Source organism: Macaca thibetana, chromosome 3 (assembly GCF_024542745.1).
Source record: "Macaca thibetana thibetana isolate TM-01 chromosome 3, ASM2454274v1, whole genome shotgun sequence".
Taxonomy (NCBI): domain Eukaryota; kingdom Metazoa; phylum Chordata; class Mammalia; order Primates; family Cercopithecidae; genus Macaca; species Macaca thibetana.
The window spans coordinates 154,596,566-154,739,852 of record NC_065580.1 but is presented as its reverse complement, the minus strand read 5'-3'; the positions used below and the strand labels follow the sequence as shown (position 1 = coordinate 154,739,852).

The following is a 143,287-nucleotide window of genomic DNA, read 5'->3' as shown; positions in this document are numbered from 1 at the left end:
CCGTCAGTGATCCCAACACACGTGTGGCATAGCGTCATGCCCTGACATATGTGGTCGTGCACAGACAGGGAAGGTACATGGATGCATGTGTGTGCACCTGGCCCTGCAACGGGCTGGGGAGCTGAGGAGCCACACAGCACTCACGGGGCCAACAGCAGCACTGAGTGTCTTTATTTTTGTCTCCTATTCTGTGGGGATTGGTTCCTTCTCTTTTGGAAAGAAAAGTCAGATAATCTTATGGTCTCCAAAGTCACAAAACATAGTTGCCATTTAGGAGTTGACATGTCCAGTCCCACATGACAATCAAAATTCTGAACTTGACTTAAAATTAGATGTTTTCGTTTGATGCAATAAAGGAATTAGTGATCATTATTAGCATGGGGTGGATCTTTGGGTGTATATCTCTACGTATATGACACACATACGGATGTAAATATTTACATGTATCACTATCTCTTCAAGGTACAGACTGAAATATTACATATAATGTATGGGATTGCCTTCAAAATAATTCAGGAAGGATAATTAGAGATAGTAAGTATGGATAAAACAAGATTGGCCGTAAGTTGATACTTGTTGAAACTCGTTGATGGGGGCTCATCATACTATTATCTCTACTTTAATATATGTTTGCAATTTGCCATAATTAATAAGTTGAACCCTCTCCCTCTCCCTGCCTGCTGCTCCAGGGGAAGGAACAGTGGTTGGGGCAGGGGCAGGGCAGGGGGGAGTAGGGGGAACAGGGAACGGAAGCTCTTCCTATACTGGACTGGTGTTTTCCAGGCTGGCTCCACATTCTCTGGACCCATCAGGTGCTTGAAACAAACGCCTTATCTCATGTGCTACTTCCGGGGGCTCTTCAGGGATTCCTCACCTGCAGATCCTTTAACGCTGGGGATGCACTTTCCACTAGCTCATCAATTCCCATCCCGGGAACGTGGTGTTGTCTTTGGTTTCTCTGAGAAGACGTCTGCTCTCACCTCAAGTGTCTTTCTTGTACAAAATCTAGGATGATGGACACAGTTCTCTTGAGCTCCATAGCTTCCCTGTGGTTCACCGGACACATTTGTGCATCCTTCACCCCAACACACTCCTGGATGCAGGCAGATCCTAACGGTTCGTCCTGTTCCTTACTAGATATTAGAGTCCCCAGGAGTCAGAAACTGGTGTCCTGTAGCCTCCAACCATGATGGACACACACCAAGCTCTCTTGGTGGTCCCACTAAGACCTCATTCCTAAGACCTGAGTCTAGAGACAGGCACACCCCACCCTCAGCCCTTGGGGCAAGATGACAGTGAGAGAGACTCACAGCATATCAGCAACTCCTTAAAAATTCTCACACATAGCATTTTCTACAAACTTCCCTTCCCTTAAACCTTTTGTAGCATCAGTAGAGGCAAAATATTGAAGAGTCCTCTAACAATTCTCAGCCAAATTGTTTTTGATGTTTCATGGTCTATCGTCTCACTTTGAAACATGACATCTACTGTTTCTTGATGTTTCAGCTAAACCTCCACTCCAACACCAGAACACCAAGAGCTCTCACTGTATTTGTTCATCGTGTTACAGGAAAGGGGTCCCGATCCAGACCCCAAGAGAGGGTTCTTGCACCTCGGGCAAGAAATAATTCACAGCAAGTCCACAATGCAAAGTGAAGGTAAGTTTATTAAGGAAGTAGAGGAATAAGAGAATGGCTGCTCCATAGACAGAGCAGCCCTGAGGGTTGCTGGTTGCCCATATTTTATGGTTATTCTTGATGATATGCTAAACAAGGGGTGGATTATTCATACCTCCCCTTTTTAGATCGTCTAGGGTAACTTCCTGACGTTGCCATGGCATTTGTAAACTGTCATGGTGCTGATGGGAGTATAGCAGTGAGGATGACCACAGGTCACTCTCGTGGCCGTCTTTCTTGGTTTGGGCAGGTTTTGTCCCACTCCTTCACCACAACCTGTTTTGTCAGCAAGGCCTTTATGACCTGTGTTTTGTGCTGACCTCCTATCTCATCCTGTGACTTAGAATGTCTTAACTGTCTGGGAATGCAGCCCTGTAGGCTTCAGACTCATTTTACCCAGCTCCTATTTAAGATGGATTTGCTCTGGGCCACATGCCTCTGACAACTGGTTTCCGTATTTAGATATAAAACCCAAAGACAGAGGTCTAAATTTGTTTCTTGAAGGCTCCTACTGGGCAGATAACTGTGACAGACTCTGGTGAGAGAGAACAAAGACAAAAAAATGTGTAGCTCCTTCCCCTGAGAGACTTTGGAGTACAAGGGAAGACTAGATGTGCAGACAAATTATGGACTTTACCGAAGGGCCTGAAAGAAGAGCGGAGGAAGCAGAGACGTGCCTATTCATGGATGAGAAGGTCTTGGATTCTAAAGGTGGTAATTTTCTCAAAATAAACTATATATTCAACTTATTTTCTATCAACATCTCAAAGGGAGATTGTGATTAAATGTCACAAACTGACTTTAGGATTTAAATGAAAAGATAAAGCACCAAAAATACCTAGTAAAAGTTTAAAGAACAGTTCATAGGAAGAGGAAAAGAAGAATCAGAAGAGATCTATCCTATCCGACATTAAGACTGATTACAAAACTACTGTGTTTAAAGCAGGGAAGTACGGGTGCGGGGATAAAATCAGACAACTGGAACAGAACAGAAAGGTCAGAAATAGATCCACATACATAAGAAAATGCAGATAATATATTTGATATCAATGGGGAAACAGGACAATTGAATAAATGGTACCACAACAGTTACCCGTATTTCAAAAAGACAAATTTAGATCCTCACCTAATGATGCTAAGCTATTTTTAATTATCTACATTGAAAAAGGTAAATTTAGAACCACAATTTAAGAACCCCTTAAAAAGTTTTTCTCTCTGCCCTGGCCTGGCTTCCTGGGGAACTGGACGAGCTCTGCCTGGGTGCTCAGCGCCCCCCAGCCAGGACACTTAGTACCGCGGTCGGTCCCGTTTGTGCTGTGTGGCTGCTCAGCTTCCTGACCCATTGCAGGGCCAGATGCACACACATGCATTCATGTATGTGCATGACCATCTGTGCATGACCACGTATGTCAGAGCATGACAACATGGCACATTTGTGTTGGGATTGCTTGTCTGTGTCTCCGTGCCCAAAACTGGGAGAGTGCCTGTTCCTCCCCTCTGGGGGAGTGCCATTTCCTCCATCTGGGGGGGTGACTGTTCCTCCGTCTGGGGGAGCGCCTGTTCCTCCTTCTCGGGGAGCACCTGTTCCTCCCTCTTGGGGGGCTTCTGTTCCTCCGTCTGGGGGGGCTCCTGTTCCTCCGTCTGGGGGAGCGCCTGTTCCTCCGTCTCGGGGGGGCCGCCTGTTCCTCCGTCTCGGGGGGGGGCGCCTGTTCCTCCCTCTTGGGGGGCTCCTGTTCCTCCCTCTGGGGGAGCGCCTGTTTCTCCGTCTGGTGGGGTGCCTGTTCCTCCATCGGGGAGGGCGGGGCGCCTGTTCCTTCCTCTGTCCAAGTCCCACAGTGTTCAAATGAATTAAAGGCCCAAAGGGAAAAGTAAAACTTTAAGTCGCTAAAAGTAGAGATGGTCAACAGCTCGTACTAGACCATGCCCTTCTTGATATAACAATGAAAACTCTGGAAAAAGCACAAAGCAAGGGCCTGATGGCGCCGGAGAATGAGAAAAACAAACCAAGTACAGCTGTCTGAGCTCCTGGAGGGGAGCTGACCCTGGGAGAAGGAGAGGGAATGCTGCCAGTTTACTTCTGTGTGGGGTTTTGCCTGAGGGTAGGTCACAGTGGTTGTTGTACAGTTGCGGGTAAAATAATACCAATGGAAACCTGAGGTCCTTCTAGGCTAGAATCACTGTACTGAAAAAAGCCCAAACCCAGCTGCAGGAAAGCGGAGGAATCCCAGAAAGGAGAAAGCCATAGAGCAGAAGCTCCAAATTCTGTGTGAAAACCGTTCCCATGTCTCTGTCTGACCCATGAACGATCCACATACAGGACAGACTCTGGCTAAAGATGACGAAACTGAAGTTTGAATGACACCCAAGAAGCAGAGTTTGATGTTTGAATCCAACGGAGACGTTTTCCTGTTCAAACAAACATACAAAACAAACTAAACAAGCAAACATAACTGTCTTCAGAGGAACAGAACAGAATCTGCACTCCCCACAACATAACAATACAGTGTCCTGGCTACAATCCAAAATTACTAAATGCACAACAAACAGGAATGTGTCAAATGTGTCATGCGTTCCCAAGAGGAAAAAAAAGGCATCAACCTGAGATGACCCAGACATTGCAGTGATCAGATAAAGATTTTAAAACAGTTAGTATAAGTATGCTTGAGGAAATAAAGAAATATATGCTTATAGTGTATGTAAAAATAGAAAATCCCAGAAAAAGAAAATTTTAAAACTGCATAAAAATAACCAGGTAGAAAGTATAGAACTGAGGGGGGTTCAGGTGTGGTGGCTCATGCCTGTAATACCAACATTTTGGGAGGCTGAGGCGGGTGGATCACCTGAGGTCAGGAGTTCGAGACCAGCCTGGCCAACATGGTGAAACCCCATCTCTACTAAAAAATAAAAAAAATAAAAAAATAAAAAAATAGCCAGGTGTGGTGGTGCACACCTGTAGTCTGAGCTACTTGGAAGGCTCAGGCAGGAGAATCACTTGAACCCAGGAGATGGAGGTTGCAGTGAGCCAAGATCATACCACTGCACTCCAGCCTGGGCAACAGAGCAAGACTCCGTCTCAAGAAAAAAAAGAACTGAGAAGTATATGTGTGAATAATAAATCCACAGTGAATATAAACTAAACAAATAAGTAAATTAATAATGAATAAATATGTACATGAAAGTAAAATGTATTGAACAGTCTTAGAGTAAAATGAAGATGACAGAGGAAAGGGTCAATTAACATAAAAGATAGCGCACTTTAAATTATCCAGTTTGAAGAATAGAAAGAAAAAAAGGTTGAAGAAATGAACAAAGCCCCAAGCACCTATGGTACAATATCAAAATGTCTGACAGAATGAAATCAGAAAAAAAAAAAAAAATAGGGGCTAGACGTGGTGGCTCATGACTATAATCCCAGAACTTTGGGAGGCTGAGGTGGGAGGATCACTTGAGGCCAGGAGTTCGAGACCAGCCTGGCCAACATAACGAAACCCTGCCTCTACTAAAAATACAAAAAAATTATCCAGACATGGGGGTACGCACCTGCAATCCCAGCTAGTCAAGAAGCTGGGGCATGAGAATCGCTTGAACCCAGGAGGCAGAGACTGCAGCGAGCCGAGATTATGCCACTGCACTCCGTCCTGGGTGACAGTGAGACTCTTTCAAAAAAAAGAAAAAACAAAAAAGCAAGAGAAAAAATTAACAATTCTGAATCTTTGAGAAGACTTTTTTTTTTTTTTTTTTTAAAAAGATAAACCTCTAACTAGACTGGTCAGGGGAAAAAATAAAGAAAACACAAGTTACCAACATCAGGAATGAAAGACAGGCTATTACTATCATGGTACAGTCATTAAAAGGATAATTAGATAACATTTAGAGTAACTTAATACCAACAAATTTGGTAACTTAAATATGAAATGAACAAATTCCCTGTAAAACACAATTTACCAAAATGGACACAGACAAAAAATAGGAAACCTAAATAGTCTTATGTCTATGAAAAATTTTGAAGTTGTGATCAAAAACCTTCCTACAAAGAAAATTGCAGGCTTGAGTGGTTTCACTGTTGCATTCTACCAAACGCAAATGAAGAAAAAACAAACACAAAACACAAATGAAGAACTCTAATCTATACAAACCTAGGAAAAATGAGCTGGGCATATTTTCCAACTCATTTTATGAGACCATCATAAGCCTAATACCAAAACTTGACAAATATATTATGAATAATTAAAGAGCAACATCAACACAGATTGAAAAATACTTATAAAACATTACCAAATTTAATCCAGCAAGATACAACAACAACAATATGTCAAGATATAGATTTTTTTCTTAGAAAAACAAGGTAGACTTTAACATCAAATAATCAATGCAGTTTAACAGAAAAAATTTTAAAACATGTAATCATTTCAATGAATGCATAAAAAGCATTTAACAAAATTAACACTGATACATGATAAAAATTCTCAGAAAACTAGGAATAAAGAGACCATTCTTAAGCTAATAAAGGAAATCTACAAAAAATATGACATTATACTAAATGGTGAAATATTGAATATTCTCCTCTTAAAATCTAGGCCAAGGCAAGAATTCCCACTCTCATCACTTCTATTTAACTTTGTAATGGTGCTTCTAGCAATTGTAATAAAGCAAGGAATAAAAGGCCTAAAGATCACAAAGGAAGAAGCAAAACTGTCTTTATTCAGGGAAGATCATTTTATTTTCAATTGCCTGTTGCTAATATATGAACACCATTGATTGTTGTATATTAACTTTGTTTCCTGTAACCTTGTTTTAAATAATTTTTAATAGATTTTTTAAAGGATGTTCTAACATAGCACAAATCATGAAGGTACAGTGAATAAATTTGACTCAATGACAATTAAGGATATCTATTCATCAAGACATGACAGAGGAGTAAAAAAAAGTCAAGTCATGAACTAGGAAAAGATATTTGAAACCCATATAACTGACAAAGGATTGCTATACAGGATAGGTAAAGAACTCCTTCAAACCAGTGAGAAAAAGATGAATAATATGATTTTTAAAATACACAAATAGGATTGCCACTGAAAAGAAAAGCTAGGCAGTCAATAAGGATATGGAAAGAAGCTCAACCTCACAAAAAGTCAGGGAATTACAAATAAACCGATGTTAAAATATCACTGTACTTAACATCAGATTGCGCTGATCACCAAATGTCGACAAATTGTGGAGAAATAGGAACTCTTATGCAAATCTGGCAAAAGGGTAATTGACACACCCTCTTTGGCAAGCATTTTGACAACATCCAGTAAATTGAAGAAGTCCATATTGTTTTGATAGAAAGAAATTGGCAACAATATACCTAGTTGCCTATCAATAGGGGACTGAATCCCATGGAATATTATACACATGTTAAAATGAATGAAGTAGATCTATCTGTATTAATGCAAATACATTTCAAAAGTTAAATAAGATATAAGTTGAAAAGGCTGCATACTAGGATACCATTTCTGGTTATTTTAAAAAGCAACAAAATAATACCATGTATGGTTTATGGGTATGCACGGGAATAAAGCCCACTGACTTAGGAAGAGTGGCTAATTCTGGGGAGGGAGGAAAAAGGATGGATTAAGGGAGCACTTTTATGATTTTATTTCTTTTTAAAATGAGAGGCATTTTTAAAGTGAGAGGCATCAAGGCAAGAATAACTGACAAGTTGATGAATTTGGGTAGCACGTATATAGATGACACTACATTAGATGCCACTCAAGGAAAGGCATTTGACATAAGACTGTTTAAATTTTTATTTAAAGAAATCCAAATAACGCAGGTGGTGTGGGCAGCAAGTCCCAGCTGCTGGGTGTGAGAGAGGCTGGGAGAAGCCAGCCCTGAGGCTGGGACTGGCACATGAGTCCTGGTTTGGGGGCTGTTCTCATGCTTCATCCTGGTTGCCTGGCCAATACCCCAGGGGTTTATCTGGCCAGGGATGGGGAAGGGACCACTGACAGGGCAGGAGCATCACTGTCTTGGACAAGCACTGCCATTTTAAAGTTCACCTTGATCAAAAACTGCCTAATGGCTAAGGCTAAGGTCAGCATGACCATAAACCACAAATGACATCTCCGACCAGAAACTTTCCAACCATAAGAAATATACCTCTCCCCGACCAGAGGCACCTCCCCTCCAGCCAGAGACATTCCAACCCCGCCATATACTTGTCCCTGACACAGAAACATTCCAAGCTTGTGATAAGCTCTCTCTCATCCTAAAACCAATACTCTTAGTCTGTAAGAGAGAGCACTCCTGACCGAAAGCATCCAGAAGCCCCTCTTAATTTTGGAGAATAAACCTGTCTTTGACTGTTGAGCCACTCTTTGTGTTTCTTTCATCTTTCTTTAACTCTTACAACCACTTTTAAATCCCAGCAGCATCCAGCTTGATGGCAAATAAAAGTCTTAAGTCCTTTCACATTTTAAAATTTTAATTCCCAGGTCTTTGGACCTCTGCAGTGCAATCTCAACTTTCTCTCTATATTAGCAGAGCCGACAGATCCACCTGAGGGTGAGTGCCTGACTGTGTCCAGGGCAAGCAGGGGCTCGAACTAGAAAGGGAATTAGCATCCCAATGGGGAAGCACTAGAAAGAGTCGATGTTTAATACAAGTAATCTCTGGATCAAATGTGCCATGGGTGTGTCACTCATGCTGTGCCCCAGCTCATCCCTCCCCTCGAAGTATGTCAGAGAACATAACTAAAGATTATTTTTCTGACTTCTGGAAAATGACCATTACTTTATTCAAAGAGAAGAAGGGTCATTGTTGGCTGCTCACCACTAGAGGAGAAGAAATGGTCTCTTCGATTTTTCATGGGAATGTAGAAATAGAATGGTCAGAATTGAAAGTATCGTACATCTCATAAAATGCAACCATAGCTGGTGCCTAATCCTACCACGTTCTCTGCAGTTGTTAGCCTAGATGACTACAGAGTAGTTTTTAGGTAATTCAGAAGAAATTGAAAGCAGGGCCCATCCTTAAGAAATATGTTGTCTACCAAAACAAAAACATGGTGGGACTATCAGAACTGCAAAGTGACTGTATGAGATGGCCCAGATGAAAACAACACATGACCTCTGGAACCTCACTCTGGGGCTTCCCTGTTTGTGCAGAGAAAAGAATGATTTCCCCGTGTGGAGGAGGAGCCCCTCACAGTCGGCCACCTTTCCAGGGGTAGTGTCCACAGGACTCTGGGTGGTTTGTGCTAAAGTGCCCTGTGGACATTTCTTGCGTTTGTGGCAGGCATGCCTCTCACTTGACTCTTCCTACTCACCTCCATGTTTCAAAGGATGCTTTTTCCCTGCTGTAATGTATTCACCTTATTAACTATTTACTCCATTCGGGAACTGAAAGCAAAGTGTGAGATCACAAAGTATGGCAACATCTTCAGGCAAGAGCCTGCCTTAATTGCCAATGCCTCCCCTTGGCTCTTCATTATAGAGGCAACCCATGTTCTCAAGACTCATAATAGCCCTGTTTTCCATATCAAATGGCAAGAAGCTAAATACCAACTCTCATTAATACATTATTCATACTTCCGTGGCACTCACATGATATCTTGTTTTTCAATGTCTTAAGGAGTTTTACCAAAGAGTTAAAATTTGTTGAATTCCTGTAGATATAAATATTATTGAACAAAGAATATCAGTCAATATTTATTTAACATCCACTGTGTGCACAGCCTTCAGTCCAGGTGCTGTGGGAGGTTACAAAAGAAGAAGATGATATGATCAGTGTTGATAAGAAAACTGCGGTCATAGAGGCATCATAAACTCCAACTCAGCCCCCAGCATTCTGAAATTCATGCAGCATTCGTATCAATATGGCATGTCCTCTAGCAGCTCAACGTATTAAGAGGGGTTGAGAAGGTAAATATGGTCATTTAAAAAATCAATTCACAGATACACATACAGTCAACAGGGAGGAAAAAATATGTGGTGTTTAGGCCTCAATGTTAGCACGACACTCCTCCTAACAGAAGAAATCTTAAAGGGAAAGGAGACTCTGAATTGGGCTCTGCCAGGCAGAGGTGATCTGACAGAGTCCATGGAGATGTGTTACTTGAGAGGTGAGAAAGAGGATAATAAATGGAGATGCAAAAGAAAATGCCTTTCTCCAGGGCAGCAGGGCAGGGCCAGATAGTCCTGAGATTCAGAGTAGAAATGGTGGATGATGCCCTGGACAGCCCCTGGGCAGAAGAGTACTTGGCTTCCAGATAGCAGCTGCTCAAGAACCCAAGGCACAGTGGCCATGACCTGGGCTCTTCACTTTCCTCTACCCTCTTAGGTTCTTCAGCTGGGGCCTGCAAATTAAACTTGTTAAAAAGGAAGATTAACAGGAGAAACAGAAAACAAACTAGATTTGATGTTGATATTTTCATTTTTATGTGCATAGAGACCTTCATAGAAAAGAAGTGAAGATCCCAAGAAGTGGTTAGACCTAGGGGCTTATATACCATTTTAACAAAAGATAATAAATTATGGAGAAGTGATAAGGTGAAGGGAAAGAAATTTTGACTCCTAGAGGTGGGAAATTGTGGGAAGGTAAATATCTGAGGGAAACTAATGAAGATGAAGGTTATTTTAATAAAGTTCATTTGTGCAGACGCATTGCAGTGCCAACTTTCAGTCTCCTGGTAGGGGAGAAAGGAAGAAACACCTTCACAAAGGAAAATTTATGTCCTGCTTTGAGGCAGATTAAGGAGGGAAAAGTGCTCTTTCTGCATTTGATGCTTCTTCATTGTCTTCATCTCAAAACAATTCTTATTACAAACTGGCATATCTTGGGGGTAGCAATTCTGATCTGCTTCGCTTTCATCTCTGCTGAGGTGCAGGAAGACTGACAGGTGATGCCCCATAGGGTCTAGAGACAGAAAAGTGGAATTCAAGTTTCATGGGTGTCATTGGACATCCAGCCATAGTTTCCTGCTGGATAATAATGATGCCTTCCTTGCCCACCCTCCCAAGGTAGGTGGGAGGCTCAAGCAATGGTAGGCAGGGCAACCTGAAGGGTGAAGCACTGTCCCCCTGCTGTTAGCAGATGTCATTGCTGTCATAAGAGGTCAACACACAACGACTACTTTATTGTGGTTGTGACTGTCTCAAGATGCAAACTCTGTAGACATATTCAGTCAGTCCCTCATGATTCTGTTCAGTGTGACTTGATCTAACTCACTGACCAGCCTCCTGGGCTGTCTCCCCTTGGGGTTTCATGACCTGAGTGACTGTTCACTCCTGGAGCAGATCCTTGCCTTCGCCATCCCTTCCAGCTCTTCTCTTGAGCCTCCTCTGCTTGGGTGGGAGTGGCTCTCAGCTCAGCTCCCTGCTACCCCAGCTACAGGAGGATGGAAGTCATTGATTGCAGTAGGGTGTGTGTGAAAGTAGGATGGGTAAATGAAGACAATAAACTATCTTGACCTGGCCTGAAGCTCACAGATTTGGAGCCTTGCAGTGCAGTGCTGACCTCTAAGACCAGAAGTCAGTTTTCCAGCAAATTGCATGGCTCTGGTGGCTGAATGATTAAAAACCTTCAGCAGAGGAGGCTGAATGCCTGCTGATCGTCAGACTTTTATAGATTCCAGCTAAAGCAAAGGTAGGAAGAGAGGCAGGGACCCTGGGCTTGTTTATTTGCCATAATGAGGGGTATTTGGTCATAATTCAATACACTCAGTGCCAAGGTACAGTTTACAAAAGAACACAGCCATAAAGCAGGTGAGTTCAGAGAAATCCAGAGCTAATACAGAGCTCATGGGGTTATTGTGAGTGACAAGGAATGCAGAAGCAAACACTGGGGTTGTGGTTCCCAACCCCCCCACACACACATCCTTTTTCTCTAAGGCAGAGTCTCGCTCTGTTGCCCAGAGTGGAGTGCAGTGGCATGATCTTGGCTCACTGCAACCTCCACCTCCAGGGTTCAAGTGATTCTCCTGCCTCAGCCTCCTGAGTAGCTGGGATTACAGGTGTGCACCACCACACCCAGCTTAATTTTTGTGTTTTTAGTAGAGACGGGGTTTCGCCCATGTTGGCCAGGCTGGTCTTGAACTCATGACCTCAAGTGATTCGTCCACCTCAGCCTCCCAAAGTGCTGGGATTACAGACATGAGCCACCGTGCCCAGCCCCCAACCTTTTTTGACTTGTGAACACATTTCGCAGGGAAAAGAAACCCATCTTACCCATCTTGTTTGGAATTTTACAAAAACTTATTTGCAGTAAACCTTGTCTGGCATAAGATAAGGTGAACTGATATAAAACTATTTTATTTTAGAGAAGCATTTCATCAAAAATGCAATAATTCAGATTATGGTCATTTTTTTCCTTTTTAACCTTATTTTTAATTCTAGAGAAACTTTGATGTGTTCTTTAAGACTTTTAAACCAATCTATCAGATAACTTACCTATTGAAAAACGTAAGATGAATTGACACTATTGTCATTTTTATTATTCTCTTATCCTCTTCCTCATTAGCACCTCTCTTCTCTTCTGTTTCCCTCCCTTCCTTCCTTCCTTTTTTTTTCTTCTCTTTCTTTCTTTCTTTCTTTCTTTCTTTCTTTCTTTCTTTCTTTCTTTCTTTCTTTTTCTTTCTTTCTTTCTTTTCTTTCTTTCTTTCTTTCTTTCTTTCTTTCTTTCTTTCTTTCTTTCTTTCTTTCTTTCTTTCTTTCTTTCTTTCTTCTTCTCTTTCTTTCTTCTTCTCTCTCTTTCTGTCTCTCTCGCTTTCTTTTTTCTTTCTTTCTTTCCTTCTTTTTTGACAGAGTTTCACTCTTGTCCCCTAGGCTGGAGTCCAATGGCACAATCCCAGCTCACTGCAACCTCTGCCTCCCAGGTTCAAGTCATTCTCCTGCCTCAGCCTCCCGAGTAGCTGGCATTACAGGCATGCACTACCATGTCTGGCTATTTTTGTATTTTTAGTAGAGACAGGGTTTCACCATGTTGGCCAGGCTGGTCTCGAACTCCAGACCTCAAGTGATCCATCCACTTTAGCCTCCCTAAGTGCTAGGATTACAGGTGTGAGCCACCACGCCCAGCCCCTTACATTTCTTGGCTGGTATTTCTTTTCCTTTCTGCTGTTAACCAACAACATTCTGATGAAAAATCAATCAATATATTGCTAAAACCATAGAGTTTTGATCACTTGATGATCAAAACTGATGCAACTACTAGGACTTTGAGCTATGAGCAGGGGCTGCAATCTCAACATCAGACAAAATAGAATTCAGGCCAGCAGGCATCAAACACGATGAAGACGGACGCTTGGCAGGTCACAGTTCACAATGAAGCAATAACAGTTATAAATACTTTTGTACCAATAAAGGGATAGGAAATGTATATTTATTTTATAAGCCAGAAACAGTGAGATGCAAGCAGAAATAGGCAAAACCAATAACTGGTCATGAGAACATGATTCTGTGGATAAGACAAGTCAAGTGAATAAAGAAAAAAGTCAGTAAAAAAATAGAACTTAAGGAATATAATAAGGCAGATCATATGAATAGACATATACACTGTGTATGTATATATACATATGCGTATGTCAAAATTTAATTCCCAATATTGATACAACTTTTTCTCAAGCGCACATGAAATATTCACAAAATTTAACGGTACCTTTGTATGCAAAAAAGCAATAAGTTCCATAAAGGAAAAGTATTGGCTGGGTGCTGTGGCTCATGCCTGTAATTCCAGCACTTTGGGAGGCCAAGGAGGGATAACTTGAGGCCAGGAGTTCAAGACTAGCCTGGGCAACATGGCAAAACCCTGTCTCTACCAAAACTACCCCAAAAAATTAGCCAGGTGTGGGGGTGCACGCCTTTAATCCTGGCTACTTGGGAGACTGAGGCTTCAGAGTCATTTGAACTTGGAAGGCAGAGGTTGCAGTGAGCCAAGATCATGCCACTGCACTCCAGCATGGGTAACAGAGTGACACTCTGTCTCAGAAACAGAAAAGTAAAAATGTTATAATCACTATGATCAGGTGCAACAAAACTAAAAATCTTAACAACATTATTGCTCATGGAAATTGAAATATCTTCTAATCTTAACAATATTATTGCTCATGGAAATTGAAATATCATCTATTAAATACTTGTGGCTAAAAGATAAATTACTAACCAAAATTATAGAATATTTTAGAAATTATGATAATAAAAACACCACATTTTTGAATCTGTGGGCAATATTTAAAATGGTAATTAGAGGAAAGTGTGTAGCTTTAAATACACGCCATTAATCCATAAATTGAATTCCCAAACCAGAAAACTAGGAAAAGAATAGCTTGTTGAAAAAAGGCTGAAAGAAAGCAAAGGGAAAGAAATCAATGAAGTACAGAAGAGAAAAAGAGTGGAATTAAGTCACAAATTCAATCCCAGTTCTTTCAAAAAATTAAACAAAATATGCAAACCACTGGCTAACCCAATCAAAAAAAATGAAAAAAGAATCCGCAAATATCCAAAATAAGAATTTACAATGAAGGAAATAACTGTTGAAACAGAAGAGACTTTCAAAGCGGTAAGAGCTACCCTGAATAACTTTATGCAACTAATTTTTAACATCTCGATGAAACGCGTAAGTTCCTAGGAAAATACCAGTTTAACAAAACGGGTCCAATAGAGACATAGGGCTGAAATAAGCCATAGAAGAAATGAAAAACGTTATCAAGGAGCTGTCAACAAAATCACTAAAAATGATTTTGCTTTTTTTTTTTTTTTTTTAAAGAAAGAGACTTCATTCCAGTAAACATTTTGCAAACCAGGGAGACACCCATTTCGGGGCAAAACAAAGGTGCGATATGAGACAACAAAGAGAGGGGTTGTCTTTTTTGTTTTTTGTGTTTGTTTGTTTGAGACAGAGTCTCTGTCGCCCAGGCTGGAGTATGGTGGTGCGATCTCGGTTCACTGCAACCTCTACCTCCCGGGTTCAAGCAATTCTCCTGCCTCAGCCTCTGGAGTAGCTGGGAATACAGGAGCATACCACCACGCCCAGCTAATTTTTTTATAGAGACAGGGTTTGGGGTTTCACCGTGTGAGCCAGGATGAGCTCAATCTCCTGACCTCTTGATCCACCCGCCTAGGCCTCCCAAAGTGCTGGGATTACAGGCGTGAGCCACCGCGCCCGGCTGAGGGCTTGTCTTTTAAAGAGAAAGATCCTCCTGGGTTCCCACTCTGGTCTGCTATGCAAATGAGGGTGCAGACTTGCTTAGCTGTGATTGGTTGACCCTTGTTTAGTTCTGATTGGTCGATGCGGGCCATATTCTCCTGATGAGCTCCGGGGGCCCTTGATACAGGCATGAGCAGGAACAGCTGTGAACGTCCCAGAGCGAAGCAAAGGTGTGGGTTTCCAGGAATGCAGAGTACGTGTGCGACGTCTGGTCAGCAAATGGCCACTAGGCTCTATTTTGAATTTAGCCCCAGTTGGCTCCCCGGGATCCACCTTGAAGGACTGGTTCTTTCGGGGTTCACAGAAAAAAAAGCCGTAAGAATCTCCATGTCCAGATAATCTCACAGGGAAATTCTAGCCAAGCATCAAGTACCTAACAGACCCAATGCTGCAAAAATTGTTTCAGAGACTTAAAAACAAAGGAAAATGCACAAATTTATACAAAAATGTTAACTGAAAATGTGTCATAGACAAAAGCATAAGCACTAAAGTTATAAAACTCCTAGAAGAGAATATAATAAAAAATGTCCGTGGCCTTGAATTAGGCAAAGACTTTTAGGTAGGACACATAAAGTTTGAATCATAAAAGAAAAATTGGATTTCATCAAAATTAAAAATATTTTCTCTTTGAAAAATGTTCTTAGGGAAATGAACGAAAAGGTAAGTCACAGGCTAGGAGAAAATATTTGCACAAAATATATCTAATAAAAGGCTTGTATGCAGAATATATAAAGAATTTTACAAGTCATTACTAAGAAGAAAAAAACATGTAACTTAAAACATGTTAAAGATTTAGACAGATATTTTACCTGAGAAGATGTGTGAAAAGCCCATAAAAGATGTTCAACATCCTTAGTTATTAGTAAAATGTAAATTAAAATGAAAACGGGATAACACATTCCACACACCAAAATGGCTAAAATGTGAAAGACTAAGAAACCAAAGATATAGTAAGCATTTGGAATTCTCCATTGTTCAAAGTATTGAACCATTGGAGGCAAAATGGTTCAATACTTTGGAAAACAATTTTTCAGATTCTTATGAAGTTAAACATTAACACTGTACTATCCAGAAATTTGCTCATAGCTACACATCCAAGAAAAAAGGTATTTCCCCAAGCATTTACCCAAATCCCTTCACATACATGTTCATAATTGTTCATAGTAACTTTATCCATAATAGTAAAAAGCTGGGAATAATCCAAATGTCATCACCTGGTGAATGGGTAAGTGAATTGCAGTGTGTCCTGCTGTGGAATACTACTCAGCAATGAAAAAGGAACAAACTACCCTTCCGTGCAACAACCTGGAAGAATCTCAAAGAAAGTTGTGCGCTGAGGGAAAGAAAACAGACTCCAAAGACTGTGCACTATGTGCCCTGTGTGATTAAACTTACTCAAAATTCTAGAAGAAATGAAACTAAAGTGAAAGAATGCAGATTCTTGGTTTTCTGGCGCTAGGGAGAGGCTACTGACAGCAAAGAGCACGAGGGGATTTTCTTGGAGGGAATGAATGTTCTACATTTTGATTGTGGTAGTGTTTACACAATTGTATACATTTGTCAAAACTCAACGAACTGATTCACTTAAAATGGGTGAGTTTTATTGTATGTGAATTATACCTCCGAGAAACGAATTTTTTAAAAATCTCAAGGCATGAGCATTGCCATCATCAACATGACTAATGTGAAGACAGTGAATTGATGAAATGACGGGGCAATTTGCAACGTGTGATAGGCACTGAGGTCTCTCTCCAGACATCAGGAAGCTGCGTGTTATCAGATGCCAAAGCTGAACCCACTTGCCCATTAGGGGGCAGGAAGCCTGCGAGTCTGTTCCCAGCATGGACAGCAGAGGGCGCTGCGGGGCATCATTGACCTGTAAGATTCTTCACGCGGAAACACCTTAAATTAATGAGCCCTGCGCGCTCAGAAGGTTGAATAGATGGCCCTTCCTTCCTCTAAGCCGCATTTCTGGTTGCGCCACATTAAGTCACACAAGTATTAAGTGCTGAGCAGTCTTTGGATCACAGAAAACAAACACAGAGGCTGCAGCCACTGGGCCCTGTGGAAAGCTGGTGGCCGTCCTGCCATGGTGTCCGCGCTGCTGGAGCTGAGATCAGAGCCCTTCAGCGGGAGTGGGACGACTCCTCTTTCCCCTGGTTTCCCTGGAAGCTGAGGAAGTTCCCAGAAAAGTGCCGAAAACCTCTCACCACTCTTTACACAGACCTGGTAGGGGCTGAGGTGGGGGAAGCTCTGTTGCACAGACGGGCTGACTCGGGGAATGGGCCAGCAGGGAGGGACAGGTTGGGGAGGGACAGATGGCAGGGGGACAGATGGGGCATCAGAGGAGACAGAGGCTGTCAGGGAGCTGCGGTCCTGCACATGGGAACCAGCCCTGGCCCAGCCTTCCTGGAGGTCGCTGGGCCTCTGCTAGTTACTGAGAGGGCACCACTGTGCCCAGGCTGCACCTCCCTGTGGCCTGGTCCCTCCACAAGCTGGAGGAAGGAGGGGGCTGCTCCCTCCCAGCCAGTGCCGAGTGACTGCATACCATACCCAGAAGCCCCACGCTGTATATTCCTGCATGCATGCCCCTGAAACGGTGGCCTTGTGGGTTGCAGAGTGCACGCTGCTTCCGCAAGGAAGAGACAGCTGGTTGCTCCACACCCGGGGGCTCCAAGGCTCAGGCATCCTTGCCGTGGCCCACCCAGCCAAGTGCAGCAAGAGAGGAGGCACCACCCCTACCTATTTCACTGGCGAGGGCAGACCCCCAGGGCTTTCCGGGAGAGGTGCAATAGCAGAGTTCCAGCTTGGGGTGGAGGCTGTGTGTCAGGACCACAGCATTAGCCAGGATCACAGGGAAGCGAGGCAGAGACCCTGGGAGAGGTGCCCCGATGTGCTCATGGAGGGGGCTTGGTAGGCACTGGCCTGCTGTGTGAGCAGGTGGAGTGCTGAGGGTCTGATAGCCAGGTGCCCTCCACTGGGACAGTCACCGTGACTGTCTACCCAGATGAATGGGCCTGGGATATCGGAATGTGCATGTATGAACAATCATAGCAAGAACAGTTCTAAGCATATCCTGATTCAACTCATGAACCCTCACCACAAACCCAGAAGGGAAGATGTTATGAATATCTGTACTTGGCAAGTGAGTAAAACTAGGGTCAAAAAGTCTAAGTAACTTGTCCAAGGCCGCACAGTGACCCTGAGAAATTGCTGTAGAGCAGAAGTGCGATAGGTATTTTTGAGATCTGATTCACATGCCCTCATTGTAGCCCCCTGACTCCAATTAACTGCCCAGCATCCCACAGGGGTGTCAGATTGGGCTTCTAAGGCTGGGTGGGTTGAGGGGGACATCACACCAGGGCTGGCCCCCTGAAGCAATAGCTAGAGAAATTTATGCGTGTACCACAACTCCAAACTAAAGATAATGAATATAAAATGCATGTAATGAATATGCAGTCTATTCTCATTACATATTCTCTATTTGAACATTTACCTACTCACTAAAATTTATTTGTAACCCTTAAATCAATACTTGGGGTGCTTTCAAGGTCATTTGCAGAAATGTACAAAGTGGTGACAAATTTGGGTTGCAGGCATGCACATTCCCAACTGAAGTCACACAAGGTTTCTTTCTTTCTTTCTTTCTTTCTTTCTTTCTTTCTTTCTTTCTTTCTTTCTTTCTTTCTTTCTTTCTTTCTTTCTTTCTTCTTTCTTCCTTTCTTCCTTTCTTCCTTTCTTCCTTTCTTCCTTTCTTCCTTTCTTCCTTTCTTCCTTTCTTCCTTTCTTTCTTTGACAGAGTCTCGCTCTTGTCATCCAGGTGAGTGCAATGCGCAATCTCAGCTCACCACAACCTCCACCTCCCAAGTTCAAGTGATTCTCCTGCCTCAGCCTCCTGAGTAGCTGGGATTACAGGCACCTGCCACCACACCCGGCTAATTTTTGTATTTTTAGTAGAGACAGGATTTCATCATGTTGGCCAGGCTGGTCTTGAACTCCTGACCTCAGGTGATCTGCCCGCCTCAGCCTCCCAAAGTGCTGGGATTACCGGCGTGAGCCACTGCACCCAGCCACACATGGCCTTCTTGCCTCAATCTATACTGTGAACAAGTGTCCTTTTCTTGGCCTATGTGATTTCCCATTTAAAATGCCCCCATGTGCCGTGGTGAGGAACTGTCTAGTGTCCTGAGCGTGAGGCGACATGGATACGGGGAAAACACCAGGGTCAGGGCAGCCTCCCTGGCACTGGGTGACAGGATGTCAGCCTGGAATTCAGCGTTAATGCAACGACCGTGTGCACTCCGCAAGGTGTCCACAGGAAACACACTCGAGCCTGGCTACGTATGGCTGGTTGATGAAATGCTTCCAGAAGCTCGCAGAAGCCTGACCCTGTGCTTCCTCAGGAGCAAGGGTTCCAGATTCACTAGGTGAGTACTGGCAGCGACTTCATAGAGCTTAACTACATGAATGCCAGAACAGACTGTATAGATACCCACTATAAATCAGCACTAAAGTGCCTGTACACATACAGCCATGCAGCACTGAATGACAGGGAAATGTTATGAGAAACGTGTCATGAGGGGTTTTGTTGTGTGAACACGGTAGAGTGTGCTTAACGCACAGCTGGAGGGCAGCGCCTGCTGCATACCCAGGCTGCACGGTTGGCTCCCAGGCTGCAAACCTGTGCAGAGAGCGACTGGACTGAACACTGGAACTGAACACCGGAACTGCTGTAACGCAGTGGTAAGCATTTGTGTATCTAAACATAGAAAAGGTACAGCCAAAGCCAGGTATGGTGACTCACGCCTGTAATCCCAGCACTTTGGGAGGCCGAGATGGGCAGATCATGAGGTCAGGAGTTTGAGACCAGCCTGACCAACACGGTGAAACCCCATCTCTAGTAAAAGTACAAAAATTAACCAGGTGTGGTGGTGAGTGCCTGTCTGTAATCCCAGCTACTTGGGAAGTTGAGGCAGGAGAATCACTTGAACCCGAGAGGCAGAAGTTGCAGTGAGCCAAGATGGTACCATTGCACTCCAGCCTGGGCAACAGGGTGAGAATCCTTTCCAAAACAAAAGAAAAAGAAAAGATACAGTCAAAACATGGTGTGAAAGATGAAGAATGGGACGGTGAGTAGGCACTTAGCACGAACGGAGCCTGCAGGACCGGGCGAGTCAGGGAGGGAGTGGGGAGTGAACTCAAAGGCCCAGGACACGACTGTCATGCCACAGACTTTATAAACACGTGCCCTTTATAAAAAAAAAAATACTATTCTTTCTTTAATAATAAAACTATCCTCAACTTACTGTAACATTTTTACTTTATATTTTTTTAATTTTAAAAAATTCTGACTCTTTTTCTTTTTCCTTTTTTTTTTTTTTTTTTTTTTTTGAGACAGAGTCTCGCTCTGTGGCCCAGGCTGGAGTGCAGTACTGTGATCACAGCTCACTGCAGCCTTGACTTCCCTGGGTTCAAGCAATCCTCCCAGCTCAGCCTCCTGAGTAGCTGGGACTAAAGGTGTGCCCGGCTACTTTTTGTATTTTTTGTAGAGATGGGTCTCACCATGTTGCCCAGGCTGGTCTCGAACTCCTGGGCTCAAGCAATCCTCCTCCCTTGGCTTCCCAAAGTGCTGGGATTACAGGCCTGAGCCAGCATGCCCAGCCACAAACATTATTTTTAATTCTCACCAGAATCCTGCTAGGGAAGTAATCATTACTCATATTTTACAAACAGCCTGAGAATCTGAGAGATTTTTAAAAACCTCCCCACGGTGACCCACCTGGGCCATCAACCCACACACATGGCAACGACTCCTGGTGTTCCCACCCCCAGCAAGCTGACCGACCCCTCTCCTATAATCCTATCTCAATACTCCCATCTTCCAATAGGAAGCTAGTGGCACTGGCCCCACCCCACCCTGGAGGGCCAAGGCCTTGGATTTTCTGGGGTGACAGGAGTGGGCTATTGGTTGACACATTTGCTAAGCCAGTCAGCTTGGGGTGGGAGAGGGACGTTGGGGGAAGCAACAGAAAGGCTGGCCTAGCGTCATCCACTCTGCACTCCCACCACCGAGCTAAATGACACCAGGACCCCTTAAAGGAGATGCAAAAGAATCTTTCCACTAAACATAGAGCCACTATTCAATGCAGGAATCCCTACTGGGTATCTAGCCAAAGGAAATGAAATCATTCCATCAAAAAGATACCTGTTCTTGTACATTTATCGCAGCACTATTCACAATAGCAAGGATATGGAATCAACCTAAGTGTCCATCAACAGGTAAATGGATTTTAAAAGTGGTATATACACACAATGAAATCATATTCAGCCATAAAAAGAATTAAATCATGTCTTTTGCAGTAACATGGATGGAACTGGAGGTCATTATCTTAAGTGAAACAAACTAGACACAGAAAGTCAAATATCACCTGTTCTCATTTGTAAGTGGATGCTAAAAATGTGTCCACATGCACACAGAGAGGAATGGTGGACAATGGACATGTGGATGGCTGACGGGGGTAGGGGGTGGATGATGAGAAGTTAGTTAATGGGTACAGCGTACATGATTCAGTTGGTGGACACCCTAAAAGCTCTGACTTGACTATTATGCAAACCACACATGTAACAAAACTGCACATGTACCCTGTAAATTGGTATAATAATAATAATAATTGGTAAATAAGCATCTTTCACATGGTGATCTCCCCACGGTCGGCATTGCCTTAATGAAACGCTGTGAACCTCCTCCCTCGAGTATCCTCAAATGTTAGCACATTACCAAAGCTACCCTCAGGCAGAGGCCAGAAAACACAGAAGCAAAGAGTTGAGAGAGAATCTTTTGGCTTCCCTGGTCCAAGGCCCCTCCCTGCTTGACTTAGAAATAGGAGACGACCAGCTGCCGCACACCCATCTCAAAAGCAAGGGGTCTGAGATGCATTTGGTCAAAGAGAAAGGATTTTGCAATTGCAATCTGAAGTCATGTATCACTCCAAGAGGGTTTTAGGGCTAGTCATTTGAGTTTTCATAAAAAGGACAGAGAATGAGAGGTACAAAGTGATTGTGATTGTGAATTCTGAAATGTACTTACGTGCAATACTTTTTTATTGCTTTTAGAGAAACCTAAATGTATTTGATGAATTTTTTCTCTTAGAAAAATTGAAGGGACATTAAAACTGCCAGGCGTGGTGGCTCACGCCTGTAATCCCAGCACTTTGGGAGGCCGAGGCAGGTGGATCACTTGAGGTCAGGAGTTCGAGACCAGCCTGGCCAACATGGTGAAACCCCATCTCTACTAAAAATACAAAAATTAGCCAGTGTGATGGTGTGCACCTGTAATCCTGGCTACTCAGGAGCCTGAGGCAGCAGGATAGCTTGAACCTGGGAAGGGGAGATTGTAGCGAGCCAAGATCGCACCATTGCACTCTAGCCTGGGCGACAGAGCAAGAGTCTGTCTCAAAAAAAAAACCCTGCACATACACTCACACATGTACACATTCACATGTATACACACACCCATACATGTGTACACACACCCATACATGTGTACATACGCACAACACCATCACCACCTCTGCGTTAATGAAACCAGAATGAAATTTAGCAGATTGTAAGGGTTTTATTTAAAGAAATGGTATGTTAAACCATTGAAAATGATAAAAAGATGATTAAGAAACCCAGGATTTCATGAAACATGAAGCTGACAAGGAGCTGAAGTTTCTTCTTTGGTTTTGGAACACCCAGTGAGCCAGATGCATCCTCTGGAACCAGCCTCTCTTAGTAATGGCAGTCTAGAAATTTAAATGCAAGACGGTTGGTAAGGGAACCGCAGAAATGGGGGCACCTAGGCTGTGAAGCTGGGGTGGGCCCACGTCACTTTGCCCAGGAGCTTCCTACTGAAGAAGGAGCCCCTTTCCCGGGGAGGGGATTTAAGGGGACCAAATCCCCCCACCCCAGGCTAGAGTTTCCTCTGTGGGGCGCATTCTCCCCAGACCTTTTTTTATGACCTTTAGGTCACATAAGAAAATCACTCGGAAAATCCTGAACATGAAATATTTTGCTCTTTGGAATACTTTGATATCCTAAGAAAAGGCATCCTTCAAGGACCAGCACGCTCTTTCCCCATTTTCCTGGATCTGCTTGGTCTTTTTATTATCTTATTACACTCTGTGTCAGGAACACACTGTCACTAAGTGGCTGGGAGAAGTGGACCCATTCCCCTCCGTGGGCGGGACCCTCCCAAGACTGCCCGGAGCAGGACGTTGTGTGGGACGTTTGTCACTCGGGGTCATGTGGGGGAGAATGGGGAGGCCACGGGAGGAGGGGCCAGGTCTGCTTGAATTGGGTCCTCTCTGGTACCCAGCACAGCATAAGACACTCAGTAGCCTCCAAACACAGATCAGATTGCAATAAAATAGGCAACCCCCCTGAACGTTGCACACCTGGGGAGGCGACAGGGATGAGCTGCTGTTTCTAGAACCATCACAGATGACACAGTGGCAATGCTGGAGGTTATAAACTTATTGAAAAGACGCTGTCTTTGCCAAGAACATTCTGGAATTGCCTTCAGAAACCCATAGGAGGCAGGGGCCCTGGCCTCGATGGCGTTGAGGCAGCGAGGCAGCTGCCCTCCCCGCACCCCACGTCTGGGGACGGAGGAGGAATCATGGTGTCCAGGAACCAGACGGCGCGTCCCACAGCCACGTTACCTTCCACAGACTTCGGGTAGAAGCACCAGGGCACTTCAAAGATGAGGTTGGAGAAGCAGCAATTCCGAGAGGCGCATTCCTCGGGGCTGATGCCCCGGTAGCCACAGTCTCTTCGGGCTGAGACCTCCATGACGCACTGCTCCAACTCTGCCACGGGACAGGCACGACACCGAGACCCAGTCAGGCCTGCTGTGCCCTGGAAAGCTCCACCCCTTCCTCCTCTGAGAGCAGCGCTGGTTTACAGCCTCCATGGATCATAAGGTGCTGCCGGGGGCAGCATCCCCTGGGACTGCCTCCCCCGGGGACTGTGGAAGTGTTGGCCCCTGGGACGGCCTCCCCCGCGGACTGTGGAAGTGTCCGCCCCTGGGACGGCCTCCCCCGCGGACTGTGGAAGTGTCCGCCCCAGCGACGCTTGGTTGGCCGGTCCTCCCCGAAGGTGGGGCCCATGTGGGGTGGTCACAGTCGGAAGCTCTGGAGTCCCCCACCTTGGGGAAATCATTTTGCCTCTCAGAACTCAGTGTTATCCTCTGTAAATGGGGTGGTCCCCCTGACCAATATGAGAAAAGGTTTGTGGGCACCTTGGAAAGATGGAAAGCGTTTGGACACGGTATTGATACCCAAAGACACTGCCATTCGGTGGGCGCTTGTGAACAATCCACCATCTGCCTGGTTTACCTGTCCGGCCCAGCAAGCCTCCCAGCAACAATCTGGGGGAAGAATCGCCCTTCTCCAGAGGACGTGCCCGGTTCCACGCACACAGGTGCACGGCACACTTGCAATCTTCCTTTGAGCATCCTCGGTGGTTACAACTTGGGTCCTGATCCCTTGCGCTGACATAAAACTCACTCCCAAAGAACCCTAGAAGGCTTCACTTCCTTCCCCAACATCTGAGGTCTGTCAGCCCTTATGTTACTACTATCCTATTAAATAACCTTCATTTCCCCATGGAAGCTTCCTCAGAAGTCACACTTCAAAAGCTAGAGGAGACCTATTATTGTTTTTTTTCTTTTTCTCAACTAAAATAAAACTGATGGCTCCACACATACATGTCTGCTGAAGGAAATAACAGTATAGAAACGGGATAGGTGGAACATTTTCATCTCACTGTTGGCTGACCTGGGCTACCCTCTAGACTAACAGTCCAGGCTAGTCCCAGATTAACCAACCTGGACTACCTCTAGACTAACAGTCCAGGCTAGTCCCAGACTAACCAACCTGGGCTACCTCGAGACTAACAGTCCAGGCTAGCTCCAGACTAACCAACCTGGGCTACCTCTAGACTAACAGTCCAGGCTAGTCCCAGATTAACCAACCTGGACTACCTCTAGACTAACAGTCCAGGCTAGTCCCAGACTAACCAACCTGGGCTACCTCGAGACTAACAGTCCAGGCTAGCTCCAGACTAACCAACCTGGTCTAGCCCCAGACTAACAAACCTGGGCTAGCTCTAGACTAACAGTCCAGACCAGTCCCCGACTAACCAGCCTGGGCTACCTCTAGACTAACCGGCCTACGCTAGCCCCAGACTAAGCAACCTGGGCTAGCTCCAGACTAACTAACCTGGACTAGCCCCAGACTAACCAACCTGGGCTAGCCCCAGACTAACCAACCTGGGCTAGCTCCAGACTAACTAACCTGGTCTAGCCCCAGACTAACCAACCTGGACTAACCCCAGACTAACCAACCAGGGCTAGCTCCAGACTAACCCACCCAGGCTAACCCTAGACTAGCAACTGGGCCTCCTCCAGCCCCTGCTCTGATCTCTGCCTGTGAAGCTATGGCAGCCCAGGAAGAGGGTGTGGTTTCCCTGGAAGGTTACCTTGCTTCGGGAGGGGTTCGAAACACCAGGGGACCCCAGCGACTCTGGAGTCGAAACAGCATCCTTTGTCAAAGCACTGGTCGCTGGTGATGCCAGGGAAGCCGCAGTTCTTCCTTTTTTGGGGGCTCAGCCTGGAGCACTGGCAGGGGGCTGTGGAAAGACCCTCGGTCAGCCCCGCCCGGGTACCCCAGACCACACTGCTCCTTCTCTCAGGGATTTTAGGGGTGCCTCTACTGTCTTGCTGGCACATAGAGAAACACAAAGTCTTATCTTGCCCATATTTAAGCAATGCAGTTTCCTCCTGAGAAACGGATGGGGCTTTGCTGAAATTGTTATATTAGTTAAAAAAAAAAACAAAGCCAGGCATGGTGGCTCATACCTATAATCCCAGCACTTTAGGAAGCCGAGACGGGCAGATTGCTTGAGCTCAGGAGTTCAAGACCATCCTGGGCAACATGTCAAAACCCCATCTCTACAAACAATACCAAAAAAAAAAAAAAAAAAAAAGGGCCAGGCATGGTGGTGCACACCTGTGGTCTCAGCTACTCAGGAGGCTGAGGTGGGAGGATCACTTGAGCCCGGGAGGCAGAGGTTGCAGTGAGCCAAGATCACACCACTGCACTCTTGCCTGGGTGGCAGACCAGATCGTGTCTGAAAAAGCAAAAAAAAAAAAACAAACAAACAAACAAACAAAAAAATCCCTTCTAGAGGAAGATGAACAGATGGACCCAAGGCTAAGATCGAGGTGACAGGTGAGTGCTCTGGGACTCCAAGGACCCTTGGTGGGAATGCCCTCCTAGCCTGACATGGGGTCCACTGACACCTGCCATCACTCAGCCTTTCCCTAGGAGGGAGGCTCTTCTTGGAGCCACCCTCCTGAGCAGCAGGGAATCCCGTGTGAACAACACACATGGCCAGATGCCTTTATGGCTACTTCCCCTCTCAAGTAAATTTATTTCTTTAAGAGAAATAAAGAAAGCACGTAAAGAGACCCTCTCCTTCACTTACAGGGTTTCTCACCCCCCGCCAGGGCACACAGCCCCAGGACGAGGAGCACTGCCAGGAGCTGGGCGTCTCGTGGTCCCATGTCCAGCTCAGCTGCACCGCAGGACGGCTTGCAGAATGCATGGCGCCCACTGCCGAGTGTGTTTTATAATCTCTTCTCTGTTTGTCTAACAAGCACAGATAACCTTTCTCCTCTGCACCACGGCCCCAGCCCTTTGATAAGCTTTCTTCTCTTCCCTGTGGCCCCAGCCCTTCCACCGTGGAGGCGAAGAGGAGGCAAGTGGCAGCCGTGCTCTGGGCAGGCGAGGCTTCCGGGCGAGGGTGACTCCCTGCTCGGTGAGGCCTCCTCCTGCCCTGGCCGGGGAGTCGGGTCGTGCCAGGCTGCCAACGTGAAAACCAGCCACGTGCAGGTCTGGGGCCGGGCATACCCAGGGTCACACCCAGGAACGGATAAGCCATGCATTTCTGCTGCTAGAGTGGGCGGCACCACAGGAATTTAGAAAATATTAGGGCCAAGTTTACTGGGGGAAATGAACAGGCCAGCAGGCAGCATGGAAAAGACCCTCCCCGAGGAAGGGAAGCGTCTCAGAGGAGGGAAGAGACTGCTCCCGGTGTTGTGGTTAGAGCCTCCCCAGCCACAGCACCATGTGCTTTGTCTCATCTTCAGCAGAAGGAGCTGCTCTCCACGGAGATGAGACGGACAGGGTCAGCGGAGCGGCCTGTGACAGGCAGGTTTTAGTAAGTTCATTTTCAGCCAGCCCCTGAAATGGGTTATTTTTGTTCCATGGGAACGCTCTGCATCTCCTAAAAGATGGCACCTGGGACCCCGTCCATGGCCTCCCCGGGGTAGGATGTGCTGGAGAAGGAGTCTGTGAACTGGACAGTGAGGACAGCAGCCAGAGGGGAGACACCTGGAAAGAAAGAGGGGAAGGTGTGGTGGGAAGGACAGAGGGGGACCCGAAGTTCTGCACGCCGGGGAGTGGCAGGGGGTTGCCGGTCTCTTTCTGATGGCTGAGCGGTCAGGGGCCCAGAGACAGAGGAAACCCAAAATTCTTGGTCCACCACAGGGCTGTCCTCAGGGTCTGGAGAGCAGGCCCCGTACTCCAGGTCCCCATCCTCCAGGCTTCGTCCTCCAGACCCTTGTTCCCCAGGCTCCGTCTTCCAGGCCCTCATTCTCCAGGCCCCCATCCTCTAGGCCCCCGTCCTCCAGGCCCCACCCTCTCTGCTACAGTCCTCCAGGCCCCCATCCTCCAGGCCGTCATCCTCCAGACTCCATCCTCCAGGCCCCCATCCTCCAGATCCCCGTCCTCCAGGCCCTCATCCTCCAAGCCCTTTTCCTCCAGGTCCTCGTCCTCCAGGCCCCCGTCCTCCAGGCCCCACCCTCTCTGCTGCAGTCCTCCAGGCCCCCATCCTCCAGGCCGTCATCCTCCAGATTCCATCCTCCAGGCCCCCATCCTCCATGACCCCATCCTCCAGGCCCCCATCCTCCAGGCCCCTGTCCTCCAGGCCCCACCCTCTCTGCTACAGTCCTCCAGGCCCCCATCCTCCAGGCTGTCATCCTCCAGATTCCATCCTCCAGGCCCCCATCCTCCATGACCCCATCCTCCAGGCCCCCATCCTCCAGGCCCCCATCCTCCAAGTCCCTGTCCTCCAGGCCCTCGTCCTCCAGGCCCCACCCTCTATGCTGCCGTCCTCCAGGCCCCCATCCTCCAGGCCCTTGTCCTCCATGCCCCCATCCTCCATGACCCCGTCCTCCAGGTCCCCATCCTTCAGGCCGTCATCCTCCAGACTCCATCCTCCAGGCCCCCATCCTCCAGATCCCCGTCCTCCAGACTCCATCCTCCAGGCCCCCATCCTCCAGATCCCCGTCCTCCAGGCCCCCATCCTCCAGGCCCTCATCCTCCAAGCCCCTTTCCTCCAGGTCCTCGTCCTCCAGGCCCCCATCCTCCAGCCCCCGCCCTCTATGCTGCCGTCCTCCAGGCCCCCATCCTCCAGGCCCCCATCCTCCAGGCTCCATCCTCCAGGTCTCCTCTGGATCCGGATCAAGTGCCTCCAGGCTCACCGCTGACTGTTCACCACTGGGCAGCCATGGGGACTCAATCCATGAAAACTCTGGCAGGTCACTTTAGTCACCATCATGACATAAGTGCCTGAGTCGTCGTTTTCTCTCATATTCCCACCCACCTCTCCTCTCTGCTTCCTCCCCATTGACCCGACTTCCCACTACTCACTGCAGCCCCTTCAGGATTCCTGCTGCTGCAACCGCCTGACCCATGCAAAAGAGACCCCTTCTCAGCCTCTCGCACTTTCCTGGTCCTGGCGGAAGCCTGTGTTGTCCTAGGGATGCTTCCCTGGAATCCTGCTCAGGCCCCCACGCAGGGACACTGAGTGCCCACAGAATTGGGAAACCATTACATAAGATGGGACATCTGCAATAGAGTGGCATTGCTGGTTGAAAGTGGAGCTGCTCACAACCTCCACAACTGTACTTGGCCACCTCCTCATCACATGGGCTCAGACTGGGGGACTGGACATTGACTTTGAGCCCCAAGTCTTCACCCTCATGCAAAAACCATCCTCCTTGGAGATGCAGGCTGGGAAGGGCACCATGTCCGGGGTCCCTGCCTTGCTGTCATCTACTGACCTTGGTGCAGCCTGTCCCTTTTGTTAAGAATTTCAGCACTGAGTTCACCGTGTTCCTTGTCATGCTAAGACTTGGTCACATCCCAGACATCTTCAACATGGCGGTGGACGTTTCATCCAAATGCAGTCGCTCAGATTTTATTTTTCCTCATCTCTAGGAACTTCCATCTCCACTCCACTTCTGCCATTTCTGCCACCCTCCCATGACCACACTCAGAACTTGAGCTCTACCTCTGAAAGACGGTATGCAAATGTCCTTTCTGCCCAGGATGTCCTAATCTCCTAACATTCTCCCTGCCACCATACCTTTGTCTGAATCCCGAAGCCCTCCAATCCCCTACCCCCGCATGAGCCCCCTCCTGTCTATCCTTCCTTCTTACTTCTCCAGCCTGATTTCCATGGTGCTCTCTTCACCCACCATCTTCCTCACTGCTGTCTTGCACTGTCTCTGTGCCTACGCCATCTGCCCAGCATGGCCGACACTTGCCTTGGATTGTTGTCACTCTCAATGCATGATCTCAGCGCCATCCAGGCACTCAGGGCTGGCACCCTCCTTCTTTCTGTCTATCCTTCTCCACCCCTGCCCACTTCCATTCTGCATACTTTGGGGATGATACTGTCCATCAGTTCACATAGAAAGTCAACAAATGGGAACCACCTCAAATATCACCCAAGTGGACCTCCGCTTTTGACTACGGAGTCATGGCTACCAGGCTAGCCTCCCACCGTGAGGCTAAACTCTAAAACTACATGAGTAACTGTCTGCAGTTGCTGAGCAGCAGGCAGGGCCAGACAGTGATCCCCGAGAGAAGGGAAACAATAGGGGGAGTCCCACGGCTGCCTTGGTTTCCTGGAGACACTCTCCAGACTACAGCACAGGGAGGGGAACCCCAATAGTGCCGCAGTCCCACTGGGATGAGGACACAGAGGCCGGAACTGGAAGCTTCTGAGGCAGGCGGGTTATCAGGGTAAAAGAAGGGAGCTCCAGAAATATAAATGGGGGTCCTTTAAGCTTTTCGTCAAATACTGTGCTGTTCGTGCCCACAAGGCCAGGCTAAACAGCTCCTGGGGACAGAACAATCACCGGGAAGGCTGAACTAAATGACTAGTGCAGGGTTCGTGGGGCTGGAAAGCATTTGAGCTCTGAGCAGCTAGAGGTGTTGACCACTTCAAACATTCAGTAAAGGCCATGCCGTAAAAGGAAGCTTGATCTTTCTAGAGGAACGCTACTCTAAACCCATTCGAACAAAACTTTAAAACAAGTCTTGCAAGAATCAAGTTAACCTCCAATTAAATTAACTGCTTGTATTAGTTCACTCAGGTTGCTATAACAAAATACTACAGATTGCGTGACTTAACCAACAGAAATGTACTTTCTCACAATTCGGGTGCCCAGAAGTCCAAGATAGGGTGTCAGCACATCTGGTTTCTACTGAGGCCTCTTTCTGCTTGCAGATGGCTGTGTTTTCCCATATCTCACATGGTCTTTCCTCTGTGCACGCACATCCCTGGTGTCTCTCTTCTTATAAGGACACCAGTCAGATTGAACCAGAGCCCACCCTAAGAGCCTCATTTTAACTTGATTACCCCTTTTAAGACACTGTCTCCAAATGTAGTCACATTCTTAGTTAATGGAATTTAAGGCTTCATATATGAATTTGGGAGGAATAATTCAACTGATGACACTACCTGAGAGAGCAAAGCTTCCAACACTTTACTAATGAAGACAACAAAACCTAAATACACAACATAACATCCCTAATGTCTAACAGAAAATCAGAAGTTCACTAAATGTGTGGAGAGAACTAGGAAACATGGCCCACAGTCATTAGAAAAATTAGTGAACAAAAACAGACTTAGACATGGCATAAAATGTTCAAAGATAGAAAGAAGAACGTAATATAATAAAGGAACAAAAAGAAATCTCAATAGATAGATGGAAACTAAAAATTAACCAGGTACAAATTTTAGAAATAAAAAATACAACATCTGAAATGAAAACTACACTGTGTGGGTTTTAAATTAGATACTGTTAGATACTGCAGAGGAATGGTCAGTTTACTTGAATGAAGCCAGTGCACGATAAACTATGCAAACTAGAGCATAAAGTGAAAAAGGACTAAACAAATAAACAGGATTCCAATGACTGGTGAGACAATCTCAAGCCATCTAACATACATGTGATTGATGTACCAGTAGGAGAGGAGAGAAGAAAATCTTTTAAAGAAATACTTGATCAAGAATGAGTATTGAGTAAATATTCATTAGATTTTTCTGAAGTTGATGAAAAGTATAAACCTACAAATCTTAGAGGCTTAAAGAATTTCAAGGAAAATAAATACCAAAAAAAAAAAAAAATCACATCAAGGCACAGCATGATTCAACTGTTGAAAATCCCGTGATTTAAAAATTCTTAAAGCAGCTGGAGAAAAAGACTTCTAGGGTTTGAATGTCCCTCCAAACTAATGTCGAAACTTAATCCCCAGTGTGGCCGTATTGAGAGGTGGGGCTTTTAAGAGGTGATTAAATCATGAGACCTCTGCTCTCATGAATGAATTAATCCACTCATGAATTAATGGATTCATGGGATGATGGGTTCATGGGTTATCGTGGAAGGGGACCTGGTGGCTTTGTAAGAAGAGAGACCTGAGCTAGCACATTGACACATCCTCGCCCTTTCCATGGAATACCCTGGGCTGCCTTGGGACATGTCTGAGAGTCCCCACCAGCAAGAAGGCGCTCAAGAGACACAGCCCCTCAACCTTGGACATCCCAGTGTCCAGTACTGTAAGAGATGAAGTTCATTTCTGATAAATCACCAGTTTCAACTTAGCAACAGAAAATGGGCTAAGACAAAGACATACAGCATGGAGGAGAACATAATAACAATAATGACTTGATAACACAGTACTATTTACTCAATATGCATTCTTGATCAAGTATTTCTTTTTATCTGATAATGCAAACCAGAAAACAGTGGGATAACATGTGTAAGTGCTAGGGAAAAGTTCTACACTCTGAATATATGCTTTCAAAACAATTTTTCAGGTGAACAAAAGTTTAGAGAAGCTCTCACTTGCAAATCTGCTCTTCAAGGAACTTTAAAGAAAATTAAAAAGTGCTTTAGGCTGAAGTTACAGGCATCCCTTAACACAGGACATGAATTCTCCAGGTTGCTCCAGCCAGTTCCCACCTGGCTGAATTTGTTCAGCTATGGCCCCTGCTTGACCTCTGTTAGCATTTGAGTTTACAACCCTGTCCAGTCTGCAGGATTTCTCACTTGGTTCACTACAACTGTCTCCTAACTAGACTCTAAAATGAAAATGGTGTTGTCCCTATCCAGGAAAAAAAACTTGCTTAATTTTTTTTTTTTTTTTTTTGAGACGGAGTCTCGCTTTGTCGCCCAGGCTGGAGTGCAGTGGCGCAATCTCGGCTCACTGCAAGCTCCGCCTCCTGGGTTCACACCATTCTCCTGCCTCAGCCTCCTGAGTAGCTGGGACTACAGGCACCTGCCACCGCACCCGGCTAATTTTTTGTATTTTATTTTTTTAGTAGAGACGGAGTTTCACCGTGTTAGCCAGGATGGTCTTGATCTCCTGACCTCGTGATCCGCCCGTCTCGGCCTCCCAAAGTGCTGGGATTACAGGTGTGAGCCACCGCACCCGGCCCTGCTTAATTTTTATATATTAAAAATCTGTGTCACTTCTCTGTCACTCTCTGGCTCCTCACGGCCTGTAGGGTAAAGACCAAACTCCTGAGTATGAAAAGCAAGACCCTTCATGAATGAACTGGACTCCACATGTGCCGCCACCTCCTTCTATTGCTAAGCCCTGCATCATCACACACGAGTCTGCATTTCTCTAAACACGCTCTCATCTTGGAGCCTTGGCTCATGTGTGCTCTCCACCCCCACAGCACCCTTCCCCTGCTCTTTGCCTTGCTAACACTCATCTTTCCCTCAGCTCTTAACTCAGGAGTCACTTCCTCCAGGAAACCGCCCTTTATTTCCTCCTGAGTAAAGACGTGTACTCTTCACCCAGTTCTCCACAGCACCCTTTATCTATCTGAATCATAACACTTAGCCACACCCATACTGTAAATGAGTTTTTTGCTTCTCTGGGTCCTTTATTAAGGTCCTTTATTACGTGTGCCAGGCATTATTCTAAGAATTTTACTTTTTGCTCTTTTTAATCCTTACATCAATCCAAAGTAAGGCTAAAATGATCATCCCCATTTTATCATCACATTGGCAAAATCGTTTGCCCAAATAACACAGCAAGCAAATGGAGGAAAGATCCAGAGTCAAGCCCATGCCTCATTCATGTGCATCCCCAGAAGCCATCCTAGCTCTGGTACATGGTAGACTGAATGAGAGGGAGTCAGTGGAGAAACAGATAACTGACATCGCAGGAGTCTGGGGGATAGAAATTTGCCACCTAGCGTTGCCCATCACTCAAATTACCTTTTGAAATTCATAAAATAATATCTGGGCATGGACAACATGAATGTATGCAAATAAATGAGTCAAGCCTCTTTACTTCTCTTGATCAGTTTCCTTGTCTGTGAAGGGGAGGTGCAGTGAAAACTTATCAGATGCTCTCCAATGCATCTCCTAAAACCCAAGTGTGCTAATATCTCATCTTTACACTATTATGAGGGGACAGTATTTTATTACTAATATTTACATGCTGAATGTTTCTGAGTGTCGAAGGGCAAGGCTGAGTGACTTACGCATTCAATTTCTCTTCCCAGCATCCCAGGATTCCAGAGTTGTGTTGTGCTGATGAATATAGTGGGTGAAGAGTAGAGTTTTTTAGAGCCCAGGACTAAATTTATCTACATCATAAAGAACTTGACCAAAGCTAGTAGAAGACATAAACAGATGAACCAGTGCTGATGTTAATACTGAGTCTGGGGAAGAATGAAATTAGAAATGTCTTATTATATTTGGGAGATACAATTGGAGGGACATAAATTTTAGCACATTTTTAATGTGCTGTGCAAGGTAATTCCTCTTTGCACTTCTATTTTTTTTTGGAGACGGAGTCTCGCTCTGTCGCCCAGGCTGGAGTGCAGTGGCGCCATCTCGGCTCACTGCAAGCTCCGCCTCCCGGGTTCACACCATTCTCCTGCCTCAGCCTCCCAAGTAGCCGGGACTACAGGTGCCCGCCACCTCACCTGGCTAATTATTTTTGTATTTTTTAGTAGAGACGGGGTTTCACCGTGTTAGCCAATATGGTCTCGATCTCCTGACCTCGTGATCCGCCTGTCTCGGCCTCCCAAAGTGCTGGGATTACAGGCGTGAGCCACCGCACCTGGCCCTCTTTGCACTTTTTTGAGAAGACTTTACTCAAGATGTAAATTACTTTTAAATGTCTCTTTAGTATCTGAATGGGTTGTTTATTTGAGACCATGCTCAGACAAGACATGATCTGACCAGCCTTAAACCTGAAAAGTATTCTAACCATTTAGGTTATCACATGTCAAAATAAAATGGTGGATGACAGTAGGGGTTGGACAATGATGGTTCTTGGTCTAATTGCCTGTTTTTTAAATAAAGCTCTATTGAAATATAACTAAGTCCATTGATTTACATATTATCTAAGGCTACTGTAGCTACAATGCAGAGTTGACTCATTGTGACAAAGACTGTAAGGCCCCCAAAACCTACAATATTTACTATGTAGCCCTTTAAAAAATCCAGGCCGGGTGTGGTGGCTCACGCCTATAATCCCAGCACTTAGAGAGGCCTAGGTAGGCAGATCACCTGAGGTCAGGAACAGCCTGGCCAACATGGTGAAATTTTGTCTCTACTAAAAATACAAAAATTAGCCAGGCCTGGTAGCTCATGCTTGCAATCCCAGCTACTTAGGAGGCTGAAGCAGAACAATCACTTGAACTCAGGAGGCGGAGAGGCTGCAGTGAGCCAAGATAGTATCACTGTACTCCAGCCTGGGTGACAGACCAAGACTCTCAAAAAAGAAAAAAAATATCCACATACCCCTATATTATAGTCTTAAGCTGTCTAAAAATAAAATTTTAAAATAACAATGGAGGGAAATATTTGCATTCTATTTTTCTTAATAAAATGTTACAGAAATGAGCCTTAATCCTTTTTCCTCCCTCTATAATCTTGTCCTGAAAATAAGATATTTAGTATACTGGTTGTTGGGAGACAGTTCTCCATAAATTTCTCACATTTCTGCACATCGCGTGAGTAAGAAACTAACTATCCTTATGGCGTAAGACCTAAACTTAAGGCACAATATTAAGTGCTGCCTTGGCATCTAGTGAAACAGGGAGGGCCTCAAGCAGCCTCACCAAAAGTTCCCCTCCCACCTCTACTCCCATGGATAAGGTCCCCTAGCCAAACAACCCTGCCTATCAAGGGATTAGGCACTGTGCTTGCTTATCCGTGAGCTGCAGATTTCAGTTTTCTGCCAGCCCACAGAATTATTTAAACAAGCCAATTGCATCTTCGTGTGGGAGCCACTGGCCACCACGCCCTCTTGATACTACAAAGCCTGCTTCCCACAACCTTTGCTTATTCTCTCTGCCCCTGAATGCCACCTCTGTGTGGTCCCACATGGCACAATGTCCTCAGCCCCTGGGCTATAAGGATATGGGACTCACAAACTGCTATTGTTCTCACCTATGCGGTGTTGGGGGTGGCGTGTTCAGCCATCCCATCGTCCTAGGGTGAAATTCCCTCCTCACCAACAAGATGCACAGGAGGCAATGAAAACAGTCCTTTCTTCCAGACTCTCTCTCCAAGGATGTTTGGGTCACAAACAATCTTGGAAAGTGGATAAGGTGTCTCCCTCTGGAGCAAAGAGCAGGCGAGCTCACTGTCCCTTATAAAACACTTGGATCCCTAAATCCAGGGCTTCTCTCCCATAAGGCAACCCACTGTGTGTGCAGGCACCCATCTGAGCGCATTCCCGGTCCCAGTCCCTTGGGGGTCTTGGAGGCAAACAGAACCGATACAAGTAACCTTTCTTCATGCTGCTTGCTGTAGCATGAGTAATAAAGTCATTTATCTTTGAACCAGGAATTTCCTGTCTTCTGGAAACAGGAAATTGTGGCAGACTCACCTGTTAGCTTGCACATAAGATATAATAAATAAATAAGCTCAGCCCTTCCAACTTCTCGACACTGATAGATTAGATCAGATGAAATGTAGAAAATCCTTCCAATACTTGCCTTTAGCTTCACTGAGTCCCCTTGTAGCATGTGCATGTGTGGGCATGTGTGGGCACGTGTGGTTTGATCTAATTTAGTCTGTTTGCTACCTTAAAAATGTCCAGCTCAGGGCACTGTTAAGAGCTGAAGAGAACAAGTCAGAAATCCTTTAAAAATAATACTATTTATTCTTGTGTTACCAACTGGTATCTTCTGTCTGCTTGGACCTTTAAGTCAGGGAGCCTCATGGGTATCCCTTCCTTCTGGTACGTTACTAGGACTGGGATTTGCCAGGCATGTGTTTCTTTCTTATGAGCTGACGTTTCCTATCAAATTCATAAAAATAAAATATTGCAACAAACCATCCCTCCCTCTACTTGCAAAGAAAGGTGAGGGAGTTTTCTTAACAATATCTTTCCCAACGACCCTACAAATATGAACTTAGCTGTAGCCAAGCTACAGCTTGGCTTCGAGAATTAGTTCCTGGTCTGACCTTTAGTTCAATACATGCCCTGAACAGAACCCTATTGTGTGGGAAATCATCTAGAAGCAATTGTGGTCTCCGAGTACATGGCCAGTGGCAGAACAAAGGGGTGCGCAGACCAAATTAAGGTGTGAAACCTGCTATTTATTAAATTGATTGACAGCATGTAGTGGAAAATGAGGGAAAGAGGAGGTGAACACCTCATAGAGGTGTGGGAGGGTACAAGGATTGCACGCCTGAATTCTGGCCACGAGGCAGTCATGCGTCCTCTCCTCTCCACCTTCTCCACCAGGGTCATGGTAATGGAGATCTCAGCTGGGGACCAGGAGGTGGAGGGAGCCTGGGGCTAACACATGCTCTTGCTTCGTCTAAGAGATTCTGGGTGAGGGCTCCTGAGCCCGGCTGCAGCCCCGCATGATCCTCAGAGCAGCCCATGTTTACTGCGTATTTCCAGGGCCAAGCGCACAGGGCGGTCACCGTGAGATGCTGGTTCAGGGCTGAAGGAGTTGTCAGCCTAGAGTGCACCATCGGTTCCCTGTGATGCGGCCTTCTTGTCCTTTTCTCTCCCTAATGACGTTCTTGTTGGTTCCATCCTTCTCATCACATAGCATTTCTCACGGGGGACCACTCCCTCACTGTCCACCTTGAACACTCCTTTCGAATGTGTGCCCCCATATGCACTTGACACACCTCCAGTTTCCCAAAATCCACTTTGTTTTCTTGTCACCCACAGCAGAATTGCCTCGCCTCACACAGTGGTGAGCAATGGTGAACAATGGTGACAGCACTCTAATTATTTGCATTGGCCAGGGCTCCTTGGTTGCAGGTAATAAATACCACTGTTACGGCCCAACTGTGTTCTTCTATGTTGAAGCCAGAACCCCCAGCACCTCAGAATGGGATCATATCTGGAGAAGGGGTCTTTAATCACCTTTAAAAAAGTGATTAAAATTGTGAAATCAAGTTTAGCCTAAAGTTGCCCCCTTACATATTTTAACTTTGACCTAAAGGTTTCTCTGTACATCGTGAACTATAACGGGTGGAGGCGTAAACTGACCTTAGCCTACACTTGTGCCAATCATCGAGTTCTGACCAATCAAATGTAGCCAACTGTCGGAACTTAGTTCAAGTGAGGCAAAGGCGGAGCTGTAACCAGTCCGGCTGTTTCCTTGCCTCACATCCGTTTTCTGTGCGTCACTTTCCTGTCTCTATCCACAAATCTGCTTCCACCACGTGGCCGTGCTGGAGTCTGAGCCTACTCTGACTCAGCAGGCTGCCCGATTTGTGAATGGTTCGTTGCTCAATTAAACGTCTTTAAATTTAATTCAGCTGAAGTTTTTCGGTTTTTTTTCTTTTCTTTTCTTTTCTTTTTTTTTTTTTTTGAGACAGAGTTTCCTGCTTGTTGCCCAGGCTGGAGTGCAGTGGCACAATCTTGGCTCATGGCAACCTCCGCCTCCCGGGTTCCAGCAATTCTCCTGCCTCAGTCTCTGGAGTAGCTGGGATTACAGGAATGTGCCACCACGCCTGGGTAATTTTGTATTTTTAGTAGCTGGGGTTTCTCCACGTTGGTCAGGCTGGTCTCGAACTCCTGACCTCGGGTGATCTGCCCGCCTCAGCCTCCCAAAGTGCTGGGATTACAGGGGTGAGCCACCATGTCTGGTCAAGTTTTTCTTTTATCAAGTTACAATGGGGTTGTTAGGGTGGGCCCTAATCCAGCCTGACTGGTGTCCTTATGAGAAGGGGACATTTGGACACGCAGACCCCAGACACACAGACAGACAAGCATGGGAAGAGGCAGCACAAGGATGCTGCTTGCAAGCCAAGGAGCAGCTTACAAGAGAAGTATAAACTGACATGTAACTCCATTGAGCAGATCTGAGTGGAAGGGTGCCTCTTTTTTTTTTTTTTTTTTTTTGTTTGTTTGTTTGTTTGTTTGAGACAGTGTCTCACTCTGTCACCCAGGCTGGAGTGTAGTAGCACAATCTCAGCTCACTGCAGCCTCCACCTCCTGGGCTCAAGAAATCCTTCCACTTCAGGCTCTCTACTAACTGGGACTACAGGCATGCACCACACACTCATATAATTTTTGTATTTTTAGTAGAAACAGAGTTTTGCCCTGTTGCCCAGGCTCCACTGGGTGGAGGCCCAGGGAAACCACAGGAAGGCAGTGACTCACCTTGTTAACTGGCTCTACCTGCAGTCCTTGGTGACAGCAGTTGTTCCTGGCCATCGTGGCTGGGCCATAGGCTCACTGCTCTATAGTAGAGGGAAGATATGGGCCTTGGTAATACACTGAAATGTAACAGGAAACCAAACTGGCAGTGATTTAACCCATAAGCACACTTAGGTTTATTTAACATGATGTCTGGAGGTGGTTGAGGGGCTCAAATCAGCAACTCAGGGTTATTAAGGCTCTAGCGCTTGGGCCTTACCTCATTATCACAGAATGGCTGACTGCAACACTACATCACACCTACCTTCCACAATACCCAAAGGCAGGTTGCAGGGGCTGGCCCAGGAAGCCAGAGGGCGCTCTTCAATCATCAAGGGAGAAGCCTGTCTCACATTCAAGTAGATGCCCCCTACGTCTCACGGGCCACATAGAATTGCATGGCCATTTCTGGCTAACAGCGTGGCTAGAAAAGTGAACTCCTTTTCCCCCTTCCTTTGTAGAGTGCAAATTAGGTAAGAAAGAAGGGAAGGAATGGATGGTGGACAGCCAGGAAACAGTCGGCTACGAGGTGTCATGGGGAAAGCCCGCCTTTCAGGCACTGGGGAACCGTGGGGAGAAGGGACAGGCCACACACCGGCTGGGCTCTGAGAACCCCCAGCCACTGCTCCATAGTGGGCCAGCAGGAATCCAAAGGGCATGGGCAGACCCAGGGGCTCCTTCACCCCACCCAGGGGTAGAGAGGGCAAGATGGGGTGGAACGAGGTAAGAGAATGAGCAATGCGTCCCCGAAGACTGTGACCGACAGAAGCTGTGCAAATTATTATGACAAACTGAATTTTAAGAGGAATTGGACTAAATAAATGCTTGTTTTTGCCTGTAATTAGCAGACAGAGAGTGTAAGATCAGACATACCAGAGATGGAAAAGAGAAGCTAAAACTTCCTCGCACATCTGAGAGGTAAGAGGAGGTATCTGTGGCCCCCCGACACATACGTGACAACATGTATTGTTACAGCTCATGTGTGTGCTGCTGTGTGCCGGGAGCAGGGGGCTTCCCGTTCCTGATGGTTCTTCATGGTGGGTGTCTCCTGGCCTCTCGGGCCTCTTTACCTGCTGACCCTGGTGGCCAAGGGTTTGGGAATGATTTACCGGACTGCTTAATGTGGAAAGAGTTGGCCGCACTCAATTCTGCACCTCCCTCTTCCTCCCTGGAACCAGCTGGCTGCAGAGAGCAGTTTTCCAGAGCTCCTGGGACCCCATCTCCAGTATAATTGTGCAACGTATGCCCAGCACAAGAGCACCAGATGGAGGGACAGGTGGGAGGAGCAGGAACCCAGGGTGCAGTTGGCTTGGAGCTTGCTGAGCTGAGGCCCCTGAAGCAAGGACGACTAGGTTGGGGGACACCCTCCCCCAGTCCTCGCCAAGGTACGGAGGGGCCAGTGGGAATGAAGTGACATTTTGGCTTCTGTATCCCTCCCCTGCTGTTCTATTTTCTAGTTCATTCAGATCTCAGGTTGGGGAGGGGTTTCCTGGAGGGGTCAGCACATGCCTCCCTCTGCAATTTTTATTACACATGCTTTCAGACACTCTGCTATGGGTTTCGTCTCCTACGCCAGTTTCTATTTGGGAAAGCAAATACATGGAAAGGGAACTTGTATCCCTTGGTCGCTGGGGCATCCGCGGTGAGTAGTTAAGAAATGCCACGGGAGTTGGTGTCCATTTTCACGACTGGACAAGAGTGCGGCTTGGACTTGCTTCTGGGGGATTCTGTGGTTTCATAGAAGGAGCCCGAGGTCTGGTCCTCGGGCATCAGCACTGAGCACTGAGCTGGGCACCTGCTGCACACCCCACCGTCCCTGCTTTCTGCACTCAGCTGCCCACTCGTATCCCAGCTCAGGAAGCCCAGAAGGCTCAGAACCCACAGAGAGAGCCCAGGGTGAAAGGCTGTGCTTCACTTTCAAGAAAGGAAAATCATTCATATTCTTTAAAAGAATGAAAAGCACAGATTAACATCGATCTCTTTTAATTTTTAGGCCAATTTTGAGTAGTCAAAGTCAGAGCAGTCAATCTGTGTTGTGAGCCGACAGCTGCAGAAGCGTGTCTGAGGTGTCCGGTGGAGGTGGCAGCCGAGCTCTGGGACTAACCACCGTGCTGGGGATGGCACCACGTCAGGATGCAGGCAGATCCATGCAGAAGTGTCTAAAATTCACACTCCTCTACAGGGGTGAGGGAGAGGGAGGAAGAGATGCTTTAGTGAGGATAAATAGTTTCTTTCACATTTAAGCAATTACAGAGTTTTTACTTTAAAGTATCAACAGGCACATTCTTTAGAAAACATGAACTGTCAGCCAGGCACGGTGGCTCACGCCTGTAACCCCAGCTCTCTGGGAGGCTGAGGCAGGCAGATCACCTGAGGTCAAGAGTTCAAGACCAGCCTGGCCAAATGGTGAAACCCCGTCCCTACTAAAAATACAAAAAAAATTAGCTGGGCACAGTGGCACACGCCTGTAATCTCAGCTACTAGAAAGCTGAGGTTGTCCTGGCTAACCCGGTGAAACCCCGTCTCTACTAAAAACTACAAAAAACTAGCCAGGCGAGGTGGCGGGCGCCTGTAGTCCCAGCTACTCGGGAGGCTGAGGCAGGAGAATGGCGTAAACCCGGGAGGCGGAGCTTGCAGTGATCTGAGATCCGGCCACTGCACTCCAGCCTGGGCAACAGAGCAAGACTCCGTCTCAAAAAAAAAAAAAAAAAAAAAAAAAAAAAAGCTGAGGTTGAACTCAGGAGGCGGAGGCTGTAGTGAGCCGAGATCCCACCATTGCACTGCAGCTTAAGGGCAACAGAGCGAGACTCCATCTCAAAAAAAAAAAAAAAAAAAAGAAAAGAATACATGAACTGTCTTCAAATTTTGTCATGCCTTCTCCCTCTATCCTAGGCAAGCTGGAAAACATTACCAATAGTGGCTCTTCACAGGCTTTTGGTTAGAGATGTGAAGAGAAGCCGGGGAAAAATCAGGTTTCTTCCCAAGCCCCTCAGCCCTGTCTTTCTATTCCCGGACCTGAATGCAGCCTGACTCAGGCTACCCCATTGCGCCACCACCTGCGGCCACGACTCCGGGGAAAGGCGCAGCTGGTGATGCCGATCAGAGCCTCTGCAGTCTTATGCGGCTTTTCTAACTAATTCTAAATCTTCAGAACCCATGGTATAAAAAGGTCGTACCTTCTGGAGGGATGTCGATGGTGTTAGGATGGAAGCACCAGGGGAACCCACGAACGCTGTCATCGAAACAGCAGCCCCTACTTGTACATTGGGAGGCCGTGATACCCGGAAAACCACAATTCTGTCTTTCACGGGGGGCCACTGTACATGTCTCTAGAAGTGCACAGGTAAGAAGCAAAGTAAGTTGTGGGCTGAATTCCTTGATGTTATTGTGCACACACCCATCCAGCTTCCTTCTCCAATGACATCAGCAACCGTCCGGTGAGGCAGATATGAAACCCTCAGGACACGAGAGGGAGATGTGGTCCTCACATCCTGACGTACAAACATTACGCTCAGGGAAAATGCAAGGTGCCCCGGGTTTGTGGACTTTGCATCTTTCTAGGTAACTTATTTATTCACTGTTTAATTTCAACAAACTATTATTAAATTTTACTCAATACATAAATTTTACTGAGCACCATCTGTGTGCATGAGAAGCTAGTATGGCAAAAGCCAGGCACTGTGCCAGGTGAGAGGGACCCAGAAATTAAAACCAGAGAAGTCGTCGTTAAGAGTCTAAGGATCTGGGCCAGGCCGATGCCTGTAATCCCACCACTTTGGGAGGCCGAGGGAGGTGGATCACTTGAAGTCAGGAGTTCAAGACCAGTCTGACCAACATGATGAAGCCCCATCTCTACTAAAAATACAAAAAATTAGCCGGGCGTCGTGGCACACATCTGTAATCCCAGCTACTTGGGAGACTGAGGCAGGAGAATCACTTGAACCCAGGAGGCGGAGGTTGTAGTGAGCCAAGATCGCGCCATTGCACTCCAGCCTGAGTGACAGAGCAAGACTCCGTCTCAAAAACAAAACAAAACAAAACAAAACAAAAGAGTGTGAGGATCTGATGGAGGAGAAAGGCAAGAAAATGTGTGAGACAACACAAGGCCATCATCCCAGGGTGCCCAGGGTAACCACGGGGGTAGGGGGTGCTCCCAGGAGGGGCCAATGACAAGCAGGCTGAACAAAGCAGGGGGGCTCCCTGTAGGAGCAGATTCCAGGGGAAGACGGGGCCACATGGGCAAAGGCCATTCCAGAGACCCAGATGTGTTCAGGAGGTGGAAGCCCATTGCAGGTAAGGTGAGAGGACGACGGGGTGGGGTGGTCTAGGAGGAACCGACAGAGGGCTGTGAGCTGTGAAACAGCTTGAAGCAGGGCAGTGAGGAAAGGGGCTAGAGGGGGAAGACACGTGGACAGATGGAGCTGGCTGGGGGCTGCCACAGGATCTTATGCAAGACGTTCTAACACAAGAGCTTCAGACTCAGAGCTCCGCGGAATCAAAGGTCTAAGAAAGCAACCTATTAGGATCTGGCGGTTGACAGCCTGCAGCGCGGGGAGAAAGAGGAGCCCAGAGCACCCTCTGTCCCTGTCCCTGTCCCTGTCTGTGTCCCTGTCCCTGTCTTGGGGCATAGGAGGGGAGGAGCTCCGTCTGGCCACACTGGCTCAGGTGAGGGTGCCCCAGGGAGGCCAGGAGGGGCTGCTCTCTTGTCTGCTTTGCTATCGGAGATGGCCTCGAGCTCTCTTTGGAAAAAGTGCTCCTGGCTTGCTGGAAAGGATCCGGGTTCACCTCCCACTGCCCAGCAGCTTCCATGGGAACTTTGCCCTCCTGGGGTCTGGATCCATCACGAAGTGAAGGTGACCATCGCCCACCCCCAGGGCATTGTGGAGTCAAGAGAGGCCCTGTGGTGAGGGAGGATCAACATCCTGGGAGGTGGGGGAGTTTCCTCCTCAGGAAGGAGGATTTCCAGCCCCGGCGCTCTGCCTCCAGCAGATGCTGTCTTGCCCACCCGCTTTGTCGCATGACAGAAATAAATGGAAATGGTTTCCACACATGAATGCGCTAAATTGTAATCACAATTTTCTAGATTTCTGTTGTAAGAGGGTCATGGACCTGAGTGACCCACAAGGAAGCTCTGAGCCTTGAGCCAGAGGGTGTGTGGGGCGGGGACAGGGGAGTTAGCCGCGGCCTCTGTGATCCCACAGCAAAGGGGGCAGGGCTGGGGACTGGGTGGGGGCAAGGGCGGAGGCAGATGGGCCTGGGGGTGGCCAGCATGAGGACCCACCCGGTTCATTCTGTACACAGAGGCCACCTCCTCTCTCGGGTTCCAAAGCTCCCCCGCTCCCTGCCATGGGCTTGGGGGCTTCCCACTGCCGCCTGATGCCAGCTTCTCTTCTATGCTGCGCAAGCCCACCCCTCAGGCCCTGTACCCCACAGCAGCGATCAAGAGGTGGCTGGAGGGCAGTAGAGGCATGGACACCACCACTGGGCGCCCCCTCTTCAGGCCTCTCTGGAAAGCCTTGCTTTGGAAGCGTGGAAAGCCCTTTCTCCTGCCCCCAGCTTGAAACTGAACCTAACAACAGCGAATAACTTATTCATCTCCCTGCAGCTGGCAAAGTGCCAGTCCCAGACACTGCCACACCGCATTTCCCGACAGCCCTAGGGCAGACCATTGATCCATTCTGCAGGTAAAGGAGTTGAGATGCAAACACTTCCCAAGGAAGCAAGAGTGGGCTCTTCCTCCACTCCCTAGAAGGAGCCAGGGCAACCGATCCACTTGACAACACCGGGGAACAGGGGTTGCCAGCCACGCATTCATGGGATAGATGGCTTTGCCTCCCAGAGCATGGATCCCAGGGGAGCCCGGGCACCTGTGGGAGAGGGTCTCCCAGTTGGCCACCACTGGGATGGGCATTTGGGCCTGTGGAAGAGGGTCTCCCAGTTGGCCATCACTGGGACAGGCATTTGGGCCTATCTGGATGGGCCTTGGGAGGGTCTGCCCCTGGGGGAACTGTTGCATGAACACTCAGAAGCACTATTCTGAGACTCCACACCAACACTTCCTCTTTGAAACATGACACTTGGGAGGATTGTAAAGTCTTCCCAACACGGGAAAACAGCCCCGACCGAGGGCAGCACCCTCCTCGTCACACATCTCAAAGGCCTCCCGGGCCCTGCCGCCCTGTGTTAGTTATTCTCCCCCTGCTTTTGCCGATCCTGTAACATGGGATATACTTTTAAGGGCCTAGAACAGCACCTGGCACAAAACAGGTGCTCAAAAATATGTATGTAAAACAGTGGCTCCCGGCAGAGGCTGCCCGAGCTGGCTGTGGCCCCACAGGGCAGGAAGAAGCACACCTTACCTGTCTGGGACTGGGCCAGGGTGCCAAGGGCCAGCATGGACACCAGGACCAGGGCGCAGATCACCTTGTTCTGCATGGGGGCCATTGCCTCCTCTCTGCTCCAAAGGCGACCCCGAGTCAGGGATGAGATTCCGTCCGAGCCCCGGATTTTATAGGGCAGGCTCTGTTTGCTTAAAGAGCGTTAGGTAACATTTGCCTAAGGAGGTTCTGGGATCCTCTGAGACAATAATCTCCACTGATTTTTAGCAAAGGTGTTTCCCAGACATGGTCAAGCCACATGGACGGATTTGCTGATAGAAGAGAGGGCATGTGGTGAGGTCATCTTGGCTGAGGGATCTGAGATTCAGAAAGTCCCTCTTATCCCGTGGGAGTCCCCTCCAACCTGACCTTAATCCGGATCCTACTCATATCTGAGGGGCCCTCCCACCAGGGTAAATACTGCACTCACTGCAGAAGTGATTCATAGTGAGAGATGGCCGGAAAAGGCTCAGCCGTGACAAGAGTGGCTCACAGGGTGGCCACCGTGACCTTGCAGGGGGAAGGGAAGGAGCTCATGAAGCCCATTCCATCTGCTCTGGTCTCAGATTGAAATGGGCCTGTGAGCGGTTTTCAACTATTTTGAAATCCAAGTCTCCAAGTCTGTGTCTGAACAAGATGAGTATGGAAATACAAGGCGTGTTCCTCCCTCTTTCCTTCTGTCCCCAAGGGATCTGGGCCTTCAAACTGCATCTTTTCTCATGAATTTCATCCGGTTAGACATGTCCACGGCAAATTTGCATGTGAGCAAAGCACCCGAGATCCTTCATGGGGGAAACGTGGCCCCATCTAAAGAGGCTCCTGCTTGGGTTTGCACGGATGGCAGTAACTATCAACCGTTCAGCATCCTAAGCCAAGGAACTGTATGCACATTTTTACTTATGTATCTGAGCTAATTCTTTTCTGTTCTTTTCCCTTTTACAGTGGAATTGTTTTAGTCATGAAATTGTAGGCCTGGCGCAGTAGTTCACGCCTGTAATCCCAACACTTTTGGAGGCCGAGGCAGTCAGATCACTTAAGGTCAGGAGTTCAAGATCAGCCTGGTCAACATGGTGAAACCCTGTCTCTACAAAAAACACAAAAATTAGCCGGCATGGCGGCGGGTGCCTGTAATCCTAGCTACTCCCGAGGTTAAGTCAAGAGAATCACTTGAACCTGGGAGGCGGAAGTTACAGCAAGTCGAGATCATGCCACTGCACTCCAGCCTGAGTGACAGATTAAGTCTCCTTCTGGGAGGGGCTGAGGGCGGGGGGGGAAAAGCAAATTGTATATACAAGCTGCTATCAAAAACTGACAAAGTGAACATGGTTCACTCCGCTGTGTCTATGGGACTCCCTCCCTCCCCCTCCCACGCGTTCCCAGTTAGTCCCCCGGACTCCTGTATTTTAAAGGACAGCCTCCTCCTCTCCTGCCCCAGGCCTCCAGAACTGTGCGAGAATCCATCTCTGTTGTTTAAGCCACTCAGTCTGTGGGACTTTATTACAACAACTCCAGGAAGTTAACACAACCAGAGTGACTCTGCCCTGGGAAGAAGAAAGTATCGAGATCTGACTGCACTAAATATTAACTCTGAACTGACACCAGTCAGAGACCCAGACCCCATCGTGGTTCACCAAAGGCTGCAGCTTGTGGGTTGGAGGTGACAGGGCAGTCTGGGCCCACGTGGGTCTCACAATGGGTCCAATAAGGTCATACACCCTCCACTGGGGGAAACAGATACCTACAGACACAGAAAGTAGAAATCGGTGTCACCTTTTTGGAAATTAACATGGTACTTTGTATCAAGAGTCTGAGGAAAAGTCCACTCTTAGACCCAGTAAATCTGCACTGGTGGGCGTTCTCCCATCCAAGTCCTAACCAGACCCAACCCTGCTTAGCTTCTGAGATTCAGACAAGATCAGACGCACTCAAGGTGCTGTGGCTACAGACTATGTTGGTGGATGAGCTAAAGAAAAAATCCTATACACAGGGAAAAACACTTTGCATGAAGATGTCCATCAAAAGAAATCTTAGTTCATAATAAAAACGTGTAATATGAGGAATTATTAACTAAATGTTAGTTTAGCTCTATGATGAAATATTATGGAACCCTCACTAGCGTATTTCTGTGGAATTTGTAATAACATGGAATAGTTTCATGCTTTAGTGTTAAATCAAAAAGAACAGGATACAAAAGTTTACAAACCGCTCAGTAGAAAAAAGCAAAGAAAAAAAAATACATACCAGTGGGCATCAGAGAGTGCTTAAGTATCAGTTACGTCTTTTTTCCTGGATTCTGCCTTCCTATTTACTGAAATATCTCTATGATGAGCATCATTAACTTTTACAGTGGAAAAATACTGTATGCTTACAAATAAAATGTAATGATTTTACTCTCCCCAAAAAGAGAGAGACAGAGGAGTTCTCCTACCTTCCCTAGTCGATGACTCCGTGAGTAAGAGACGGAGGCAGGCGTTTAACTTTGGGGTTCTCTGCAGGCCATGTCCCATGTCACGCTTGCCCCATGACCTGTGTCCTCACACCTTCCCTGAAGTTAAACACAGGTCTAAGGTTGTGGTGTGAGTGGCCTGTAATCTCTTAGATTTTAGCACCTGCTAGGGAGAGGCTGCCCATTCCTGCCCGCTGAGTCCTCCTTGTCCCACCCAACAAATCCCAGAGGCCCAACTCAGTACAAATCAGTGAGATGCAGATGTGCCCATGGAGGGAGGAGAACACATCTGGCCCCATCAATGCTAAAACGGCCCCCGCCCCTCCTCGCCACACTCCCTGCCCCTCACAGCCACCTGCTGCAGCTCCCACCACCCTTCCTGTTCAGAGGGGCATGGCAAGGCAGGGCAGCCCTTCCATCGATCATGACTCCAAGAGCCAAGAAAGCCTAACCGTGGCCTCCAAGGAGCTGAGAACTGGGAGTGAGACATCACTCACATCATCAAATGTCGAAGAGAAAAACCTGACAGAAGCAATGGGGAAAAGATTCCCTATTTAATAAATGATGTAGGGAGAACTGGCTAGCCATATGCAGAAAATTGAAACTGGACCCCTTCTTTATACCTTAGACAAAAATTAGCACAAGATGGACTAAAGACTTAAAGGTAAAACCCAAAACCATAAAAACCCTAGAAGAAAATCTAGGCAATACCATTCAGAACATAGGTACAGGGAAAGTTTTCATGACAAAAATGCCCAAAACAATTGCAACAAAAGCAAAAATTGACAACGGGTTCCAATTAATGAGCTTCTGCATGGCAAAAGAAACTATCATCAGAGCAAACAGACAGCCTACAGAATGGGAGAAAGTTTTTGCAATCTATCCATCTGACAAAGGTCTAATATCCAGTCTACAGGGAACTTAAACAAATTTACAAGAAAAAACAACCCCATTAAAAAGTGGGCAAAGGACATGAACAGACGTTTCTCAGGAGAAGATATTCATTTGGCCAACAAATGTGAAAAAAGCTCAACATCACTGGTCATTACAGAAATGCAAATCAAAACCACAATGAGATACCATCTCATGCCAGCCAGAATGGCAGTTACTAAAAAGTCAACAAACAATAGATGCCAGTGAGGTTGCAGAGAAAAGGAACGCTTTTACACCGTTGGTGGGAATGTAAATTAGTTCAACCATTGTGGAAGACAAAGACAATGTGACGATTCCTCAAAAATCTAGAAGCAGAAATATCATTTGACCAAGCAATCCCATTACTGGGTATATACTCAAATATAAATCATTCTATTATAAAGATACATGCACGCATATGTTCATTACAGCATGATTCACAATAGCAAGGACATGGAATCAACCCAAATGCCCATCAATGATAGACTGCATAAAGAAAAGGTGGTACACCAATGGAATACTATGCAGCCATAAAAAGGAATGAGATCATGTCCTTTGCAGGGACATGGATGGAGCTGGAAGCCATTATCCTCAGCAAACTAACACAGGAACAGAAAACTAGGCACCAAATGTTCTCACTTATAAGTGGGAGCTGAATGACAAGAACACGTGGATACATCAGGGGAAAAAGGCACACTGGGGCCTATGGAAGAGGGACAGGGTGGGTGGAGGAAGATCATCAGGAAGAAAAGCTAATGGATGCTGGGCTTAATACCTGGGTGATGGGTTGATCTGTGCAGCAAACCACTGTGACACATGTTTCCTTATGTAACAACCTGCACTTCCTGCCCACGCACCCTGGAACTTAAAAGTTGAAGAAAAGAATAATAATAATAATAATAACTCCTCTTGTATTGGTAATTTAGGTTGCTTACAATATTTCACTATAAAGGAAGATTTCTTTTGATGGACATCTTCACACAAAGTGATTTTCCTGAGTTTAGGATTCTTTCTGGGATGCAGATACACAGGTCTCAATTCTACACCCTCCTTTCCAGGTGCCACCGGCTCTGCCAAGCTGTAGTTACTTAAACTACCAATGCCTAGGCACAACTCCAACCAGGCTGGAATGCAGACCTGCTCCTCCCAGTGGGTGACTTTGGAATTAAGCTGCTGACTCCTTGCCAAGGTTTCAGCCTGGGTTAGTGTGGACGCTGTAGATTCTCATTTATCAGCACCCCAGTCCCTGCAGTGAGTAGACTGGGCAAGCCCCCTTCCTCGACACCATGTCCCTTCCTCTCTCTCACGGGCACTGCTGGAGCCTTGGCTCCTTGACCTCTGTGCTCCCCCTGTCCTGGCCACGTGCACTGGCTGGTGCAGCCTCCCATGACCCAAGTATTCCCTCTGGCCATCTGCCCACCACCCCGGCCTCAACCCTGTGAATATGGCCCCTCGTGGTGGTCAACTCATACCTACCCAAGACAGAGACATGTGGCGAAGTTTTTAGTCCAGGTGTGAGGATTTTCTGTCTGGTTTGGACTGATGATGAACAGTTCCCGCTTCTACTGAGGAAAGGTCAAAAACTACAAATTATCTGTACGGAGAAGGTCCCAAGGATGGTGGTGGCTCATCCCTGGTACTGCTTCCAAGGCCTGTTCCCACCATGATACTCCATGAGTCCCAGAGATAAAGACATGATGAAGAAGAGGCCGGAGTGTCCATTGGTTTAGTGATCCATCAAGATTGACCAAGAGGAAAACCTTCGTTTGCTGGACAAAGGCCCAGGATTTGATCACCTCTAAAGACACTCATTACACTTTATTTCTATTTTTATACCTTGTAACCATGTCTTCCCTTTGTCAATTACTTGCTCTGAAGCCCAGGCACCCTGACGGAATGTCCATCGTCTATCAGTGGGGGATGCGCGCGGGATTGTGCCGTCTGGGCATATCCTATCTCGTCGGTTGTGTCCTTATCCAAGTCTCTGTGTCCCTGCTGTGCTGTGCCTTTGGAGGACAGAGGCCCTGACAACAGGTGTGGCCTGGGCCGCCTGTCTGAGGGGGCCACCAGTCTTCTGCCTCTGTACAAACTTCACACCTGCAGGAGACACCGAAGACATTCATACCACTTTTATCATTTGACTTGCTGCTGGAAGTTAACGCAAAAGCATAGGGTCCCTCCCAACAACAATCCTGTTTCATCATCCTAACAACCCTAAGATTTAGCTAAGACAAGTTACGAGGGAGGACTCTGGAGAAGAGGGGCTTAAGGAAAATGCCTGAGCTGCATGATCACCCAGGGGGCAAGGCCTGGACTCCTGGGGTTCCTGTTCCCACCCCGGATTCACTGCCCATGCTCTAGGGTGGCACTGCCTCCCTCTTGGGCCGTCCTCACCACTGGAGAACCACTGAGGCACTCAGTGGCACGCAGACTGTTGCCCTTGGTAACAAGGGCCCACGCATGGTGTGGCCACAGTCAGCGCTGCTCAGCAGTCCTCCAGGATGTCACCAGGCGTGTTAAATGCGTGACTTCATTGTTAAATATATGTTGGGGGAGATCCAAGCATCTCTCTATCAAGCTGCTCTCCCTCTTTTGTATCCTCACATACTTGCTTCAGCACGAGAGGAAGGGGTGACTGTGTTCTCTCGAGCTCAGAGCTGAACGTAGCCAGGCTCCCCGTGACAGACTCATCTTTAATGCACATGGCGGAGAATGTGTGAAGTGCACTCATCTGTCCGTTACTTTCTGTTTTAAATTCCTACTTTATCAAGGGGATGGAATGTTTAGAAAACTCCTTTGCAAGTCCACCCTTCATCTCTTTTCATTTTTCCACAGAAGGAGAAGTGTAAAAACATTTCCCAAGACCAATTAAAGCAGCAAGTCAGCTTCTGAGGCCCAGACCTCCATGGGCCTGGTCTTTCCTGCCTCTGTCTGCACTGAGGATGGCGTGATGAAGAAACGAATGTGGTTCGAGGAGAAACAAGGGGGTGTACGTATTCTCAAATGTGTTATGACAATTACATAGCTCTAAAAACGATTTTCCATTTAAAATTTTCAAAAGAATTAGTCCTCACCAAACAGCAAAGCTTCAAAATACACAGAAGAAAATGGATGGAGCAGAAAGGAAGAAGAGACACAACCATAGTTAGAGTGGGAGACTTCAAGACTCCTTCACAGCAATGAACACAGACAGAACTACTAGACGTACAATCAGCAAGGATCTGGAAGATCTGAGCTATCAACTAACCAATAGTGTCTCATTGATATTTATAAGACATTCCACCCAACAGTAACAGAATACAAATTTTTCTAAGGATCCATGTAAATCCACCAGGATAGAACATATATATCCCAGGCCATAAAACAAACCACACCAACATGTAAAACAGTTGAAATCATACAGAGTGGGTTCTCTGACCACAACAGAATCAACTAGAAGTCGATAAGAGACAACAGAAAAATCTCTAAACCTGTGGAAATTAATAATACACTTCCAAATAATCTATGGATTATAAAATAAGTTTCAAAAGAAATTTTAAAATACATAGAACCAAATGAAAATAAAAACACAGCATATCAAAATTTGTCAGGCTCAGCTGAAGCAGTGCTGAGAGGGAAATTTACAGCACTAAATTACATCAGAAATAAGGAAGGCTCTCAAATCATTAAGCTAAGTTTTGAGAGTAGAAAAAAAAAAAGAGCCAAATAAACCCAAAGCAAAGAATAGGAAGGAAATAATAAAGAAAAGAGCAGAAATCAATGAAATCGAAAATAGAAAAACCACAGAAAAAAAAATCAATGAGACAACTGGTTCTTTGGAAAAATCAATAAAATTGACAAACAGCAGATAAGACACAAATAACTAATGTCAGGAATGAAACAGAGGACATCATTACAGATCCCACAGATGTCTAAAGGATCATAAGGAAAAATGGTGAAGTGCTTTACATTCATGAATTGACAACTTAGAAAAAAATGAACTAATTCCTCAAAACTCACAAACTATCAACACTCAACCAATACTCAACAAAGATGTCAATTCTTTACAATCTGAAAAACTCTACAGCCATCAGAGAAATTGCATTCATAATTTAAAATCTCTTCCCCCAAAGAAATGTATAGGCCCAGTTTTTAAAGAATTAACATGAATTTTACACAATCTCCTCCAGAAAAATGGAAGAGGAGTGAACATTTCTCAACTTATTTTGTGAGGCCAGTATCACGCTAATAACAAAACCAAAGGCAAGACACAAAAAAGAAAACATCAGACCACTATCTCTCATGATCTTAGATGCAAAATTCCCCAACAAAAAATTAGCAAATCTAATAAACAATGTATAAAAAATAATTAAATACGTGACCAAGTAGGGCTTATTTAAACTGCACAAGACTGGATCAGTATTATGAAATAATTAGTACAATCCGTCTATCAACAAGCTAAAGAAGAAAAGTCATTTGATCACATCAAACTGATGTGGACAAATATTTGACAAAATCTAACACCTATTCATGATTAAAACTCTCAGCAATTCAGTAATACAGGGGAATTTCCTTGACTTGAAAAAGAGCATCTAAACACACTATGGCTAATGTCATACTGAACAGTGAAAGACTGAATACTTTGCCCCTAAGACTGGGAATGAGGGAAGGATGTTCATAGTCCTAGATGTTCTAGTCACTGGAATAAGGCAAGAAAAACAAAAAACAAAAATGATACAGATGGAAAGGGAAGAAATAAAATTAGCTCTTTGTAAATGGCCCTGTGCACAAAATCTCAAGGAGTCTGTGAAACAAAATGAAAACAAAAAAACTTTCAGAAATAGGAGAGCTCAGCAAGATCATAGCACACAATATCAGCACACAAAAACCAACCACATTTCTATATACTATCAGTGAATGTGAAGAAACTGACATTAAAATCACAAATGCCATTTACAATCACTCAAAAAATTGAATATGTAGGTATACACTTCACAAACATGTACAGGATCTATATGCTGGAAATGACAATGTTCTGACAAAGGAAATTAAATAACAAATGGAGAGGCATACCATGTTTATGGATTGGAAGACAATGTAGCAAAGATGTCATTTCTCCCCAGATTGATTTATAGGGTTAACGCAATTCCTATCAAAACCCCAGTAGGCTTTTTGGCGAACTCTGTAATAAGCTTATTTTAGAATTTTCAAGGAAAGACACACTCGCTGGAATAGCTAAAACAGTAAGAAGCAAATGGAAGGGATCACTCTACATGATATGAAAGTTTACTATAGAGCTGTAGGAACCGAAGTAGTGTGGTAGTGGCAGCAGGATAGACACAGAGATCAATAGAACAGACCAGAGAATGCTGAAATAGCCCCACACAGATATGCCCAGCAGATTTTGGCAACGGTGTAAAAGTGATTCGATGGAAGAAATAGAGGCTTTTCAACAAACGGTGCAAGAACAATTGGACCTCCATGGGGGGAATGGGGGGAATGAAACTTGATCTAAATAAACCTTGTACAAAACTCAAAATACATCATAAAGTGTAAAGCATAAAACCATAAAACTTTCAGAAAAACATCTTTGGAACCTCAAACTGAGCAAAGGCTTCTTCAACTTGACACCATGAACATGATACTTAAAAGGAAAAATTGATAAATTAGATCTCATTGAAAGCAAAACTCTTGCTCCGTGAAAGCCCATGAGAAGAGGATAAAGAGTTAAGCCACAGACTGGGAGAAAATATTTACAAACTACATATTTGGCAAAGGAGTTGTATCTAGAGCATATAAAAACTTTCAAAACTCAGGACCTTTGCAATCCAATGAAAATATGGGCCAAAGACGTGAGCAGACATCTTACCAAAGAGGATATACAGCTGGCAGAAAACATCATTTGCCATCAGGGAATCCAAATTAAAAGCATAATGAGATACTGATCAGAGTGGTAAATAAACACAGTGGCAACACCAGATGCTGGTGAGGGTTTGGAAAACCATATCCCTCCTGTGTTGCTGGTGGAAATGTAAAATGGTGGCGCCACTCTGGAAAAGAATGTGGCAGTTTCTTTCCTTCTTTCTTTCTTTCTTTCTTTCTTTCTTTCTTTCTTTCTTTCTTTCTTTCTTTCTTTCTTTCTTTCTTTCTCTTTCTTTCTTTCTTTTTCTTTTCTTTCTTTCTTTCTTTTTTCTTTTTTTCTTCCTTCCTTCCTTTCTTTCTCTTCCTTCCTTCCTTCCTTCCTTCCTTCCCTTTCTTTCTTTCTTCTTTCCTTCTTTCTTTTCTTTTATTCTTTTTAGATGGAATCTTGCTTTGTCACCAGGCTGGAGTGCAGTGGCACTATCTTGGCTCACTACAAGCTCCGCCTCCTGGGTTCAAGCAATTCTCCTGCCTCAGCCTCCCAAGTAGCTGGGGCTACAGGTGCGCACCACCATTCCTGGCTAATTTTTTTGGTATTTTTAGCAGAGATGGGATTTCACCATGTTGGCCAGGATGGTCTTGATCTCTGGACCTCGTGATCTGCCTGCCGCCTCAGCCTCCCAAAGTGCTGGGATTACAGGCGTGAGCCACCGTCCCTGACCCAGTTTCTTAAAAATCGAAGTATGCAGCTATTAAATCCCCCAGTAATTGCACCTGGGCTTTTACTCAACAGAAGTGAAGACTTGTACACAAATGCAAAAACCTGAACACAAACCTTCGTAACAGTCTTAATTGTAAGGGTCTTGCCTGAACCTTATGGAAGCCCCTGGGCTGCAGAACTGTTCTTAGCATTGCCCAGCTGAAGGGCTGACTCCTAGTGAGATAAAAGACGTGTCTGCTGGGGCTGAAGTGGGTTGCAGACTCTAAACCCTTGACCGTGGTCCCTGAGGCCCGCCTAGCCATGGAGCCTATTTCCTGCTTTAGCTTTCAGGCCACCTCTCACTACAGAACCCCCAGGTATGGCTGCTGTAAGTAGCTCTGGTCTGGCAGGAAGTAGACCCCCAAGTTCCCCAGTCCTTCTTCCTCCAGGGAGCTCTGACAGCAGGAGGGAGGTGAGATGAGGCACCCAGGCCACTGGCCTAGGAGACAGCTGCCTAGCGGTCTGGAAATAGCACCTGATCTGGAAGTTTCCAGGTCCGTGGAGGAGTGGGACTGGCTGCCCTCCCCGGAGCCCTTCCTGGCAGCCAGGCCTGGGAAGTTCTTGGGTTTCCTCTGAGAGTGAGCTCGATAGGCCAGCAGCACTCTGGTCCTGGGCTCCGTCCCCCACTCCTGTCCCTTCCCTTTTCCCACCTCTTCCTCTGTGGCCTCCAGGAACTTTAATACTGCGTTGGGAACCAATAATATTGTAGAAAATATAACTTAAAGGCTTGGCCAGCTCCTACACAACATCCCTGCCTGGAGGTGCCCTGGCCTCTGCTGGACCAGTCCCAGGTGCTAATGAGGGCGGATTAGGAGCAGGAGGGTTGAAGGTGGGGGGCTGCGTCCTTGCACCAGCGGCTCCTGGTGAAAAGAGTGATTGGTAAATGGCCACGGCACATGTGAAGGGAACAGCAGACCTCAGCAACTCCTGTGACCCTCCGGCCACTGCTGATACCCTCCAGCCACCACTCACTCCCTGTGACCAAGACCGACTCCCTCTGGCCACCGTGCACACCCTCTGGACACCATCCACTCTCTCCAGACACTGCTCACACCCTCCAGCCACCGCCAACTCCTTCCGGCCTCTGATCACACCCTCTGGTCACCGCTCGCTCCCTCCGGTCAGGGCTCACTCCCTCCAACGACCACTCACACCCTCCGGCTACTTCTCACTCCCTCCGGCCACCACTCACACCCTCGGTCCAGGTCCCACATCTTCTGATCAGTGCTCACTCCCTCTGGCCACGCCCACACCCTTCAGCCACCACTCACACCCTCTGGCCACCGCTAACACCCTTCGGCCACTGCTCACTCCCTCAAACTACTGTTACTCCCTCCGCCACCCCTCACACCATCTGGCTGTTGCTCACACCCTCCTGCCACTGCCCACTCCTTCCAACCAGAGCTCATTCCCTCTGACCACCGCTTACACCCTTTGACCACCACTCAAAACCTCCAGCCATGGCTCACACAGTCCGGCCACCGCTTATACTATCCTGTCACCGCTTACGCTCTCTGGCCACCGTGGACTCCCTCTGGCCACCGCTCACACTCTCCGGCCACTGCTCACACACTACTGCCACCACTCAGACCCTCTATCCAGGTCTCACGCCCCCAAGCCACCAGTCACTCCCTCCAGCCACCACTAACATGCTATGGCCACCACTCAGACCCTCTGTCCAGGTCTTACACCCTCTGGCCACCAGTCACTCCCTCCGGCCACCACTAACACACTATGGCCACCACTCAGACCCTCCGTCCAGGTCTCACACCCTCTGGCCACCACTCACTCCCTCCGGCCACTGCTCACACCCACTACTTTGCCTGGCCTTGCTCTGCTTTTGAGTTTTGTGTATGACATGAGCTGATGCTAATCTGCTGAGCAACCTGCTCTGACAGAAGAATGCCAAATGCACAGTGCACACAGGAGAGATGACGGTAACGGAGCCTCTGGAATTCAGTGGATGACTTCGATTCACATGACCAGTCAGTGTCCACTCAGACATGCCACACAATGAGGGAAGAAAACGTATTATTTGGAATCAAAGGGCAAGAATACATCAAGCACCAAATGCTACAAAGAAATCATGAAAATATGCCTTAAACGAGTCATTCATAGATTAACTTCCCCGCGTGTGAAAACAAGTCTTGGAAGTAGAAAGGGTGGGTTTGGTTCTGGTCCCTAGGGATAAAAACGTGCAATGACCGCAATTACGCAGTTCTGGGCCGGTACATCTTTACTGAGTGGCTGTTGGTGGCTTTGCACATGAGGTCACATAACTGCTTATCTCATCAGGAATTTTGCAAGACCCCTGGAGAGAAAACCAAGTGGACCAGTGGGAAAGACCACACTTGTGAGTTGCTGCTTCTTTTGTTCTTAGTGAAGATCAGAAAGGAGCATGAGGCTGGGCGTGGTGGCCCATGCCTGTAATCCCCGCACTGTGGGAGGCTAAAGCAGGCACATCATTTGAGGTCAGGAGTTCGAGAGCAGCCTGGCCAACATGGTGAAACCCCGTCTCTACTAAAAATATAAAAATTAACTGGGCGTGGTGGCAGGTGCCTGTGGTCCCAGCTACTGGGAAAGCTGAGGCAGGAGAATCACTTGAACCCGGGAGGCAGAGGCTGCAGTGAGCAGAGATTTCACCACTGCACTCCAGCCTGGGCGACAGAGCGAGACTCCATCTCAAAACAAAAAAAGGAGCTGGAAGGTTGTGCTGGAATCCGATGGAAGGGCGCCTCTTTCGGGCCTGCTGCTGGTGCCGGAACGCAGAGCTCTGAAGGTGTTTGCTGATGTGCAGGTTCCCACACGGGCGGCCAGGGGAGGGCTGGGCTGTCTTCATTACCGCAGGAATGCAGGTTTGTCCCCTCCCTCTTCAGGTTTTTAGGTCTCTCTGTAAATGAAAACAAAGGTGTTATTGTTTTTAGCACTTCCAGCCATCCGTCCAGCATGGTGACGGAACAGGCACCTGCATTTTGCCCTACAGGAATTGTGAGGCTGTTCTCCACGATGAAGACAAGGTTGGCCTCCCCCTGGGGCTGCCAGCTGTGAGCGGATCCGAGGCAGGCAGGAAAAGCGCCGACCAGCAAAGCATCTGCAGGTCCCATCTCTGCCCTGTGACCATTTCATCACTTCCGTAGGAAACTTCTAGGTCTTGGCACTGTGTTCCTAAGTTCTGGTTTGAGTCAGAACAATTTTGTTTTAAGCCCTCAACTAGACAGAGAAAAGTGCTGGATGAAAATGAAGATGAGGCCGCGGGCACGCCACCAACTAGCACACGGGACACTTCCCCACAAGAGAGTGAGTCCTCGGAAGGCCCTCCCGTTGACATCCCTCACAACGGAACAACTGAAACGCACAGCGGGCCGCTGGAAAGCCTCCTAGGAAAGGCAGTCTTTTCTGAGTCTCCCCTAGGACGTCTGAAGAGGGACTTGGGAAAGGCTGTGTGTGTCTGAGGCAGCGCATCTCACACATGCACTGGTGGGTTGGAGGCAGCGGATGACTAAGGCGTCGTGCAAGGAGCAGGGGCTCCAGGCACCACCGGAGCCAGTGTCACAGACGAGCTCCTCCACCACAGCTTCCCACAGCTTCACCACAATAGGGGAAACTGCCTCCAAGACCCTCCCAGGGCTTCTCAGTGTGCCCTGAAGCCCCCGTGCAACAAATTCACCAGGGTCTTCACCCCAGACCTCCCCATCAGACTCTGGAGAAACGCCCTGCAATCTTCACATTTAACAAACAGCCTGAGACAGGCTTCTGCACCCCTAAGTGTGAGATCTGTTGATTCCGCTGTGCAGTGGTGCTGCGGCCACGTCGGGGATCTGATGTGACTCACACTCTGCCCTTGTTAGCCGGGGGTCTCATGCAGGTCGCCTCCACTGTAGTACAGGGAGGGTCACAGCCTCTGTGGCCCAGGATGGTGCTGACAGGGGAGGGGCTGAGGCGGCCCCGTCGTGGCACCGTTGTGAGCGGGCTTCCCAGGCTGATTTTGAACGTTTTTCTCCAGCTCGCCCACGACAGCTGGAAGACATGGCAGTGGGCTTCTCTGCCTTGCGCCTTCAGTGTCTTAAGGAGGACTTTTAGGATCACCGGCTCAGTGCTCAACCCCTGGGGATCTGTGTCCCGTGAATGCCTCCACAGACCCGTGCGGAGGACCAGCTTCTCCTTTCCTGCCCTTTGCCCTCTGCACCCACGACCCTTCTGTGCCCCAGGCTCCCACAGAACCCTGAACAGTGAGGAGGTCTCCCATTCAGCTGTCCATCCTGGTCCTTTCTACAGTGCGGGCACGCTGAGCTGAGCTTTGTACTGAAGAGCACTGCAGGCCACTCAGTGCCCGGTACGAGGCCAGGCTGCCTCTCCCAGCAAGGTGAACAGGAGCAAGCACTTTCCACCAAGCTGGAGCACAGCCCTCGCCACACCCCGGGGGTTGTGACTGTGCTCAGGGCTGCAGGGCAGCAGTGCTGAAGGTGAAACTAGCCCTGGTCTCAGTCCCAGGCTTCGCCCTCTGCCGTGGGCACCGTTCTGTAGTTTCTCAATTAAGGCACAAAATCAATGAGAGCAAAATGGGAATTAACGCCTGAGGCACATTCAGCATCTGATGTCCTTTCTTGGTCAATTGTTTCAAATTAAAGGTTTTTAAGGTCCTTGAGCCTCGGAGACAGAAAGCTGACTGGTGGGTGCCAGAGGCTGGGGAGAAGAGTGGAGTGGGGAGTAACTGCGTGCTTCTAGGGTGCCACGTGTCTTTTGGCAGATGAGAATGCTGGGAACTGGCAGAGGTGGCGGCTGCACAGCCCTGGGAATGTGCTGATGCTACAGGGTTGTTCACTTTAAAATGGTGAATTGTATGTTTTATAAATTTCACCTGAATTACGAAAAAAACCGTACTCACTTTGACATCATTGTTAGTTATTGGAAACTACGACTTTAAGCAAAATGATATATAATGAAACCAATTTTTTTCTCATCGACTTTGTAACAAAATTGTGTTGCAAGCAAGGACGTTGCTGGAGGGCCTGTGTGCACTGTTTCTCCTAAAGCTGCAGTTTCCAAGATCCCGTCAACCGTACTGAGTGAGGACCTCCTGTGTTTAAAACCATCCCAAGGAGTGGGGTGAGAGACTCTGAGATCGAGCCAGCAAATGTTTCCCCAGCGCCCACATGAGAAAGGCTCTGTGTTCACCTGCCAGGATCCCAGCAAAGCCCTAAGCCTCCTTCTTCCTCCTCCACCGTCTCAGAGCTCTCCTCCATGCCTGGGTCCTGCCAAGCCAGCCTCGCTGTTCGGTGCCCCCCTGTAGGCCCCTCCCACTTCCACCCCTCCCCCTCCAGGACCACCCACCCCTACGCTACCAACGCAGAGCTCTCCAAGCCCCTCCTGACTGCAGATGCTGCCTCACATCCCTGGCTCCCAGCGAGGTTCCAGCCCCTCAGCAGTCAGGCAGGGTCCTCTCTCGAACTGTCTCAGCCCCTCGCTCCCTCCCATTTTCTCCCTGCTTCTCACAGGGGCACACCTGACCCATCCCCATCCCAGCAGGGGCTCCTCCTCACTGCCTCCTCCTTTCCCATGTCGTGAGGCTCCTTCTTCCTGCCGGACCCAGCTCCTCTGCCTGCCAGGCTGTACCCACCCAGGGCTACCCAGGACTAGCTGTGATCTCTGTTTTCAGCACAAGCGTCTGACACCCTGGAGCCACCAAATCACTGCTGCTGAACTGACAACCACTTGGTCACTCCCTGGTTCTTTATGGCAAGACCAGGGTTGCATTTAATGAACCCTAGGGGTCAAAAACCAGGGACAATGTGAGGTGGGGAGGGCGCTGCACCCACCTCCATCTGCTCATGGATCCAGTCCAGGAAGGAGGTGACGCGGGTGTACACCCCGGGCTTGTTCGCCTCAGCGCAGCCGATGCCAAAGCTGGTCGCTCCCACTAACTTCCACAGCCTCCTCTCTTGACACACCAGGGGCCCCCCGCTGTCCCCCTGGGTGACAGGAGAGAAGCAAATGCTGGGGGACAGGCACTGCCATGCGAGGTTGCTTTCTGGGGACAGACTGCCATGCGAGGCTGCTTGCTGTGGAGTTGGGATCCCCTTCATGATGTCACAATGGACCACCCAGGTTACAGAAGAAAACCCGTCCAGACACAGCATCCCCAAGAGAGGATGTCCCTCGACCCCTTTGGGGTGCTGCCTCCAGCTGTGTGTCCCTTCCAGAATGCAGACCCTGACCCTTTGAAGCTCAAGGGCAGCTGGTGAGAGGGAGGGTCCGCCTGGCCAGGGCCCTCAGGTAACCTGTGATCCACCTGGTAGAACTGGAGTCCCACCCACTGCAGCTTTCGGAGGGCCAGATTCACTGCTTCCCTGCCACCTCCCTCCCCTGTGGCCCCCCACAAAGTCAGAATTGGAGGGGAGCAGCACGAGACCCCTCCCAGCACCCAGCACCCACGCAGAGCCAGATCACTGGGTAAACACAGGCCTGGCAGCCAGGAGAAGGAGTGATATCTTGAGCAAATTTCTTCTCCACGCCCTGTAAATTTACTTTTTGTTCTGTCACAGGGAAATGCTGGCAACGGCCTGTCCCAAGGGCTGGGTCACCCTGCCACGGCCCCACCCACCGCTGTGGCCCCGTACCTGGCAGCTGTCCACACCGCCCTTCAGGTAGCCCGCGCAGAGCATGGAGGGAGAGATGATGCCACCGTACACATCCCTGTGGTTGCAGATCTTGTTGGAAATCAAAGGGACGGCCGCGTGGTTCAGGACAGGGGAGGCGTCACCTGCTTCAAAGCAAGTGAGGGGAGGCGTGTGAGAAGGAAGCCTGGCTCAAAACACAGAGGGCGCGTGCTGGGACCAGGGGGACGAGGGAACGAGGGAACGAGGGACGAGGGGGGTGCTCCCTGGTGTGATGCAACAGCAGAAAAGGACAGGGCCCTGCCAGTGGGATGAGTAGATTCCCACCGTCTTGAAGCATGTCAAGCCCAGAGCTTGCCCACCTGTTAGGTGGCTGCAAGGGGCCACTCTGCTTCAAGGCAGGGCCACCGACTCTCCTAAAGTGTCCAAAGTGGAGGGGGGAGGGCAACAGTGGCCAAGGCACCTCCCCAGGGCACCAGCCCAATCAGCCATCAGAACACCCCAAGTTATGGGAGGGAAACTGAGGCTCAGGAAGGTCACTCAGCATCTTTGTGAACTCTGGGATGGTCAGCAGAAAAATGTCCCCCAAAGACATTCTCACCCCAATCCCCAGAAGCTATGACTGTGTCACCTTACAGGGCAAATGGGACATCGCAGGTTCATTGAGGCACAGGCCTTGAGCGGGGAGATGATCCTGAGTAAGAGGGTGGACCCAACGAAGTCACAGGGGTCTTTGGAGGAGCCGGAGGAGAAGCCGTGACGACAGAGCAGGGACCAGAGTCAGAGAGTCAGAGAGAGATTAGAAGATGTGGCACTGCTGACCTGGAAGACCAAGGAGGGGCACGAGCCAAGCAGTGCGGGCAGAGCGCAGATGCTGGGAAAGGCAGGAGGCAGGTTCCCCGAGGGCCTCCAGGAGAAGCCAGCCCAGCCCACACTTGACACCAGCGCCCTGAGACTGAGTTTGGACCTGTGACCTTCCTAACTATGAGATGATACCTTTGTGTCATTTTAAGCCACGAATTTGGGGTCGTTTGTTGCAACAGTCACAGGAGATTCAATCCACCTGCAGTGGGCCAAGCACACCCCCGACACGGAGCGATGGACCCCTCCAGCCTAGCTGGTTCATGTGACCCAGGCATCTTGATGTTTTAAAGACTCCATAGATTTCATGGAGACAACAAAATCCCACAATGACAGGACCCTGAGGGGCTGCTCTGAGGAGCACATGGTATCACAAGACACTCAGCTTCCTGCCCGGAACGTGGCGAAACAGCTCAACGCATTATGGGAGAAGATTCCATCCCAGGCTGGGGCTGAAGCCGCATCAGGACAGGGGCTCGCTGGACCTTTTGTGCTGGACAGAGCAGATTGTCAGCGAGAAGCAAATCTGCAGCAGGATGGAGAATCTCCTGGGAGGATGAAGCTGTTGCACAGCCTCCTCTTCAGAGCCCAGTGTCATTAGAATGACTCTGGTGGGCTGAGTGGTCCTGAATGAGAGCCCACCACGAGAGGAAGGGGAGCAAAGATTGGTCTCCCAGCTCCCACCACACACCAGGGGTGCTGGTTCTGATGAAGCTGGAAGGGCCCTGGACCAGCCGCACTGGCTCAGAGCTGGGCCTGGGCCACGTGGGTGGGCTGGAAACTACAGAGAGCTCTGAGTGCCCTCGGCCAGCTGAGCAGCACTGCCAGTGAGCGGGGGGTAAGTAGGCCCCGCAGACTCGAAGCATCCGGCTCAGCCCCTGCGTGCCTTCAGCGGGGCGAGGGGCTCAAGTGATCGGTGTTGAGAGGAAAACACTGAACTTCCTGTGTTGGGCTGAACTGTGGGCCCCTCCAAAATATGCCTACCTGCCACTATGGAGCCCAACCTTATTTGGAATAGGGTCTTTGCAGATGTAATTAACGTAAGAATCTCAACATGAGATCTCCCTGCATTTACGGTGGACCCTAAATCCAACGACTTGGTATTCTTATAAGACACAGGAGAGGGAAGTTTGAGATACAGAGACACAGGGGGACAAAGCCACAGGAGGACGGACGCTGAGGCTGGAGATCCAGCTACAAGCACAGGAACGCCGGTGCAGCTGCAGCCACCAGAACCCAAGGAAATGGGTCAGAGCCTCCAGGAAAACCACCCTACAGAAATAAATCTCCACATTTTCTTTTTTTGTTGTTGTTGTTCTTTTTTGTTTTTTGTTTTTTTAAACACAAAGTCTCACTCTGTCACTCAGGATGGAATATGGTGGCATGATCACAGCTCAGTGTAGCTTAGAATTCCTGGACTCAAGCAATCCCACCCCAGCCTCCTGAGTAGCTGGGACCACTGTGTCAGGCTAATGTTTGTTTGTTTGTTTGTTGTTTGTTTGTTTTGAGATGGAGTCTTGCTCTATCACCCAGACTGGAATGGAATGGCGTGATCTTGGCTCACTGCAACCTCTGCCTCCTGGGTTCAAGTGATTCTACAGCCTCAGTCTCCTGAATAGCTGGGATTACAGGTATGTGCCACCACGCCTGGCTAATTTTTATATTTTTAGTAGAGACAGGGTTTCACCATGTTGGCCAGGCTGGTCTCAAACTCCTGACCTCAAGTGATCCACTTGCCTCGGCCTCCCAAAGTGCTGGGATTATAGGCATGAGTCACTGCACCCGGCCCAGGCTAATTTTTTATAGAGACAGGGTCTTGCCATGTTGCCCAGGTTGGTCTCAAACTCCTGGGCTCAAGCAATCCTCCTGCCTTGGCCTCCCAAAGTCCTGGGATTATAGGTGCATGCCACCATGCCTGGCTAATTTCTGTATTTTTTGTAGAGACGACGCCTCTCTATGTTGCCCAGGCTGGTCTCAAACTAATGGCCTCAAGGGATCCCATAGACTTGGCCTCCCAAAGTGCTGGGACTACAGATGTGAGCGAACACACCTGGCCAATTCCCATCGTTTTGAGCCACCCAGACTGTGAGAATTTGTTACAGCAGCCACAGAAAATGAATCCTCTTCCTACTAACAAAGAAAGTGATTGATAGTAAAACCTAAGACTTGTGACCGGCTCTGTGCCCACACTAAGGAAAGGCGCCCAGGCTTCACTTGCATGGACTATGGTTACTGCCACTCCTGCTTCCCTTATTATTACAGCGATCTCATCTGCTGCTGCTTCCACTTGCTCTTTGTAGGATGAAAGAACACATCTTCCAAAGTCCCACAAGGCAAAGAGTCTTCACAAACACAAATCTTTGAGTTCTGAATGAAGCCTGGGAGTGTTGTCTAGGTGGGCTCTGTATGTCCTCAGTTAACGAGGCTGGGGGTCTGGGCAGGGGAAGGGAAACACCTGCTGTGTTTAAGAAGGTCTAACTCTCTCCTGAGAAGGTCTGCAGTGTCATGTTGTCCCCATAACAATGGAATCGTGACTCCTGACCCACAGCTCCTCGGCTGACTGTGTCCTGAGCAGTTGACACACACTCCCTGGCCGGCGTATCTGGGCAGCCCATGGGAACATCACATTGGAACATTGGGGGAGCCCCCTCCACAGCCCTCTGGGTTCTGGGCTCCCGGGCTCAGAATCTTGGCTTCAGCCCACTGACCTCCATCCTCTGTGGCCCCCCATCCTGACGTCCAGCACACTTTTCCATCAGGGAAGTTCTCTTCAGAGTTGGGCAGGCACACAGGCTGGATCATCTCTGTTTGAAAGGAAACAGTAGTTCTCAACTCAGTTGAAGCAGGAGTCCAAGAAAACCATCTCATCTGTGCTTCTGCCTCGGAGGAGCACGAACTATCTCACAAGGGAAGGTCAAGCCCTTGGTTACTTGAAAACGATCAGCTCACAGCAGGAGCCCCTTACCCCATCCACCACTCCCAGAGCACTTAAAACTGTAGAACAGCCCTCCACCGTGGCAGGGTGAGGGAGCCTAGACCAGAGTCAGCACACCTCTTGTGGAAAGGGCTGAATAGTCAATGTTTTGGGCTTCGTAGGCTGTGCGGTCTCTATGGCTGCCATTGGAGCATGAAGACAGCCCCAGGTGATAGGTACCCACATAGGTGTGACTGTGTCCAATAAAATGTCTATTTACCAAAACACGATGGGGCAGACCTGGCCCTCAGGCCAGCACGTGCCCACTCCTGGTCTAGATGTACATGTGTTGCTTATAGAACACGGCTCCATGAATATTGCTACGGTTCCTGGGACATCTGGAGACGACAAGTTTGCCTGTGTGTAGAGCTGGGTCCTGTGGGCCTCCCCCAAAGCCAGAGTGCTCTGCACATACCTCAGGCTTTCATGTGAACACACCCTAAGGTTCCCCCAAGCTTTTCTGTGCAGCACAGTAATGGAGAGGTAGAGAAGGAATGAAAGAACTCACTTGAATTTTTGTCAAAGAACAAGTGCTGGCACCTCATTTCCTGTAACCAATATCATTAATAATAGTTGGCAAACTGGCACCACCACAACCATTTTCCTGCCTCTCTGGAAATGTTTGTTTTCGGGCATTATGTGTCCATGAGATGGATGCAGTAGTGACTCTGCCAAGTAGAGCCTGCAGCTGGTCTCAGGCCAGGATTCTGCTCCAATAAGAGGGAATTCACCTATTTATTATGCTCTCCCTGTTTTCTTGAGAAGGAGAAAGGGCTTTAATTTATTTGGGAGTAGTCTCCTAGTACTTTGTTTGCATCTACGAGATGTTTGAAAGTTTTATCAGGTGTGTCTCTTCTGGCATTTTCGTAATATCCAGAGGGCAGGGCTTGACTTTTTCAAGAAACAGGGTGTTTAGGAGCTGCTGGTAGGCAGAAAACTTTTCTGTACTTCCAGGGGGCTGAGGGTGCCCAGCATCTTTCAGCCTGTAAAGAAATGAGAGGATGCCACCACACCACCTGGCCAGCCTGGGAGGTTCTGTTTCTCAACCGAGATGGCCCCTCTACTTGGAGAAAACAGGCAGGTGGGTGGCACTGGCGGAGGCGATGCATCCCCACTAGGCATCTGGACAGGGAAGGGCTCTTTGTCCCTAAGATGGATGACTCTCTTCCACCACCTAGAGGCCCCAGGTGGTCTGGCCTCAAGAAGCTCTTCCTGCCTCCAGGTGGCACCAACAGGGAGAAGGTGGCACCAGACAAAGCACACAGCCCACGAAGGCTCTAAAATTAAGTTATGGTTGGAACCACAACCCACCAATCTACCTGGCAGAGTCATCAGTGCATTCATTCTGTAGGCCAGGATCTACAAACTACATTTAAACAGGGTAATATTGAAAAGGTACGTAGGACTCAAGTCTGCAAACATGATAGCCACATTGTCCAGGATACAACTGAAAATCACATGAAATCACAAGAACTAGGAACATCACAACTTTAATGAGAAAAGATAATCAACTGATGCCAACACCAACATGAATCAGGAGTTGGAATTATTAATATCTGACAAGGATTATAAAGCAGCCATCATAAGACTGCTTCATTGAGCAATTGCAAATCCTCTTGAAACAAAGGAAGCGCCACAGAACCACATAGAGACCCAGATGTACCATTGAACGTGAGCGGCCCAGTCAGCTTCATGAGGGCAATGTCATTCCCCAGCCTCTTTGGCTTGTACTTGCTGTGGTAGACAATCTTCTCCACCAAGTGGGATGGGGCTGGATTGTCCAGCAGGGAAACTAGACCCACCTGGATGGTCCATGACTTCGGGAGGTACAAGCTGAAATGAGAAGAGCAAGAGGTGAAGCACAGGAAAAGTCTGACCACTGAACTCATTGACCTCAGGTGTCTTGAAAACCTAGGAAGATGGTGGGAGAGGTTATCAGGCAAGAGGTGGTCCCATCACCCTGCTTGTTTATGCTGTATACGTAACTGCATTCTCATGCCCTGCAGAAACACAGACCCACACCCCATGTGTTTCCCAGACAGGCCTCACTCTCAGCACCTCTGAGGTCTTCTTGGCATTTGAGGGCTGAACTCAACGTTGCTCACTGCAAGGAGTCTATCAGGGCCCATTCTTCTTCAAACAGCAACAAAATCGGGGGTAAAAATATCAGGGAGAATCATTGTGTTTGGAAGTCTTTTCTGCAGCTTTCTTGCACTCTAAGCTCCTGAGATTTTAAGAAGAAGAGACCCAGTACCTGGCCCCCAACATATTCCCTCTAGCCTCCCTCACTACCATCTCACCCTGTCTCTGCCATAACATGGTCCACTGGAATTAGCTACAGGAAGGTCTAGGTCCTTTCACTTTTGTGGGTTTCCTCCAGCACAAGAGCTTCCTTCCTCCTCTGTCTGTCCTTTCTGTAGGAGCTACAATCCTGAAAACAAGCTCAAGGTCACCAGTCACCACCAGCCAATGATGATGGTCCACAGTGAGGCTGGAGGCACCTCTCACCTCTCCAACTGGACATTACTTGGGGGTTGGTCTCTCTGTCTTCCCTCTGGACCTGCTTCTCACCACCCAAAGCAGCCCCGCCCCGACATGACCCAGAAGTGAACAGGGGTCTGGGAAGAAGGTCAGCAGCACTCACTCGTAAACACAGTGTGCAGCGGTGACGATCCACAGGGGCGCGATGACAGAGCCCCCGCACAGGTGGTAGCCCTGGAACTGAAGGCTGGCCTGCCAGGGCCACTGCGAGAGCGAGGACATGTTTCCACCCACGATGCGTGAGCTGTAGCCCCTTCTATGACCACAGGCTACGGAAGGGAACAAGGGCTTGTGGCTCCACCCTGCAGACTTCTTTGGGGGACATGGTGTCACCACCATGCACCTGCTCCTCTCTCCCCACCCTCACTGCCCCCCACCCTCCCAGAGCTCACAGCAGCTGTAAGACAAGTGCTGCAAGGGGGAGCTCAGCAGGGGAGGCTCTTGGGGAGACCTGAAGATGGTAGGTGCTGTGGGGGATGTGGTGGGAAAAGCATCTGCCCTACTTGGTCAGTGCCCAGCGTTGGCAGTGCCACTCCCCATCCTGTTCCCCCAGTGATGACAACACCCTGGGATGTCAGGAGCAGGCAGGAACCTTCTGCAGCCCCCTCCTCACGGCCGCAGGTGTACACACCTCCCTGACTGCTCCAGACTCCACCCTTGCGGTGTGAACACTCCCCTCTGCCAGGAATGAGGGGTACTGCCCGAGGCCTGGAGTGAGCACGGTGCACGTGTAAGGAGGAAATGGGTACTAAGTCAGGGACTCAAGGCTCTACAGAGCGATGGGACATCATGGGCCTTGGTCCTGTCTGCTGCTAATGGGTTGCTCTGGCTGTCTCCCCCACCTGACAGGTGAGGCCAACAGGTGAGGATGACACTGCTCCCCTCGTCCGGCAGGTAGGGGTACACAGAGTTCCCACCTGGCACCCAAGGGGAAGGGACACAGAGCCCCATGGGAGAGAGGACTCAGCGGGCAAGGAGATAGGACTCAGCGTGTGCTTGCTTCCCCCAGACCCCTGCCTTTCTAGAACTCTTACCTGTGCACTGCAAGGTAACCACGTGGCCAGAGGCACATCCTTCCCTAAAGCGGAGAAAAAGTAGGCTCCATGAAAAATGCCCCAGGTCTGTGAAAGGAACACTCTTAAAAACTTAATCTTAGGGTAACAGAAAAATAAATTCTATTTCCCCCTCTCTTGAATATAGATTACAGTTTTAGTCTATGTTAAAAAAAAATGAGGATGAGGTCACACAATTCATTCCAAAACACTCGACTGACAGTGAAGTATTGTGTATGCAACGGGCTGTTCTGTATTTCTAAGCTTTAGATAGCTAGTGATAAAGGATGTATAAGGAGATATATTCTATCAACATATCACGCTGTCATTGCGTGGCGATTCAGCCCAATGTTCTCCACCTCCTGGTCCCTGGGGACACAAGAGTGCCCAAGCGACAGCGTGGTAAGCTCTCCAGGACTCCTTGTAGCCTGGGTTCACACACCTGGCAGAGGACTCCTCCCCAGAACAACAAAGTGTGATTGCCCCAAAACTGACAGTCCTACCCCCATCCCCACACACAGGTGGAGACCTGGGTGGGTGCTTTTCTTATAGTGAAGGGAAAAGGATCCCAAAATCTTTGTAATGTTTTCTGCCTTTTGAGCCCCAGCTCATCATGCAAGAGAAAGCTAGTGTCACCAGACTGTGGATTTAGCACCCAAGACATGAGCTGTCCCTCCAGACTGCATGTGGGTCCCAGGTGCTTATTCATCCCCGATGGACAGACCAACAAGCCTGTCGTTCCCAGAGCAGAAAATGAGCATCTTAGGGTTTGGGCCAAGGTGTCAGGAAGATAATATGGACTTGGATTCAGAACTCTTGGCTGTATCTGCTATGTACCGTCTAACCTGGGGCAAGGCAGGTGGTCCCTGTAGGTTTCAGCTACCTGATGGTTATTTAAGGACACCTGGTTTTACTTTCCCCATGAGTTGTTGGGGAAAACATGTAAATTAAAGAATGAATGCTAAAATATTTAGTAAACAAAGAAGGATAAATTTCTATCTTAATTTCTGTTTTTCTTCCTTTTACCCTCCCTCTTTTCCTTCCTTCCTTCCTCCCTCCCTCCCTTCTTTCCTTCCTGTCTTCTTTCCTTCCTTTCTTCCTTCCTTCTTCCCTCTCTTCCTCCCTCCCTCCCTTCCTTCCTTCGTTCCTTCCTTCCTTCCTTCTTCCATCTCTTCCTCCCTTCCTTCCTTCCTTCCTTCCTTCCTTCCTCCCTCCCTCCCTCCCTCCCTCCCTTCCTCTTTTCCTCCCCACCCCCATTCTTTCTTGCCTGCTTTCATTCCCCACACACACCCAGAGTGCCTGTCACGTGACAGTACCTTGGTCACACACACAGCACTGTTACCCTTCTACTCTATTTCCTTCCCTTTCTTCGTTGGGCCATACTTGCCCAGTTGGGTCCAGGTTCTCACATCCCTAGCCTGGTGCATCCACCAGTCTCACCAAGGTGGCCAACTCCCACCTTCCATCTGAGATAACACACGTATGCTTCTTACGTCCTTGTGGAGTTGAGAACAGTATCACAAATCCAGCAGGTGACTCGATATCCATGCAGACAATAGCATTGCCTGACCACCTACCTCACATATACCGAGTGGTGTAACGCAGTCACCTTGTCGTCTGGCAAGAGGTGATTGATGGACACAAACTCCTCGCGGAACTGCCCCTCCAGCGAGCTCACTCTGAGGTTATCTGAACTTACATAGCTGCAAGTACATCGGAAACACAGACCCAATGTGGTAAATTTACCCTTTGAAGCATTCAGCCTATGTGCGAGTCACAATATGACAGGGATTGTACCTGGGGGATGTCATTTTGTCCCCCCAAACCCGTCAAAGGCTTCCTTTTGCCAAGAGAATGAAGTTCACTCACCCTGGCAAGGCATTCATTCCAGGCCTGCTCTGTTCCGGGATGACCCCCGCTTCTGGCCTGCACCTGACGGCCCTGTCCACCCACCCTGGGCTGCAGCCACACAGTGAGTGACCACCTCCTGATGTCCCTGGATGGGTCACTCTTTGCACATTCCAGTGAACTGCCCTTTGCTTGGCCTGAAGCAAGTCCAGAGGGGAGGTGAGCACAGAAATAGGCGCAGTATTGTCGGGGGACACCCAAGCAGGGACGCCAAGCTCCCCACGAACAATGAGTTGGAGGAACAAGAGAGACATTTCTTATCTGCCCAGGACCGGCGTGGGGCCCCACTGGAAGAGATGAACAGCGTGGGGCCCCACTGGAAGAGATGAACAGCGTGGGGCCCCACTGGAAGAGATGAACAGCGTGGGGTGGGGCCCCACTGGAAGAGATGAACAGCGTGGGGCCCCACTGGAAGAGATGAACAGCGTGGGGCCCCACTGGAAGAGATGAACAGCGTGGGGCCCCACTGGAAGAGATGAACAGCGTGGGGCCCCACTGGAAGAGATGAACAGCGTGGGGCCCCACTGGGGAAGAGATGAACAGCGTGGGGCCCCACTGGAAGAGATGAACAGCGTGGGGCCCCACTGGAAGAGATGAACAGCGTGGGGAAGAGATGAACAGCGTGGGGCCCCACTGGAAGAGAGAACAGCGTGGGGCCCCATGAACAGCGTGGGGCCCCACTGGAAGAGATGAACAGCGTGGGGCCCCACTGGAAGAGATGAACAGCGTGGGGCCCCACTGGAAGAGATGAACAGCGTGGGGCCCCACTGGAAGAGATGAACACACTGGAAGAGATGAACAGCGTGGGGCCCCACTGGAAGAGATGAACAGCGTGGGGCCCCACTGGAAGAGATGAACACATACAAGAAAGTGATTCCACGAACACCAGAGCCCAGCTCATGTTCACAGTGCCAGGACGCAGGTCTTCTGGAGAACAGTGGAGAAAGTGGTGCAACTTTTTAAAAAAGAATCAAATGTTTGGAGAGTCACAAGATGGAAGATGGTGAATAAACAGCCATGTTCTCCTTTCTTTGTGAAATGAACAAAACATGGTGCAGTAGCTTGTTGTCATGGCGAACACACCAGCTTATCAGTAGGATTTCTTCAGCTTACTGTAAATGCTATGGGATGTGTACGTAGAATAGAAAGTTCAGTCAGCTTTGAGTTTTGAGGAAAATGTAATCAAGGCAGTTGGCACGACCTTCGCAGGGAAGAGAAATGCCCGACGGGGAAGCTCTCAGCTGTGTGTGTGTGTGTGTGTGTGTGTGTGTGTGTGTGTACCTCTTCCTCCTTGTCTCTGAGGAGTAATATATAATTCCTGAAGGTGTTAGTGTGGATGATTTTTGCTGTTCTCATTGAACTTGAATTGCAGCTCATTTCTGAATCTCAGTTGGTGTGGAGGGAGAAGGAGGCAGACCTCAGGGCTGGAGGCTGGAGAGCATTTTGGCTTCCACCGGCTTTGGGGAAAGAGAGCCAAGAATATGATGCATGGAATTTGAAAACTGAGACTGGAGGACTCAGGGAAGTGTGGCTTTAATGACCCCATCTACTTGAGGGCAAAGCAGAATGCAGCCTGCTTGTTTTGAGCGCTGAGACTTGAGAGCAAAGGGGAGTAAGGAGGCTGCTAGGGGAGCCCGTGGAAGTACAGCGGCTGTAGGAAGTCAGAAGAAAGGGGCCAGGGAAGAGAAGGAGGCCCATGCCTGGGCCAAAAATGTGTCACCCCAGTGCAAAAAATCATGTAGGCAACACAAACACTAAAAAGTGAACAGTCAGCTGTTATAGTTTTTTGTTCTACATGTTGCTAAACAACTGTTTTGGATGATTTTGTCTTCACTAAATTTCTGACTTTCAACAATTGGTTCTGTGGGGTTCTTGGGGAAGCATGCGTGGACACCAGGACCAAGCATGAAAGTGTCCAGGAAGCTACTCTAGGAGCTGCAAGCTGAGGAGCTGGAGGGTTTTTTGGTTTTGTTTTTGTTTTTTTGTTTTTCACATTGAAGCTTTTTATTGCATGTGTGCATCTCCGATCCTGGCCTGGCCCTGAGAACCCCCAAACATGCCATTTCCCATGTGCCTTGAGCAAGTCACTTAGCCTATCTGGCCTTGGTTTGCTTGCCTGTGAAGTGAGGATGATATCGGGCATCCTAAGGTGGCTGCGAGGATGGAATCTGAGAGCGTTAAAGCACCCAATAGTGCCCAACTAAACGGTAGTTGTCTTTCCTCATTGTTATCCTCTCTGTGTTTTGCCCATGGGTTGGAAATGCTCTTTAACTTACCTTGGGAAACCCAGCTGGGCACAGGCAACATTTGCGTAGTGACCCTTCCAGTCATCGGAGCACATGGTCTTCCACGAAGCAGCTGTGAACACCTGGAGCACGGCATTCCGACCGCTCACGCGGACTGGCCGATGTGCAGAGAGAAAGGCTCGTTAGTGGCAGGTGGAACCCTGAGACCGCAGGCCGGGGTTTCTCCACAGCCAGCTCAAACCCCTCCTCTGCCACATCTGACCCACTTCTTGTCCACAGCAGCCTCCCCATCACAGAGCAGGGACTCTGGACCCCTGAGACTTCTCGGTGGTCTCATCTTATTGCTTCTGTGGTCTCCCCAAGTGAGGCAGAGCTCCATGGAAGGCCCTCCGTGACCCCCAGTCCAACATGTCTTTGGGCAAATGCCAGTTCAATCCCAGCTGAGGACATGGCCTAAAAATGGCAATGGCTTGGACCCATTTTACAGATGGGAAGGGTCAGGGTTGGCTTCTGCTGCTTCCTTCTACTTCCCCGGGGAAGAGCCATGACCTTACCACAGCGGTACTCGTCCTCCCCGTCTCTGCAATCTGAGACTCCGTCACATCGAGCTGTCAGCTCAACACACTTAAAGGATGAGCGACACCTGTACTTCCCAGAGCAGTCGAAGTGGACTGGGAAAGGGAGGAAGGCAGGAATTCACCAACAGCTCTTTCAGAGTGCCACACGAGCAACTGTCCACCTGCCACACGGCACGGAGCTGCCCGTGAATAATGAAACTTGTGTTGAAATTGCATCCCTGTCAGCAGCCTGTTTCCTGAAGCCCAGTTTCTGTTTTGAATTCCAAGGGGTGGGGCTGCTGTGCCCCACTTGGTCTCGCTAAGTGGCCTGGCCTGGGAACCACAACGCGAGGTGAATTGAGACTCTGGAGGGCTCAAAGTCAAGAGAGAAACTGCATAGCTGGGGGCCGACCTGCTGAGCCGGCCAAGCAAGGAGTCCTGACTGAGAACTGCTCGGGCCTTCCTGGTTTCTCTTACCGAGGGCAAAAAGTGAATGAACTGTGGACCACACAGTGGGGCAGGTGGCGAATTAAACTGACCTGTGATTCAGGTATTTGAAAGAAAAATTGTTCCCTATTAGAGACCCTTCGTCCAAATGACCCACTTTCTCAAAAGTCACATGCACCTTATTGTAAAAGCAGCTGATGTGCCTGCATTGCTTGAATGGGCCGCTTTGTCTTCTCCCCGCTGCCCCGGTCAGTGCCTCCTTCCCACCTGTGGGATTCTATTTCATCAGCTGCCTTTGGCCACTCCTAACCGGGCAGGTTCCTTGGTGACAAAGCCATGAGCATGGCCAGCAGCCCTTGCTGCACCCCAGACTGGCTTTACATTCATGTGGGCAAATAAAACTTCAAGTCAGCAAACCAAAAGGATGTTTGTCTCCAGTAATTAAGGCTGGGCAGCAGCAAAATGCCGGGGCGAGAGGGGGCGCTCATGAAAGTTTAACTACTTGGCTAGGTATTTGAGATCCTACTAAATAATGAATCGTACTCACTGCCCAGACCAATGGCCAGTGCTAATATCAATGCAATGATCCCAATGACGATGATTGGAAAAAACTTCAATGGCAGCAGTGACAGGATCTGTGCAGCAACGGCATCTGCATCTGAAAACCAGAAAGGGGAAGAGCAGAAAGTCACAGAGCTTGACTTGGAGTGGCATGGAACTTACACATTAGCTATCCATTCCCCCTCCCCTCTTTGCAGAGATGTCTCAGCCCAAAGAAAGGTGCCTTAATTAGGGAAAGGGCCACCAACCATGGGGCACATTCTTTAGAAGTTCAGTCCTACCTGCTCCACCTCTGACCCGGTTATTCCATGGGGGATGAGGGGATGGTGCTACGGGTTGAATAGTATCCCCCAGAAAGACACGTTGAGGTCTTAACTCTCAGTACCTCAGAAAGGCGTCTTATTTGGAGATGGACTGGAGAGCCTTTACAAAGTCATCTAGTTAAAATGAGGTCATTAGGGTGGGCTCTAATCCAAAGTGACTGTTGTCCTTATAAAAAGGGGAAAACAGCTGGGTGCAGTGGCTCACTCCTGTAATCCCAGCACTTTGGGAGGCTGAAGCAGGTGGGTCACTTGAGGTGAGTTTAGACCAGCCTGCCCAACATGGTGAAACCCCATCTCTACTAAAAATACAAAAATTAGCTGGGCATGATGGTGGGCACCTGTAATCCCAACTACTCAGGAGGCTGAGGCACGAGAATCACTTGAACCCAGGAAGCAGAGGTTGCAGTGAGCCGAGATCGCGCCAATGCACTCCAGTCTGGGCAATAAGAGCGAAACTCTGTCTCCAAAAAACAACAACAACAAAAAAAACAGGGAAATCAGGACACAGGGACAAACATACATGAAGGGAAGAGGATGGGAGGAGGCACAGGCAGAAGTCAGCCTCATGAAGATGAAGGCAGAGATGGGAGCAATGCATCTACATGCCAAGAAATGCCAAATATTATTGGCAAACCACCAGGAGCTAGGAGGAGGCAAGGCATGGTGCTCCATGGGTTTAAGAGGGAGTATGGCCTTGATGACACCTTGGAATTTGGACTTCCAGCCTCCAGAACTAAGACAACAAATGTCTGTTGTTTTAAGTCACCCAGTTTTGGGGACTTTGTTTCAGCAGTTCTAGGACACTAATATGGAGGGGAAGTAGCATCCCAGTTTCCAAGGCTGTTCCCCTGCAGAGGAGGATATGAAACCCACACAGGGGGCTTGCAGGCAGAGGTAGGGCTGAGATCTCCCAGAGGGGACACAAGGACAAGATGTTGATTTTGTTTGTTTGTTTAATTTTTTTCTTATAGAGATGGGGATCTCACTATGTTGCCCACACTAATATCAAACTCCTGGGCTCTGGTGATTCTCCCCACTCGACCTTCCAAAGTACTGGGATTACAGGCGTGAGCCACCATGTCCGGCTGAGGACAGGCTGTTGATACACCATTCTCCACAGTTGCTGTGCACAGACACTGACAGCTTTCATTCCAGATCATCTCTTCAAGGTTGTGTGTAGAGCAAACAGCCTTGGAAGATACAGAGAGTGTCTCCCTCCAGAGCAAGAGGCAGCCTTGTTTACTGTCCAGTTTAACAAATGTAATGTCTTCCTCCAGAGCAAAGTTTGCACAGGTCTGCTTTCAGACCATTATAAAGATGAGGGTTCCCTTGACTCTGGGATATGCAGCAGCAATGCAAACCGCTTGCACGTGCAGCATACACGTAGGCTGCTCCACATGCCTCTGTGGGACTGAGAAGGCAAAGGCAGCCAGCACAAACAGGATGCTTGTGCCCCTTGCTGCACTGTGAGGAACAGAGTCCTTTGTCTCTGACCCAGGACTCTCGTGTCTTCCAAAGCACCCATGAAACTGTGGCAGGCTAAATTTTGGCTTGCAAGTAGGGTGACATCTCAGACCCTTTGCAATTCTTGCCTCCAGAACCAGGCAAATCTAGTGGACAATATGTAAGGAGTGTCCAGATGCCTGGACAGAAGTATAAGCCTCTCCGGGCAGCAGAAGAATTCCCACTAGCACTCTTCCCTCCTGGGGAGAGCAGGCCACTTCACATAAATTACTTCATCAATCCTGAAAATGCATGAATACCCAAGTTGTCTTTGTTAAAAATTAGGAAGATTGGAATCCAGAAAGGGGAGAGAAGCCTGCCCAGGGCACACAATTGCCCAGGATGAGACTAGCACCTGCCTCTCTCCTCCTAGTCTTGGACTTGTTGAACCGAGAACTCTCTCATGGAAGATCTTTCCCTGCCTGTCCGTGGAGACTCACAACTTCACCCTCTGGCAATAAGGAGTGTGATTATAAAACGATCAGTATCAGCTGAGGCTGCCTAAGAAAGAAGAGAATTTGAAGACAAAAATGATGAAAAGACGTAGAATGCGAGGAGAAAAGAGTGTGCGGAGGGGAGGGTGAGCGGGAGATGGAGGAAGAGCAGGGAAATAGGAGCTGCACGTCGCAGATAATGGAGGCTGCGAGGAGGACGAGAGACCGTGGCCAGCTCTGTGTTTCAGGCCTGGACAAGCTCAGTGGTTTGTTGAGTCTGCATTCTCCATACCTAGAACAGCAGGGGACACACCGTAGTCCTTGATAAAAATGTGCTAGATGACTGAATGAATGACATCATGATAATGAAGGTGGTTTTAACTCAGGGTCTGAGACCAAGTCCTTCCAGGACAGCCCGTCTGTGGTGGTGAGCGCGTAGAAAGGATCCTCGCTCCACCCTCACACCTCAATCCCCCGCACACTAACGATTCTCCTCTATGAGGATGCCTATCCCCCGTCTTACACTTAGAAATCTTCAGGAACCCCAGGAATGACCTCTTTGCATTCCACCTGCTCTATATCTAAGTCAGATTTAGAAAATGACCCCAAATTGTCAAGTCAAAGATTGACATTTAATAGAAACGTTGTATCAGTTCCCGTTTGCTCTGCTTCTCTGCCAGGCTGCCCTGAGGGCACTGCAGGTGCCCCACGTCTCCTCTGTACTTGGTCCTTGAGGGCATTGCCTGGAATAAACAACAACATGCACAGTATTTCTCCAAAGAAGGAATGCAAGTGGCACACAAGTGTGAAAAAGCTTTCAACTTCTTGACCAGCCTGCCCAACATGGTGAAACCTGCCTCTACTAAAAATGCAAAAATTAGCGGGGTGCAGTGGCATGTGCCTGTAATCCCAGCTACTCAGGAGGCTGAGGCAGGAGAATCGCTTGAACCCGGGAGGTGGAGATTGCAGTGCAATCACGCCATTGCACTCCAGCCTGGGTGACAGAGTGAGACTCCATCTCAAGGAAAAAAAAAACAAAACAAAACTTTCGACTTCTTGAGAAATGAAAATGATGAACAATGCAAATTAGACATAACTATGTACAAACTTCACGATGATTCACATGAAGTGAAAGGAAATGGCCCCCCACCTACAGTCACAGGGGTAGAAATTGCATAAACTTCCCGACTGTGTAAACTTAGACACCAGAAAGCTCAAAAACAGATGAAAGTTTTGACCTAGCAGTTCCACTTCTAGGAATTTATCCCAAAATGTCACCATAGATATACACAAATATCGACCCCAAGGACACTTAGAAGAATGGCGCTTATAATATTGATGCACAGGAAATAGACCAAATTACCCACAAAAAAGAATGGATGAAATAACAAATGAGGTACATACGTAATGGAATACCTATAGGAGGACAAGATGATATAGAAAAGGGGTGGCGAGCTTTTTCTGTAAAGGACCAGATAGTAAATATAGTACTTAAACTTTATGGACCATGTGGTCTGTCCTAACAACCCCACTCTGTTGTTATGGCATGAAAGCAGCCACAGACGGTATGTGAACAAATGAGTGTGTCTGTTTTCCAATAAAACTTTATTTACAAAAGCAAGGGGTGGGCCAGATTTGCCCCATCAGCCATAGTTTGTCAACATCTAGAAAATATTTAATTATTTAATGCCATAGAAAGGTGAAGGTGATATTGTTAAAATTTTTTAAAAGCTTCAAAATAACACAAATAGTACATGTTACTTTCAAGAGGAAATATAGATATATAGATAGAAAAAGGCAAGAAATTCAATAGTACATTGCTAATAGGATTATCTCTGAGTAATGGTGCCATTGTGGGTAATTTTTTAAAATCTTTTTGATGAACTGTATTTTCTAAATTGTTTTTCTAATGAACAATGCATTGTTCTATTTACAAGGAAAAGTTTTTGTTCCTCCCCACTACTTAGTCATAGCAAAATAATCAAAAAATAAGAGAAAGGAATATTATAATGCTATCAATATTTATATTATTTATATTATAAAATATTAGGAACAACTATAGGTCAAACTATGACCAAATGGCTATGTAAATTGCATATCTACTTAATGGAATATTGTGATTCCATAAGAAAAAATTTATAAAAACCTTTTATGGAAAAAAACCCACCTACCTATATCCGTACTGTGCATGAAACCACACATATTAGCAAAAGCAGGAAGAGACTTTGCAGATGTAAAAACCAGGTAAGTTTTGGGGGTCAGGTGATTGCAAGATTTTTTTTCTTTCATTGACACTTACAGTAATTTTGAGCCATATTTTTAAATAGTGTGTCTTTTCAGTTACTTGAAACCTTTTCTCCCACCTCCCATCCTTTCCAAACCTCCTCCAAGCCAATTTTCCAGGTGGTTTAAAAGAAATCATTAGGGTGACCCCCAACTCCCGCTTTCTGGAACCTCAGGCAGAGCTCCTGTGGTTCCTCCCCAGAACCAATGGGTCAGGAATCTGCCTGCGTCCAAGCCCCGACTTCCAGAACCAGCAACCCCACAGCTCCCTTTGACCAGTCCTGACCATCTCTGGTCAAAAAGATCGTAGCCATATAGGTTGCTAGAGAGTCCACTGTTTTACCAGGCGTTTGTGACTTATTTACAAAACCAACTTTTTTCCTTCAGTTCTTAGGAGCCACTCTGTCATCTGCTACTCTATTTTAATCTAGGCCTCTAATATCTTTGGCGACATCCAGTTTATCCTGAGTTTTCGGAAGGACTGGTGGCCGCTGCTTCTCAGGACTTCCTGGAGGGCTCAGAGATTTCCTGGCCAGGATCTGACCTCCTTCAAGATTGACAGGGCAATTGGGGAGCCCCAGTCTCTGAAAACCTCCAACAAGGGAAGAAAACACCCATCTCCAGGGAGAGAGCAAGGGGCTTAACCAAACGATCCCCTCTCCAATACCCCTTCTCCCCGAGATTCCGCAGGTCTAAGGAAGACCAGCCTATGGGTGTCAGAACGGCTGGGAAGATACTTCCCCGACAGGGACAGTTAGCCACATTGGTCATCTACATGGGGCACGTGTGGTCAGAAATCACAGGGTCCTCACCTGGGTCTACTTACCTGGTGCAACAGGACTTATTTTCAAATCATCAAGGCCAAAAAGCGATCGGAATGAGAAGGGGGCTTCAGCGGCAGGCGGATCATTTTCCCCCATGGTGACTATTTCAGGACCTCTGACCTCCGGCTCCACCTCCACCTCTATCTCCTTAGCCAAGGAAGAACAGAAAGCATTTGTTCCCCTATTTATAATTGTAGCATCAGGTGCATCTTGGTCATACGATAAATCTTTGAAATTCGACAGTCTACACAAAGCGCATTCAGTATCAATTAACCGAAAACTCGTCTGGTGAGAATGCATTTTTGTCTGAGCTACCGCAGATAACAGAAAACCTTCTAGAATTAGCAAAAAAAAAAGTACGAACTTAATTCTGCTAAGACAACGACTTTCCTGCTGTTTGTCCAACCAATCTTTAAATCGATTGCTTTAGAGAGATTCCCTCTCACCATTTAGAAGTTACCATATCGTTATTCTTCAGAAGATAAATTACTCTCAAAGCCCTTTCCATTGCTTTTTTGCGATGGTTTTCACCTGTCCCACAGAAACGCAATTCTTTCCCTGTGCGTGTGTACACCTACCATAAGCATAAGTTGTTTCGGTACTCACATAATTCCCGAGTCCCAAAAATGTAGATGGCACCACAGAAGAGATAGTAGGCAACAGTATTACTAGCTTTGCATAAACACAGACCTTTCCTGGCTCACACGGTCTTGACCTAATTAAGAATGAAAGTATCCAAGCCATCCGGTTCTCGGTCCTTCCCCCACATAGCAAAGTGGGGAGTGGCTTTGGACCCACGGCTTGCATCAAAACAATCCTGCTGCTGTGTTTCCTATGAAAGAATTCCACCTATCACAACGCCAAAGACCAGAGACCTTTCCAAGTCATTCCCAGTAACTCTGAGAGGGCAGAGGAAGTAGAAAAATAGCAGATGGTTCCCAATTAAACTCCAGTTCCCTCTCCCAGGTATCAGGCATGGCTGCTCTGGGAACCTGCTTCCTCCAAGCGCTAAAATCCACAGGGGCTCCAGCAGTCGCATCAACACAGATACTCAGATCATCCGCTTTCATTCCCTTTGTGACTACCTGTTGTAACGTTTGAAATTCCAAAGGAAACTAGCAAAGTCATTTGAAACAAACCGTGTTGCCCAAGGTCATAGTAAAATCTAAACAAGAGTTTCATGCCAAAAATGTTTATTTCATTTCTATCGCAAGAAGAGCTTGGAAGACTATCTTAGAAAAACAAGAAGTTCATATTGGGCCATTTTTTTGGCTTTCATTCTTGCTGATACCTCTGTTTACTGTCAGCATATAGCAAATTACATAGTTTATCCACATAAACAGAGTAAGAATAAGTGGAAAAATGGCTTCTGAAAGATGGAACCTGGGTGAGAACGTCCCCTCCCAAACAGGCTGTGGTTGGCAGGCTCTACAACATTGAGAAATGTTGAGAAGCATCTTCTCTCCCCACATCCATTTTACTCACCATTTCTGGAGCTGCCATCATTAAAAGCAGAAATAATTTCCTTTTTCATTATAAAAACAAGTGTGATGGTAAGCAAGCCGCCAACAGGTTAGTCCAATCGGGGAATATTTTCACCAAGTCACTCAGCCTTGTCGACTCAATCATCACAGCAAATGGCATTATCGTGGGCATCTGTGTAACCCAAGCTGCAAGCGCCTATCGAGTAGCCCTTGGTGGTATGGTGGCAGAGACCAGGGAGGGAAAAATGTGGCTTCCCTTTAATTAGTCAGTAAGGTGAGCAAACCTTTTCAGAAACTTTGCATCACAGGGTGATTGGAACACAGGCGCTCCTTTTACTTGAAAGAAGGGGTGGGCTCTGCCCAGTGCTGACCGTGCGGCCATCAAGAGGGCAGGCACGCTCTTTGGTGGGGGTTTCTGTTCCTCCCTGTAACTGAGTCCCCAAGTTCAATTCTGCAGCTGCCCCTGCAGACAAAAGACAGGGAGTCTGAAGATGCTCATCGCAGCCAGCGCTCCACAAAAGACAGGTCATGTTTCCTTCCTCGGGGGCCTCTGCGTCCCAAGAGGCTTCTGCACACAGCACTGCTTAAAAGGGTTTAACTGCTGCTGTGGGGACGGGAGCTCCGAGCATCTTCGAAGGGCTGAATTTACCATTGTGGATGGCAAATAGCAAATCCATGCATTTATTCAGCCAATATTTAGCAAGCATCTGCCGTGAGCCAGACTCTAGACACAGCGCAGCCGGCAAGAAAGACAAAGCGCTCCCATGTGGCCCCAGATGATAAGCGCTAGGAAGAGATTAGCCGGGGAGGGTCCGAGAGAGATGAGGGCAGAGTGGTACAGGACGGCCTCTAGGGAGAGCGATGTTTCAGCAGGGACCTTGATGATGTTTTAGTAGAGACCTTGGTGACCAGCAAAGTGAGTCTTGTGAAATTCCTCCAGGGAGAGTGACCACCAACTCCAAAGCCTGGAAAAGGGGCCACGCTGGAGTGTTTGAGGAACCCCAAGAGGGGCTGTGAGCCTGGACAGCAGGGAACAGGGAGTAGCAGAAGGTGAGACCCGCGGGGCCGATGGCAGATCCCGGGGCCCAGGGGCACGGGAAGGGCTCTGGTTTGCCTTTGGTATGTGGAAAGCCTTGGGGGGTCTGGATGGGGCAAATCCTGATTGACAGGTATAGAGTGGGGTAAGGATGGGAGATATAAGGACAGCCACAAGGAGGCTGAACCTCATGGGCCACAAGGGCCATGACATGGACCAGGCACTAGCGGTGCCGACAGTGAGGACTGGCTGCCTGAGGTTCATTTCGAAGGCAGAATGGGCGGGATGTGCTGATGGCAAAAGCGTCCAGGCTGTCCTTGATTAAATCAGTCTTCCTTTCTCCCTCCCAGTAGGAGCTGCCCACATACATGTCAGTGCCTTGTGGCTGTGATCTGCGGTCTCCTTCAAGCTCACACGTTTCTCGAACTCTTTTCTGACTACTCTCTCCGGTCCCTCAACGAATGTTTGCCCTCGAAGGCAAGGACAGGAAATGTAACATGTCATTCTTTCCTTGCTTTTACCTGTGTGTTACAGGAGATGCTCCCCGCTGGAGTACAGCTCTTGGGGGACAGAGTCTGGAATGCACTTTCACTCCTGAGACCCTGCCGTGCCCAGCACAGCCATGTGTGTGTGACAGGGGATCTGTATGCGTGGATGAGCTGATCATAAACCCTGGGGGGACCAATAACACCAAATGGACATGCAATAACCAACTATGAGGGCGTGTTAACACGTGCGTCAGATGTCGGTCCAAGGTCAAGCCAGCTCCCCAGGGGGTAGGAGGGAGAGGCCTCACGGGGGTGGCTGGTCTTCCTTGCTATAAAATATCCTCTCAGAAAGTTTACCTGCAAATCAATTCCATTGAGCTCAAACTAAAATTTTGAGGAAACAAACAAATAAGCTTATCTGGGGCCCAGCACGTGATAGTTACGCAGCCAGTGCCCTGAACAGACTTGATATCAGGGCATGAACGCCTTATCCTATGCTGATGTCTCCGGGGAGCCCTGCGAAGCTTTGGTAATGATTTGCAAACAGCTTGAGTCACAGGCACGTTCTTTTCAGTTAAGTGAGGGAGGAAACTGGTAGACTCTTCCCTAATGTTCTTGGAAGAGAACTTTTCAAGTTATGAAGGAAGGATTAAGCTAGACAGGGCATCTCCTGGCTTACACAAATAAGATTTTTTTTAAGAGAAATGCGTAGAAGCATTTTTCATTTTAGTATGTGATGAACATAACACAATTGCTCAAAACAGGGTTTATTATTTAGAAGAGAAAAATATACTTGAGTAGAGACTATATTTCACACCCAAATCTGCTTTTTCCCTCTGGGTCACAAGCTTTCTCTATTTGCAGACTTTCAAATGCAAGATAAATCATTTGATTGTGGAATTATTTCATCTTTTGAATTCCTCAAAGAAAAAGGATAATGAACTGTGAGGACACTATGCTAAGTGAAATAAGCCAGCCAGACAGAGAAAGACAAATACTGCATGATCTCACTTATATGTGGAATCTTAAAAAAGAAAAAAAAAAAAAAAAATTTGACTACATACAGAATAAAGTGGGGGTTCTCAGGGGAGGGCGTGGGGGCAGGAAATGGAGAGGTGTGGGTCAAAGGGTGCAAACTTGCAGATGTACAGGATGAAGAAGTCCAGAGACAGAAGGTGCAGCTGACAGCCAGAGGTATAATATCTTATTGAATACTGAAAATTTGCCCAGAGGAGATTTTAGTTTCGGTTACAATGAAAAAAAAAAAGTAAAAAAAGTAACAATGCAAGATGATAGATATGTTAATTTGCTTGATGACAGTGCTCATTTCACTATTATGAATAGAACAAAATATCCCATTGTACCACATAAATACATACAGTAGAAAGAATCTTATTATTATTTATTTTATTTTATTTTTTTGAGACAGTCTCACTCTGTTGCCCTGCCTGGAGTGCAGTGGCACAATCTCGGCTCACTGCAAGTTCTGCCTCCTGGGTTCATGCCGTTCTCCTACCTCAGCCTCCTGAGTAGCTGGGACTACAGGTGCCTGCCACCACGCCCGGCTAATTTTTTTGTATTTTTAGTAGAGACAGGGTTTCACCATGTTAGCCAGGATGGTCTCGATCTCCTGACCTCATGATTCACCCGCCTCGGCCTCCCAAAGTGCTGGGATTACAGGTGTGAGCCACTGCGCCCAGCCCCAAAAGAATATTATTTTAAAATCAAGTGGAGTGCAGTGGCTCACACCTGTAATTCCAGCACTTTGGGAGGCTGAAGCAGGTGGATTACCTGAGGTCTGGAGTTCCAGCCTGGCCAACATAGTGAAACCCCATCTCTACTAAATATATAAAAATTAGCCAGGCATGGTGGTGCACACCTGTAGTCCCAGCTACTTGGGAGGTTGAGGCAGGAGAATTGCTTGAACCCAGGAGGCAGAGGTTGCAGTGAACCTAGATCACGCCACTGCACTCCAGCCTGGGTGACAGAGTGAGACTCTGCCTCAAAAAAATAAAAATAAAAATATACAAATAAATAAGTATCATAATACGCTCACATTTAATGGTGAAATATTGAGACCTTGTCCTCTGAGATGGAGAGTTACACAAGAAGGTGCACTAGTACCACATCTGTTCACCATTTGACTTGGGATCCAAACCAGTGCAATAAAGCCAAAAAAATAATAGAAGGAACTATTATGCGTAGAGCTGCCACGAACATTCATAGACCAGTCTTTGTGTGGACGCACATTTTCATGTATATTTACCTTTATAAGAAACCCTCCAAATGTTCCCCAAAGTGGTTAGACAGTTACACATTCCCACCAGCACTGTGTGAGAGCTCCTGTTATTCCCCAGCCTTGTGTAAACCTGGTAGTTTCCATTTTAGGTCTTCTGGTGGGTGTGCTGTGGAATCACGTTGTGGTTTTAATTTACATTTCCCTGATGACTAATGATGTTGGGCATCTTTTCATGTCTATGTATATATCTTCTTTTTCAAGTATCTTTTTCAATATTTTGCCCATTCTTAAACTAGATGCTTGTTTTCTTATTATTTAAGTATCTATAAAATATTCTGTATATTCTAGATACAAGTCCTTTGTCAGGTATATGTAGAGTGATACTTTCTCCCAGTCTGTGGTTGACCTTATTATATTCTTTATGGTGTCTGTCAAAGAGCAGAAGTTTTCAACTTTGGTGAAGTCCAGTTCATCAATTTTTTCTTTTGTTGGTTTATTCATTTTATGTCCTAAGAAAACTTTGCAAACTCCAACATAGCAAACATTTTTTTTCTAGATTTTCTTAAGGAGTTTTATAGTTTTAGCGTTCACATTTTGAGTTAATTTTTGTATATAATGTGAGGTAAGGGTTGAGGTTCATTTTTCTGCATACCAATATGCAGTTTTCCTGGCACTAATTTTTTTTTTTTTCTTGAGACGGGGTCTCATTCTGTCATCTAGGCTGGAGTGCAGTGATGCAATCACAGCTCACTGCAGCCTTGACTTCTTAGACTTAAGACATCATCCCACCGCAGCCTTCTAAGTAGCTGAAACTAACACCACCATGGCTTTTTTTTTTTTTTTTTTTTTTTTTTGAGATGAAGTCTCACTCTACTGCCCTGGCTGATCCCAAACTCCTGGGCCCAAGTGATCCTCCCACTTTGGCCTCCCAAAGTGCTGAGATTATGGGCATGAGCCTGTAGCACCATTTATCAAAAGCATTATCCTTTCCCCCATTGAATTTCATTGGCATCCTTGTTGAAAATCAATTGATTGTAGGTGTGAATCTTTTTGCACTACCCAGTTGACACACTGACACACCATGGCAACCTGATTTCTAAATGCTTATGACAAAGCAAGAGACAAAACCAGAGGGTTTAGCACTATAGTGATTAAAACAGTGTAGAATGGGCACAAAAAGGGACAAATCAAACAAGAGAGCATAACAGTTAGAAAAAACTAATCCATATGCAGTCACTTGATTTACAATAAGCCTCCTACTGCAATTCATTGGGCAAAGGATGGCCATTTCAATAGAGAAGTAGATGAAAGTTTACCCCTACCTCACACCATACACAGAATGAATTCAAATGGATCATAAAGCTAAATATGAACAGCAAAAGTAGCAAAACTTCTAGAACGAAACATAGGTGATCTTCATCAATGTTGGATCAACAACAATCTCTTGAACAGGATGAAGAAAACTAACCAGAGTTCCTACAAATTGGCAAGAAAAAGCAAACAACCTAGCGAGAAAAAAAAAAAAAAAAAAAAAAAAAAGAACAGAATATCTGAACAGGAACTTCCCCAGAGAAGATATTCAAATGGACAATAAGCCTGTGAAATGATGCTCAATATCATTATGCCTCAGGGAAATACAAATGGAAACCACACGGAGATACCACTACACACCACCCCCACCACAGAGTGGCTAAAATTAGGGACTGATAATATTAAGTGTGAATGAGGATGTAGAGCTTTGTACAACTGCTTGGCAGCTCCTAATGGAGTTTCACATGCTCTGTGATCCAACAACCCCACTCCTAGATGCACACCTAACAGAAATGCATGCACAAGGCACTCAAAGACACATACAAGAACGTCCTCAGCAACATTAGTTACAATAGCAAAACAACTAAAAACTTCCTGAATGCACATCAACAGAGAAATGGATAAATGAATTATGTTATATTTATTTTATTTATTTATTTTTGAGCTGGAGTCTCGCTCTGTCCCAGGCTGAAGTGCAGTGTGGTGCAATCTCCACTCACTGCAACCTCCACCTCCTGGGTTCAAATGATTCTCCTGCCTCACCCTCCTGAGTAGCTGGGATTCCAGGTGTGCACCACCATGCCTGGATAATTTTTGTATTTTTTAGTAGATACAGGGCTTCAACATGTTGGCCAGGTTGGTTTCCAACTCCTGACCTCAGGTGGTCCACGCCCCCCACCTTGGCCTCCCAAAGTGCTGGGATTACAGGCATGAGCCACCACACCTGGCCGGTATATTTATTAATCGAATACTACACAGCAGTAACAGTGAACTAACTGTGGCTACAAGCAATAATGTGGATAAATTTTACAGGCATAATTTGAGGAAAAAGAAACTAGACATGATAGAGAATATGCTATATGGTTCTATTTATATGAGGCTCAACAACAGGCACAATTCGTGTACAAGCGATATAGCAGTTTACTTTCTGGGGGAGGGAGGAGATAACTGGAGGAGGCTGGGCTGGGGGCAGAGGTGCATCTGAGGTTCTGAGAATGTTCCAGAGCAGGCTTTCTCCACCTTGGCACTACTGACATTTTGTTGGGGAGACTGTCCTGGGCACTGTGACATTTCCGGCCTCTACCCACTAGTGCCAGTACCGCAATGTCCACCCCACCCAGCACCACCACCACCACCTCATTTTGGAAACAAAAATGTCTCCAGACATCGCTAAATGTCCCCTCAGGTGGAAGAGGTACAAAATTCCCCTGGTTGCCCTGTTTTATTTTGGGTCGTGGGGGAATTAGGGGTGTGGGTTCATTTATGGAAATTCCTTGAGCTATACACATATGATTCATCAACTTTTCTGTACACATATTAAGCTTTTAAAGTTTTTAAAATAAAAAAACAAGTCAACGAATGACTGAAAGAACCAGTAAGTTTTCCAGCAGAGACAATAGATAAAGTGGGATTTAATGTCTTGTTTGCAGACAAGGAGACTGGGATCCAGGGTGGGTCAGGGCAGGGGGCCAGCAGGATCCAGGAGGGAACTCATTCTCTGACTTCTCCTCCCACTTCCTTCCCCCACGCTCTCACGCGTTCTTGCTCCCAAACACTAGACAAGTCCCTGTAGAGGCTGATCCCATGCAGGGGCTCAGTTGGACCTTTAGCCTCGAACCCCATGGAGGAAACAGTTAGGATTGGTGGACGCTGCACCCAGCATCCTGCAAACAGAATTCTGAAAACCGGTATCTCATGCAAACAGGATATCAACTTTTGTCAGAAAGATCAAAAAGGGCTTGAGGTTTTTCTTCACAGCCTCAGCCTTGCCTCTCCCCCTCTTGCTTTATCTCCTCATTTCTGTGTGCAGGCGAGCTTCTTGGCCCACAGGCAGGAAGAGATGGCAGCCGGGGAGACGCAGCTCTACGCCAAGGTCTCCAACAAGCTCAAGGGCCGCAGCACCCCCTTGCTCCTGGAGCCCCTCCTGGCCATGGGCTTCCCGGTGCACACCGCGTGAGTACTGCCCAGAGACCCCGGGGCCCAGCCAGCGGGGCTGGAGCCAGACCCTGCTGCAGCCCCTCACATGGAGCTGCAGGGGTGGAGGGCACGGCTTCCTGCCAAAGCAGTGCACCTTGCAGGGTGAGACACTGCCTCTGCAGTGTCTCCTCTGCTTTTCGTAAATGAGATGATCTTGACCAAGCTTGTCCAAACCACGTGTGGCCCAGGACAGCTTGGAATGCTGCCCAACACAAATTGGTAAACTTTCTTAAAACATTATGAGTTTTGTTTTGTTTTGTTTTGTTTTTTTAGCTCATCAGCTATTATTAGTGTTAGTGTGTGTGTGTATTATCAGTGTTAGTTTATGTGTGGCCGAGGGAGGCAAAAGAATACCTCTGATATTCTTGACCTTTTAAAGACCTGCTCTGCTGGCTGAATGGGAGACCCTGAAATGTGTGAAAATCAGAAGCCATGTATTACTCCGGGTGCTCCATTTTGGGGGTCTGGAGGAGCTTGGGGCCTGGTTGTAACCTCTTTGTGTGCAGCTCAGTGACTCTGAAGGTAGCATTTCAAGACATTCAAACTCTAACGTGAAAGGCCCCAAAGCCCGCTGCGTCTCTACCACCAGGACCACCTGTCAGCAGGGCTGTGCTTCCACGCTGCCCAGGGAAAGTCACTTGTCCTCAGGGAGAATCCCCTGAGTGTCTGATAACGAAACAAATGGGTAGGAGACTAGACACAGCGTGAGCGTGACCCTGCTGACCCAAGGGAAAGGCCTGCATGTGGAAGAGCTTAGCCCTCGGAGTTACCACTCTCGGAGAGGGAGGACATGATACCAACATTGGGTTACAGCTTTCATGGCAAACCAGTGCCCTAGATCCGACCCCTTCATTTTTTCACATGGAAAAATGTATCAGAAACACACTTTTGGTAACTTTGGGTTGGGGAAGGAGCTAAACTTTCCTTCCACACTATAACGAAAGCTTGGCCAAATTGGGTGAAGTAACTTTGAAGCTAGATAAACCCCTTTCTTCTCCCCAAGTCAGTGCTTTGTCGTCACTGTTATGTTCGAGCTAAGTCGGGGGGCTTTGAATGGGGAGTGGGGTCAGGCGTGTGCAGGGCGGCCACCAGGCACCGTCCAGGCAGCACAGACAAGGCAGGTTTCGTCCACTGCTTGCCACCCAGTGCAGGCAGGACACTGGGCCCAGAGAGTGCATTAGTGGCAGGGGTGGGACTCGAACCAGGTCTCCATGCCTTTGAAGGAGTTCACGCTGGATTTTACTACTAAACCTGTAGCATGGACTCCTACTCAAAATTCCTTCCAGTTTAAACATTAAACACATGTTGGAGGAAGAGAAATGTGTATTAATTTTCCCACACCAGAGCACCTCAAAGTAAGGGCCCTGCACCAAGGCTGCCCTGTTCAAACCTCTCCAGGTGGCCACAGCCCCATCGGTACCCACCCAAATAGCAGCACTGGGCATCACGTGGTGGGCTCCTCATGGATGCCCGCCATTTCCAGTATGCATTCCTGATAAATTACCTTAGCTATATTCCATTCTGTTTCATCTGGTCCAGTTCTACCCAATTCAATGGAAGGTACGTACGTCCCAGGTTACCGTGATGAATAAGACTCAGCGTCCCAGGTTACCGTGATGAATAAGACTCAGCCCTGCGTTCAGGGAGCTTTGGTCTAGCAGGGGAGAGCCGTGGACGCAAGTGCCTGCCTGGGTGCTTTGGGAAGGGCTGTTTCCCAGTAGGGGAGAGGTGTGGGAGGCGAGCCTGGGGATTGGGCCGTTTTGCTAAGTGATGCTGGGGCGAAGGAAGCGTTTGTCAGGGAAGCGTGTGTCCCAGCTGGGGGCACTTTCCACAAGGTGGGTCCATTTGCTCTAGGCAGTGGGGAGGGGCAGGCCAGGGAATGGGATTGCAGGAGCAGGCGGAGGTCAGGTCCTCAGCACTGAGACCCTGTGCCAAGGGCTGAAGCAGGTAGCCAGGGAAGGAAAGTGGTGGGGAGGTGTGAGCTGGTCAGCATTGTCCAAAACCACAATGGCAGCACTCAGGGGACAGGCGCCTGAGTACGCGCCAGCTGGAAGTTCAGCATCAGGCCCTCTTCAGAGCACATCCCAAAGATCCTGGGTGTGCAAGGCTACACCAGCCCTCTCTGACCCTTTTCCCAAGAATGGGCGACATGACTCTGTGCCTGTGTCCGCTCTTCTGCAGGCTGAAAGCATTGGCAGCCACGGGGAGGAAGACGGCGGAGGAAGCCTTGGTCTGGTGAGTACAGCTGCTCCTGTAGACCTGGAGGTGTTTGGACTGACTGCCCTGTGCTCGAGGGCTCCCTCCCACCAGGGTGGACACCAGGAAAAGCCGGGAGCCTCTGGGTGGGATGGGGCCACTGCGGAAGTAAAACAAAATAATCTCCCTGCCTATCCACAGTGCACTGAGGGAGCGGCACAGGGCTTTGGTTAACCATGGAAAGAGATGGAGAGAACTTTTAACAAGGCTTTTTTCACTTACAAATCTGATTCAATCCAATTTGACTGCCAAGAAGTACAGGTTCATGTGCTTTGTTGAGTAAATGGGGAAGACATAATTGTTGTGTTGTGATAAGCACATAAATTAGGGTAATTGTTAGAATAAAGTAAATAATTAGGGTAAAAATGGTAACATCTGGGTTATATATTAGTACTGCTAATATTCAACCTATATGAGTAATTGAAGAGTAGGCTAGGATTTTGCATCCTTGTGTTTGACTAAGTCCTCCTCAACCGCCTACTACGATGGACAAGATTGAGATAGATAGGAGGATGTTTGTGTTTATCGATAGAAAGATTTGAGACATAATTGACGTCTTTGCTGATAGAAATAGTGGCCACCACACTCTGGGGCTGCCTCTGAGGAGAAGGGAGTTTACTGGTGGTCATGAAGCCCTCGAAGGGCACCAGGTATGTGGGTCAGGTGAGGGCTCTGATTCGAGGTGGCCTCACTAGGTACCAGCTGTGTGAGTGATTCTGCAAGCCACCCGCTGCCATGGGCCTGTTCTATGCCCTGGGGATAGAGAGGAGGGTCCCCAGTTCTCTAAAACCCTCTCCTGCCTGGATGTGCTGTGGGGAGTCCTTCATCCTCTGCCCTGAGATAGCCACGGGGAAAATCAAACAACAAAAGCCAGGTCCCTGGAGGCTGGAGCCCTCCCCAAAGCAGGAGGCAGTTACTGATCCTGGGCCTCTGAGCGTGCAGCGTTCCCAATGGGATGCCCCTCCTCCTCCAGAAAGTGTGGGCCACCGGCAAAATGGGCAATGCCTTCACGGACCCCACTGAAGCCAGTTGCCAATTTTGAATCAGAAACAAGCCCACTGCTGTGAGGGGCATGGCCAGCACCCGCCCATTGCAACCCAGTCAATAAGACTGGGAAACCCACCAAAAAACAGGGAGGCACTGGGGTCCCCTAGACTCAGTCAAGAGCACCCCAACCTTTCACTGGTAACCAGGGAGGTGGGGCAAATTAAGATAGCATTAGAGCAAACAAGGTAACTCCAAGCGTTGATGAGGATGAGGGAAGCGGGGGCCTCACACGTCACTGGTGTCACTGAGGGAGGCAGTGCTGGGTGTCTGCCAACCCTGGCAATGTGCACAGCCCACCAGCCTGCTTGAGGATCTAAGCAGATTCCCTGGAGAAACGCAAGGAGCCTAAAGAGACATGTACAAAGATCTTGATTACAGGGTTATTAAATGGTTTTAAAATAAAATAATTTAGATGTTCATCAATGCGGGAATGAACAAGTGCAACATTAAATATGTACACGATGAACTATTACATAGCCTTTAACAAATTCACACTGACGAACTTCACTAGACATGTGTGTATCGACGGGGATTAATTGCAAAGACATGGCGGAGGAAAAATGCCAGTTGCAGAATAATTTGAACAACAGCTTATGATTTATGTAAAACAAGTGCTATCTGTAAGTCCATTACTTAACTTTCTGAGAGAAGACAAAGCAGCTTCACCCCCGGGCTGAACCCTGGAAAGGGAGAGGGTAGGAATCGCGATGGGGAGGAGAGGTAACTTCCTTTGTGATTTTTATTGAAGAGAATATGGTCTTGCATAAGTTCTGTTTCCTTCAGTGATTGAATACTGCTTTCTAAATTGAAAATTATATCACAAGCACTTCGCTGAGTAATTAGAAATTCTTCAAAACCATGATTTCTCATGAATGCACGATAAATAGATTTGCTATCAGTTATGGAGTTTTTCTTCTTTCTTATTCTAAATAACCCTAAATAAATGTTTCACGTGTAAGGTTTTGCCTATACAGTACTTCGTGCTCTTTCCTCAGGAGAAATTTCTGGAAGTAGAATTATTAGTTCAAAGGGTGTGGGCATTTTAAGACTCTCAATACCTATGGGCAAAGTGCTTCACATAAAAGTTGAAAAGTCCGTCCTTAAGTCCTGCTTCACCTTTGGCACGTTGAGCAGAACTTTTATATTTTTTATTTTAAAAAATCTTTGTTAACTTGACAGATGAGAAAAATGCTGTCTCGGAGCTATTTTATTTTCGTTTTTATTGTTAGTGACAAAAAACTCCTATGTTGGGTCATCCGTCATTTTTCCTTTAATTTAAAATAACTGTCTGCCTGAAATCCCAGCTACTCAGGAGGCTGAGGCAAGAAAATCACTTGAACCCGGGAGGCGGAGGTTGCAGTGAGCTGAGATCATGCCACTGCACTCCGGCCTGGGTGACAGAGCAAGGCTCCATCTCAAACATAAAATAAAGCAAAATAACAGTCTGAATCTAAAGAAACATAGTAGCTACCTAAATTTTGTCTAGGTTTTTGGTTTTGGTTTTTATACGTAATTTGAAGTTTGAGGTAAAATACAAATATGAGGTTTTCCCACACCATCAAAGAGATGCTGGGCCCACAGATCATTTGAAGACCAGGTTTTGGGTCTTGATGTCAACTTCCTTTCATTTTTTTCCACCTTTGACTTTGGAATCAGACTGAGGTGGGTCTGAGAGCAGCACAGGCACTGACCAGGTCTGTGCCACACACAGCCCTGCTGCAGGTGCCTCCCACTGGTAGGATGGCTGTGAGATTAATTTATGTCATGAGCATATATGATGTGTTCAGTGTGCCCTATAATTCTGCATTGCTGTCATTGTCATTCTCTTGTGTGTCCTCGAAGGGGAAAAATCTTTTTGTTGTGACAGTGGGTGAAGCCGGCTTGCTCTCTGTTGCAGGCTGCATGATCATGGCAATGACCCTTCCCTAGATGATCCCATCCCCCAGGAGTATGCCCTTTTCCTCTGTCCAACGGGGCCCCTGCTGGAAAAACTTCAAGAGTTCTGGAGAGAGAGCAAGCGCCAGTGTGCAAAGAACAGAGCTCATGAGGTCTTCCCGCATGTGACACTCTGTGACTTCTTCACGGTGAGTCAACCCAGTGTGCCTTCGATGCTCATCATCACCGCAGCTGGAGGCATTTTTCTATGCTAACTAGGCCGTGATGGGACAAAGTTGACTTATTTAAATGGGATGGTCTAGAACGGCATCATTAGCTGGCACCTTCATGTGAGCAGTCCTTTATTTTCCTCTTTGCCTTCATCTGGTCAACTCCTATTCATCCTTCAGAACCCAACTCATTTATCCTCTCCCCTTTTTGAGTCTTTTCCAGCTCCCCAGGCAAAAGAAGTTGCCGCCCATTTTCTTGTTCACGTGTCTAGTGGCACTTTTGTATCATATGGGCCATGCGTCTGGTGCAGCACTGCATCCCTCACCAGACCGAGTCCCTCAAGGGAAGGCAGATGCTTCACTCATCTTTGAACCCCCAGAAACTAGCACAGCCCCTAAAACAGAGTTGGCCCTTCCAAAATGTGTGATAAGTCAACTCAAGGACAGGTGATTGTTGGCTACCCCCAAATGCGGAACTTTTCCCTGTCTCAGGGACCAGCCCTCTGATTCAGAAAGAAATGGCCCAGTGGGTAGCTTCACGGTGGCACAAAATGGCCCAGTGGGCAGCTCCACAGGGGCACTGGGAAAGCAAGAAGGATGTGGGGGCTGCTCAGGATAAAATAAGGAGAAGGGAGGGACAGACAGCCACTGCCCTCCTCAGCTTCTCCAGAGGGGCCTGAGGAAGGGCACACCCACTTCCACTACCACGGCCTGGCCCCAACTCTGCTGTTGGCAAACTGATTTGTTCCACCCATTTCAAGGGATTCCATCAGGGCCCAAGGAACCCTCCATTCCAACACCAGGCCCCTCGGTGCTGGATGGAAAGGAGGAATGCAAACCTCTGCAGGTAAAAGATTTCTGGAAGATGTCCCAGGAGAAGTAGCACCTTCCAAAGCCTCCAACCACCACCCCAGATTGCCCGAGACTTGCAGGGATTCCCAGAACACAAGACTAAGCCTGGGAAATCCCCAGGCAAACCGAGAGAGTTTTCACCCTACATCGACATCAATGGCACTTGTGACAAGCAGACTCCTTCTGGCTCACCTTCTGGAGCTAACGGGGAAAGGCAAGGCAGCCCAAGTTGTGTGACACAGCTCAGAAATCAGAGTAGGCCTTGGCCCCCAGCTCCTTCCCCAGTCCACTGAGGCACAAGCACACACACACACACACACACACAGCTCACACACATAGACACACACAGATTGACACAGAGACTTACACATGCACACAGATACACACACATACATGCATACAGACAGATATAGGCACACAGACACACACAGATAGACACAGAGACATACACACGGCACACACAGATATACACACATACATGCATACAGACATACACAGACACACACAGATACACACAGACATACACATATATACATATATACATGGATACAGACACACACAGACACACATACATGTACATAGGTACACATGCACACAGATATACACACACAGGAATACAAAGATACATGCACATAGACACACACAGACACACACAGAGAGGCACAGACACACACACAGAGACACACATTAGATACACACACATACACATGCACAGACATGTAAGCACCACATACACACATATGCACACAGATACATACATGCATACACACAGACACACATATAGACATACACAGACACACAGACACACATAGACATACCCACATGCAGACACACACAGACACACACACATATAGACATGGGCAGACACACACACACTCACACACCTCCCTCTGTTGTCAGCTCCTCCCAGTCCCTCACCCTGGGTCTGGCCTGGCCATGGTTAGTGGAGCTCCCCTCGCAGCCAGAAGAGTGTAACGGAGACTCACTGTGTACCTTTGACGCTGTAAAATGAAAACACTAATCTTCTGAAGTATGATATTGATCACAGCTACATTTATAACCTGACTATTCTTGAAAATTACATATCTGAGGCGAAGAAACACAATGTGAGACGGATTCTGGAATGGACATGGGTTCACTGGGTGGTTTTGTGTTGAGTGCTGTTGAGGGCTGCAGACAAAATAGACAGGGAGGAACGTCAGGCCGGCCTGTCCACAGGGAGATGGAAGCCGCATTAAGCACTGTGATCTGGCCTCATATTTGGGCTTGTAAGAAGGACTATGGAAAATTCCAAGGGCAGCCCGGTGCTGGGAAGAGAAGGGATCAGGCCATCTCCCGCCAGGAGGATGTGGTGTCAGGTTTCCCCTGTGGTCTGATGTGGCCAATGGCACTGGGAAGGTCTTCAAGCCCAGGAAGCAGCCTGGCCAGGGCAGTGGGCAACACCAAGCCCAGATGCCAGGAGAGGCTGTGTCTGGCTAGAGGATGGTAGTTGGAGCCCCATGGGCAAGGCTGTCGGGCCAGCACCTGTCGGGCTCTGTGGGCAGGCTGAACCCTTGAGAGGGATTCTCCAGGTGACAGAGAGCCTGCGGCCTCAGGGGTGGGAGTTGCATCAGAAAGAGGGTCCTACAGCCACATGGGGGCTGTGCAGGCTCAGGTCCTCCAGGGAGCAGACCCCAAGGCAGAATTCCAAGTGCAGGAGACACACAGGGGAGAGACTGCTGGTGAAGGCAAAAGAGGAGGAGAAGGTTGGAGGCAGGGCAGAGCCTCAGTCCTTAGAGGAGGCCCCTGTGGAACCTGACTCAGTGCTCAGCCGTGGACAAGACGGCAGCGCCACAGCTGGAAGTGCAGCTGAGTCCCCCTCACTACAGGCTCTAAGCAGTGCCTGGGCAGCCCTGGAGTCTTCTAGAAACCTCCAGAAGCCAAATCATGCAGACCTGAGCAACGCAGTGGGCCATGGGACTGAGGAAAGGGCCTGGCAGGTGACGAGCACATGCGGTGGAGGGAGGGGATGCAGTTCAAGGACCAGGGGATTTCTAACCTGGGCACCTAAAGGAGAGTCCATTCTGCAAAGAAACTTACCTGAAATATTTGAAAAACCGAGGTCCAGGTATAGAACAAATCCATAACCTCAGACACACAGGGACGCAATAAATTATGTTACAGTGCTTTGAACAGAAAAGAATCTCAGTTGAATTGCTGCCTGATTGTTATTAATTAAATCAATAGATGACTTCTGATGAGAGGTGTGGAAACACAGGCTCTGTATCTGTCCCCTTAGTGTGAAGACCAGAGGGTGGAGTGCCTGTACGAGGCACTGAAGAGGGCTGGAGACAGGCTCCTGGGCTCCTTCCCCACGGCCGTGCCCCTGGCTCTCCATTCCTCCATCAGCTACCTCGGCTTCTTCATCAACGGCAGCCCTGCAGACATCATCCGGGAATTCGCGATGACCTTCGCCACGGAAGCATCTCTCTTAGCAGGTGGGCAGCCCTGACCAGTGGCAAACACAGGGCCGGGTTCACAGCGAGTGAGCTCTGTGCAGCAGGCATGAGCTCCTGGCACATGGATTTCCGTGGGTGGGTTCCAGGGGAGCAGAGCCCAGCAGCAACGGTGGGATGGCTGGGTGGGCTTTCTTCCAGGTTCAGTGGCTGCACCTGTCCTCACCCAGGCACTTCCAGTTCCCACTTCTGGATTTTCAGCCAGGTGCCTGGACATGGCCTTAACCTGAGGCTGAACAATTAAACTAGCGCCTCCCTTCGTGAGCCACTACATCCTTCAAAAATGTAAGCCGTTAGAAAGCTTCCGGACCAGCTTTGGTCTTCTCTTTAGGCGGGAATAACCTTTATTCGCATTATGTGGTTTTTCAAATGCTTAGCTGTATGCCAACAGCCTGGGAAAGTGCCCCAGAAGGGTGTGCCAAGCATCAAGTCTGAGTGGGTGACCGTGATGGGGTTGGAGGCTGGGGCACATAGGGAGTCAGGGCCTCCCCCGCTCGGCCTCGAGTGGGAGACACACAAGTCCTACATGACTTATTTCTGTATTTTCAGTATGAGCTTAGTGCTCTCTCCTTGGCCTCTCCGGGGAAAGATTATGTAGACTCATATTGAGAATCATCAAAATTCCCTTCTCTCCAAACACCAGCCCTGGTCTGGAGACCAAAGCTACCACTGGGGTTTAGTGGAAAGGATTGTGGACTTGATGTCAGAAGATGTGATTTTTTTTCTGTGTCCCTGATGAGTGGCGTGACCTTAATCAAGTCATGTCCACTGTCTCTGTCTCTTTTTCTTTCTCTACAACACAATGAGGGCTCTCACTCTTCAAGAACAACGTTGCCTGAGTCTGTGGCCCATCCCACCATAGTTCCCAGGACACAGAAGGGCACTCAGTATTGCCGTGATTTGTCAACTCTAAAATCTGATGAGGCTGCAGTGCCTTGGTGGGAGGGCTCCCCACTTTCTCTCCCGGGAGTGTGTCTGTCTCTGCCCTCAGACATGTATGAAACACAGATCCTGGCCTGTAAATCCATCCATGAATCCTGGGCTTCCACTTAGATGGCAGCTTGTGAGTCTGGAGATCGAATCTGCTGGATAATTAGAAAGTCACCCCCGGTCTTTGTGGATTAGTCTCCTTTATCAAATGATGGCTCTTTCACACCCAAGCCCTCCCCCAGTGAACCTCACTGGCAGCATCTTAAAAACAGAAAGACTGAGGCTGAAAAGGGTAAAGTGCCCTCCCAGGGTCACTGTGGTGTGTGGAGTGGTGTCCCCTAAAAATGTATGTCCACCAGGAACTTCAGAATGTGACCTCAGTTGGGAATAGGGCCTGTGCAGATGCGACTGGTTGGGAGGAGGTCACACAGGATTAGGGTGGGTCCTGGGAAGTGTAGAGGCCGCACAGAGACACGGATGAGTGGCGTGACCTTAATCAAGTCATGTCCACTGTTCTGTCTCAGTCATGCGCTGACCGAGGCAGAGACTGGAGTGATGTAGCCACAAGCCAAGGGATGCCTGGGGCCACTGGAAACTGGAAGAAGCCAGGAAGGACCCTTCCCGGGAGCTTTCAGGGAGAGCACAGCCCTGCCAACACCTTGATTTTGAACCTCTAGTCTCCAGACACAGGAGAAAATAAATGTCTGTTGTTTGAAACCAATCCAGTCCCCTAACCAGCCTGGTGGAGCTGGGACCTGAAACCAGCTCTGTCCTGCTGCACGCTGCCTGGGTTCATGCTGGGCAGCTCCACTTCCTGTGGGAGCCAGCACTGACCTCACATCCACGCCCTGACCCTGAGCAGGCTCTGTCCTGCCCTTCCATGGCCCATGCCCTATGCCCTCAGCTTGACACTGAGGCGGTAGAAGTCCTCTCTCAGTGATGAGTGACCAGTCACTGCTCTGAAGTGGCCGAGGTCCCTCTTGGGGCAAGTGCATGAGGCACCCTGCCTGCGTTGGCCCTCCCCAGTGAAACGTGCCCATAGGCACAGGTCCGCAGAGAGGAGGAAACCGTTCAGAAGTGGGTGTGACTCACTGTGACGTCAGCAACCGGCAGTGGGTCTTTACCAGGCTACACTCACTCACATGGCAAGGCCGTCCTCCCCGACTGCTAAAAACAAAAGTCAGAAAAGGAATTTCCCCACCACCTACACACTCACGCCGCTCTGGGCTGCGCAGCTTCAGTGCTCGGGCTTTCCTAGAGACCGTGGGAGCTTTCCATTTGCCTCTAAAGGCTCACCTCTCACGTGGGAGACAGCAGTGGGCCCCAACTTCGGGGCTCCAGGGAAAGACTTGCATCACCCTTGACCTATTTTAGGGGATGAGCAGATCCTGTTTGTCAGTGCCTTGCCGTGGAGTGGGGGAGGGGACCTCTGTGCACTGACCCAGCGACTCTAGCAGGAAACTTGAAGTTAGGAGGCTGATTTCCCACTGCAGCCTTGGCAAGCAGGCGCTGCCGTCCTCCAGCGAATGCTGCTGAAGCAGAAACTGGGCCAGGCCCAGAGGCTCAGTCAAGGTCGCCCTGCAAAAGGGGGCACAGCACGGCTTAAAACTAGGTCTATCCGACACCAAAGTCTGTGCTGTTCCCGTCAAGACACCGACCGCCTCCCTAGGACATAAAATACTTTGTGGCTCAACTGAAATCAGATCCTGGCTGCTTGAGCGATGCCAGCTGCTCTGCTCACTGACCCGAGAGCCCCTTGCAGACCAGGGAGGGCTAGGGCCGCAGGGGCAGAGGACACCCAAAAAGACCTGAGGCTCAGCCACTCCCAGGACTTCCTGCTTCACCAAAACAAGGTGAACCTTAAAGATACTGTGTGGTTTATAGTTTTGTTGCCTAAAGAGTTTTCTTCTTGAAATTAAACAAGCCACTGAACTGGAGCTCGGGCCTGCGAGTCCAGGCCACTGGGTAACGCGCACAGCCCGGGAATGGAGCAGTCGTTTCCTCTGTGCATCTGAACCGTGCATTCGGGCAGCTAGCCTGCAAACTGATAGGCCCCCAAGACCCTGAACCCACATCTCCACATCCTCCTCCTTCCTACTTCCTGGAAAAATCTACAGGGATCCAGCCATCTCCTTTATGATGTGAGTTCTGGGCGGGCCGAATGAGCTCTGAGTTCTGACAGCCCTTGCCTTGTTGATGAAGCACAGAGGTCAGAGGAAGGAGGCATTTAGGTAACGGTGCCCTGGCACCCTCTGTGTTCCCCTGATTTCACAGACTGCTCCGTGAAGCCTTGCACCAAGCAGCTGCATCTGACCTTGGCCCACAAGTTCTACCCCCACCACCAGAGGACGCTGGAGCAGCTGGCCAGAGCCATCCCCCTGGGCCACAGCTGCCAGTGGACAGCTGCACTCTACTCCCGAGACATGCGCTTTGTGCACTACCAGGTAAGAGAGCTGAGCAGGGGCTCAGAAGAAGCAAATGAATGGGCTGGGCGTGGTGGCTCACGCCCGTAATCCAAGCACTTTGGGAGGCTGAGGTGGGTGGATCATGAGGTCAGGAGATCGAGACCATCCTGGCTAACATGGTGAAACCCCGTCTCTACTAAAAATACAAAAAATTGGCCGGGCGCGGTGGCTCACGCCCATAATCCCAGCACTTTGGGAGGCCGAGGCGGGTGGATCACGAGGTCAGGAGATCGAGACCATCCTGGCTAACACAGTGAAGCCTGGTCTCTACTAAAAATACAAAAACAATTAGCCAGATGTGGTAGCGGGTGCTGTAGTCCCAGTTACTTGGGAGGCTGAGGCAGGAGAATGGCATGAACCCGGGAGGCAGAGCTTGCAGTGAGCCGAGATTGCACCACTGCACCCCAGCCTGGGCAACAGAGCGAGACTCCATCTCAAAAAAAAAAAAAAAAAAACATTAGCTGGGCATGGTGGCAGGCACCTGTAGTCCCAGCTACTCAGGAGGCTGAGGCAGGAGAATGGCATGCACCCAGGAGGCGGAGCTTGTAGTGAGCTGAGATAGCGCCATTACACTCCAGCCTGGGCAACAGAGCGAGACGTCTCAAAAAAAAAAGAAGCAGATGAATGAATGGCCACTCGCCTGACAGCACGTACCCCCTGGAACCCTCCAAGGGAGATATGTTAGTAGCAAGGAAAATTTCTATTGCTTCTCTAAAGACATTCTCTTTCTTGTGCAATTTACAACCAGCATTCTTTTATATGTGAGTTAGAGATGCACAGACCTTTTTCAACAAAATAGAAGCATTTCCAATATTAGAAAAGGAAGCCGGATGTGGTGGCTCATGCCTATAATCCCAGCACTTTGGGAGGCCGAGGCAAGTGGATCAGTTGAGGTCAGGTGTTCAAGACCAGCCTGGGCAACAGGGCAAAACCCTGTCTCTACTAAAAATACAAAAAATTAGCTAGGCGTTGTGGCATGAACCTGTAATCCCAGCTACTTGGGAGGCTGAGGCAGGAGAATCACTCAAACCTGGGAGGTGGAGGTTGCAGTGAGCTGAGATCATGCCATTGCACTCCTGGGCAACAGAGTGAGACTGGCCAAAAAAAAAAAAAAAAAAAAAAGGCAGAAAGAAAAGGACTATTGTAAAGATCTATGAATACATGTTTTGCTTATTAATTCTTTTTTATTTATTTATTTTTTTACATTTAGGGGCCACGCTAATCTTCTCTGTATGGTTCCAATTTTAGTTATATATGCTGCCAAAGTGAGCACAATTCACTTTCAAGAATGATTTGAGCGAAACCTCACTCTGGGACTTCCTGCCTATGAATTGATGGGTTTAGAAACGAAGTGTGCAGCGCTCCTTTCAGACCCAGAGAGCGCGTGTGAATGAATCCACCATGTTCTGTATTGTACGAGAAGGTGTCAATAACCTCACACTGAGGAAGGCGGATGTGAAGGTCTGCTTATGCCTTCAGATCTTTTGTAGACAAAAAAGTACCTAGATGGATAGATCCCCCCCAAAAAATATATGTATATATTTTTTATATACATATATATATTTTTTTTTTTTTTTTTGAGAGGAAGTCTAACCCTGTCACCCAGGGTGAAGTGCAGTGGCGCGATCTGGGCTCACTGTAACCTCTGCCTCCTGGGTTCAAGTTGTTTTCCTGCCTCAGCTTCCCAAGTAGCTGGGACTACAGGTGCCCGCCACCATGCCTGGCTAATTTTTGTATTTTTAGTAGAGACAGGGTTTCACCATATTGAACAGGCTGGTCTCAAACTCCTGAACTTGTGATCCACCCACCTCGGCCTTCCAAAGTGTTGGGATTACAGGCGTGAGCCACCACGCCTGGCCCCAAAATGTATTTCTAAATCTATCCAAAGAATTCTATGCTGCGTTTCATTATATTCTATGCTATGTATTGCCAGACAAAGCTTTGGACAGCGTCTTGAAGACACAGAACACACTGGAGGGGAAGAAAGCAGGAGGTAGCCGGTGATAGGGCTCCTATTGCTGCCATTTTCCAATGTAAATCTTTGCTCAAGACGTGAATCCCCTTGCCTCTTTTCTAGACTCTGAGAGCCCTATTCCAGTACAAACCCCAGAACGTGGATGAGCTGACGCTAAGTCCTGGCGACTACATCTTTGTGGACCCCACGCAGCAGGACGAAGCCAGCGAGGGCTGGGTGATTGGGATCTCGCAGCGGACGGGCTGCCGGGGCTTCCTGCCGGAAAACTACACGGATCGAGCCAGCGAGTCTGACACGTGGGTTAAGCACAGGTGAGTGCTAGCTCTGGCGGCAGCGCCGTCATCTCTGTCTGAGTTACTGTGTGAAAGTGCCCACCTGCAAACAGTGTGCTTCTAGGCCATTCCATTATTGGTAAAATTGCGTTCTCTATGCTGGCAAAATTATTCCTGCAGGTATATAGTAAATATCTTGGTTCATCCGTGGTTTTCTGATGATAACATTCAAAAAAGAATTAATTACTCTGCATTAGAGTAGTTTGAGATGGTAATCCCCAAATTATTGCAAAACACTACTTCCTTATCACAAACATAATAAATTATACTCAGAGGTCCTGAGCTTGGGTTTATGTATTCTTCTGCTCCATGTATGAACTGTGAAGTCCTAGGGCGTGTTATTAGTTTTCTATGACTGTGTAATAAATTACCACTAAAACAAAGCACAATTATTATCTTATTGTATTTACGGGTTGAGAGTCAGAGTCCAGCTTCACTGGGTCCTCAGCTCGGGGTCTCAAGGCTGTAATCAAGGTGCCTGCCAGGGCTGGGCTCCCAGCTGAGGCTTCACGCCCTCACCTGAGCACACACAGTTGGTGGAAGTGATTTCCTTGAAGCTGTAGGGCTCCTGGTGAGTCGCTTCTTCATCAGTTGGAGAATCCCTTAATTGTAGCGCCTTTAGCATCATCTGGTGAGGCTAAGGATTTTCAGAATGGTTCTTTTTGTTCAGTGTTCTTCCCTCAATTTATCTCTTTCCTCTCCCGCTTCACTATAAATAACATGAAGAAGCCAGGTGATACATTTAACACTTTGTATGGAAATAGCCTTAGCTATGTGACCAACATCATCGCTTACAAGTCCTGCTTTCCATGGACAATTTCATTAGACTCTCTGGCACACATGGGAAGGATCCTCCTTGCTCCGATTTCCTGGAACATGCTTCATATTCCTTTCTGAGTTCTCCCCGGAAGATTCACCTTTAGCATCCCTATTTCCACTAGCAATCTGTTCATGGTGATTTGGGCTTTCTCTGCCATGCTACTCAAAAGTCTCTCAGCCTCTACTCACTGCCAAGTCCCAAAGTTGTTTCCACATTTTAAGTTCGGAAGGTCTCCAACTTACAATGGTTCAACTTAGGATTTCATAATGGTACAAAAGTGATATGGGTTCAATAGAAACTGTACTTCAGGTGCCCATATGGTCATTCCATGCTACACTTTCAGTCCAACATTTAACGAATTACATGAGATACTCAACACTTGATTATAAAATAGGCTTTGTGTTAGATGATTCTGCCCTATCGTAGGCTACTGTAAGTGTGCTGAGCGTGTTACGGTAAGCTAGGCCACGCTGTGATGTTCAGTAGGTTAGGTGCATTAAATGCATTTTCAATTTATGATGGGTTTGTTGGAACGTAACCCCATCTGAAGTTGAAGAGCATCCTGTTTGTTAGAACAGCACTCCATTCCTGATACCAAATTTAGTAAAAGTTTAACCAGAGATGCAGAACCAGTCACTTTCATACAATATATAATACATACAAATATATGTACAGTTGTCCCTTGCATTTGGCAAGGGATTGGTTCCAGGACCCCCACAGATACCCAAATCCTCATGTTCTCAAGTCCCTGATAGAAAACACTGTAGTATTTACATGCAACTTATACACATCACCCTGGATCCTTTAAATCATCTCTAGAGTACTTATGATACATAACACAATATAAATGCTATGCAAATGGATGTTATACAGTATTGTTTTTATTTGTATTTTTAAATTGTTGTGTTGCTATTTTTTATCAATTAATTTTTTGAATATTTTTGGCCTGCAGTTGGTTGAATCTACAAATGCAGAACCTCCAGATACAAAGGGCTGACTGTACATACAGAATATTTTATATACACATATATCACACACACATATATACATGGAAAGGTATATATATACACACATCTATATGGATTTACTACAATGAATTGCCTTATGGAATTACTGTGGCGAGCTAAGCAAGGACAGACAGGCAGGAAGGGAGAATCCTACTCAGGCTGAAAACCCACGGGCAAGCTGAAGATTGTTGTCCACATGTGGGCAGTTGGAAGGACCACCCAGGGGATGGGAGAGCAGTTGCAGATACAGCTGCTATCGAAGTCTCTGAGTGTGGGGAAAGCCTAAGTTTTTAAAAAATGCCTTCCAACTGCATAAGTCAGGCCTGCTCAGAATAACCTTGCTTTTGATTAATTTAAGTTCATATGATTAGGGGTTCTAGTCACATTTGTAAAATCTCCTTGCAGCAGCACCTAGACTAGCATTTGATGGGTTAGCTGGGAAGGCTGTGTGTGATGCTTAGGATGACTACTGCCTCCCTTCCATCCTCTAGCTCTCATGAGAATGCCTCTTGTGGCCCACCCTGATCAGACATGTGCTAAAAAGGAAGTCTAGGGACTGTCATTCAGTCTGGCCAAGTTGCCACACACACCGTAAAGCCATTACAAAGTGCTAAGGTGGCTCTCGTGAGCTTTTTCACTCTCTTCTCCCAGGTTCCAGTTAGGAGAGTGGAGAGAGCAGGCAGAGGTCAGAGAACACAGGGTGAAAAAGGAGAAAAACTGCTCAGCCTCATGGGTGTGCATGTTGGGGTAGAGCTCTTGCAGGTGTCAAGACTGATGGTTGGAACAACTGAATGATGAGAGTGGGAGGAGCAGGGCAGAAATACACAGAAAAACCCTATGTTGTGGTTCTGGGCTTCCTGGCACCTTCAGAGCTGTGTGGCTGGGGAAGAGAGCCTGGAAAAGCACCATCATGGCCATTCCTCTGTCTCCAGGCAGGAGGTCTTAAAACCATATATTTCACTCATTGGTTTAATTCTCTCCTAAAATGTTCCACAGCTTCTCTAGGGTTCCCCCCACAACCCAGACAAATAAATAAATCATTAAGTTGAACACAGATGTATCAGCATCTACTCAATCTACAGATTTTCAGATCTGTGCTGGACATTTGCTGTGGACATCTATTTCCAGAATCTATCCATCCAGGGAATTCTTTTCTGTACCCTTCCTATTGAGGTTCATATATAAGGCAAAACTATGAAAATTGTGACATTTTATTTGAATAGTCATTAAAAACTACTTAAAAATTATCAGAGGTTATATGGATATCTAATAAGACTAACATTTTGAGTAAATTAAGAAAGAATATATTTTGAAGAGCTGAAATAAATGATTACTTATTGGTCATTTTTATCCAAACCCCCCAAAAAAGAAAAGATGGTTTAATAGTACCTGATAGAAGCTCTTGGTGAAATGATTAGAATTTGCAAGAAATAGTAGTAAAAATAATGAAAGTATTGTCTGAAATATTTATAGAAGGAGATTTGGTGACTATGGCTGATTTCTTTAAGTATTATATTTCTTTTTGCTAATTATTCATACACTGAGATTTGTATAATGAGCCAGGGACAGCATCTATGTCCCTGGGCCCCCCCACTAAACATAGTAGCCACTTGACACTGAAGGAGAGCAGATTCCAGCCAAAGCCCCACAGCTGTGCATACATGACATTTCATATCATCTTCTCTTGAGGCCATTTAACTTCTTACCCTAATGAATAAGAACTTAGGACCACAAAATGCAAATATGGGATGAAAAATGCAGCCGTTGTCACATGTATTTATTGATGTGTTGACTTCTAATCCACTTAAATCTATTTTAAGGCAGCTTAAGAGATGCCCAATAGCTTTGCACACTAACATCACCTCCTGTGCCTGACTCTGTGCCATGCATTTCCCTTATTAACTGATTTACTTCTCCAATACCCCCAGGGTGGGCACCGTTATTGCTCCATTTTATAGTTGATGAAACTGAGACACAAAGAGATCAACTCACTTGCCTATGTTCACACAGCAAGTGGGCAGAGGAAACAGGATTCCAGCCTCATACCTAATCCCACACTTGGGCTTTCAAATCTGACCTCAACTGCCCATAGAAGAGATCATTAAAATTTAAAAATAAGTCCATAAAGTAAATTATGACACATCCATACAATAAAATATTTGCAGCTTTAAGATAATTAAAAGGGAGAATTTTATGTTATTTATTTGAAAAAATATGCAAGATTGATTGATAAATGAAAAAAATAAGTTGCAGAATGATGTGTCTGGCATGATATACTTGTGGGGGAAGGGGAGAGACACACATAACCGTCTGTAAATACATGTGCACAATATGTATTTCTACATATACGTATTCCTAAAGGTTCCCTGGAAGGGAGAATGTCTGGAAACTTCTAATCATGGTTACCTGTGGGTGTTGGGAGTGGGAGCCAGGAGAATGGAACAGAAATGGGAGGGAGTCTTTTCAAACACGAACATTTCATAATGTTTAAATGTATGAAGCATATAAATGAATTACTTACTCAAAACATAAATTAATCCATTTTAAATTTTAAGAAGAGAATATAAGAAAGCTGGGTCAAAGGGAGAATAAAGGTGGAAAAGCTAGACAAAGTCAGGGCTGAGGTTTGTCCACACTGCGTGTGCTGTGAGCTCCCAGCTCCGAGCTTTCCCACATCCAATAAGAAAACGGACACACGTTCAACCAACAGCCATGGCCATCCCAGACGTGTGCAGACCAGCAGTTCAGGAGAAATACACTTTGTGACATAGACATGTCCATGGGTCCAGGGGCCACATCAAAATCACAGGATGTGGGTGCCACAAGGGATTGTAGAGATAACCTAAGGCAACTCCCCTGCTGGAGAGCTGAGAAGACTCAGGCCCAGGAGGCCAAGGGATGTACAATCAAGGGAGTTCTTGCTTTCTTGCAAGCTCAGTTCATCACCCGATCCAATCCACAGTTTAAGGAATAGAGAGGAGATGCTGGCTGTACCCTAACTAACCATCTAAATTTCAGGAAGGTTGGGGCTCCCCAGTGCCCCTGCATCATTCAGCATGTCCTTCGCTGTCTGCCCAGGATGGGAGAGTTTCACTGTCACAGAGGAACCACAGACTCTGCAGAAGATGAGTCAGCGGCTATGATACTTTTCATTTCACAGTGAATACATTAGACACCTGCCTATCAACATAACCATTCCGGCTTTTATGCTGGAATGTATTAATGAAAACTGCAGTGAAAGGAAAGAGAAATAAGCACCGGGCTAGGTGCTGTGGGGTGTCTGATTGGTCCTGCTTTGGAAGCACCCTCATCGTGGCTGGAGGAGTAGCAAGGCACCCTGACAAGCTGTGACCTGTGCTTACGGGCCAGTGAGGCAGACGATGGGAGCTGTTGGACTCCACTGTGCTGGCTAAATCTTTTCAAACTGCTAAAAGTCCTTATTAAACATCTAAAGCTTTCAAAATCAGAAAATCATCCTTGAATGTCTCCACACATCACTCATGTATTCATTAGTGGAAAATGTGGTCAAACGGTAATGTCCAGAGGCCAACTGACCCATGGACGGACAGAGAGCTGTGCAGATGTTTAATAAATACTTCCTTCGAGCCCTGATCAGGACTCACACTTGCGCGATCCAAGCAGCAGAACCGCTGGCGTTACAGTGCCTGGAAACAGACCTGCAGGTGCACCAGCAGGAATCCCCTTCCTCACCAAAGAGGGCGCCCTTCCAGGTACAAGTCTGCAGCTCCAATGTGTAGTACCTGTCAATTAACACATCAATCACCCATCACCACCATAATGACCCCAACCTCCTTGCCGGATAGTGCTGGGATTCTTTGGACTTACCTACTGCAAACTCACACTATGATGTTTGTCCATTGCTTTGAAGATCAGAGATGGCCTGGAGAGACTGGTGATGGAGGACCATATTCACAAACCACCGCAGCTTCCAATCCTCTGTACAGGAGAGCAGAGGGCGCGCCCCTGGAGGACAGAGAACAGGGAGGCTTGAGTGTGAGGGCTCAGGAGAATAAGTGCCATCCCCCAGTCAAGATGAGGACGTTCCCGAAACTGAAGACAGACACAGCAGGATTACTTCAAAAACCTCACAGCAAGTTTACAGCAAGTATCTCAGACGTAAGAAAGGTACAATTAAGGGCTAAATTGCATCCTGCCAACATCCATATGTGGAGGTCCTGACCCCCAATACCTCAGAATGTTACCTTATTTGGAGACAGGGTCTTTAAAGAGGTGATTAAGTTCAAATGAGGGCATTAGAATGGGCCCTGATCCAATATGACCAGTGTCCTTATAAGAAGAAATGAGGACACAGACACACACAGAGGGACAGCCTGTGAGGACACGAGGAGAAGATGCCTGTCCACAAGCCAAGGAGAGAGGCCTCAAGAGGAACCAGCCTTAACGATAGCTTGACCTCAGACTCACAGCCTCCAGGACTATCAGAGCATCTGTGGCTGTCGTTGAAGCCACTGTGGGACTTTGTTATGACCGCCCCAGGAAATGAACACAGGAACCTAGTGATGCAGCCCCCAGATGGCAACTGTGTCCTTTTAAGAACCAGAGAGAGGCGGGTGGATCACCTGAGGTCAGGAGTTCAAGCCCAGCCTGGCCAACATGGTGAAACCCCGTCTCTACTAAAAATATTTTTTAAAAAAACTAGCCAGGCTTGGTGGTGGACGCCTGTAATCCCAGCTACTCAGGAGGCTGAGGCAGGAGAACTGCTTGAACCTAAGAGATGGAGGTTGCTGTGAGCTGACACAGTGCCACTACACTCCAGCCTCAGTGACAAAGTGAGACTCTGTCTCAAAAAAAAAAAAAAAGAACCAGGGAGAATTCAAACACGTCTGTTTTATGATGAAACACATCTGTTTCACAAGAGATCAAGAGACTCTCTTAAGTTAAAGAGAAAAATGGAAACGTGAAAATGCTAAGCTCTTTTCTTTCTCCTCCCGTCACCCATGTTCACAGCGTAATCTTGATCGTATTTCATTTGAAAGACCAGCAAAATGCACTCCGTTTCTCTCTGTAAACCTCACAGATGTCATCAGTTGATAGCAAAGCCCTACCGTCTGCAGAGCCAGCCGCAGGGAGGGTGTGGGTGCCCTCGCCTTGCCCTCAGGAAGGGGAAACCAACCAACATTTCCTGTGCTAATGGGCTATGAATTGGGCCTCGCTGCTCTGAGCGTGTTAATTTGAAGAGGAAACGCTCGATTGTTCCAATGAGACTATATTCTTGGTCTACTTAGGATCAACTCAAGTGTGCATTTCCTATCTATTGGCATCTGACAGCTTGAGATGATGCAAAGTAAATTGGCCTGGACCTGCCATAGTTTATAGATGGAGACAGGGCAGGCAATAGTGTGAGAAGATCAGGTGCAACGTGCAGATGATTCAAGAAACACATGAACTAAATCAAGATGCCGTGCAGGGGATGGGTGGTCCAGGGTGCATATTCAGAGAGTGCAGGGTGGGTGCTGAGATGCAAAAGAAAAGATGCCCTTCCTGGCTCTGGACGGGTCTCGGTGGAGGCACAGGAGCTGCTGCTGGTTTTATGAGAATGTGGGGACTTAAGACCTCTATGGGAGAAATGCAAATATTTGCAAATAGGCTGGAAAAATAGAAACATGCCCTGTGCATGGCTGAGAACAGTAAACTGTGGCAATTCCTCCCATAGTCATTTCCAGGTATAATGAAATTCCAGGCTAAATCTCAAAGGGACCATTTGTTGGAACTTCACCAAATGCATGAAAAGTTTATCTGGAAGAATAAACAGGAGAGAAGACCTGAGAGAAAACGTTGAAAAATAAAAATGAGTTATTTACCCAACCAGATGTTGAAAATAGTTTATGAATCTACAATATGGTCCTGGCTTAAAGGAGGTTAAAAAACAGATCAGAGGGACAAGATAGAGATCGGAGGAGCAAGTCTAGTGTCCTGGAGAGGTCACATCTGACCAAGGGCGCATCAGAGATAGGGACAGAAATGGGTAAGAAATAGACAGTACTGGCCGTACGTGGTGGCTCATGCCTGTAATCCCAGCACTTTGGGAGGCTGAGGCGGGTGGAACACCTGAGGAGTTTGAGGCCAGCCTGGCCAACATGGCGAGACTCCATCTCTATTAAAAATATAAAAAATTAGCCAGACGCAGTGGCGTGCACCTGTAGTTCCAGCTGCTTGGAGGCTGAGGCTTGAGAATTACTTAAACCTGGGAGGCGGAGGTTGCCGTGAACCGAGATCCCAAAAAAAAAAAAACATTAATTAAATAGACGGTATTTCATATCCCTTCACATTGTACACTGAAATCAATTCCTGGCAGAGACAAGGATTAAATAGAAACAGAAAAACATTTTAAAAATAGAACTGCTTAGACCGGGCGCAGTGGCTCACGCCTGTAATCCCAGCACTTTGAGAGGCCGAGACGGGCAGATCACGAGGTCAGGAGATCGAGACCATCCTGGCTAACACGGTGAAACCCCGTCTCTATTAAAAAACACAAAAAATTAGCCGAGTGTGGTGGCGGGCACCGGTAGTCCCAGCTACTCGGGAGGCTGAGGCAGGAGAATGGCGTGAACCTGGGAGGCGGAGCTTGCAGTGAGCCAAGATCATGCCACTGCACTCCAGCCTGGGGGACAGAGCGAGACTCCATCTCAAAAAAAATAGAACTATTTAAATGAATGCATTTCTGATTTCTGGACTGGGGAGAGTTTTGAAGGGTCAGAAGCAGTGGAAGGGATCTTAAAGTGAGACTTAGCAGGCCTGTCTTTAATAACGATTGTCAAATGCTTAAACTCAAAGACCTCTGCAGGTTAAACATCATAAAGAACCCTACGCTGTAAAGAGCAAGCTGACAACAGTGCTTTTCAGAAGATATTTATAAAGTTGACGGTCCCCAGTGGGTCATCCACTTGAGCCGATTACCTGCCCCAGCCCCCGTCCCTCCAACAGTGACCCGGGGTCCCTGGATGCTGCTAGCCCTTGGACATTTTTGGTACCCAGGTGACTTATGCCTGCCTTTTTCACTTACTGACCAAGAAACTGTCTCCTGGACTCTTCCTCTTCAAAGACTACATTCAAAACTTGCTGAGAAAAACACTGAGGCTTTGAGAGAAGAAATGGCCAAAGAACATGAACAGGAGAGAAATAAATGGGGGAAGGAGTTCCTGTTCATTAGTAATAAAAGACTGCACGAAAAAGGGAAGCCCGGCCAGGCACAGTGGCTCATGCCTGTAGTCCCAGTACTTTGGGAGGCCAAGCTAGAAAGAAGGATCCCTTAAGCCCAGGAGGTGGAGACCAGCCTAGGCAACATAGCGAGACCCTGTCTCTACAAAATAAAAAATAAAAGTAAATTAGTGGGGCGTGATGGTGCATGCCTGTACCAGTTACTTGGGAGGCAGAGGTGGGAGGATCACTAGAGCCTGGGAGGTCGAGGCTGCAGTGACCCAGGATCGTGTCGCTGCACTCCAGCCTCAGCAACAGTGAGAACCTGTCTTTAAAAAAAAAAAAAAATAGAATTTTAAACCAATGAGGCACCATTTCCCCTTACCTTCTACTAGACTACAATTTGCTTTTCCTGAAAAAGCAGTTCAAATTCAAAAAGCCATAAGGCAGCATTCCCAAATGTGGGTGGATGAGGGAAATGGGGTTAGATTTTATGGTTAACTGAGCTGGAGGATTGCAGATACTTTTTCATCTTTTTAAATTTGTTGTATTTTCCACATTCTAATAACCGTAAGAAACAAAGTATCCTGAATTTTCCCAATGGAATTGGGAATTTAAAATGCTAGAATTCACTGAAAGCAAGAGCACAGTGTTAGTAGAAAATGTTGGGCCGGCAAAGGATGTTTTATGCCTAATTCAACCCAGAGAAATCCCGCAGAGCTCCTGCTGAGAAATGCCTGCGTAGCCACTGGACTGTGCTCGTGTATAATTTTTAAACAGAATTTTCAAAGATCTTTCCTTTTATGGAATGAATTCCCCCTTGGGGAAATCGATCATTTGCTGTTCTTAGGAGGATTTCCGCGGCCGTTGGGTCTCTGTTTCTCATTCTCACTATCTTCCTCTGACCGCTCTGCCTGTTTCTTCCAGACACATTCATTCTGGGGACCCCACCATCACCCCCTTCCTATTCCAGAGCCTGGCGTTCTCACTGCTGCTAATTGCTGGCGTCTTTCCCCTCAGTGGTCCCCAAGCACCCGAGTGCCCGTCCACCCCATGCCACGTTTCTCGATTCGTTGGAACACAGCAATTTCCTCATTGCCTGCAACTCCTTCCACTAAATGCATCTTCTTCCCTCCAGATGTGAGCAGAGCTCTTCAATGTGGCTGTTCACTGCTTGTTCATTCCTGAATCCCAGCTACATCCATCTGCACACCTCTGACTGTATTAGAAAGTGGATCAAATGGGATGGTGTACTAGTCACGGTGCCCCAGAGACAGAGACAGAGACAAAGGCAGAGAGACCGAGAGTGACTGAGAGAGAGAGAGACAGAAATCTAGTTGAAGGTTCAAGACTGTGGGCCTGGCAAGTCCACAGTTTGCAGGGCAGGCTGGCAGATGGGAGACCCTGGGAAGCACTGAGGTTACAGCTCTAGTCCAAAGGTGGTCTGGAGGCAGGATTTCCCCTTCCTCATGGCCCCCAGTGTGTTTTCTCTTACGGCCTTCACCTGGTTGGATGAGACCCACCCACAGTGATGTGTCGAGTCATTCAAGGACCATTTTCTGATTTTGAAAGCTTTAAATGTTTTTAATAAGGACTTTTAGCAGTTTAACAAGATTGAGCCAGCACCGTGGAGTCCAACAGCTCCATCATCTAGAGGGTGGTCTGCTTTACTCAGCATAGTGACTCAAACGTTAATCTCATTCTAAAAACATACCTTCACAGTGACACCCAAAATAACATTTGACCCAATACCTGGGTACTGTGGCCTAGTCACATTGACACGTAAAATTATCCATCATAGATAGTGATCGTTGTAATAAAACAACCACATCGTCCACACTTCCTGGGGCCTGAGCACTTCGCACACGCTACTTCATTCTGTGCTCATGGGAACCTTTCTGGGGAGGTTGTCCAGGACATTCTCAAGTACATACATGACCAGATGCTGGGTCTCCATGGCAACAACACGGTCTCACCTCTGTTCAAACCGTGCTTTCCTTCCCCCGCAGGATGTACACCTTCAGTCTAGCCACGGACCTGAACTCCAGAAAGGACAGTGAAGCCAGCAGCAGATGCAGTGGGGAATTTCTTCCACAAACGGCAAGGAGTCTTAGCAGCTTACAGGCCTTGCAGGTAATAAAACATTCCCTTTTTTCTTTTTAGTAAACTAAGCAAAACCACACTTTGTGTTAACTTCATGGTGGATGCAGCTTCGTGGGTGTAGCTTCTGTTCCATAGACACATGCTCCCTGCTGCCCTAGAGCACAGACCCAGGTGTAGGTCAGCAAGGGGGCCTCCCACCGGTGCTGAGGTGCCAGGGGCTCCTGCCTTGGTCTGTCTGCTCTGGGCAGACAGGGAGCCACCCCTCCATAGCAGAACGCCCCACCTTCGAGCTCCTCAAGGCAGCTTCAGTCATGGCACCAGGACACGGGGCACAGAAGAGGCAGGGACACAGCTCTACCCAGAATCCCGAGTTCTCACCCCATTCCCTCATTCATGAGCCAAGCGGCCCCCAAGACGTCACCTGCCCCGATGCCTTGGCCCCTCATCTTTTGAGGCAAAACTCTGCATAAGCTGGGGGGTCAGCAGACTCAGGCCAGGGTCCAGGACACAGCAGGGCACCCCGAGCCGGCCACCCTCACGGGGCACATGCAGGAGTGCAGGCGCCAGGCAGGGACACCAAGGAGCAGGCAGCACCTCCCTGAAGGCAAGCAAGTGGCGCCGCGTCCCTGATCCTTGAAGATCTGAAGCTTCACTTTCCTTACAGAGGAGCCCTCAAGAAGGGCTGCACCTGCTGCTGGCTTTTGTCCGGTTGCCACAGTGGTGGAAATGCCTCTCTGTCCTTGTTGTTCCCAAATTCACCCGCCTGTGCCCTGCCATGTGCCGCACACGTTACTTTAGGATCTCTCATCCCTGCTACCCAGTGCCTCTCTGTCCTTGTTGCTCCCAAATTCGCCCGCCTGTGCCCTGCCATGTGCTGCACACGTTACTTTAGGATCTCTCATCCCTGCTATCCCCAGTCGACACAGCAGGTGCTATTCCTGCCCCCTACCCATTTCACAGATCTGAAAACTGGGGCTCATGGAGGCTAGGAAGCTTGTCGGAGAGCACACAGACTCCTAACCACCCTCCCATCAGATTGTTGGCAGGATTACATGAGATGGGCCATCCAGTGCCCACCACGGCCAGGCCCCTGGTGCGGAGAGACTGTTGTGCCCAGAGGGTGGGGTCGCAGGACCCTGGCTTATCCCCTAGTCCCCAGGGCCCAGCCTGGTGCCTGGTCCATAAATCTCCAGAACAACCACAGGAAGGCCCTGCCGGGACTTGTCACGGGCTCACCTTAAGGTCAACGCTCACCCTCTGTTACGGATTGAATTGTGTGCCTCCGAAATGCCTATCTCGAAGTGCTTACCCCCAGTCCACTCAATGTGATTGTATTTGTAGACAAGGCCTTTAAAGAGGTATTTAAGGTTAAATGAGGCAACACAGATGATGCAATCTGATCCAATCTGACCACTGCTCTTATAAGAAGAAGGAATGAGGAAACAGACACACACAGAGGAATGATCCTGTGAGGACACAGGGAGGGGACGCCACCTGCAAGCCCTGGAGAGAGTTCTCAAAAGGAATCAGCCCTGGCAACGCCGTCATGTCTGACTTCCAGCCTCCAGGACTGTGGCAGAGAAAACTCCTACTGTGGAAGCTAAACAGTCAACCCACACGCAGAGTCCCTGTCGCTGTTGGCGCCTCCTGGCAGCTGGTGCAAATCAGGCCAAAGCTAAGTGGCCTTGGCAGGTCTTTGCTGCCTTGGTGGCTAGGTGAGGAGGCCTTTTCTTGAGAAATCGAGAATGTGTCTCTGAAGCTGGGTTATGTGAAGCTGGGTGTATGTGAAGCTGGGTGTATGTGAAGCTGGGTGTATGTGAAGCTGGGTGTATGTGAAGCTGGGTGTATGTGAAGCTGGGTGTATGTGAAGCTGGGTGTATGTGAAGCTGGGTGTATGTGAAGCTGGGTGTATGTGAAGCTGGGTGTATGTGAAGCTGGGTGTATGTGAAGCTGGGTGTATGTGAAGCTGGGTGTATGTGAAGCTGGGTTATGTGAAGCTGGGTTATGTGAAGCTGGGTGTATGTGAAGCTGGGTTATGTGAAGCTGGGTGTATGTGAAGCTGGGTGTATGTGAAGCTGGGTGTATGTGAAATGGCGATCAGCGTTCACCATGCGAGAAAGGCCCAGACTTGGGAGAGCCGAGACTCCCCAGGGCTGTGGCCTACTTTCTGGATTGAAGGAGGGGGAGAGCCTGGAATGGATGTCTCCGCTCGTAGCTCAGCCTGTGTCTAAACCGTGCTTTCAATGGCTGAAAACAGAACATGCGTCTGCCTATGAACTGGCCCCCCTCACGTGGTCTTCTCTATAAGGATTTCATCCCTTCCCTATAATAAGAAAGACAACTGGCCGCAGGTCTGGTAGAACGCACCTGTGGGAGGCAGAATCATGGCCCCAGAGATGATGCCCTAAGCCCGGGAACCTGCACATGTGACCTTATTAGGAAAGAGAGCTTCTGCAGATGGGATTGAGTGGAGGGTCTTGAAATGGGGAAATGATCCCGGGTTATCCAGGAGGGCCCTGAACCCCATCACGAGTGTGCTGATGAGAGAAAAGCAGAGGGAATCTGATACAGCAGCAGAGAAGGCCATGCAGCCACAGAGGCAGAGAGTGGAGCAATGCGGCCACAAGCCAAGGAACGCCTGGGGCCACCAGGAGCTGGAAGAGGCAAAGAATAAATTCTCCCCTAGAACCTCAGAGGAAGCACGGCCCTGCCAACACCTTGACTTTGGACTTCCAGCCTCCAGAGCTATGAGAGAATAAATGTCTGTTGCTTTGCACCACCCAGCCTGTTACGGCAGCCCCAGGACACCAATGCAGTACCTTCCATGTAAGAGCGTATGCAGCCCTGCCTCATTCCACAGGTCCCAGGGGTCAGTCCATTCCACTCCCACAGGCCTTTCTTTTGCTTTACCATCATATTCCTGTGGCAAAGCGCCACAGAAGAGCATTTTAAATGCTCTGAGCTCTTCCAGGAAGAAAATACCCCAAATCCAAAACTTCGGGGACTTTGTTACCGGGCAGAATGAGGTTCCAAGCACATGCGTGCTTTGCAACCTACTGGCAGATCAACGCTCTACAGGCTAATGGGCTAGGATGTTTTAATATTCATTCTGGGACGGGGCAGTCGGTGCTGCCTCTTGGTGTCAGTGTAGGCAACCTCTGCATAGCCACACTTCACAATTGCAAGACAGCAAGACAAACCTTCCCCTGAAGCTCTTCCCCAGGAGATGAGTGTTTCTATCCTGAAACACACATCTGAAGTTCTCCAATAAGGGAAAACAATACTATTCACTTGGCCTCACCGTCTATCCATTTTGAAGATTCAGCCCCGTGACCCTTAAGAAAGTGTTTGCATGGCAACTGCAAACATTCTCGCCAGTTCACCAATCCCATAGTTTATGCACCTACCAAATGTAGTCAGGGCCATCAAGAACCGTCTGGCCCTGATAAATTTCAGCAGCTGGAAATTCTGCATTGTCCAGGCCAGTGTGGACTTCACAAGGCATCCACAAGATCTGGCAGGAGCTGCCTGTGGTGCTGACCCCAAGAACGCTTACAAGGCAGGTGAAATTGGCCCCCACCCTGCTTTCTGGTGTCCTTTCATTCCCAGTAGTTTCCAATCACTTCCCAAGGTGCAGGGACACCACTGGGGACCTCTCTTGCCAGAGCCCGTGGCCAGTTAGTGCAGACCCTCGAGACTGGATCACTGTTCACAGAAGCAAGTCCAGACAGGAATGATCAGCTGCACTGGCCAGGTAGAAAATGAGTCCCTTCCTCCCCGAGGGTGTTTGGATGTTAAAGGCGTTTGCGTTTTCTTCTCTAGGATTTTGGGGAATCAGGACGATGCTGGGGCTGGTGTATGAGGGTTTACGCGGACAAGGCTCACAGCTCCTCACCTCTCTTCCTTACCCTGCTCAGTAGGAAAACACACACAAGGGCCGCCCTGTCATTTTAGCCTAGAGAGAGCTGTGTGGCCAAGAGGGAGCAGGGCAGGGATAGCGACTGTCTGAGCTGCCTCCTGCCCAGGGGTCCTCCCTGCCCTGTCCCTCCCTGGTTGCCTCGGCTCCAGGCAGGACTTGGTCCCCAGAAGGCCTCGCAGCCCACCTCCCGTGGCAGGCCCTGTGCGCTCTGCCCCCACCATCTCTGTCGATGACTCGTCTTTCCATGTTCATCTCTTGGCCCAGGAAGACCTGCAGCTCCCTAAAGCACGGATGCTGTGGACTGCAGCTTCATGTCCCAGCATGAGACACGCTCCCTCCTGTGGTGCCGTGTCACAGGGAGGCTGAGGCACAAGTCCTGGGTGCCAGAGGGCAGCACCGCTGGGCCTGTGTTGCTGCAGGGGTCCCCACCTCTTGTTCTGAAATGGACCCCCCTGGATAGCCTGGGCCTGGCTCTGGGGCTGGGAATGTCAGTGTGGGGCCAATGTCAGCTGGTACAATAGTGTCCTCCAGGGAAGCAGCCAAGACTGGTGTCTCCCTCCAGGGTCCTGGTGCAGGGCTTATGCTCCACGCAGCTGTCCTGGTGGCCTCTAGCTGGCTTGGCCCCTGTAACTCTGCTCTCTGCTCCCGGGGGACCATCCTCAGCTCTCATTCACTCTCTCCATCTCATTTGCAGTGGGTTCCTCTCAAGGCTAGCACCTCCACTTGATCAGCCCGGCACAGCATGGGGAGAAGGGTGGCCCAGCACCCCCTGAGGGCAGAGCCCCCCAACACCATCCCACACAGAGGAGGCCCCTCCCAAAGGATAGCCGGCCTCCCTGCCCCAAGCATGACCCTTGGGCTACTTCCCCAAAGCACAGGCCTCCCAGAAACAGGGCGGGCACGAGCCCTGTGACTGGCAGGCTCCAAGGCCATCCCAGGGCTGCCTGAGGCCAGAGAACGTGCCAGAGAGCTGCTGTCCCCAGCTCGAAGCTGCTGGCCACCACCAAAGCCAGTCTCATGCCAAGAAGAAATAAATAAACTGTAAAATACTGTTTTCCTCTAGCATTCAGCCACACAGAGAACGACCAGCTATGGGAAAACAGCAAGCGGATGGATGAGGGTTTCTCCACTCAGTGCTCAGAAGCAGAACTCACACCTGGAAGCCATAAAAGGACGGCCCCTCAACATGCCAACACCAGGGCAGTCCTGCAGGGCTTCTCAGAAGAAGTGTGCCAGCAAGAGAGGAGACTAGATATACAGATAGATGATCTATATTATAACAGTACATATTATAATATAGATGGGGATAATGTCCTAAGACGTCTCTATGGGAATAAGGACTTAGAAAAGACAGAAAAGTAGCCGGGCGCGGTGGCTCAAGCCTGTAATCCCAGCACTTTGGGAGGCCGAGACGGGCGGATCACGAGTTCAGGAGATCGAGACCATCCTGGCTAACACGGTGAAACCCCGTCTCTACTAAAATACAAAAAAAATTAGCCAGGCGAGGTGGCGGGCGCCTGTACTCCCAGCTACTCAGGAGGCTGAGGCAGGAGAATGGCGTGAACCCGGGAGGCGGGGCTTGCAGTGAGCTGAGATCCGGCCACTGCACTCCAGCCTGGGCAACAGAGCCAGACTCCGTCTCAAAAAAAAAAAAAGAAAAGACAGAAAAGTAGAAAAACAGATGTGTCATGGTAGGGGCCAATCCTGTCTCTTTTAATTTCCTTGATGTTAGAATGCCCAGGAAATAAAACGTCAGAAGAAATTGAAGAGATTGCCAATTTCACATCCTCTTTCATTCTAATAATTTGGGCAAAATGGGCTGAGCTATTGACTAACGAAGGAAGAGATTCCCTCCCAGTTGCTGGGTGACTGGGAGAGCTGCTGTAGGTGCAAGTCCGGTGAGTTGAGTGTTAAACTGCGTGTGCCTTGCTTCCTGCCCAGGCCACCGTTGCAAGGAAGAGCGTGCTGGTGGTTCGCCACGGGGAGAGAGTGGATCAGATCTTCGGGAAATCATGGCTGCAGCAATGCTCCACTCCTGACGGTAGGTCACGCTCAGGCGGGTGTACGGACAGAAACACTATAGATCTGACCAATGAGATCTCCTTCTCAATGACCTTACATGGCATCAGATCCCCCGAGGCACCATTCTGTAGAATGACCATGGGTAGACGTATATGTGGAAAACGTGCCTGCTACATCTTCCTCCAGGGGTGTTCCATGTATGCATCTGAGTGTGTGTGTTGTCTGTAAGAATCTTCCATCAACTTCTCTGTGGATGATGGAGGAATGGTTCTCAATAGGAAGCAGATCTGCTAGTGTGAATGCTTGAACAGGTCTTTTCATCCCAGCAGCACATATGTAGCATTTCATTAGTGAATGCACCCCAACCTGTGGTCTCTGACCCTGCCGCTTCTGGCACACGCTGTACCTCTCAGTCTCATCTCTGAACCTCTCCAACCTAATCTTGACTGCTGTAATTTTTGGCTATGCTGCTTAACAGATGGACGTATTCTTGAACACGCCTCCAGCGCACCCCAGCTTTGCTCCTCTGAATGCCAGGAAGTAAGAACAGTGCTTATAAATACCCATACCCACAAGCCAACCTCTGTACTTATGATCAATGTCCACATCAGTGCTCATCTCCTAATAGGAAGCCTATAGTGTCACAATTTCTAAGCCATGACCCATTACATAAATTAAGGCATTGAACATAGTGACAGAACCAATTCACAGTTGCTAGGTTAGCTGAACCCTTTCGGGATCCCCCTCCAGAAGCCCAGCAGACCCAAGAAAGTGGGAAATGAGTAGGGAAAACCATTGGCAGATGACAACCACACACTAGAAAAGATTCTGAGCACATAGCATCATGATCAAACATATTTCCAAGAACTCACAGAGCTAATAATATGGTCACCTCTATAAAACAAGGTCAAGTAAAGATACAAGAGCTTAAAGAAGCAACAATAAGACAATAGGCGGCTATCAGGATGCATTAACAAACATATAAGAAACTTTCTTGGAATAAAACAATTGTTTTAGCTATTGAATTACTGAAGCTATAGATTGAACTGACACACCATGTCCATGGTGGGGAAAATCAATACAAAACAATCAACACCAAAAATACTTACTGGACTTCATAGAAAAAGAAAAAATATTTGGTCATCTGGACAAAAGATCAAGTCACTTATAAGGGAAAATATTTTAAAGGCACTGGAAATCCCCAACTGAAAGGAAACTCCTGGCGGATATTTTCCCAAGGTAGAGCGGCCCTTGATAAAGTAAAGAATGACATCTAGTTTGTCTGAGTTTTGTATATTACAAGGTTTAATAAATCACAATGAGGTATAGCCACATCCTCCTCCAAGGTGACCAACCTCAGGGGGCCCCTCACCTCACCCCATATTCCACACAGACTCTGCTCCCATCGGGACCTGACCTTGGCCCACATCCTTGTCATTTCCTGAGCTCTGCCCTCTGCCTCCAGAGTGATCACAACTAAAGTGTCGATGACAGCAAAGTACCTAAATGGAGTGTGTTGACATTTTGGCGGGGATCACAGATGCCTTTGAGAATACAATAAAATTGATGGACTTTCTCTCTGATTTTAAAACTACCTTTCCCAACAGCTAATGCTGGCATTGAATAAACACCTCTAATTTCAAACAAGAGTCTCTGCCCGTGGAAATCCCAGGGAGGGAGTCTTCAGAAAACTCCTACATGGAACCTAAAACATAGGCATGAAAAATAGCCATTGTGCCCCGCTGACCCCTGCTGCCTCCCACTGCCCCCCACCCCCACTCTGAGTTTGTGCAAGGCAGTGGGCCGGGATGAAAGGGCCTGGCATATTCCAGGATGCAAAGGGCAGGGGCTGCTATGTATGGCAAAGCAGGTCTCAGGAAGGTCAGTGTGGCTGCTGGAACCTACTAGTAGCCAGGAGGCTTGGGGTCCCTTTGGAGAATGTGAAGGCAAACCAGAGTGCACTGGAGGGTGCAGTGTGTCGTGGTGCCCTGTGTGAGGATAATCAGTCACCCTGACATGAGACCAGCCCCCCGACTTGTTGGCCACTCCCTCTCGCACCAGACGCTGGGGTATGGGTGTTACCTCACTGGCTCCTCAAAACTGCTACTCTTTCCCTGTTTTTTACTGATAAGAGAGATGAAATCATTTGCTTCTGGTTGCACAGTGAGGAGATGGTGATGCCAGGATTTGCCACCAGACTGTCAGATCTTAGAACTCAAGGTCAAACTCCACGTGAACCCTGACACCAGGCAGCCTCTGGTGGGAGAGAGTCCCAGTGAGCCCACCTAGCTTCCGGCCTGGCTTCAAGCAATTGACTAAAGAATGCACAACACAGGCATCTCCAGTTCAAGCACTCTGTGCCCTGAGCAAGAAGGATACGTTTAAAGCTAGGGGGATGGATCATTGATGGCAACTTCAGATACTTACTGAGTTATGCTAAACCAGTCATGGAGATACTTTATCAGGTTCTTTATCAGGAAAATGTAAGAGTGAATCTTTGTGGGGCATTTGGGGAGGACAAAGAGGGTTGCATAGTTCCTGGGGCTGAAACTTAAGTTTTCCGCGTTTGAGAAAATGTTGTGTGCACAGCCAAGCAGCACTTTCTTCTCAAATTGAAGCCACGTTGCAGAGCATATTCAGAAGCAACACAGTTGACAATAATTTCAATAATAACCTTGCTGTTAGAGTGGGTCTTGGTCTTGGGGGTTTTGTGGAACAAATCTGTTCTAACTTGATGAAACTGAACATCTGATGCTTCTTTATACTTCAGGGAAATACTACAGGCCAGACCTGAACTTCCCTTGTAGTCTGCCCAGACGGAGTCATGGGATCAAAGACTTTGAAAACGATCCCCCATTATCATCCTGCGGCATTTTCCAGTCCAGAATTGCAGGTATGTTTGAGGGCTGTATAGTAGGAAAAGTAACAATAACAGCAACAATGATTACCCAGCCTGAGCCCTAGGTACACACCCTTTGATACAGTGTTAGCTTTGTCTCCAGTCTGTTGAGGAGGCTGGGGCACAGAGAGGTTAAGCAACTTGCCCAAGGTCACACAGCAAGAAAGGGGCAGTGCAGAGGTTTGATCTAGGAATGGATGATTCAGGAAGTTGGGAGGAATGAAAGACAGGCATAGAGAGAACGAGAGAGGGGAGGAAAAATCAACAACCACTGTATGCACCAAGGAGCTCACTTTACAATGGAAAACCACATCCTCTCATTGGTTTTATTTCCAAATCTGTCATTTTGGGCTTCTGTTTCATGTCTGGCGGTTCTGCTTCTACGTAACTGAGGTTTTTTAAACAGAAGAGACCACTGAGTTCATCAAGTCTTCATTTCCTAAATTCAGAAAATGGAATCCAGAGAAGCAAGTTACCCCAATGGTTAATTGTAGAGACTCCCATGGCCCACTCTCCCGGGCCCCCACCCAGTGGTGTGCTCAGAAATGTTTAGCCACCTGCTCTGGGCAGGGTGGGAAGCCCGAGTAATAGAGTTATAGAGTCATAGAGTTATAGTTATAGCACTTGCTGAATGCAGTGGTGAGAATACTGCACTCCCTGACAGCTGATTCCAGGCTCCCACTGTGAGGTGCCAGGACGATGAGTCGAGAGGAGACAGTGGTCCCAGGCCTCTGTCCCTGGCTCGTAGGTGACATCTTTTGTCTTCCTCTCCTCTTCTCTGCATGTCTCTGTGCACAGATTTCCCCTTTTAGAAGGACGCTGTCATACTGGATTAGAACCCACCCTAATTTAATTGATTGAGGTGCACACCCTTATTTTAACTTATCAGTCTGTAAAAATCCTGTTTCTAAATGATAAAGTATCTCTATGACTGGTTTCTAAATGAGTCACATTCTAAGGCACCAAGGGTGAGGACTCTAACATTTTTGCAGGGGAGGGGACACAGTTGAACCCAGAAGAGCCTCCACTGGAACCTCGCTCACCAGCTTTGGGGCTGTGCAATTTTTCTGCCGTAGGGACTCCCATATTTCCCTGAGAGCAGGGCTTCCAATATCACAGGGGGAAAGGCGATGTACAGGCTTGTCCTTCCACGAGCCGCAGTGGGTCTTGAGTTTTCTCAAATGACCACACATGTGAAGCCCGGCCCGTTTCTGAACTCACAGTGGTGCAGATCCAAAGCCCAGGCCCACAGGGCTGCTTCTCTGCTGAGGGTCTTAAGGCCTGAAGTCAAGGTCTCTGCTGGACTGAATTTCCATTGGGAGCTCAAGTCTCCTTCCAGACTCATTCTGCTGTTGGCCAAATTCAGATCCTTGCAGTGGGAGGACTGAAGTCTGTTCCTTGCTGGCTATTAGCTGGGGGCTGCTCCCAGCTCTAGGTGCTGCCCACATTCCTTGCCATGCGGTCCCCTCCATCTTTACAGCCAGCAATGGAGAATGTTCTGCTGAATCCTTCTCACTTCACAGTTCTTTTTTCCGTGACTGGCTGGAGATAATCACTGCTTTTAATGGGCTCACCAACTTGGTCAGCCCCACCCACCTTGGATCCCCTCCCTTCTGCCATAGGATGTAACCGTCCCAGGAGCAACAGATCATCCTGGTCACAGGTTCCGCCCATACTTGGGGGCTGTGCAGGGTGTGTCACACTAGGGGGTGGAAACCAGGAGCCCTTTGAGGACCCTGCCTACCACAGGGAGCACATGGCTCATCTGCCATCAGAGGCTAGGATTATGAAGGGGCATTTTCTGCCTTTTTCACTATTTTCCAGGGGACGCGCTACTGGACAGTGGTATCAGAATCAGCTCTGTGTTCGCCTCCCCAGCCCTCCGCTGTATGCAGACGGCCAAACTCATCCTGGAAGGTCAGTGAGAACCTCGGTGAGCTTCTCCTACTGCCTTGACCTTGTGGCTATTCTCCAAGAGGAGTGGGAAGGGAGTGGAGGTGGAATTGGATGACTGGCAATGAATGCCCACACCAAAGTCATCAGGCAGGTATGAGCCAGCCCTCCAAGGATGCTGGCAGGCACGTTGAGTCCATGAGCGTATCTGGAATACTAGGACCGTCAGACCAGTAGGGGCTGGTGTAGCTGAATGCCAGGGCCTGTCCTCACACTGTTTCTCTTTGGCCTCCATCAGCTAGACATTTTAAAAATACACCTGGAAAGGAGCATTCAGAAACCTTCAGAGCTGGGAACAGCTGCTATGGTTCCTTCTAAGTCTGAAATGCATGACCTTTCCCAGGGCAATGCACTGCGCCAGTGGAGCTGTCCAGCATCCTCAGGGGCTGATATGTGTCAGGAAGCCCTGGGCAGACCCTTCTGCAGCTCCCATCTACGGGAAGAAGAAAGTTTCTGCCCAGAGGAGAGCAGCCTGTCCCAGAGGCCTGAGCTCTGCCTTCAGCCTGAACCCTGTCCTGCTCCTCTTTGTCTGGGAAGAGGGATGAGATCTCAGTCCCCAGGCAGGGACTGGCTGTGGCCAGGAACACGGGTGACATGGGAGAGGGCATGTGACCTCCATGGTGACAGGGGAGAGGACAGAGCACACAGATGCAGATGCAGCAGGAGGGCAAATGTCAGGCACAGGGCTTGCCTCGACTTTCTCAGAGACTTAGGAATTCGGGCCACCAGCAGAAAGTGGGGGCAGGGACTGTGGGAAGTTTGGAGTGCGCTAAAGGTATGAATGGCTGTCAGGGAGAGGGGGCCCAGGTCATGGGCTGGGAGATGCAGGGTGACTGCTGGGCAGCACTCAGAGCCCACCCACAGTTTGTGAGCATGAGTTTAAATGGAGATGCATTAGCCGGACTAGGGGGTCTCTTCCAGCTTAGACCGGGAGTGGGTGGAGAGTGGGATGCAGCTAAGGGTGGGGTTGAGCTGTGAGTACAGTGGAGCCAGAGGGGACGGGAAGACTTGAGGGCATAGTGAGAGGGTGACCGTGCCCATGGACTTCCAACTGGGTCAGCTAGGAGACCGAGCACGGGGGAGGTGAGTGCAGGAGAAAGGAGGTGATCCGAGTGAGGGTCAAGATCCACGAGGGGGGCTGTTTGGAGACAGCAGAGTTTGGCACTGCACCATGGCAGGGCTGCCGTGGCTGGAATGACAAGTCCCAGGTGGAAGGAATGGGTGCTCAAGGCAGACAGGAAGCCGTGTCCTGCAGGAAAGGGGCAGGAATGGAGGGGCCATGGAGGAGCCATCCCGAAGATGGTGGTCTTGCTGGGGCTTGCACATGGGGCCACATCAGAGCTAGGGCCACAACTGGTAGGAGCTGTTGGAACAGTAGTGCATCCATCGCACACGTGTGCATTGCCAGTTCCCATGTCCTCAGATCCCCTCTACCCCATCAGAGAGGCTCCCTCAAAGCACCTTCAAATCCAGGTGCCCAGGAAGCCCCGGCCAGGAGCGGACCTGACTCCACCCACAGAGCCTCTCAGGCTCATCATTCCTGTCCTGTGCTCTCCTGAACCTTCCATCCCATAATCCAGTTCTAGTTTCATGAGGCACAGAAATCCATTTTATCAGCATGGAGCATCCATGATCCACCTTCCACGCACTTAAAAATGTCGAGACACTTTCTGCCCACCTCAGTCTTGCAGCTTCATCCTTTCATTTCCCTCCCAATTGTGGCACAGGACCCCAGGCCCCTGCACAGCATCTCAGGTCACAAGACAGAAATGCAGATTTATTTCACTTTGCCTTGGAGGTTCCCATGTTAATTGCTTCGCCGCCCCTCTGGGCTCTCAATGAGCCCGATGAAGACCAAAGAACAATATCAGCTTATTTGACCAAACCACGAAAGGACTCAGGAATCCCCAAAGGCCTGACGGCAGTGTAGCCGGAGGCCAGAGGCAGCTCCACCAGGGCAAGCAAGGCTTCCACAATCCTTGTCCCTCCTCACAACGCTTGCATGCACATACGCATACCACACACCACACACACTACACACACACCACATGCCACACACACACCACACACACCACATGCCATACACACACACCACACACACCACACGCCACACACACCACACGCCATACACACACACCACACACACCACATGCCATACACACACACCACACACACCACACGCCACACACGCCACACGCCACACACACACCACACACACCACACGCCACACACACCACACGCCACACACACCACATGCCATACACACACACCACACACACCACACGCCACACACACCACATGCCATATACACACACCACACACACCACACACACACCACATGCCATACACACACACCACACACACCACACGCCACACATACCACATGCCATACACAGACACCACACCACACGCCACACACACACACCACACACACCACATGCCATACACACACACCACACACACCACATACACACCACATGCCATACACACACACCACACACACACACACACACACCACATGCCATACACACACACATGCACACCCACACACACACACACACACACACACACACACACACACACCACATGCCATACACACACACCATGCACACCCACACGCCATACACACACAACACACACAACACATGCCATACACACACACCACACACACCCACACGCCATACACACACAACACACACAACACATGCCATACACACACACCACACACACCACATACACACCACACGCCACACATACCACATGCCATACACACACACCACACACACCACACACCATACACACACACCACACACACCACATGCCATACACACACACCACACACACCACATACACACCACACGCCACACATACCACAAGCCATACACACACCACACACACCACATGCCACACACACACACCACACGCCACACCACACACCACACACACCACACACCACACACACGCACCACACACACCACACGCCACACATACGCACCACACACACCACACGCCACACACACACCACACGCCACACACACACCACATGCCATACACACACACCACACACACCCACAAGCCATACACACACCACATGCCACACACACACCACACACACCACACGCCACACACACACCACACGCCACACATACCACACGCCACACACACGCACTACACACACCACACGCCACACACACGCACCACACACACCACACACCACACACACACCACACACCACACGCCACACACACACCACATGCCATACACATGCACCACACACACACTACATGCCACACACACACACCACACACATCACCACACACACACCACACACACACCACATGCCACACACACACCACACGCCACACACACACCACACACATCACACACCACACGCCACACACAACCACACACATCACACACCACACGCCACACACAACCACACACACCACACGCCATACATACACACCACACACACACCACACGCTACACACACACCACACACATCACACACCACACGCCACACACACACCACACACATCACACACCACACGCCACACACAACCACACACATCACACACCACACGCCACACACAACCACACACATCACACACCACATGCCACACACACACCACACACACCACACGCCATACACACACACCACACACACACCACACGCCATACACACACACTACATGCCCCACACACACACCACACACACCCACACACCACACACACCCACACACACCACACACCCACACACACACACCACACACTGCAGGGAGGAGTCAGGGAGGACTCGGGGGCCTGGTTGAGGAAGGAGGACTCGGGGGCCTGGTTGATGGGGAAGGACTCGGGGGCCTGGTTGAGGAAGGAGGACTCGGGGGCCTGGTTGAGGAAGGAGGACTCGGGGGCCTGGTTGAGGAAGGAGGACTCGGGGGCCTGGTTGATGGGGAAGGACTCGGGGGCCTGGTTGAGGGAAGGAGGACTCGGGGGCCTGGTTGAGGAAGGAGGACTCGGGGGCCTGGTTGAGGAAGGAGGACTCGGGGGCCTGGTTGATGGGGAAGGACTCGGGGGCCTGGTTGAGGAAGGAGGACTCGGGGGCCTGGTTGATGGGGAAGGACTCGGGGGCCTGGTTGAGGAAGGAGGACTCGGGGGCCTGGTTGAGGAAGGAGGACTCGGGGGCCTGGTTGAGGAAGGAGGACTCGGGGGCCTGGTTGATGGGGAAGGACTCGGGGGCCTGGTTGAGGAAGGAGGACTCGGGGGCCTGGTTGAGGAAGGAGGACTCGGGGGCCTGGTTGAGGAAGGAGGACTCGGGGGCCTGGTTGAGGAAGGAGGACTCAGGGGCCTGGTTGATGGGGAAGGACTCGGGGGCCTGGTTGAGGAAGGACTCAGGGGCCTAGTTGATGGGGAAGGACTCGGGGGCCTGGTTGATGGGGGAAGACTCAGGGCCCTGGTTGATGTGGGAGGACTAGGGTATCTGGTTGATGGGGGAGGACTCAGGGGCCTGATTAACTTGCTTTAACTCTCTTTTCTAAGCATGCTTGATGAAAGAGCGCCTTCCATGGACCTAAATCACATTTGAGGAACTAATTTTATGCCCAGCATTTGAGTTCCCAGTGAAAACATTCAGGTCCTTTTTCCACTCAAAAAGAGGTGGCCTTACTTTATGGCTCTTCCTTTAATCAAAATAAAGAATGCTCGGGAAGTGTGAGTTGCAGGGAGTCAGAATGTTCCAGAAGATGGCTCCTTCCATTGTTCACCTCTTGCCCAATCTGTGCAAGTGTTTATCAGGAAAGGGCCTCATGAGGCCAACATTCTTCGCGATGGGTCACATCTTGTCCATTGATCGGTGGATCCGCCATGTTGGAGGATGCGGGTGGTGGGCTGGTTTCACGGGTGCTCAGGTGAGCCCCAGCATGAGCCTGCTGCCTGGGACACTCACCAGCTCTTGGGAGACTCTGGTCCTTCCTGGCACACAGGGGGCCATCACTCCTCTGATACCTTCCCACTGCTCATCAGTTTTGACCTCAGAAATAGCATGGCTATTCCTAATCACAGAACGGTATTTGCCAAGAAGAAAATCACACTGTTTAAAAGGTATGATTTAGACTTGTGTGTGACGGTCTGAGATCTAAATGGAGACTTATTTATGCAAAGTCAGGGTAGATGTTGAGGATGATAAACACTTGTATTCTGTTGAGTCCAGAACTCAAACTGGAGAAAAAAATCAAGATACGAGTGGAACCTGGAATCTTTGAATGGACAAAATGGGAAGCTGGAAAAACCACCCCAACCCTCATGAGCCTGGAAGAGCTGAAAGAGGCGAATTTCAACATCGACACTGATTACAGGTATGCTGTTCGAAAGTTCTCTGCCACGGGGGCTTTTCCAGTTCTTATTAAGGAAAACTTTCATGACACTGTTAAAGTGGTGAGAAAGGCTTTATTCAAGAGGGACTGCTGCAGTTGGGTTTTGCAGCAGGGGAGAGAGGTGGGGCTCAACTCCGAATACAAGGAAAAGTGGAGAGTTATAGCCACAGAGCAGGGTGGGAGTTGGTGGATGGAAAATTCCTGAGAAGGTGGGTCATTCTTGCTAAACTAACCTAAACGGGGACTCTTGCTAAAGGCAGGCCGAGGTGATCAGACATCACCTGGTGGGGGTGGTAGAGGACAAGGAACTTGATCAGATTTCGAGGGTAAGAGGTTCTTGCTAAGTTCACTCTGCAAGAACAGACACAGAAGCCCAAGGGTCAAGACCTCATCGAGAAGAAGATTCAGAAGAGCTGGACTGGAGTTTGGTCAAGGAGAGAGTCTTTGTCATTCTCCGCCCATGTCTGACTCTGCCATCGCAGAGCCCTCCTGGTGTTGAGTAAGAATGTGTGCTGGAGATTGACTGTCAGTGCTTTGCCAGTTTTCAGCACAAAACTGGAGCCTCCCTGTTGACCACAAGCCTGCCTGGAGGCAGAACCATCCCGGAAGAACGTTCTCCTTCCCCAGCTAACCGTAGCCGCGCCCTCCTAATCCCTACCGAAGGGCCAGGGCAGCAGCCTCTCCATCTCCTCCTTCCAGGCCCGCATTTCCCCTGTCTGCCCTCATGCCGGCCGAGAGCTACCAGGAGTACGTGGACAGGTGCACGGCGAGCGTGGTGCAAATCGTCAACACCTGCCCGCAGGACAGTAAGTGCCTCACCATCCTCTGTATGAACAGCCCCTGGGGCTCGGGGAATTACCTCTGAGATGGAAATTGGCCAATTTTCGGAACCGATGAATGCCCCCACTTCCCCGCCCCCCACCCCCCATTCTCCAGCAACAAAGTGTTCATCGCCGCTGCTACCGCTGCAGTAACCACGTGCACAGACACGCACTCCCCTGCCGCCCAGGCCCCGAGACCCCCCAATCCTGGTACTGAGTGCTGATGGGACCCACGCCAGCAGGGTCAGCACAAACCACCCGTGTCCAAGGGATTCGAGGCAGCTTCCTGGGAAACAAAAGAGACAGAGAGAAAGAACAACCAACTTCCAGGTGGAGCCCCCTTCCCTGACCATCACACGGGTCTCCTAACCCTCCCGTATTGCTTTGTCCTGGATGAAGCACATGCAGAAGCGCTGGCTTCCCACACCTTCCCCCGAGCTGGCAGGGACACGCGCGTCACCTGAGCGAGGCCCACTCGGCCCGTGGTCCCAGGCGTTCTTATCTAAAGCAGGAGTCGTAGCAGACTCGTGTGATAAAACCACCGGCTGACCTTTCTCAAGTGAGTCAGCCTGGGCGGCAGCCACCGCTACATCCCAGTCTGTGGCTGACGGGACCGAGGCAGCCGGCCACCACGGGGGTGGCTCAGCTCACTTCCTAGGCCTCCCTGAGGCTGGTGGGCAGCTGCTGAGTACAGGGGAATCCACGAGCGAGGGTGGGATGCAGGCTTCACTAAGCGGTTACCAGCCACACTACTTCTAGCCCGGGGGTCTCGCCAGGCTTCGGGGCACTCTGAGGTAGCTCTGCCCCCACCAGTTTGGGCACCCTGGTCTAACAAAAGGTGCTCTCTGGGGCTGCTTTGACCTGGAGGTGTTCTTGTTTCACACAGCAGGCGTCATCCTCATCGTGAGTCACGGCTCCGCGCTGGACTCCTGCACGCGGCCACTGCTCGGGCTGCCGCCCCGGGAATGTGGGGATTTTGCCCAGCTCGTGAGAAAGGTACGTGCCCACTCTTGGCTCTTCGGCTGCAAAGTCAAGCACCCCGAAGACACAGGTTTATCACATCCACTTCTCAGAACGAAAACAAGTGTCCGGCAGGCCCAGGGCCGCCAGGATCCACATGCCCCTGGAGACTGTGCCCACCTGCGCTTGGGTGAAGGGCGACTTCGGGCCGGGGCTGGTGGATAGGTCAGTCATCCTCATCATTGGTCACTTGCCAATTTTTTACGAGTCAGCTCACGCCATAACCCCTTGCAGCTCTCATAGAAAAATGGACAGTCTGCCGGACGTGGTGGCTCACGCCTGTAATCCCAGCCCTTTGGGAGGCCAAGATGGGTGGATCATGAAGTCAGGAGATCAAGACCATCCTGGCTAACATGGTGAAACCCCGTCTCTACCAAAAATACAAAAATTAGCCGGGCGTGGTGGCGGCGCCTATAGTCCCAGCTATTTGGGAGGCTGAGACAGGAGAATGGCGTGAACCCGGGAGGCGGAGCTTGCAGTGAGCCAAGATCACACCCCTGTACTCCAGCCTGGGCGACAGAACGAGACTCTGTCCCAAAAAAAAAAAAAAGAAAAACAGACAGTTCAGGAAGGAGTCAGCAGTTTGGATGAGGAGGGAAGAAACGACAGTAGTACTCACTTCTGGCCTCTTCTGGGGACCTGGGGCAGGGTGGCTGGTGGATGAAGAGGAGCCCCTTGATCCTCTTGCCCTTGGAGTCACCCAGCACGGAACAAGCTTGAGCTAGTTGTAGCTGTCAGAGTGCTCAGGTGCTGGCAAGGGCCTTGTGAATGACAAACAGAGGATAATGCACAAGTGGCATCTTGAACAACCTTGATTATCACCCAGCAAAGCGAGAGGGTGCCGTCCAGTCCATGGGTGAATTGAGGCAGGCAAACTCAGGAGTGTAGATCCCGCCCCAGGCCCAGCCCTTCCCTGCAGATCTACTCAAGGCTGGACTCCCCATGGTAATGAGTCCATTGGTCAGTGCCCAGGCAGCACGTGCAGCACGGACAATGCCTGGCATCAGAAGGGCTTGAGGCCCTGACCTGGTTTCTCCACACAGCACTGCCACAGGACCACACTGGCCACAGCTTGTTCACCATAAGTTGTGGGCAAGAGAGGGTGTTGCTGAGTCCCCCCAAGTGGTCGGGGGCTTCAGAGGAGCCCAACTCCCAGGCCCAGTTCAGTGATGCCAGCCAGGCACCTGCAGGAGGGCTTAGCTCTCTAGCTGCACCTGCCTCAGCAGCTGGATGAGAGCTTACGCACACGAGGAGCATGCCTGCCACGGGTCATTGTCACTCAGCAAGTTGGCATCAGACACCCGAATCCCCCTTTCTTGCTCCATTTTCCTCAGCACCTGAGTAGAAACAGGCTTCCCCGGCAAAGTGTCTCCAGGGTGGTGTGTCCCAATTATGATCCAGACGTTTCCAAGCGCTCTGGGTTCCTGAGCCACCAGGTGAGCATTGTCCAAACAGGGCTGCTCAACCCCCCCAGGCCACACTGGTAGAGGTCTGCATGGATTTTCCTGGGGACTGTCCGGGCAGCCCCGGCACCACCTGCTCCCAAAGTGCTGCTTTTGCTTCTTTCTGCAAATGGGTCTCCCACACACGTGCTCTGGTGCATCCCTCCTGTCCCTGCCCGCCTTCCCACAGCCCCATATACACATACCAAGCCCCCAGCCCCAGGCGCTCCTGGGGGTCCCTGTAACCAAGGGTGGCAGCACGGCACACGGCAGCTGCTGACAATTCCCCAAACCCATGACCCTTTGTGGCCAAAGCTCCACCGGCTCCTTGGACCCTTCACCCCCTTCCATAGATGCCAATCTGGAACTTCCAAGCTCCTGGACTTTCTTATCACGTGGTGTCCACCCTGCCCCCACCCCAAAATAAGCTGGACTTGCTCATGCGTATCAGAAAATGCAAAGGGGGCTCTGCCAAAAGATAGGTCCCCATATCAGGGCAGCTGGAAAGGGAGCACTCAGGACCCTCCCCGGCCAGCCCATCACCGCCCCCTGCCCACAGCCTCTACAAGCATGAGGAGAGAATCGCCCCAGAGTCAACACCAGCCTCGCTCGGATCCCCCTGCCCGTTGGCATTTTTGTAAATTTCATCTGCCTGAGGAATTTCTAGACATTAGAAAGAGGACGGGAAAAAAAGAAAAGCAAAAGACAAAAAAAAGGCTTCACCACAAAGCTTTATTCTCACACATGCATTTCACAGATGAAGGGATGGAGGTCGAAAGGTTCACTTTGTGCTTTTCTTTTGGGTCTGAAAACTCAATGTCTGTGTCTTTTTGTGATGCTGAATGTGAGAACATAAGTCACTCCTTAAGTGGTGGACAGCAATCCCCACCTCGGCCTGCAGACCTTTGTGGTGGGGGTCGTTCTGTGCATTGTAGGATGCACCACCTTGTAGGACCTCTGCCTGCTAGGTGTCGGCAGCACCTCCATCCTCAGTTGTGACAATCAGAAATGTCTCCAGAATTACCCAGTGTCCCCTGGCTAGGGGACATCCCCCATAGGGCACCACCTGGGCAGATGTTGGTGCCATTTGATGGTGGCAGTGCCAGCCTGGGCAGTCACAGACCCTCCAAAATAGAGGAGCACCTGACCATTGGCTTTGGAGATAGTCTGAAGTTGATGGACTTGTAAGATATTAACAAGTGATTTAAAACTCCGTTCTAGATCCCTTCCCTGGGCATGTGCTTCTGTGAAGAAAATAAAGAGGAAGGAAAATGGGAGTTGGTGAACCCACCAGTGAAGACCCTCACCCACGGGGCGAACGCAGCATTTAACTGGAGGAACTGGATCTCAGGCAACTGAGAGCCACGGTGATGTTCTCATAACCTCAGAGTGGAGAGGCAGAGACCACGTGCAGAGGCTGGGAGATGCTGCTCTTTCCAGAGGCGTCTTAGTCTCACCCAATGTGATTTGTAAAAGCACAAGACGCACTTTTATATTCCGGAATATTTCCCTCCGGCTTTCGCCTTTGTAACTCCCATCTGTGGACCCATCCTCCACCAGATCAGCTGTGGGAAGCACAGGGCAGATGGCTGGGTGAGGACGCCACCCTGAAGCACGTACACCGAGTGTCTGCAGCTGGGGACACAACTGCTCGGGACTCTAAATTCCAGGAATTAAAGACTCACCACACACGAAGGATCTAACCACTTCATTTTCCATGGTCTGATCATTAAATTCCCAATCGTTTTTTCTTTTTCTGCGTCCATCACTCTTTAGCCATATCCACATGGGCTAAAACAGGTGTAATAGTCAATAAAATGGGCCCAGAATACCGTCTACCAGCTCAAAACTGGGTTGCTGTTCAGTGCTGTCAACACTCATGTTACTATGTCTCTGTGGTTGCTGTAACCAATGACTACAAAACTGGTGGTCATGGAAAGAACACAAAATTCACACACACACACGCACATACACACGCACATATGCATACACACACAGGCACACACGTGCACGCACACACACAAATACATGCACATACACATGCGCACACAGATGCACATGCACACGCACGCATGCACACGTGCAGGTACACAAGCAAGCACACACACACACAAACACATGCATACATGCACGCATGCAGACACATACATGCACACGAGCACACACAAATGCACACACTCGCACACACGCACATGAAGGCATACACATGCAATGCACACACACAAACACATGCACACACAGGCACACACATGTTCACATGCACACACACACACGCTTACTCTCCTACAGTTCCGGAGGTTGGAATTTTGTCAGCAGGCTACATTCCTTCTGGAGGCGCCAGGAGAGGATCCTTTCCTTGCTTTTTCTCGCTTTTAGAGGCCACTTGCACCCTCCCTCCTCAAGGACGGCGGCATAGCAGTCTCCAAGCTCTCTCGATCTCTGCCTTCACAGCCACATCGCCTTCTGCCTCTGACCCTCCTGCCTCCCTCCTACAAAGGCCCTTGTGTTGACATCAGGCCCACCCCATAACCCAGGATGAATTCTCATCTCACGAGCCTTAACCACAAGTGCAAAGTTCCTTTTGCCACATAAAGTTGCATATTCCCTGGTCCCGGGGATTAGGACGTGAACATCTTTGAGGGTTATCCTGTAGCCTGCCATAACATACCCCAATCCTTCCAAGCACAGCAGAGCTGCTCCTACAAGGCCTCAGACATAGGGATTTGAGACACTCCCCTTGCAGGCCTTTTTTGCCTTCTCCTATTCTTGTTTCCAATCATGTACAGGAGAGAAGAGGACTTTGCCAGTGGGAGAAGTAGGCTCCCCCGATTTAACGGGGCCCCAAAAGAAGGGCCACCAGCAAAGTGGAGTCTTTCCATGATGGTTATGCTAAGGAAGCTGGTCCAGCAGGGGATGGGGTCTCCCCAGTGGGGAGTCTCATGCCCCAGCCCACAGGTCACGCCTGCTCCCACAGCCCACACGTGTGGTGCCTCGTGCTGCAGGCAGAGATCCTAGCATGGAGCAGTGACAGTCCATCGATCTTTCATCTTTTCTAGCCCCCTGATCCAATGCAGGTATTATTTCATGACTGCAGTTTGGGGCTGTGGTAGTGGCTCTGTAAGTGCCTTTTATAGTGTGAATGCAGAACCAGGGCAGGAAGGACCTGTGCTACACCCTCAGCCTCCCGCTGTGAGCACCCAGGCAAGCAGAGGGCAGCACACACAGGGAGCTCTTACAGAAATAAAGACGGTGAACACGGTGGGCTGTGATGGAACCAGCCCACATCGTGTAGGACGCACAGGAGGCCAGACCCAATAAAAGGTTCCTCGCTGTTTTAGTCAATCGAACACGACCTCCTGAGAAAAAGACACATCTGTCTGCTCCTTGTTTTATTTCGCTAGGGATGCAGTTTTTCTGTGTCCGAACATAAAGAAGTTTGAAGCTGGCACAGCCACAGAGAGCAGAGCGTGCACCCCACTCACCATGGGAACTGGCAAACACTGCTGCAAGTCAGCCCCTCCAGGGCTCGCTGCTAAGAGGGCATATCATGTCCTCAGAATGAGGGCTAAGAAGCTGCAGGTGACGTGGACCCATTGACAGGCCGCATGATTTTACAGCGGTGAGCCTGAGGCACAGACATTGTGTCTGAGGTCACCATGTGCAGAAGACCGAACTGAGCTTTAACGCAGAGCCCCTGGATCCCAGTGGAATTCCTTCGGATGAAGCGCCGTTGTTGATGTTTATCTGCATTGAATAATGAATGTCTCATTTGCTGTTGGAAATTACTTCTTGCAATCTCCTGAATGTGTGTGCAGCCGCTGTCTGCCAGCGCATGGGGGTTCTTCACGAAAAGTGACAGGTGTCCAGCTGTGTGAAAGGCCTTTGCAAGTTGCCACAGCAAACTCCCAGAATTATGATGTACTTACTCCTGTGTGGTTTCAAGTAAATGCCACTTTCAGTTGTCCAGTACCATTTTTTCCTAGGACTTAAGGCCACAAAAATAAATTAAGAAACACGCATGCACGTATGCCATCTTCCTGATGAAATCTTCAAACAAGGAAGTTCTCTAAGAAGTCATTAAAAAATTAATGATCTGGAAATGTCATGTTTCTCCTTCTCTCTCCAAAATGTATTTCTTTCAACCATTAACTCATTCTCTTTCATTGTGTCCCATAATGAGACAAAACTGTGTGAGGACAATAAACCAAGCAATTTTCCAAAGAAGCTACGCACAAAAGCAATGTAAATCCCGAAGGAGAAATGCCTGCGAATGAGCTCACCGAAGCTCACTCTCCTCCCAAGTGTCTCCCCGGAGAGGCAGCCCGTTTTTTTGAGTTAGTGATTTTAGAAGATGCTGCATTTTCTTTGCCTCCAGCTATCCTTAAACCATTTTGTTCTCCTTTTCAGGTACTAATAGCACTTATTACCTAGAAAATATAACCAGACTTTGAGGAAAGGCAAGGGGCCCTATAAGTTATTTATTTTTTTGCTTCTCAGACTCTGGCCTGAGGACCAGGATTACGGGCATTGCCTGGGAGCGTGTTAGAAATGAAGGGCCTCAGGCGTCCCCATCTCCCATGTCAGCAGCTGTGTCTTAGCAGGATCCCCAGGGGGTTGCCTCACAGTCAGGGTGGAACAAATGTCCTGCCTGGTGTCCTGGTGAGTGGACCAGTAGGGGGCAGGTGAGGGCAAAGTTACTGGTCCTTCGACTCCAAAGAACTTGCAGCTTAGCCTGTGGAGAGAAAATAGCCCATTTGATGAAACACATCTGATGATGTAAAGGATTTTTGTACTTATTCCCACATATTTAGGCGCGGCAGCGTGCACACTCTTAAACCCGAACTTTAACATACTGTGACTTAGAGCCACAAACAGCAAAAGAGAGTGCAGGAACCAGAGCTCTCCAGAGAAAGAGCCAGTAGGAAACAGGACCCACATCCATATAGATACAAACATACAGATACAGGCTGGGAGAGGAAAGGAGAGAGGGGGATTGGCTCACACAGTTACAGAGGCTGAGAAGCCTCACCATCTGTAGGAGCCGTTGGCCTCCTGTCTGGAGGCCAGTAGGCTTGAGACCCAGAAAGAATCGGTGTTTTCATTCAAGTCCAATGGCAGGAAAAAGTCAATGCCTCAGTTCAAAGGCCGTCAGGCATGAGGAGTTTCCTCTTAGCCTTTTGTTCCATTCAGACCTTCAACTGATTGGATGAGGCCCACCCACCCTGGGGAGAGCCGTTTGCTTGACAATCTCCTGATTCGAATGTTCATCTCATCCAGAAACCACCTCATACACCCCCAGAGTGACGCTGGGTCAAACATCTTTGCACCCTGCGGCCCAGTCAAATTCACGCACGAAATTAACCAACACATAGAAATTCACCACATAGAGCTTCACATTGGGTGTTTCTGCCCTGGTAATGTCCTCCCATTACCAAGAGCCTGGCATTTGTCCTTCTTTTCAGGGGGTTTCACAGCCTAGCAGCAGGCCCTCTCATAGAGCAGCAGTCCCCAGCCTTTTGGCACCAGGGACAAGTGTCGTGGAAGACAATTTTTCCACAGACCGGGGTTGGGGTGGAGAATGGTTTTGAGATGATTCAAGTGCAATTACTTATATTGTGCACTTTATTTCTATTATTACATCATAATATGTAATAAAATAATTACACAACTCACCATAATGTAGAATCAGTGGGAGCCCTGAGCTTGTTTCCCACAACTAGACAGTCCCATCTGGGGGTGATGGGCGACAGTAACAGGTCATCAGGCGTTAGATTCTCATAAGGAGCGTGCAACCTGGATCCCTCACATGCACGGTTCACACTCCTGTGAGACTAATTCCACCGCTGATCTCACAGGAAGCGGAGCTCAGGCAGTAATGACAGCAATGGGGAGTGGCTGTAGATACAGAGGAAGCTTCACTCACTCACCCACCCACTGCTCACCTCCTGCTGTGCGACCTGGTTCCCAACAAGGGTGTATGGGCCTCTGTTACAGAGGACCCCTCCTGATTGCCCATGAGCCCGCCCTGTTGTCTGCCCAACCACAGCCCAGGCTCCATCCACAGCCCACGTTCCATCCACAGCCCACGCTCCCTCCTCAGCTCACACTCCATCCACAGCCCAGGCTCCATCCACAGCCCACGTTCCATCCACAGCCCACGCTCCCACCTCAGCCCACGCTCCCGCCTCAGCCCACGCTCCTCCTCAGCCCACCCTCCATCCACAGCCCACGCTCCCGCCTCGGCCCACGCTTCCGCCTCGGCCCACGCTCCCGCCTCGGCCCACGCTCCATCCACAGCCCACGCTCCCTCCTGGCCCACACTCCCGCCTCGGCCCACGCTCCCGCCTCGGCCCACGCTCCATCCACAGCCCACGCTCTATCCACAGCCCACGCTCCATCCACAGCCCACGCTCCCGCCTCAACCCACGCTCCATCCACAGCCCACGCTCCCGCCTCAGCCCACCCTTCCTCCTCGCCCACGCTCCCTCCTCAGGCTCAGCACTGGAAAGAGTTCATCCTTCCTCACCGCGGCCCCCGTGTGTGGAGTCCGCCCCTCAGTCACCCACTCAGCAGACGTTTCTGAGGGAATGCCTGGGTGCCATTAGCACGGCTGGGACAGCCGCAGTGGGTCAGATACAAGCTCACTCTGCATGAGCTTATGTTTCATTGGAAGGTGTGGGCCGTGGACTCATAAGCCAGCGAGCACGTAACGACACCTCCTCTGCCAACACGTGAGGTTACGAGAAGACAGCAGAGATGGCGACAGACAGGGACGCCGCTGGCGGGCGCCATCTTGCTGCGGAAAGCTGACGTCACCCCTGGCTGACCCTCTGAGGTCCTGGCGGATTATTCTCACATCTGCTGAGCTAGTCCTCTTGCTTTGCTTATTCCGTAAGAATAGTGAACTCCTGTTTTTACCACTAGAGTTAAGAGTTTCCTCAGTCTCGAGACCTCATAGGAAGCCCCAGGGTTGAAGTGAGATGAACAGGGAGCATCTTCTACCTGAGCATCCCTGGAGGCGACCTCGTGATCCACCCGCCTCGGCCTCCCGAAGTGCCGGGATTACAGGTATGAGCCACTGCAGCTGGACACTGTATTGTTATTTACTCACATACATACCTTGCCATGATGTTGCAGGGATGCAACATGAGTTTACTGCTCCATGCTCCTTCCACCTAACCACCCCCACTCCTGCACAAGCCTGACTGCAAGCGCAGTGTTTGATCATAACCCCATTCCATAAGTTGTTCATATTAAAAGTGAATAAACTAATCTCCAGAGTTTAGTTGTGTATAATTCTATTTCAATAGTTGTTTTTACTGGGGTGGCAAAACTAATATAGTCTAGTTATTACACTCTTTATGATACTCATATAGCCTCTAATTTGTCAAAGTTTCTAATTCTGTGGGCACTCATTTTTATTGTATTTGCAAAAAGCAGTAAAATCCAGGAATGCAGCGTACTCTTGTTCCAGACCAAGCTGAGTGTTGGGCACCTGTTTCTTGCGGCCCAATAACAAGATGCAGATGAACTGGGAAGGGGGAGAGTTTTTATTTCTGGAACCAGTTACAGGGAGAAGGCCTGGAAATTGTCACCAGACCAACTCAAAATTACACAGTTTTCCAGAGCTTGTATACCTTGTAAGCTCTGTGTCTACATGTAAGTGTGCGTTCATCTAATGACATAAGTGATTAACTTATTTTAATCTATAACTAAGGTCTGAGTCCTGAAGACCTTCCTCTGGAGTCTCAGTAAATTTACTTCATCTAAATGGTCCAGGTGCTGAGGTGATTAACTTTATCTTGCCTTCTGCTAAATCACGGAGGTCTGGGGAGTTCCTTCAGACCTCCAATAAACTTGTTTGTGGAAGCCAGGGGAGTTTTTTTAACCCCAATAAAACTTGTTTAATCCTAAATGGGTCCTGTTAAGAATTCTTTCACTATTTTGTCATGCTTTAAGGTCCAGGAAAGGCCTAGGCAAAACCCTTGGTGGCTTTTGTTACATTTCAGCTTTTGTATAAGGGCACTGGCTTTTTTAAGCTTTTAATATTTAACTTAACCACTCGGTCAGTACTAAAACAGTTGTTGTGGAGGCCTGCATTAGTGAAACCTGGCCTGCCACACTCTGTTTTATATACTCTTAAAAATCCAAATTCTAGAAAATTGTTTTCAAATACATCCATTTTATGCAGCAGGTGTGTTCAGGATTGCAGGTGGAGAAAATGAAACTGAATGGATTTAACCATGCAGCACCAGTAACTACCAGGTAGGGGCTTCCCACCTGGAGGTGTCAAATGAAGCATGTTCCCTGCACTCCCTCATGCAATTCTCAAGATCCTAAAGCTAGCCAGCCGTGACGCTTATGCCTGAATCTGGCACCTGGAAGTTACCTGTCTTTGGACTGGACAGCTGTTACACTGAGCCATGAAAGCTGGTGGTTCTCAAAGTGTGGCCCCTGGTCTAGCAGCACTTGTCCTCACTGGGAACTTCCTTTGAATTCATATGCTCAGGGGTGAATCAGAAATTTGGGATGAGGCCTGGCCATCTGTGATTGGACAAGCTCTCCAGGTAATTCTGATGCAGCTCAGGCTGAGAATCATTGCTCTTGGGGAAGTGGCTTTGTAGAGGAATGTCACTACAGATTCAATACAAAGAATGGTCCTGGGAGGTTGGCCGTCAGGTGTTCATGTCAGGTTTGCTCAAAGGCAAGACTACTATGTGACAGGAAGATGATCCTGTGACTTTATAACTACAGATGCGTGTGTGTATGTATCTAGGTGTGTGTGTCTATGCCATTTGTATACACGTGTTTTTTTCTTCCTACAGTGTGATGAAGAATCACATTGCAGGATCTTCACAGAAATTCCCTCTTGTGATCTGAGGCTCTGCAGAGCAGTGGCCCCTCCCGAAAGCAGCCCCAGTTTTCCACTTCCCTCCTGGCCCCACCCCTGATCATGGCTCCTGAGCATTTTGGGTTTTGCCCAGGGGCTCAGTAAGAGCTCTGAGCAGGAAGTTCTCACTACAAAGATTCAGCTGTGGGAGAAAACCGTGTCATTTCCCCAGGTGAGGTGGGGTGTGAGGGCAGGGCTGAAGTGCCACTGGGCTCACTGGGGAGCTGCAGAGACTATTGCTTGCCTTCCAGGAGCCCTTA

The 143,287-nt window shown here is 48.6% G+C and overlaps 4 protein-coding genes and 1 pseudogene across 6 annotated transcripts; 1 reads left to right on the top strand and 4 right to left on the bottom strand.

The window, feature by feature from the left end:
* Positions 1–22,460: 22,460 nt before the first annotated feature.
* TFF2 (trefoil factor 2) lies at positions 22,461–26,509 on the bottom strand. The gene is made up of 4 exons (XM_050784878.1): positions 26,394–26,509; positions 25,386–25,535; positions 23,567–23,713; positions 22,461–22,648 (listed from the first exon to the last, which is right to left on the bottom strand). The coding sequence occupies exons 1-4, from the start codon at positions 26,470–26,472 to the stop codon at positions 22,635–22,637; spliced, it is 390 nt and encodes a 129-aa protein (XP_050640835.1). The 5' UTR covers positions 26,473–26,509; the 3' UTR covers positions 22,461–22,634.
* Positions 26,510–40,877: 14,368 nt separating this feature from the next.
* On the bottom strand, positions 40,878–45,395 carry TFF1 (trefoil factor 1). Its single transcript, XM_050785678.1, has 3 exons — positions 45,271–45,395; positions 42,088–42,240; positions 40,878–41,087 (listed from the first exon to the last, which is right to left on the bottom strand). The coding sequence occupies exons 1-3, from the start codon at positions 45,353–45,355 to the stop codon at positions 41,071–41,073; spliced, it is 255 nt and encodes an 84-aa protein (XP_050641635.1). The 5' UTR covers positions 45,356–45,395; the 3' UTR covers positions 40,878–41,070.
* Positions 45,396–57,255: 11,860 nt separating this feature from the next.
* Positions 57,256–81,114, bottom strand: TMPRSS3 (transmembrane serine protease 3). The gene is made up of 13 exons (XM_050785676.1): positions 80,979–81,114; positions 80,375–80,519; positions 74,992–75,102; positions 73,995–74,111; positions 73,471–73,594; positions 70,864–70,989; positions 69,269–69,312; positions 68,338–68,503; positions 67,357–67,526; positions 65,428–65,523; positions 61,862–62,004; positions 61,061–61,213; positions 57,256–58,134 (listed from the first exon to the last, which is right to left on the bottom strand). Exons 2-13 carry the CDS (start codon positions 80,466–80,468, stop codon positions 58,117–58,119), a joined length of 1,362 nt encoding a protein of 453 aa, XP_050641633.1. The 5' UTR covers positions 80,469–80,519; positions 80,979–81,114; the 3' UTR covers positions 57,256–58,116.
* A 7,749-nt stretch (positions 81,115–88,863) lies between these two features.
* Positions 88,864–136,833, top strand: UBASH3A (ubiquitin associated and SH3 domain containing A). 3 transcript variants are annotated; one of them, XM_050785673.1, is made up of 14 exons: positions 88,864–89,102; positions 91,308–91,361; positions 94,327–94,513; positions 97,665–97,863; positions 101,086–101,255; positions 103,354–103,562; positions 114,599–114,722; positions 120,553–120,652; positions 123,404–123,526; positions 125,357–125,449; positions 130,692–130,836; positions 131,554–131,660; positions 132,562–132,671; positions 135,359–136,833. In XM_050785673.1, the coding sequence occupies exons 1-14, from the start codon at positions 88,990–88,992 to the stop codon at positions 135,494–135,496; spliced, it is 1,872 nt and encodes a 623-aa protein (XP_050641630.1). In that variant the 5' UTR covers positions 88,864–88,989; the 3' UTR covers positions 135,497–136,833. The 3 variants fall into 3 exon arrangements, with proteins under 3 accessions (XP_050641630.1, XP_050641632.1, XP_050641631.1); XM_050785674.1 differs by lacking the exon at positions 88,864–89,102 and adding an exon at positions 89,113–89,345; XM_050785675.1 differs by lacking the exons at positions 131,554–131,660; positions 132,562–132,671 and having other exon boundaries at positions 135,359–135,422.
* On the bottom strand, positions 102,452–102,549 carry LOC126951797 (uncharacterized; annotated as a pseudogene).
* Positions 136,834–143,287: the final 6,454 nt, after the last annotated feature.

Bases quoted from the DNA above. Each gene is read 5' to 3' on its own strand.
- TFF2 (XM_050784878.1), bottom strand. From the start codon at position 26,472: ATGGGACCACGAGACGCCCAGCTCCTGGCAGTGCTCCTCGTCCTGGGG. The intron at 25,536-26,393 runs GTAAGTGAAGGA...GTCTTTCCACAG, and splicing joins GGCGGGGGGTGAGAAACCCT to CCCCCTGCCAGTGCTCCAGG. The intron at 23,714-25,385 runs GTAACCTTCCAG...GTCCCGTGGCAG, and splicing joins CGAACCCCTCCCGAAGCAAG to AGTTGGAGCAGTGCGTCATG.
- TFF1 (XM_050785678.1), bottom strand. From the start codon at position 45,355: ATGGCCCCCATGCAGAACAAGGTGATCTGCGCCCTGGTCCTGGTGTCC. The intron at 42,241-45,270 runs GTAAGGTGTGCT...GTGCACTTCTAG, and splicing joins CCTGGCCCAGTCCCAGACAG to AGACATGTACAGTGGCCCCC.
- TMPRSS3 (XM_050785676.1), bottom strand. From the start codon at position 80,468: ATGGGGGAAAATGATCCGCCTGCCGCTGAAGCCCCCTTCTCATTCCGA. The intron at 73,595-73,994 runs GTAAGGTCATGG...CACATCGGCCAG, and splicing joins GGAGGACGAGTACCGCTGTG to TCCGCGTGAGCGGTCGGAAT. The intron at 70,990-73,470 runs GTAAGTTAAAGA...ATGTACTTGCAG, and splicing joins GCCCAGCTGGGTTTCCCAAG to CTATGTAAGTTCAGATAACC.
- UBASH3A (XM_050785673.1), top strand. From the start codon at position 88,990: ATGGCAGCCGGGGAGACGCAGCTCTACGCCAAGGTCTCCAACAAGCTC. The intron at 103,563-114,598 runs GTGAGTGCTAGC...CTTCCCCCGCAG, and splicing joins GACACGTGGGTTAAGCACAG to GATGTACACCTTCAGTCTAG. The intron at 131,661-132,561 runs GTAAGTGCCTCA...TGTTTCACACAG, and splicing joins CAACACCTGCCCGCAGGACA to CAGGCGTCATCCTCATCGTG.